Source organism: Mesocricetus auratus, unplaced genomic scaffold (genome assembly GCF_017639785.1).
Source record: "Mesocricetus auratus isolate SY011 unplaced genomic scaffold, BCM_Maur_2.0 Super-Scaffold_4256, whole genome shotgun sequence".
Lineage (NCBI taxonomy): Eukaryota > Metazoa > Chordata > Mammalia > Rodentia > Cricetidae > Mesocricetus > Mesocricetus auratus.
In genome coordinates this window covers 34217827-34362005 of record NW_024429182.1, presented here as the reverse complement: position 1 = coordinate 34362005, position 144179 = coordinate 34217827, and the positions used below count along the sequence as shown (strand labels likewise).

The 144179-nt window shown below is 39.9% G+C and overlaps 1 long non-coding RNA gene across 1 annotated transcript; it reads left to right on the top strand.

The window, feature by feature from the left end:
* Positions 1–37863: 37863 nt before the first annotated feature.
* On the top strand, positions 37864–99257 carry LOC121134301. The gene is made up of 3 exons (XR_005871372.1): positions 37864–37936; positions 45301–45364; positions 99047–99257. It is a non-coding gene; the product is annotated as an uncharacterized LOC121134301 (long non-coding RNA).
* The last annotated feature ends 44922 nt before the right edge of the window (positions 99258–144179 follow it).

Genomic DNA, 144179 nt, shown 5'->3' with positions numbered 1-144179 from the left:
TGGAGAGGAAAGTGAGGAACAGGTCCCAAATCAGACCCCATGTGGATAGAGGTTTGCATGCATGCGGTCATGTATCTTGTTCTCGTTTCCTCGTGGCATTTGCAGACTGATGTAATACTTTGCTGGAGAGGGGGGAGTCCTTGATGTGATGACCTTACATTGGGGAGAACTTCTCCAGTCCTCTGGACAGTCATCCCACAGGAGGGGGCAACAGAAACAACACTGGTCTCATAAAAGTACCATGTTGGTGGTCTACACTCCCCAAGGATTATATATATATATATATATATATATATATTATCTTCTTTATATTTCCATGCAGTGGCATTGCATCTCTATGAATTTAACGTGTGCATAATCAACTCTGAGTGTGATGTCCTAAATTTAAAAGAGAGAGAGAGAGAGAGAGAGAGAGAGAGAGAGAGAGAGATAGAGAGAAGAACCAAAGCAACATTGCAGGAGATTCCACCTGCCCCTCTCTTGAATAACTTGGGGTGGGTCCGAGCTCTCTGGCATCTGACAATCTCACTCCCATGGAGCTTATCAGGACATCTCACTGAATTGAAAGTCACTGTTGGGATTAAATACAAAGATCTATGAATTTATTGAAAAAAGGCCCCTTTTGTGAACTACCTACTACAATTAGCTCAACTATAAAAACAGTAATTTGTCTTGCAAAGATGACTGTTATGGGTTCACTGGGAAATTGTGCAGAAGCCTTTTCTTTCTTTTGCCCCAATTTTTGAACTTAGTGCTTGCCAAAGATCATGCTATTAATTTACTTCATATGGTGTGCCTTACTTTCCATAGCTAAGCCTGATGCAATAGTTCTTTCTTTTTTTAATTTGGAAGGATTTTTGTTTATTTCCCACCCACAAAAACCTTATGGACGGTGCCAATAAGTCTTAACAGAGTGTATTCCTGCAGTCCTTTCTGCTGCTCCCCAACTACTAGTTGAGCTCCCTGGAAACCCCAGGCTACTTGTGGACTTCTTGATTGCACCCTAAGACGCAGGATATGTAACTAGTAAATTTATCCCATTCATGTGTTTGGGTTTCACCTTTCTTGCATGTCCCTCCTTACCCACATGCAGGGAAACGGATTTTCCTCCAGCTCCAGGCTGTTGGAGGGGGCTGTCATAACCCCTGTTAAAACAAGCTTTACCATGATTGTCACATACAGAAAGATAGGACCTGGGTTAGGTCAATGGACATTCAGAGGGGGATCTATAACTGTGGTACAGGACTATCAACTCCTGTCAACGTTCAATGAAAAACACAAGGAGCTGATTACAAGTTCTATGTTGACAAGTTATGGGCTTCGTAGGCCCTAGGCTTTCTCTACCCAGAAGCAACAGCAGAACACAGGATTCGGGATAGGCATTTATGGGTAAAATTTTTAAAAAGATTTTTCTGTCTATGCTCATAAAAGATATTCTTCTGTGAATCTCTTATGGTTTTCTTCCCATTGATTGGGGTCAAGGCAATGACGGTCTCATTGGAGATTTGAGCAGGGTTCTTCGCCATATTTTCTGTGACAGTTTGTATGGAATCTGCATAATTTCATATTCAAATGGCTTGCAGACTTTTCTAGTGAAGCTGCCCATTTATATAATCCCCTTCTGTGCATGTAGAAGGTATGAATTCATCTTCTGTAATAGAGGTAAGGCTGTTCAGGACACCTGTAATTTCTCCAATGGTTTGGTATTGGCTATTTTTTATGAAAATTGTCAAATTTATCCAGTTATTACTTACTTTTTAATTGTTTATAATTCCCCCTTATTAAAAAATTAACATTTGTGGGTTATGTTGATATGTCTCCATTCTAATTCTTTTAAAAATTATTGTATTATTATTATTATTATTATTATTATTTATTTGTGTGTGGGGGGAGGACTATATGCCACAGTGCTCATATGGAGGTCAGAGGACAATATTTTGCCATCCATTCTCTCCTTTTAACTTTTCATGGGGTACAGGGGTTGAGCTCACACCTCAGCCTTTAACCACTGAGGCATCTTGCCTGTCTTTCATTATCATACTTGATCCTATAATTTTTATGTTTTTCCCTTGGGGAGATATGTTTATTTAGGTTATTTTTATCAAAAATAATATGGAAACATTAGAATTGACTTTTTAAATTTAATACTGTCTTACAAAATTGTTATTTGTGAACTCCTAAAATAACTGTCTTTGGAATGAAATCAATTGGAACTTGTGTGTGTGTGCGCGTGTGTGTGCGTGTGTGTGTGTGTGTGTGTGTGTGTGTGTGTGTGATATCAATCCTGAGTGCTGACTTGATGAGATATCAAATCTCCAGAAGACACAACTCTGATTATCTGCAGAAGCTTTTATTGATAAGTTTATATAGGATGGGAAGACCCATTTTATGGATTGGGTTCTGGGCTGAGTAAATGGGAGAAAGCAAGCAGCAGGAGAACATTGATTTATGCCTCTGTTCCTGCTGCAGATCCAACATGGCCAACTGCTGTTGGTCCCTGCAACCACAGCCTCTGTAACCCCTTGCATCATGTCCTCCTCCCCATGATGGATGCTGTACTCTCAAACTGTGGACTGAAACAAACCCCTCCCTGCCTAAGTTGATATTTGTCAGATACATTGTCACATCAGTAAGACTAAGATATAAGTTTTTAAAAGACATGCATTCAGCAATTTCTCCCAAAATTGGTGTTTGTCTTCACATTTAACAAATGAATTGGTAGAATTTGACCTTTAGCTGTGCTGTGTAGCACTCACTATTTCTATAAGAAAGGGGCACTGCCCATTTTAACCAGCTTTCTGGTTTTGAGACTTTGGGGGACTCAAGTTAACTTTGCTTATATACCCCATTTTTGAGCTCATAATCATTAAGAAATGTCTTCTAGGCCATGGAAAAACCTGATGACAGCTTTTTGATGGTTGTTCTAGTGGCTGTAGCATTCACAGTATTCCTGGGTATTTAAATTACATCATCTTCTCACACAGTGTGAGGCCATTGCCAAGCACAGTTCTTAGATCATGTGCTATTTTTTCAATAATTACAATTGTACTCATATTATGACCTAAATAATATATTAATAGTATTGCTGTTTTAAATAATAGTCATCTTTTTCAGGAGACTAAAACACAAGGAAAATGTACTTCATAGTTATTGAAAAATTTTACTATATCCTATGTATTTTTACCTTTATAAAGAACCAGATATTCATCTGGTATCGCCTATTAATGCCTGAAAGATTTAGCCTTTGGGTGAGTCAGTTCAACTCACTTGTGTCAGAAAATGTCTTTGACCTTGAAAAGTTTTCTTTTGAGTATAGAATGTCAGGCTCACAGTTGATTTTAAAGAGCTCACTTTATTCTTGTAACATGCATTGTGTTTAATGACTTGTCTTCCTATCTTTGGTTGAATTAAAGATTTTGATTTTAAAATTTTGATTATGAAACACCTTGCTAAGGGTTTTGCTTTCTTAGTATTTGTTGACTGTTTTGGATCTATTTGTTTGTGATTTTCTTCAAGATAGGTGAATTTTCTCTCATTACTTTCTCAAAGACCCATTGCTTGTCCACTTTTAGCTCCTTCAAAGGCTCTAAATGCACATGTATTATTCAGTCTGTGATGATGCTCCCACAGAGCCTTGATGTTGTGCTCATCAGTTCAGCCCATTTCAATTGTATTCCTGTGAATATATTACTATCTTATCTAATTCACCAATATCTTCTTTTGTGATGTCGAATCTGGGGTCACAATTTCGTCTACAAAAATAGGGCCTGTTCTGCCTTTCATTTCTGTTTTACTACTCAGCCCAATCCCACATTTATATCATTCTTTATTTGTTTTCTTTTCTTTTCTTTTCTTGGTTTTGGTCCTATTTTCCAGTCTCTTTGCATGATTGGTAATTTCTACTTACATAAAAACATTCTGAGTTTCACATTTTCAGTTGCTGTTTTCCTCTTTCTTGTGTATTATTTGCTTGGAGCTCAATCATCTAGAATCTGTGTGAAGCTTGCTTTTGAATCAAGACAGGAAGGCCTTCAGCCTGCTGTAAACATGCTGCTTGCAGCATTCATCTGATAAGTCCTGCTACTTAGGACTCACCGGCCCAGGATCTCCTTCTTGTTCCCCGTGTTAAGATGTATTTCTTGTGGGGTGGTATGACTCAAGGGAGCTGATGAGCCTTTTTATCAAAATCAAGAAGCACTTATTTGTTTTGGCTTTTTTTAAGCACCACCTAATCACAAACATATAACAGATAATCTCAAATTGAGGAACATCAATCTACAAAGTATTTAGCCTGTACTCTTTGGGATGTTAGGTTTGTGAACTAGGTGTGGTGGTGCACACTTGTAACCTCTTACAAGACTGAGTTAGGAATGCATATTTGAGGCTAGGCTGGGCTACATTAATGAGTCAAAGGTTAGCATGGGCTACATGGTAAGATCCTGTCTTAAGAGACCATAAAAGAGGACATGAAATTCTAAGAGAAATTTAGAGAAGAAACCAAGATGCAGAATGACTAAATAGAAGCTGTAACCGATCTGGGATTGGGTTTGGGGCAGAGAGTTGATGAGGATATGATGACAGTACTGCAGTAGTATTAGGTTTCCATATTTTGATGATTATATTGTGGTATTCCTAACTTTTAGGAAATCCAGGCTGAGCTATTTAGGATTAAATTAGCTTCATGTGTGCAACTTTAATAAGTTTCAAGATTCACACACACACACACACACACACACACACACACAGAGAGAGAGAGAGAGAGAGACAGAGAGAGAGACAGAGAGAGAATGTTAATGGCAACTGACCAAAATGTGAATAATGTTTGGCCTCAGAGGAAGAATATGCAGTCATCTTATCCATGTCATCATACTTGAGACTTAGCAAGCAGTGACCCAGATCCAACTCACAGGCTTGGGTATCATTCTTCTAGGTGAGCACACCTGCTTAGCCTCTTGGGAGAGTTATTGGGTTTTGTCTAAGCAGAGAGATTGCAGAATGATCTCATTTTCTTCACTTTCTGCTGGAAACTTCCCCTTTCTCAGTCAGTTCAGACTCAATTTCAGCAGCTCTCTGGTGCCAGGACAATGTTGGAGTAGCTTATCTTTGTCATTCAACAAGGAAGTTTGCTACATGCCTACATGCTTGCATGCCACTCTCCATTACATATGCCTGAAACTGACACCAAATGAGAAAAAGCCTTGGAGATAGCCCCCGTTTCTTTCTTGAGTCATTCATCATGACTTTTAGCAGTAGAATGTTCCCAAGCTCTTGGTGCCGCCTCATGAAACCAGAGCTGACTTCTTGCTAAATTCCAGTATTAGTCATGGTTCTTTGTCACAGTGCTTTTTTTGTTTTTTGTTTGTTTAATAATTTTTTTCTCATGACTGTAACAATTTGTTTGGGGTGGAGGTGGTAGAATTTAGGACAGAGAGAGGAGAGAATTTCCCTACGCCTTTATAGATGGTCACTGGCAGCATTAGTGCAAGAGGAAATCTCTTATGATGGCAGTGACCAAGTCAGTCAAGCAGAAACAATATGGGTAGTGTTACAAGAGAAAGAAAACATTTTGATGGGGGCATTTGTCCTGCAAGTTTTGTTCACCTAGCAGAGTTTACTTGTTATGGGAGAATGCAACTGATCCCAGTGTCTGGCAGGGTGATTAATGGGGATGTTGCTGTGATATAGAGAGAAACACTGCTTTCGTCCACACCCCGTTGATATTCACCAGCACCTGCCTAGTTACAGGTAATGCTATCTTATAATCAGTAGATGAAGCTGGCATACCTCAGTGAGTGTCTGAGCTAAAGGTAATATTTAACAGGGCAGGAATCTGAGGCTGTAAGAACAATGCTGGAGCTCATGATTTGGATTCTTGAATCAATTTAAATATGGCTTAGGTCACAATCACTGACCATTAACCTGTGGTGATTGTTCCATGAAAATTGTCATCTTAAGTGAATCAGTGTTAGTTGTAAGAATACAGGAAATAGTTCCAGGTGAGGAGAAGAGTAATGATTCATAGAGCTGGCCCTATGCTGCATCTCCCCTTCTGCATCATCTCTTCCTGTATTCCTGTACTGTTAGTCTCATTCTCAGTCTTACCTTAGCTTTAGGGTTGAGTTCTGGAAGGAGGAGAGTTTAAAGAGAAGTGACAAAATATGACCAAGATGATTTAAGTAGTCTTATGTCAACAGACAAACACTCTATAAGCATTACTCGGATTTATTATATCTGATGTAGATACTTCTACAGTACCTACAGTTACTGGAAAGATAATGTTCCCCAAGGGCAAACAAATGATAGATAAACAGAGGAAGTAAGAGTCAAATTATTTTTCATGACTTCAGTGCTACCTCTATTCTACACACAAAATGCTGCATCCAAATTTTACCTTTCCTTCATTCAAATATCCATCTCAACTACTCTACATACCAGGCACTGGGTTAAGTGGACTATTATGATCCCTATTAAAAAACTTACCAGGTAATATGGACATCGACATAAGGGGTTAAACAGTATTACAGAGTTCGAAAAGTTTGAGGAAGGAAAACATGTGTGAAGATGTGATACAAAACCCATGTGCACAAAGCTGGTTATTCTTTATGATTTGCTAGGGATGAATTCTGGGAGCAGGAGGCATTGAGCCTGTAGATTAAGAGGGGTGACATTTGAAGGTCTACATATCCCCCACCCCTGAAAAAATGATCCTCAATGCAACTATTATTGAGAATGAGATGCTGTTAACAGAGTAGACCCAAGATCAAGTTGAGGAAGGCTTGAGAAGAGTGGGACAAACAAGTCTGGAAGGAATTGCATTGTGAGCTATAGCAAGAACATACATGCAAGGGGCTTATGGAGTTCTGGCATTGACTCTTCTGGCAATGCTGGAGGCAGAAGCCAGCAGTCATGCCACTGTCTTGTAAGCCCTAGTGGCTTCCAAGGCTCAGTTTGTTGTTGCTTTTGTATCCTTGGTATAATCTTGAGTTAGTTTTGGCATTCAACTATAGATCCTATTGCAGATTTCTCAGATAAACTGTGACTGGCTTATAGAAAGATTCCAGACCACCCACTTATAGCAACATCTCATGCCAATTACATCTGCATCCCATTTTCTAGGAGTTCTTCATATGGTTTCAGGCTCACTGGCCCTGTCACAGGGTCACCTGGATGAGGAAGATGCAGATGACAGTGTTTCATCATCTGCTTTGTAATTTAACAAACTTAATTGATTGGTCATTTGTATGTTTCCCATTGACCAAGCAGCTTTAGCTTCCATACAGCCATATCTTTTTATCAAAGATGTTTGTTCTTGTTAGCGTGCCATTTTACATATATAACTTGTTTGACATCCTTCAGAATCAAATGTATTATCACCATTGTTTTGAAGATTCACTTGCTCTGAGGTTTTTTATTTTCAAGTAATTCAGTTTTTATATGTAATTGTATCTGTTCCTTTATATTTAACTACTGATTAATTAGTAATTAAATTTAATTAATATATTTAATATACTAATTACTTTATACTTAATTACTATATTTAAGGTGGCACGAGTAACATCATCTGTAAGTATATGAGCATATAGTTGCTATTAACCAGTAATTCCCATTGTCATCACCAGTAGATGGTTTGTCTGTTACAAGGTAAAATTTCAAAAATCCCAAATACATTGGTATTGTATATCAGTTATTGGAGTGCTTGTCTAGTATGTGTAAGGCTCTTGATTCAATTCTCTGAACCTCACAAAAACCACACAATGTGTTTAATACCTAAAGTCCTAGAATGTGAGAGATGGAGTTAGGAGGATCAGAAGCTCAGTTAGAAGTTCCTCTGCTTATGGTACATGGTATTCTGTCTAAAATAAGAGAGGAAGGCAGAGAGGATTGTCATAGAATTGCTCAGTGAGTAGAGGTGCTGGCTGTCAAGCCTGATTAACTGCAATTAATCATCAGGACCAAAATAGTAGAAGAAAACCAACTCCTACAAGTTACACACACACACACACACACACACCACATAAATGTTATAAAAAAGCAAAACCTAAATCCATTGAATGCTTGATAGAAAGATAGAATGCCCTGCCATTAATTCAATATTGTGATATATGGTGTTAAATGAGTCATTACGATTTCCCAGGTCCTTAATGAATTCCATATAATAATAATACAACACCTAGTGGATTGCACATGCTACATTATAAAAGCTGTGGCAAACTTACACAGGCTTTATGCTGGATGCTCTCCATCCATTACCTCAGTCTCAAGGTTGGTCTTTAAATCAATATCATAAGGAGGCTCTAGATGCTACTTTTATTTTACAAGTCAGGAAACAGATTCAGGATCAAAGTGATTTGTAAAAATCTGTGCAAACTAGTAGAGGTTAGAATAGGTACAAACTGATTCTGGTGGGCCCCAAGGCCTGTGCTCTCTTCAAGTGTCCTGTGGATAATTCTCAACTCTGGAGGGATGGGTAAAGGTGATCTTGATAGTGACGCCTCTCACATTTTCTTTCTGATATAGGCAATGTTCAAGACATTTGTGGGGGAGTTTTCTTGTTTGTTTTATGATGATCTCTCCTAGGGTAAGGCCAAAATTTATGAGGGTTTTGGGACAATTCTCTGAAAATAAGTTCTAGAATTTTCTATCAAGGAAAGATATCTTCACTTATAAGGACTTCTGAATCTGCTAAGATCGTCAGGAAAGCTAGGCACATCACAGGAAAGGGGCTGAGTGGAAAGCCCTGAGATCTAGGATACAGGAGGACCTGAAGAGAGGGTTGGGTTGGAAGAAGGGAAGGCAAATGGCTCACAGTAAAATGTAACAATTTTCAAATCCAAAGGCATAACTCAATATTAGGGCATGATTCTATTTAACTAGTAGAGATTTAACATCATGCCTGTACAATGTAATCCTGGGGTGCAAACATGTCTCAAGTTACATACCTTTCAGAAATGGTCCTCGAAGCCTCCCAGACCAGTCACCATGGGAGGCATCTCATAAACAGAATACTGCCAAGTGGGGAAACAGTTGGTCAGAATCATAGTTGTGGGTCTGTTTCCCCAGGCCAGATAATTGTTATTGGGCAGAGAAGGGGCACTTGATTGTGTCATAACATATGGTAGTGTCCAGTAACACATAATCTCAGATGAGGAGCCACTGAGAAGTGAATAATGGAGAGATAAAAAAAATCATAAAAACTGAATGCTGCTCAGCAGAAGCACCTGCATGCCGGGCTTGAATCCTGAACCGTTTCCCTATCCAAATCTTTTATTTGTTTTTTGTCCTCCAGTAGCCAACAGTCATTCCAAACTCTCCTCCTCCATTAATTCTTGAAGGCCTTCTGTTTCGGGTGCTGTCCTGAGTGTTACCACACTCCATATTACTCCACAGTTTTAAAAAAGCTCATATACTTCTCCCTGCAGCCTATCTCCACTATTCCCATATTACATACAGAGAAACTGAAGCTCTGAGAAACCAAATGATTTGCCCAAAAGCCGCATACTTAAGAATGTCATTGGCAAGAAAAAATTGAGATCTTTTAACACTAGTATTTGGCAACTGCCCCTTTCCTGGCTGGATTTCATCATCTGCTCTCCCCCTTCTCCAGCCCTGCACCCAGTCTCCTCTCTACCTCACTGGCAACTTTTGGAGTCATTTCCTAAGCAAAGAGTTTCCTATTCCCTTGCAGAGTTGACAAGCTCTGGCTTCTATCGGGGATGAGAAGTTACATCTGAAAGTCACAAAGCAACAGTAATAAAACCTGTCTACTTACAAACCAAACATGTAAAAATAATGTATAAAAATTGCTTGCAAAATAATTGTTACTAGTTTTATTCTGAGACTTTGATCAGTTCTTTTCAGCTGGTTGTGTTTTTCTAATACCACACCACTGATATATTCCATGAAGAATACTTTATTTAGTGTGGCCATATAGCTTTTAAAAGTTGCTTAAAGTCTTCAAAGTAGAGTTTACAGTTGTTTACTTTGGAATTTTTGATACGTTCGTTGTCTATTGTAGAAACCATAATATTTTAATAGATTTTTCCTTTGTGGAAGCTCAGAGCAAATAAAATGGTTCCTGTTATATTATTTCTTATACAACACATAAATATTTCATTCCAAATATGTCCATAGCTACTGTCCTATTACTTCAGTTTAGTATACCTTGCTTTAATATATTTTATTAAAATAGAATCAAATACATTGTATTTAGCTGTTCTCTTATTTTCCAATATTGCACATTGTAAAATATATGCTCTCCCTATTTCATTCAATTCTGTCTCAGAATATAATTTATAAAAGTACAGTACTGGATCACTTAAATATTTCCTACAAGTCCAGACTCTCTGGGCCATTTTTCTAGAACTGAAGATTAATTGAGGGTATCATGCCAGTTAGAACAATGCTCTGTCACTGACACAGCCCAAGAAATACTCTGGAATAAAGTTACCAAACTTCAAAATTAAATCTCAGTGCTACTCATGGTTTAATCTGCTCAGCTCCTCTTAATTACACAGGGGCATAAATTTCATTACACTCTAGTTTTTAGACTTTGCTTAAAATGAAGTTAATAAAGGCAAAAACAAAGGCTTCTTTTAAGATCTACTGACTATTTTCACTAGAGCTTTCATAAAAAATTTTGGAGAAGATGCAGACAAATTGCATATAAAATTTAATAATTGTGTATACTTAGGTTGATTGACATAGTTGCTGAATATTTATGTAATCCTCTTGTTCTTAAATGGGACAGAAGTATAGTGAGGGAGTTAGTATGGGTTGACACATGAAAGACAGTACTTCCACTCTATCACATTTAAGTTTAATTCATCATTAGTTATACTAAACAAAATTCTTCAGTCATTCTGTACACAAAATATTTTTAAATTTTGATATTGGAACTTCTGCTTTTAAAATTTACGTTTAAATAATTATAGACTCATAGAAAGTTATGAAAACAGTACAATGTTTTATGCACCTTTCTCCCCCGTTCCTTTAATGGAAATGTCATATACTGAATTAGTACAATATTGATACAAATTCATTGACAGAGACACATTATCATTACTAGGCATGGTGTGAGTGCTTTTTCGGGAGCTGTGAATACACAGCTGCTTCCTTCAGATGGGATACCAATAATAGATCGAACTCACAATTCTGCCCAGTCTAACATGGTTTATTCAGCTTACTTACAGGAATATGGGTAAGGGAATGTTTGAAGAACCATAGAATTGACCTGCTAAAGTCTCAGCCTAGCATGATCATGGCTTCCTTGAGTCTCAGCCTAGCTTGCTCACTGCTTGAATCTCAGTCTAGCATGATCACAGCTTATAGTCTCAGTCCAGCATCTTCACAGCTTCCTTGTAATCCATCTTCATACCACATCGGAGAGGACCCAATCAGATTTAAAAACCCTAAATATAAGCCCTTATTACTCTTCTGTCGTTGTGATAAAATACCATGATCAAAACAAGTTGCAGGTGAAAAAGTTTATTTTGTCTTGTCATTCCAGAGGAGTAAGAGTCTGTGACATGGGGAGGCATGACACCAAGCAGAAGGAGCAGGAGACTGGTCACATCTCAACCACAAACAAGGAGAGAGAAAACTAAAAGAAGAGATGAGGTTGTAAACTATTAAAACCCTCCCGCAGTGACATGATCCCTTCAGCAGGGTTATATCTTATAAAGTTCCATAACCTACTCAAACAGTGTCACCACCCAGGGACCAAGTGTTCAAATACAGGAGCATGTGGGGACCTTCCTCATTCAAAATGTCACAAATTTCTTAAATCATAGAACTTATAAAACAGGGATAAATCTTCAAGACATTGGTATTGACAATGGGTTCTTCACACTTTAAAAATATTTAAGGTTAAGATTAATAATAGATTCTTGAATTTGAATATTAAGTATAATCCATAAAAGAAAATCTAGATACATAGGACTTCATTAAAATTAAGAAATCCTATTTATTAAAAGACAGTACCAAAAAATTAAATGAACTGGCCTTTAAACAACTATGTAAAAACCTAAGTATGCACAATTATTAAGTTTATGCAATTTGTCTTCATTTCCCCGCAAATCCTTCCTTCCTTAGTTATATGCTCTTCAACTTGAACCAAGTATGCAATAGAAGAGAAATCTAGATTACATAAGACCCTGACTCACAAATTTAGAACAAAACAAAATTGTGAGATAATTACAAAATGAAAAAATTATAATTTATATATTATTGTAAGAAGCTAACACATAGGAAACTTAAATAAATCTTGTAACTTAATAACAAAAGACAGGCCAATAAAAATATATCAAGTACTTGAATAGATGTTTTGCCAAAGGATGTATACAAATTTCCAACAAACCAATGGATAGATGCCAGCATCATGAGTCAAATCAAAAGCACAAAGAGATATAATATAACTCTGTGTTCTCATGTCTAGAATAAAAATGAAAAATAGGGTAGGTGAGGACATGAATTTTTAACCCTGGCATATTGCTGGTACTAATATAAAATCATTAAATTTCCGAGGAGTTCTTTGAAGCTTAACCGTGGGAGTATCCTGCAACCACCAATTCCATCCCAGGTTATGTGCTTTTCAACTTGAACCAAGTATACAATCAATAACTTTTCATAAATTTGTATATGCCAAGACTATTTCAATTAGCCAAAATAAGTAACTTTATCCAATGTCCAAGAACTAAAGGATGAGGTTCACAGGATAGCCTATCAGCATTCTGCGGCTCATCATAGTCTGTTTGGATTCTTCTGCCCATATGTGTGTTGTAGTGGGGAAGTCGGGTTCATTCGTGTTTATCTAAGCTTCTTGGTGAAGATAGCTCCCAAGCTTCTCTTTGAGTTATCTTTTCCATGTCATGAAGCCATCCTCATTTTGACACAGTTTGCATTTGCTGTCTTTAAGGAGTCAGTCCTCTGAGGGGCCTCTCATTCATCACCACCTTGTGACTTTTGGCGAATTTAACAGCAAACATGTAGGTCCAAAGAAAATATGAGAGCAATGGAGTATAGTGGGTCTTGTGCTGTTGGCACTCTATTGTCATTAAAGTAAATTCTCACGCCTACATTTTTAGCTATGTGAAAGCAAAGGCTATGCTTCTCTTCCTAGTTCACAGTATCTCAGCACCTTGCACAAGGTCTGGGGTGAATATATTTCCAGTGTATTGTTGTTCAATCATTAGATAACTTTCCCACAATTGCTTTCCATGGAGTCTTCTTTCTTGGTGAATATATGTGGAGATGTAGGTTTGTTGTATTTGTGTTGTTATGTATGTTATGCATGAGATTATGGGATGGAGCAGGGCTTTGGTGACTATGAAAAGCTTGCCTGTGGGACTGCATGGAATAGAAATAGTGGCACCTTTTACATTCTGGGCCTTGTCTCATATTACGTAATCAAAAACTTTATGGGATTTAGGTATTAGCATTTTAAAGAAAAGTCTCTGGAAATTTTATACATGATAAAATGTGATATGGTATATGTATAACTTTTGTATGATATATTACTTATGAAGAATAAGCCTTACCTTACTGATGTAGGGAAAAATGAAGAAAGCAAACAGTTTTTAAAAAATGAGCAGTTGGCAGAATGTATATAAACAAAGGGTAAATGGAACAAGTCAAAAGCATCTCAGAAGTCTAGTGTCACTTAATTGGCAACAGTGGATCATGCTTGTCTAAGGGACTGGCAGTGGTGGATGTTTTGAGAGAAATATAACATGGGGACATCAGGATATCTTATGTACTCACCCATAGGAAATATTCACAGTCCTAGAAATGATCAATAAAATAAGGAAGCTGGAACTGAAGTGAGGACTCAGAGGTTGCAAAGGACACACGTTTGGCTCCCAGTACCCATCTTGGGCATTTCCAACTGCAATGGATTCAGTGCCTCTGAGCTCTGTGGACAATATCACATGCACAAGTCCTCACACCTATCCACATAATAAAAACTAGAAATGCGTGTCTTTTTTTAAAAAGACAAGGAAATTTGTAAGTTCTTACAGATGCTATATTTGTACCTTTGAGGAGGTAAAGAGATGGCAAAGAAGAGACACAGTAGCAGAAATCTGTGCATTTGGAGAGATGTAATACAGTGAATGAGAATACAAACAAACCAAAGCCTTGTACATGAGTACCATGTACATAAGTGAAAGCTGCTTCCAAAATGTCAAGGGGGGAACTGGAAGAGATGTAGAAAATGAGGAAAATGTATTGGCTACTACTTAGAGTACCCCTTTCCTTAGTGTGTCCCCTTAAGGAAACAACAGTCCAGTCAGAGTGGCAAATTGTTGGAATGTTCCCAGCAGCTTTTACACGTGCTTCTGTAAATGTGCACACATTAAACACTGCTCAGTGTATGTCAGGGACACGAGTTCCAATGGAACTGAAAGAGGCCCTCCCCAAATGCCCATATACTCTTGAACTATGTGTTCCCTGCCACTGATACCACAGGCTGTCAAGAAGTGTAATGCAACCCACAGCTAGTCAGCTCTGGGTATCCAGTCAGTGGGTTTGCACGTCCCATAACCCAAGTGTCTTGACAGCAGCTACCCTGTCGCCCTTCTCCATAATTCTTATCAGTGTAGGAAAGTTTTGTTTGTATTTGGAGCTAAGACTTCAGTAAGTTAAATACAAGAAATCAGCATACAATGTATGTGTGTTTCCATAGAACCATTATGTCAAGCAGGCATTAGTTAAGTGGCTGTTCCACCTAACATGTAAGAGTGGTACTGTGTCTTGTGTTTACTCATTGGATGAATACAGAGTCAGGGCAGAGGTTCATGGCTTAAAACCCATCAAGAGCATTTAAGGTAGCCTCTCCACTATTGCTTAGATTGTTAGTTGGGTCATCCTTGTAGATCTTTGGACATTTCCCTAGTGCCAGATCTCTTTTTAAACCTATAATGGTATCTCTTATCTTGCTCTCCTCTATTCTTCCCCCAGATCAACCTTCCTGCTCCCTCATGTCCTCCTTTCCCCTCTTCTCCCCTTCCCCTATAATGAGATTGACGACTACCTTATATGCCATCCTAGAGCCTTCATCCAGTAGATGATGGAAGCAGAAGCAGACACCCACAGCTAAACACTAAACTGAACTCCTGGAATCCAGAGAGGGAGGAGTAATTAGCAAAGGGGTGAAGACCAGGCTGGTGAAATCCACAGAAACATCTGACCTGAACAAGGGGGAGCACATGGACTCTAGACTGATAGCTAGGAAACCAGCTTAGGACTGATCCAGACTCCCTGAACATGAGTGTCAGTGAGAAGGCCTCAGCAATCTATGGGGCTAGTGATCAGTATTTATCACTAGCATGCGAATGGATTTTGGGAGCCCATTCCACATGGAGAGATACTTTCTCAACCTAGACACATGGGGGAGGACCTAGGTCCTGCGCCAAAGGCTATGACAGACTTTGAAGATGCGCCATGGAAGGCCTCATCCTCCCTGGAGAGCAGAAAGGGGATGGGATAGGGAGTTAGTAGGGGGGAGGGAAGGAGGGGAGAGAGAGAGAACTGGGATTGACATGTAAAACAATCTTGTTTCTAATTTAAATTTAAAAAATAGAGAAAAAAAGACCACCAAGAACAGCTTTCTCTATGGGTGTCCATGTTCTGGACATACTTTTGTGATTCTCCCATTTGGGTGGGCATGATGATGTCAATCTCAAATCAGATTCTTTCTTAGTATATGGGTAAGGCAAGTTATTGATTCAGAAATATTGTGAGCTTTTCTTCCATCTGTAATTCTGGCCTCTACAGTGATCCCATTAATTTCCATGTCCACTTGAATTCCATCAACTAATTATTTTGGATTGGGTGATCCACAAATTTTTTAATCGTGGTGGCAAAGTAAGGTGGGATTTTGCTAATGCTGGCTCGTGCTGGAGGTTGTGAATACTGTGAATGGGCAGTAGACAGACTGAACTTCTGCAGAAGTCATGGGGAATCATAAGAGCATCCCCTATCTATACTGAGGAAAGAAGAAAACTGAAGCCTTGCTACATCTCCAAAGGTGGAAGAATGCTAAAGTCCACTGTCCTAGGCTAATAGAGTTATGCCAGATTTAACCAAATATCAGTGTAATGAGTATATGTGGGCACTAGTAGGTGAGAGTGTTACATGGTCAAGGTATCTCTAAAGCAAGCCACATGGATGTTTTAGACAATAATTTTGAATTAATTATTTCCATAAAAAACAAAACACAACACTGTATAGAGTATCACAATGGAAAGAGACCCAAATTACTTGGTTCTTACCTCTCTTTACCTATAAAATTGGTTCCATAATGTGGTGTCTACAACCATGACTTTGGAAAATTCACATGTGATCTGGATAAAGTGGGTGGCACATTGTGGGACTTGGATACATTTTAAGTATTGTCATCACTAGCATTATGGCCATGGTCATTGTGATGATTAATCTTCATTGTCAGTTTTACTGGACTTAGAGTCATCTATGAGACACAACACTGGGTTTCACTGTGTAGATATTTTCAGAGAAGTTTAGCTGAGAATTGAAGATATATCCTTAATATGGGCAGCATTATCCAAAGGGTGAAGGTCATGGTCTGAATAAAGGAGGAAAAATCAGGAAGGCACCTTAGCCTTCATCTTTCTGTGTCTCCCAATTGAGGATGGGATGCACTCAGTTACCTCATGTTCCTGCCACTGCAGTCAGAGGTGGTCTCAGTACCATGCCTTCTGCTCCACTGACGGGCTGTACCCTGGGCTCCAACTTGAGAAAGTAAAATTTTATTTGGGAGGAGATAGCCTGAATTGAGAATGCTGCTGAAAGAGGTCTCTGTTCAAAGAATAATTGTATTTTCCCAGGTTTGGCCACAAAGGTGTCCAGCTACCACTATAACTGCTGTAGAAGAGACCTAGACTGCATCTTACACCGACAGCAGTATTTAACATTATTTGCCTGGTATACTTTTTGAATGTCTACAAAATGTATGCATTAACAGGTCAATGGAGGCTTATATCAAGGCTCTAGAAAGCTTCTAAAGCGAGGCAATATATAGAGTGACTGTATTCCCTGCAAGGAGACTTTGAAAGACAAGTCCATACACCTAAAATAAAACTTAAACTCTAATAGACACAAGGATGTTGGCGATGTCACACGTGTCATCACAGCACATTTGGTTCTCTTAAGATTTAATTTTATTTTTATTCACAATTATGTGTATATCTGTGTGAGTATTTGTTATGTGTGTGTGTGGGTGCCTTATGGAGCCCAGAAGATGGTGTTGGATTCCCTAGGGCTTGAGTTACTGGTGGTTGTGAGCTACTTGTTGTGAATTCTGGGTAACTGCTCTCTGATCCTCTGGAAAAGCAGCAAAACTCTTAACCACTGAGCCATCTCTCTAGCTCCTTATAGCACATTTGTAAGGTATGGTAGCGGCTCTGTATATTTCAGGTAGTAGAGTGGGAAGGGAAGGACTTCCCAAGCCTGGGAAGTGAAATCCCTAATGGCCTTACTTTGGTCTAGTCTTTCCTTGCTGTCTTTACATTGCTCCATTTGTTTACTCTGTACTACTGTGTACTGAAAATATATAACTTCAGGACTGGAGAGATGACTCAGAGGTTAAGAGCACTGACTGCTCTTCCAGAGGTCCTGAGTTCAAATGCCAGCAATCACATGGTGGCTCATAGCCACCTTTAATGAAATCTGGAGCCCTCTTCTGACCTGCAGGGACACATGTAGGCAGATCACTATGTATCTTTTTTAAAGTAGGTAACTTCATACAATGTATTTTGATTATATTCACCTCCAATTCCTTCCAGACCAAACCTCCTTTCTCTACATTTTGTATATTCTCTCTATCTTTTTAACCAATACAATACAATTTCTGTTGCTCATATATTCTTAGGTATGTGGTGTCTGTTGCAGTATGATCAGTCTATGAGGGGCACACTCCTAAGGAATATTGTCTCTCCCCCCTAGCAAATATTCATTGCTGATTTCACCTCAGCTAAGTGTAGGACTGGAATTTTCTTTTCTTTTCTTTTCTTTTCTTTTATAGTGACTTGAATCTTAGAACTCTCAGAAGAAGCTTTTGATGTTGGGCTTTGTCACAATACTAAATCTAAGAAAATAGAGGAGGATGAAACACATTTTCATTATGGGATGTTTATGAGGTTTTAGAACCAGGGTGGAATTTAAAACTGGTATGCTTGGGTACCAAGTCAACAAGGGATGGACTTGTGATGATCAATCTTCATTGGTAACTTAGGTGGATTTAGACTCACTGAGAAGACACACCTTGAATGTGTATTCAAGGGAATTTCTAGAAGTTTGAATGAGGAGGAAAGACTCACTCTGATTGTTGGCAACACCTACTATGGGCCTAGGTCTGGACTGAATGAAAGAGTAAAGGAGATAGTGAGCTGAACCCCTTGTGTCCATGTTTCCTGATGGCGCATGCTGCATGACCAGCTGCATGGCAGTCCTGCTGCTGTAACTATGTCCACTCTCAGCATCATGCATTCCCTGCTATGATGGACTGTACTCAAAATAAAATGTGAGCTTCAATCAACCTGCTGTTCCTTAAATAGCTTTTCTCAGTGGTCTTATCATGGCAATAATAAAGGTAACTAATACAATCATCAGTCCCATAATTTTCAAATCAATAAATCAAGTGGGATGATTAGGTAAGAGACACTTTGTGGGGCAGGCAATGCCTTAATGTACATTGTAAGATGAAGAAGGACTATGATCACTGTATCATACTGTCTTCCATGGACACTGCTACCTTAAGTGGACCTACTTGTCTTTTAATGTTTTCCTGCTATGGTTGTTTTTGTTATTATAGCTCATGTAAAATACAGATGATCTTGCTTGACTAGTAACAGTTTATCAGAGAAGGGATTACTGTATTACACAAAAGCAACAAAGCAGCAAGGACACAGATCATAGATGCCAAAGTACTCAGAATTACAAACAGTGTAGAACTAGCATGTAGAATAGAAAAATCTACCCCAAATCACTGATCTTGGGGAATGTAATGCTGCACATGCTAGTCACTGGAAACAACCACTGTCATTTTAGTTCTCTGTCACTCCAAACACTTGGTAGGGTGACATTTTTCTACTTTCTTAAATTTGAGCATGGTTATAGACTTACTTTGACCAACAGGATTGGGGTGAAGTGATGTATGGCATCCCTGGGTAGAAATGTTTAATTGCCTGGTTGAGACACTGAAGTACCTTCTGTGGCAGTGATTATGGAAAATGAATTGAGTAGAATCTTTGTCAGCCTGTGTCCTGGAACAAGGAATGTTTAAAACAGAGTCCAAACCAATCTGTTTTCAAGAGGCATATGATATTGGCAAGAAATAAGCTCCCACTGTTTGAAAACATTGAAGTATGGCAGAGGTTAGGCAGGTCCCCATGTGCTGGTTACCAATGCAGCCACAACTTCTTAGGCTGAGCCTTTTTTCCACTTGCCTGAGTCAGGGAAGACAGCACACTCATACACCATAAGTTATATTAAATAGGTTTATTACTTGCAGATGAGCAAAAGGGGACAACGAGTGTCCAAAACTCATGATAGCCAGTCTCCAAGAGTAGAAATCAGGTTAGACTACTTTCACCATGACACCATAGCATAGACTCAAACACTGTTACTGAGTTTTGTGTGCAACAATCTAAAATTCACTATGTTTGACCCCTCAGGCAACCCCCTTTCAAGCAGAACATCCCCTACTGTTAACTCACTGCCCCCACCCCACTTTCTCAGAGGTTAAATAGATCTAGTGCTGGATCCTGAAACTTGACTGTGTTCTAGTTCTGATTTCTCTCCTTATGCCTTCCTACCTGTGTGATCCAAGGTACATGGTCTCCCTACTCATCTACCTCTACCTCTCAGTGAGATTGAAGGATAGTATTGTATACACATCACATATGCACATGTAAATATACACACACACAGGGTGAGAGAGAGAGAGAGAGAACAGAGAAGTGCAGCCTTTTTTCTTCCTAATGCCCATATAGAAACATGCCAACGAATTCTATTAGATTTATATCAATTTATGTAAAAAGGAAAGTTGATTCTTGATACCTGGTATGTAATAAGTATTTACAACATTAGTTTTTATTATAATCATTGTTTTTTTTCAAAATATTCATTGATCTTCTGAATTCAAGGCATTGGTAGAAAAAGCGAAGACCACAGAGTCTGCGATTTACAGTTACTTGCTGGATGACAACCATGGGAACATTACTCCCAACAGTGAGTTCAGTTTCCTATTTCCTAAGATGTTCACACTATCAGTGACTGGAGAGCAGAAGACATCCCCCGACTGCTTCTTTCCCTCTCTTGTTTGACATATATATTTTTAGACAATGGTTGTCACTAGGAAGGGAACCTTCTTCTGCTTAGAATGTATTTGATGAGGATCAGAGATCTGTGCTATGCTCCTGCGGGCAAGCTAGATATGGGGGAGGAGTTGATCATTAACTAAGGCAAATATTTTCTGAACTTTTTCATTTTGTGCCCAAATGTTTATAACTATATCACTGCTCAGTTGTCTTGTTTGTAAAATACAGTAATGTACCACAAGGAGATGCTGACCTTTCCTATATACAGCTAATAGCATACTTAGGTAACATACTGCTTCATAAATCCCTTAAGATGTAAATGTCTGTTGTGAGCAACAGAGAAAAGATGATTGGGAAGAAGAATGTGACCTTGCAGGAAGGATGGAAGAACTCTACTCAGAAATCCCATGAGCCTCAGCGTTTGCCAGAGTATGATATGTATACAAATCATTATTTCCACTAGGCTCTGGGAAAAAAGAAGCAGAGTCTTAATTATGAGACATTCCTCAAAGCACAGAGCACTTAAGCAATTGTGGTGCTTGTTTATTGATATAATAATGCTAATTACATAGAAAGGCAAGAACCATTATAGCATAATTTCATCCAATTCCAATTGTGTTGTTAATAAAAATGATGAATAGCCACCAGCATAAATCACTGACTAATTTATAGGGTCTTTGTTGAGAGAGTGACAAATAGGAAACTAGTTCTTGGTAGCAAATGTTACAACAGAGCAAAATAAACTTCAGGGATGCTGAAAAAGAAAGGGTCTCCAGGTAGAAATGAAGACTGAAGATGCCCCTTCTTCATTAAGTTAGGGCTCACTCTGAAAGTCTCTGGGAAGAAAGTACACTAGAGGTAGTCTATGAAAAAATAACATCAATTTTAGGAGGATAGGGAGATACTAATTTTGCCCATAACAACATAAGACCTCCTGGGGTAAAAGTTTATTTGGTTTGAATTTACTAAGTGGTATATGAAAAGTAAAGAAACAAATCCTTCCTTCATTATATTGTCAGATTATAAAAAGCCTAGAATAGCCAAGTGGTGGTTGGTGGCACACATCTTTACTCCCAGCGCTGGGGAGGCAGAGGCAGAGGAATCTCTGTGAGTTTTAGGCTAGCCTGGTCTACAGAGTGAGTTCCAGGACAGCCAGAGCTGTTACACAGAGAAACCCTGTCTTTAAAAAAAAGCTACAACCAGACAAACATAGGCAATAGATAATCCCACTTTACCAACAGCCAAAAGAGAAAAAGGGTGGAAATCCACACACAATTCCACCACCATCAACTATTCCAACTAGCCCATAAAAAGGCACAGGCTAACAGAATGGATTCGAAGACAGAATCCATCCTTCTGCTGCATACAAGAAACAAGAAACACACCTCAGCTTCAAAAACAGATGTTACCTCAGAGTTAATGGTTGGGAAAAGATTTTCCAAACAAATGGATCCAAAAACCAAGCAGGGGTAGCAATCCTAGTATCTAACAAACTACACTTTAAACTTAAATCAGTCAAAAGAGATGGAGAAGGTCATTTCATATTCATCACAGAAGAAATCCACCAAGATGAAGTCTCGATTCTTAACATCTATGCCCCAAACACAAAGGCATCCACAGTCATAAAAGAGATATTACTAAAACTCAAACCACACATAAAACCTCACACACTTAGAGTGGGAGACTTCAACACTCTACTCTCACCACTGGATAGGACTACCAGACAGAAACTTAACAAAGAAACAAAGGAACTAATAGAAGTTATGACACAATTTGGTTTGACTGACATGTATAGAACATTCCATCCAAACACAAAAGAATATACCTTCTTCTCAGCGCAACATAGAACCTTCAAAATTGCCCACATACTTGGCAACATATCAAACCTCAATGGGTACAAAAAATGGAATAACTCCATGTATCTTATCAGACTACCAGGCTTTAAAGCTAGAATTCAACAACAAAACGAATTGTAGAAACCCTACAAAATCATGGAAATTGAATAATGCACAATTCCACCACTCCTGGGTCACAGAAGAAATAAAAAAAGAAATTAAAGACTTCCTAGATTTCAATGAGAATGAAGACACAACATACCCAAATTCATGGGACACTTTGAAAGCAGTGCTAAGAGGAAAGTTCATAACACTAAGTGCCCACATGAATAAACTGGAAAATAGTCACACTAGAGAATTAACAGCACAACTGAAATCTCTAGAACAAAGAAGCAAACTTACCCAGGAGGAGTAGATGCCAGGAAATAATCAAATTGAGGGCTGAAATCAATAAAGTAGAAACTAGGAAAACAATACAAAGAATCTATGCAACAAAGAGTTGATTCTTTGAGAACATCAACAAGATAGACAAACCTTTGTCCAAACTTACCAAATGGCAGAGTGTGAACATGCAAATTAACAAAATCAGAAATGAAAAGGGAGACATAACAACGGACTCTGAGGAAATTCAGAGAATCATCAGGTCATACTTTGAAAACCTGTACTCCACAACATTCGAAAATTTAAAGGAAATGGACAACTTTCCGGATAGATATCACCTGCCAAAGTTAAATCAAGAACAGATAAGCAATTTAAATGACCTATAACCCCTATCGAAATAGAAACAGCCATCAAAAGTCTCCAAACTAAAAAAAGCCCAGGGCTAGATGGCCTCAGTGCAGAATTCTACCAGAAATTCCAAAGTCAGCTTATACCAATTCTCCTCAAAGTATTCCATGCAATAGAAGCAGAAGGGTCTGTGCCAAACTCTTTTTATGAGGCTTCAACAACCTTGATACCCAAGCCACATAAAGACACAACTAATAAAGAGAACTTCAGACCAATATCCCTCATGAACATTGATGCAAAAATACTCAAAAAATACTGGTGAATCAGATCCAAGAACACATCAGAAAACTCATCCACCATGATCAAGCAGATTTCATCCCAGGGATGCAGCGATGGTTTAACATACAGAAATCCATCAATGAGAAACAAAAATCACATGATTATCTCACTAGATGCTGAAAAAGCCTTTGACAAAATCCAACACTCCTTCATGATAAAGGTCTTGGAGAAATCAGGGATAACAGGAACATACCTAAACATAATAAAAGCTATATACAGAAAACCAACAGCCGGTCCCTCCGGCAGCATCAGGTAAACAGGCCGGCTTCCCGGCCTGTGTTCCAGAGCCTGCAGATCGCCTGGGAACTGCACAGAGCTCCCAATCCTGGCGGGAGCCAAGCACCCCAGACTCCAGGTCTTCTCTCCAACCAATGAGTCCAGGAAACCAGAGGAGGCAGGGAGACCAGGGGAGTAGCTGTTCCTGATCAGGTACAACAGGACCCAGCATAGGGTCCAGGGGACCAGGTAGGAGGCTAAGCGCCCCAGATTCCTGTTCTTCTTCTCCACCCACGGACCACCATTTGGACAAGGTATAGAAGAACCAACAGATTATTGGACTTGCTAGCACCCACCAAAAGGGAACTCTGGTCCCCAGACCAGTAAGGGGCTCTTTCTGCACCCACTAGAAGAAGAGATGGGAAAGAGACAATACAAAAACACAGTCAGCAACAGAAAAACAAATATGACACCGCCAGATTCTAGAGACTCCACACCAGCAAGACCCCAACATTCCAATGGGAAGGAAGCAGAAGAGAATGACCTTAAAAGCACTTTCATGAAAATGATAGAGGCCCTAAAAGAGGATATTGGAAAATCCCTCAAAGAAATGGAAGAAAAAACAAACCAAAAAATGCAAGAAATGGAAGAAAAAACAAACCAAAAAATGCAAGAATTGGAAGAAAAAACAAACCAAAAAAGGCACGAAATGGAAGAAGAAATGAAGCAAAAAATGCAAGAAATGGAAGAAAAACAAAGCAAAAAATGCAAGAATTAGAAGAAGAAACATACCAAAAAAGGCAGGAAATGGAAGAAGAAACAAAGCAAAAAATGCAAGAAATGGTAGAAAAAACAAAGCAAAAAATGAAAAAAATGGAAGAAGAAACAAACCAAAAAAGGCAGGAAATGGAAGAAGAAACAAAGCACAAAATCCAAGAAATGGAACATAAAGCAAACCAAAAAATGCAAGAAATGGAAGAAAGAACAAACCAAAAAGTTCATAAAAGGCAACAAACAGACTAACAGATAAACAGAAAATTGCAAGAAGCAATGCAAACGCTGCAAGGGTTGAAAACTGAAATAGAGACATTAAAAAACACAATCTGAAGAAAGGCAGAAAATAGAAAAGCTGGACAAACAGTCAGGCACTACCAATACAAGCATTACCAACAGAATAGAAGAGATGGAAGAGAGAATCTCAAGTGTTGAAGATACACTAGGAGAAATGGATTTATCAACCAAAGAAAACCTTAAATCCAACAAATCCTTAACACAAAACATCCAGGAATTATGGGACACCATGAAAAGACCAAACCTAAGAATAATAGGTATAGAAGAAGGAGAAGAAATCCACCTCAAAGGGGCAGAAGGCATATTCAACAAAATCATAGAAGAAAACTTTCCCAACCTTAAGAAAGACATGCCAATGAAGGTACAAGAAGCCTACAGAACACCAAATAGAGTGGACCACAAAAAAATCCCTCGCCACATAATAATCAAGACCCCAAACATACAGAATAAAAAAAGAATATTAAGAGCAGCTAAGGAAAAAGGTCAAGTAACATATAAAGGCAGACCTATCAGAATTACACCTGATTTCTCCATGGAAACTCTGAAAGCCAGAAGGTCCTGGATAGATATTCTACCTACACTAAGAGACCATGGGTGCCAGCCTAGACTACTATACCCGGCAAAGCTCTCAATCACTATAGACAGAGAAAACAAGATATTCCATGACAAAACTAGATTCAAGCAATATGTGTCCACTAACCCAGCCCTACAGAAAATTTTGGAAGGAAAACTCCAACCCAAGGAAGCTAACTACAACCAGAAAAACATAAACATTAGAGAATCCCTCTCTACCAACAGCCAAAAGAACAAAGGGGTGAAATTCCACCCATAATTCCACCAACAACAACCATCGCAAATCGAAGAAGGATGAGCAATCAATGGTCATTAATATCCCTCAATATTAACAGCCTTAACTCACCCATAAAAAGACACAGACTAGCAGAATGGATTCGAAGACAGAACCCTTCCTTCTGCTGCATACAAGAAACACACCTCACCCTCAAAGACAGACATTACCTGAGAGTTAAAGGTTGGGAAAATTTTTTCAATCAAATGGACCCAAGAAACAAGCAGGGGTAGCAATCCTAATATCTAACAAACTAGACTTTAAAATAAAATCAATCAAAAGAGATAAAGGAGGTCATTACATACTCATCACAGGTGAAACCCACCAAGATGAAGTGTCTATCCTGAACATCTATGCCCCCAATACAAAGGCATCCACATTCGTTAAAGAAACATTATTAGAACTTAAATCTCATCTAAAGCCCCACACAGTTATAGTGGGAGATTTCAACACACCACTCTCACCACTAGACAAGAATACCAGACAGAAACTCAACAAAGAAGCAAAGGGTCTAATAGAAGTAATGACCCAACTGGGATTAACAGATATCTATAGAGCATTTCATCCACATAAAAAAGAATATACCTTCTTCTCACCACCACATGGAACCTTCTCAAAAATCGACCACATACTTGGCAACATATCAAACCTCAGCAGCTACAAAAAAATTGGAATAACTCCATGCATCTTATCAGACCACCATGCCTTAAAATTAGAATTCAACAACAACACAAACTGCAGAAAACCTACAAACTCATGGAAATTGAATAATGCTCAACTGCACCATCCCTGGGTCAAAGAGGAAATAAAAAAGAAATTAAAGACTTCCTCGAATTCAATGAGAATGAAGACACAACATACCCAAACCTATGGGACACTTTGAAAGCAGTGCTACGGGGAAGTTCATAGCACTAAGTGCTCACATGAAGAAACAGGAAAACAGTTATACCAGAGAATTAACATCACAGCTAAAAGCTCTAGAACACAAAGAAGCACACTCCCCAGGAGGAGTAGACGCCAGGAAATAATCAAATTGAGGGCTGAAATCAACAAAGTAGAAACCAGGAAAACAATACAAAGAATCAATGCAACGAAGAGTTGGTTCTTTGAGAAAATCAACAAGATAGACAAACCTTTGTCCAAACTTACCAAACAGCAGAGAGTGAACATGCAAATTAACAAAATCAGAAATGAAAAGGGGGACATAACAACAGACTCTGAGGAAATCCAGAGAATCATTAGGTCATACTTTGAAAACCTGTACTCCACAAAATTTGAAAATTTAAAGGAAATGGATGACTTCCTGGACAGCTACCATTTGCCAAAACTAAATCAAGAACAGATAAGCAATTTAAATAGACCTATAACCCCTATGGAAATAGAAGCTGTCATCAAAAGTCTCCCAACCAAAAAAAGTACAGGTCCAGATGGCCTCAGTGCAGAATTCTACCACCAATTCAAAGAACAGCTTATACCAATTCTTTTCAAAGTGTTACACACAATAGAAGCAGAAGGGTCTTTGCCAAACTCTTTCTATGAGGCTTCAATAACCTTGATCCCCAAGCCACACAAAGATACAACCAAGAAAGAGAACTTCAGACCAATATCCCTCATGAACATTGATGCAAAAATACTCAATAAAATACTGGCAAATCGGATCCAAGAACACATCACAACAATCATTCACCAAGATCAAGTAGGTTTCATCCCAGGGATGCAGGGATGGTTCAACATACGAAAATCCATCAACGTAATCCACCATATAAACAAGCTGAAAAACAAAAATCACATGATCATCTCACTAGATGCTGAAAAAGCCTTTGACAAAATCCAACACCCCTTCATGATAAAGGTCTTGGAGAGATCTGGGATAACAGGGACATACTTAAACATAATAAAAGCCATATACAGTAAACCAACAGCCAACATCAAACTAAATGGACAGAAACTCAACGCAATTCCTCTAAAATCAGGAACAAAACAAGGCTGTCCACTCTCTTCATACCTTTTCAACATGGTACTTGAAGTTCTAGCTATTGCCATACGACAACAAAGGGGGATCAAGGGGATACAAATTGGGAAGGAAGAGGTCAAACTTTCACTGTTTGCAGACGATATGATAGTTTACATCAATGACCCAAAGAACTCTACCAGGGAACTCCTACAGCTGATTAACACCTTCAGCAAAGTGGCAGGCTACAAGATCAACTCAAGAAAGTCAGTAGCCCTATTATATACAGATGATAAAAGAGCTGAAAGAGAAATCAGAGAAACATCACCCTTTACAATTGCCACAAACAACATAAAATACCTTGGGGTAACGCTAACCAAACAAGTGAAAGACCTGTATCGTAAGAACTTTGAATCTCTAAAGAAAGAAATTAAAGAAGCCCTCAGAAAATGGAAAGATCTCCCATGCTCTTGGATAGGTAGGATCAATGTAGTAAAAATGGCAATCCTACCAAAAGCAATCTACAGATTCAATGCTATCCCCATTAAAATCCCAGCACAATTCTTCACAGACCTTGAAAGAACAATAATCAATTTTGTATGGAAAAACAAATGACCCAGGATAGCCAAAACAACCCTGTTCAACAAGGCAACGTCCGGAGGCATCACCATCCCTGACCTCAAGCTCTATTATAGAGCTATAGTCCTGAAAACAGCTTGGTATTGGCACAAAAATAGACAGGTAGACCAATGGAATCAAATTGAAAATCCGGGTATTAACCCACACATGTACGAACATCTGATCTTTGACAAAGAAGCTAAAAATATACAATGGAATAAAGAAAGCATCTTCAACAAATGGTGCTGGCATAATTGGAGACTGGCATGTAGAAGAATGTGGATCGATCCATGTTTATCGCCATGCACAAAACTTAAGTCCAAATGGATCAAAGACCTCAACATAAATCCAGCCACACTGAACCTCATAGAAGAGAAAGTGGGTGGTACCCTTGAACGAATTGGTACAGGAGACAGCTTCCTGAACATAACACCAGTAGCACAGACAGTGAGATTAACAATTAATAAATGGGACCTACTGAAACTGAGAAGCTTCTGTAAGGCAAAGGACACAGTCAGCAAGACAAAAAGGCAGCCCACAGAATGGGAAAAAATATTCACTAATCCCACATCTGACAGAGGGTTGATCTCCAAAATTTACAAAGAACTCAAGAAGCAAGTCTCCAAAACAGCAAAGGACCCAATTAAAAAGTGGGCTGCAGAACTAAATAGAGAGTTTTCAATAGAGGAGTCTAAAATGGCTGAGAGGCACTTGAGAAACTGCTCAACATCCTTAGCCATCCGGGAAATGCAAATCAAAACAACTCTGAGATACCATCTCACTCCTGTCAGAATGGCTAAAATCAACAACACCAATGACAATTTATGCTGGAGAGGATGTGGTGAAAGGTGGACACTCCTCCATTGCTGGTGGGAGTGCCAACTGGTTCAGCCACTTTGGAAAGCAGTATGGAGATTCCTCAGAAAAATGGGAATAAACCTACCACAAGACCCAGCAACTCCACTCTTAGGCATATACCCAAAAGATGCCCATTCATACAACAAAGATGTCCGTTCCACTATGTTCATAACAGCTTTATTTGTAATAGCCAGAACTTGGAAGCAACCTAGATGTCCCTCACCCGAAGAGTGGATAGAGAAAATGTGGTACATTTACACAATGGAGTACTATTCAGCAGAAAAAAATAATGGAATCATGAGATTCGCAGGCAAATGGATGACACTAGAAGAAACCATCCTGAGTGAGGTAATCCAGTCACAAAAAGAGAAACATGGCATGTACTCTCTCATATATGGATTTTAGACATAGATCTGGGGAGTGCCAGCCTACAATCCTATGGCCAGACAGTCTGGGAAACAGAAACTACATTTAGTGGCTGGTTAAGTACTGAGCTGAACTCAAGAAAGCCAGTATCAGAGAGGGAGGACTGATGATCAAAGGGATTAAGACTGGGCTGGTTTAACCCCCAGAAACAGCTGACCAGACAAAGGTTAACTCTTGAATCCCAGGCATCAGCCTGGGAATCCAGCATGGGACTGATCAAGACCCCCTGAATCTGGGTGTCAGTGAGGAGGCCTAGGTAATCTATTGAGCCTTGGGCAGCAGATCAGTACCCATCCCAAGTATACACATGGACTTTGGACTCCCATAGAACAATGTGAGGTGCACTCTCACCCTGAACTCTTGGGGAAGGGTCTAGGCCCTGCCCTATATGAAATGACAGACTATGGACACCCCCATGGAGGGCCTCACCCTCCCTGGGGGAACGAGGGGATAACGGGGGGGGGATGGGGTGAGGGCACGGGAGGAGGGGAGGGAAAGGGAGAGGGACCTGGAACTGACTTGTGAAGCAACCTTGTTTCTTATCTAAATTTTTAAAAAAAGAATAAAAAAGAATAAAAAAAAAAGAAAACCAACAGCCAACATCAAACTAAATGGAGAGAAACTCAGAGCAATTCCTCTAAAATCAGGAACAGGACAAGGCTGTCCACTCTCTCCATACCTCTTCAATATTGTACTTTAAGTTCTAGCCAGAGCAATAAGACAACAAAAGGAGATCAAGGGAATACAACTGGAAAGGAAGAGGTCAAACTTTCACTATTTGCAGATGATATGATAGTTTACATAAGTGACCCTAAAAACTCTACTAGGTGACTCCTACAGCTGAAAAATACCATCAGCAAAGTGGCAGGATACAAGATTAACTCAAGAAAATCAGTAGCCCTACTATATACAGACAGTAAAAGGGCTGAGTAAGACATCAGGGAAACATCACCCTTTATAATTGCCACAAACAATATAAAATATCTTGGAGGTAATGCTAACAAAACAAGTGAAAGACCTGTATTGCAAGAACTTTGAGTCTTTAAAGAAAGAAATTAAAGAAGACACGAGAAAATGGAGAGATCTCCTATGCTTTTGGATAGGTAGGATCAACACAGTAAAAATGGCAATCTTGCCAAAAGCAATCTACAGATTCAATGCTATCCCCATTGAAATCCCAACACAATTCTTCACAGACCTTGAAAGAACAATTCTCAACTGTATATGGAAAAACAATGACCCAGGATAGCCAAAATCACCCTGTCCAACAAGGCAATATCTGGCGGCATCACCATCCCTGACTTCAAGCGATATTATAAATCTATAGTCCTGAAAACAGCTTGGTATTAGCACAAAAATAGATAGGTAGACCAATGGAATTGAATACAAACCCTGATATTAACCCACACGCATATGAACACTTGGTTTTTGACATAGAAGCTAAAATTATACAATGTAAAAAAGTAAGCATCTTCAACAAATGGTGCAAGCGTAACTGGATGCTGGCATGTAGAAGACTGCAGATAGACCCATGTCTATCACCATGCACAAAACATAAGTCCAAATGGATCAAAGACCTCAACATAAATCCAGTCACATCGAACTTGTTAGAAGAGAAAGTGGGAGGTACCCTTGAACAAACTGGTACAGGAGACCGCTTCCTGAGCATAACACCAGTAGCATAGACAGTGAGATCGACAATTAATAAATGGGACCTGCTGAAGCTGAGAAGCTTCTGCAAGGCAAAGGACACAGTCAACAAGACAAAAAGGTAGCCCACAGAATGGGAAAAGATATTCACTAATCCCCCATCTGACAGAGGGCTGATCTTCAAAAATCTACAAAACTCAAGAAGCAAGTCTCCAAAGCACCAAAGGATCCAATTAAAAAGTAGGCTACAGAACTAAATAGAGAATTCTCAATAGAGGAGACTACAATGGCCAAGAAACATTTAAGAAAGTGCTCAACATCCCTAGCAATCAGGGAAATGAAACAACTCTGAGATACCATCTTACTCCTGTTTAGAATGGCTAAAATAAAAAACACCAGTGACAGTTTATGATGGAGAGGATGTGGAGAAAGGGGAACATTCCTCCACTGCTGGTGGGAGTGCCAATTCGTGCAGCCACTATGGAAATCAGTATGGAGATTCCTCAGGAAAATGGGAATCAGTCTACCACAAGACCCAGCAATTCCACTCTTAGGCATATACCCAAAAGATGCACATTCATACAACAAGGACATCTATTCCACTATGTTTATAGCAGCATTATTTGTAATAGCCAGAACCTGGAAGCAACCTTGATGCCCAACTGAAGAGTGGTTAGAGAAAATGTGGTACATTTACACAATGGAGTACTATTCAGCAGAAAAACAATGGAATCTTGAAATTTGTAGGCAAATGGATGGCACTAGAAGAAACAATCCTGCGTGAAGTAACCCAGCCACAAAAAGAGAAACATGGCTTGTATTCTGTCATATATGGATTTTAGACATGAATCAGGGGAATGCCAGTCTACAATCCCACTGCCAGAGAGGCAGGGAAACAGGAAGGACCCTTAGAGAGACATACATGGTACCCCAGAGAAGGTGGACTGAAGCAAGATCTCTTGAGAAGATTGGGAGCACAGGGCAGGGGAGGGGAAATGGAGCCAGGAAAAAAAGAGTGAGAGAAGAGGAAGGAAGAAGAGGACATGGGGAAGCATGAAGGTTGAGTTGGGGAAGAATAGAGGAGAGCCATAATAGAGGAGATAACATAATAGAGGGAGAATTCTAGGTTTGAGGGGAGATCTGGCACTAGTGAGATCTCCAGAGATCTACAAGGATGACACCAACTGGCAAACTAAGCAGTAGTGGAGAGACTACATTAAATGCCCCTCCCTAATAATGATTTTGACGACTGTCTTACCATCTTAGAACCTCCATCTAGTTGCAGAAGGAAGCAGAGGCAGACATCCACAGTAAAACACTGAACTGAACTCCTGGAACCCAGTGACAGAAAGGGAGGAGTGATGAGTAAAGGGGTCAAGACAGGGATGATGAAACCCAGAGAAACATCTGACCTGAACAAGGGGGAGATCTTGGACCCCAAACTGATGGCTGAGAGGCCAGCATGAGACTGATCCAGACCCCCTGAATGTGGGTGTCAATAAGGAGACTCAGGCAACCTATGGGGCCTTGGGTAGTAGATCAGTGTTTATCTCTGGCACACAAATGGACTTTGGGAACCCATCCCAGAATGAGGGATGCTTTCTCTATCTGAACCCTTTGTGGAGGGCCTGGGCCCTCCTAGAAACGAAATAACAGACTCTAGAGATCACCCATGGAGTGCCTTACCCTCCCTAGGGAATGGAGTGGGGATTGGGTGGGGGGCTGGGGGAACTGGGGGGAAAGTGGGTGTGGAGGGGAAGGAGCAGGAGCTGGGGTTAACATGGGAAGCAAGCTTGTTCCTAATTTAAATATATAACATGGGAAGCAAGCTTGTTCCTAATTTAAATATATAACATGGGAAGCAAGCTTGTTCCTAATTTAAATATATAATAAAAAGTGTAATAATAAATAAATAAGTTAATAAATAAAAGTCACCAATGTGAAAACAAAAACAAACAAACAAACAAACAAAGCCTAGAATGATATAGCACCCTCCTTGGAACACCATTTTATAAATGTTTATTGGAAAATCAAAAGGATTGGATTATATATAAAGCATTCTACTTACCTTGTAAGAAATTTTTCTGTTCTGTTTAACAGCTTTTAGCTCAAAGTGTAACTTCACTTTTCAGGTACAATGCAGACTCTAGAAACTGGCGATCCAAAGAACTAGGTTTAAAAGAGACTAAGGTAATATCTGGCAATGGCAGCTATCTGGCTTTGAGAAAGTGGCAGCCCTGATTGGATTCTGGAAAGCTGATTGGCTCCAGGGCTCCTGTTTAGGTTTTGTATCTGTCTCTGAACCACCTGAATCCTGTGGCCATGTCTACACATGTACTTAGCTGCATGGAGTCTTGCAGGAAGCTTGCCAGCTTTGGACCCTGTAGCCAAAAGAGCACTGTGCCACTCCAATGTCCCAAATGTCCCAGGATCATTAGCTATCCTCTTTCAGGTTCTGAAATGCAGTTGTAGGGACTTCACCAGGGCTTCCACAGAGAAGAACACACTCATCAAGGGAAGATTGTAAGAGGAGCTCAGTTGAACATGGTAAAAACTGTAGACATGGAAAACACATCCATCCTTGCCAAAATATTTCTTATGGTTCTCCTTTGAACAATCACTTTGCTTTTCTCTCACTCCAAGTCCTAAACATCTCCTGATTTTTTCTCTTCATGATATATTTGTTTTACTTTCCCGTCTTCTGTCATGAAATGGAAGTAGGTATGTTAAAACCTATACTTGTGCCTATATCCACGGAAGTGAATGTTGTAACTGAAATGCAAAGCTAATAAAATATGGGGAAGGTACTTAAAATATATATTATGTGTTTGGACAAGTACAGTTTTGGACACAAATAAACTGGAAGACACAGTTCTTCCTATAAAAACAATGGACTCCCAGCTGCAAATACAGTTTGAGTCAGGGCTTTAGTTTGGGTACTCAATTGTCACAAGTAGATTGTTGTGTAATGTCCTTTGCTGAACCAAGGAGCCACTCTTGGCAAATACCCAGTGACATAAAAATAATTGTTTTGCAAAGTAGTTGCATTCCTGTAAAATTCAGTATACATTAAAACTGAGAAAAATTACATGATGCTCATATCTAAATGGAGTTATGGTTGAGGCTTGTTTAATTATTAACATACTTTATCTGCATGATTACTGAAAAGTAGGGGGTTTAAAAATGTTAATTGAAAAGGATTATTTCATACCATTTATAAGAATTGTTATCTTTGACCACAGACACTAATATGATCAGTACCATTGTATACTATATAGCACCATGGCTATAATAATCCCAAATCTCCAAATTTCCAAAGCATCCTGGAATATAGATGCATTCATCCAAGCATACAGAGCAGAATTGCTATGAAGGGATTACACATGTTAAGAGGTTTGTTCTGAAGGAAAATTGGGAGGTAGAAATGGAAGGCTGGGAGGGCTGTCTGATTTCACTGTTTCTCCAGGTGGGGAGAGGCAGGGACTAAGGGAGGTAGGGAGGAGGTGAGCAAAGGAGTGAAGGGATGATCAAGAGGAGAGGAGGGGAAAGAGGTGAGGGAGCAAGGGAAGGGAGGTGTATTTTAGATTGTCAGAATCTGAGTCCCTCTTTTCCAAGTCCGAGTTTTTCCTGCCAAGCTGAGTCATTGACTGAACACACACAATAGGGACCATTGCCTATCCTAAATCCAGTAGTAGATTTCCCTGTAGAGATCCTAGCCATAGGAAATCTGAAAAGGGAGTTTCATGGCTACAAACAATGCTTTTTGTCTCAGTTTATGTAAGAATATGCCTTGGCTCAAACTTATCTAAAATTTTTTCTCAAGCATTACTTCTAAATATTTAAAGTAGGTAATTTTGATTTGTTCTACCATCAACTTTAAGTGTAAAGACTTGATATTCAGCATTCATGGGTTTATTGTGTACAGTTTCAATAACTTTTGAGTCATCCTAGAGGTCCTTGGTGTGCAATCATTTAAAACTGGACCCAGCTCTTCTTTTGGCCTTCCAGACCAGTGTTTCTCAACCTCCCTAATATTATGACCCCTTAGTACTATCCCAGACATGTGGTGACCCCAGCCATAGAACTTTTTGTTGCTACTTCATAACTGTAATTTTACTACTGTTATGGACAATAATGTAAATATTTTTGAAGATAGAGGTTTGCCAAAGAGGTCATGATTGACAGATTGAGAACTTCTTTTCCATAGCTTTGAGGCACACTTACACAATGAAGGACATGTTGTGCTATACCCCAGTCTAACTTACAGCTCATCTTCTGTCCCTTTCTTTGTTGAGTGTAGTACTTGTAACATAAAACTTCCTTCTGTGTAAAATATGTTGCTGGTACTGGTAATGGAAGTAATTGTTCTTATCTAGAAATGGAATGAAAAACCACACACACACACACACAGAGAGAGAGAGAGAGAGAGAGAGAGAGAGAGAGAGAGAGAGAGAGAGAGAGAGAGAGAGTCAGAGAGAGAGAGAGGAGAGGGAGAGGAGAGGGAGAGAGCTCTATATTATAAATAATGTAGGAAAATCATTTTATGTCTTCCAGTATTGCTTAAATTGATTGATTATATTTTAATAATAGGAATTGTGGGATTCATGTGCTTGGGAATTAAAAAAAAACTCCTTAGTACATATTTTTCAGAATATCATGAGTTCTGTGATGTCCAGACTATATTTTAGATCTCCCAAGAGGAGGACAATCTCACTACTTTATAGTTCCTAGCATGGATTCTTCCTAAGTATATATTGTTGGTTCAGTGGGTAGGACCCACATGGAAGGAGAGAACTGACTCCCTCAAGTTGTCATCTTCCACTGCATGCCATAACACACACATACACACACACACACACACACACAAATAATAATTTAAAAATACTTTAAAAATTTTAAGGAACGATGTGATCCATGCAATTGGTGATAAATAAATTATTAAACTGCTAAGTGAACCTCAGAAGCTAAGTTGGATGTTTGTTTCTGTTCCTAGTTCAACCTAAGCGCTGATATGAAGTGTTTCATCTCACCAGCAATAAATATATATCAGTGCCACACACATAACCATATATATGTGAGCCACAGTGAAGCAGCTGAGGCAGCTCTAGGAGGGAAAGACCATTTTAAGTCGCATTGTTTTAAGGGAAAAGCCGTTTTCTGAACTCTAGTTAATTATCGAAGGCATCATTTAGGATGTGACTTGGAGAAATGTTACCTTTAAATGGAGTTCATAGTTTTATTTGAAGAGAATTAGAGTGTTTGAAAATGCAGGTTGATAACCTGGAAACTTGATACCAGTCATTGGTGATCACTGTATAGTCTCCTGGGTGTTCAACAAGAAGAACCAGACAAGAAATAAGAGAAAAGAACTTGGATGCAAAAGTAGTCCAGTGGGGCCTCCTCAGCCCTCAAGCAATAATCTTGGCCATAGAGGGAAGGATTGGAAACACACAATCACTTGCCTGTAGCACAGTGCAGGTGGCATTTTACCAGTGTGCTGAGAACACATACTTCCTATAGGGGGCTGGTGATCCCTTAGCTCTAGCCCCACTCAGGTACTGCTCCAGACCTAGTGCTGTAGTCGACTGGGAATAATCCAAACATAGTTCATCCATTTGATGGAGCAACTTCAATGAAGATAATTTCTGTCTGGGTGTAGTATTTGTTATACCAATTAGAGAAGAAGCAGAAAAAATTATCCCCACCCACCATGATGATTCAATGAATCAGTCCTGAAATGATGAGGTTTTCTGCAGACTATAAGTTGGTACTAGAAAGAGATGTTCAAGCAATTTTTACAATTCTCATAGTACTTAATAATCTGCCCAGAATACTATGTAATTAAGAGTATGATTATAATTAAAACAATAAGAGAAACAATTGGCAGAAGCCTTTGGACATCACCACAGTAAAACTGCCAAGCACTTTAGATTCCTAATCGCCTTTCTCCTAGGTCCCTTTACACACAATTGTTGGATATGAATCTTCAGTCTTCTGATCACATAATAAGGACAGGATTTTAAAAATGAAAGGAGGAATGTCAATTAGTCTCTTTAATTTATAAACCACGTAATCAGATTAACTGAAGAAGACAAACATGTTATTGTTGAAAAACAACTGTTCAAAACAAACTTAAATGTTCCTAATTCTCCAACTTTCTGTGCTGTTTCATTGTATTACACCCTTATTACGGCTACAGCATTATTCTTTCCCATTGTTAAAGAGGTGGGTAATAATGAGATTCCCATGTGGTTCTGTGTTTTTTCCCATATGTTTTTTTTCATTGCAAATTGTGGTAAAAATCATTTTTTAGTTTGTGGTGAACATATAGCAAAGTACTGTGTCTTTGTAATAGACTTTGGAGTTCAATGAATTCTGCTCAATGGTGTGTGCTTTGGTGTCCAAAGATGACAGCAACCACAATGTGGGGCAGTGTGTCTTTCCAAGTAGCTCTGAACAGAGACACTGACTTACAAGCCACAGAAATCCCAGTCCTGGCTCTTTCTTTTTTGTGCTTTGTTAGTTACTGTCTTTCATATGGGAAGCATAGCAAAGAGCGCAAAGAGCATGTTCTGTTTATCCTCAGTTCCCTGCCTCACACAGCAGAGTGCCTGGCACAGTAAAGATGTCACTGAACTCAATTGAATTGGAAAATGCCAGCAGAATCATTGCCCTTTTGTAATCACTGTCTTTGGGAAATGTCAGGTTTCAGGTGCCTTTGGGAGGTTTAACCTAGATGGTGGTACTTCTGAAACCCACTCTTATCTTTGGGGATTTCAAACAGAGAGTGATGGCGCATGTAAGAACAGCCTCATTCTGCCTGGATTTGGTAGATACTTTGGGAAGTGGTTTCTGGAAGGACAAGTGTGGTGATTGATTTCCATTGTCAACTGCCAGGGTTTAGAATCATTGTGCTTTATGAGGCATTTCTAGAAGGTGGGCAGTACCATCACAGGGGCTGGGATTCTAAACGGAATCAAATGGCAAAATTGCTTGAGGACAGCTTATAACATGACCAACTGCTTCATGCTCTCACTGCCATAATGGGCAGTACTCTTAAATGGTGAGATGAAGTAAACCTTGTCTTCCTTAAGTTGTTTTAGGGAGGTATTTTATCATGGCAAAACAGCCAGTCACAGCAACATAAACAGTAACTTCATTCTGATACTAGAGGCATCTGTATCTCATGTCTGATGCTGTAGATTTTATGACATAGTTTTGATTGACTTGGCCATCTTGAGTCTCTCTTAAGAAAGAGAATAGTACATGTGTTACACAGGAATGTTAGTATTCACATGGATAGACATGAGGATTAGTATTTACCCATGTGACTCTGAAGAGCAGAGATGTTGCAAATTTTGATGTTGCAAATGACAAAAGTCAAAACTAGGCTGCTTAGACTGGAGAGAAATTTATGGACTCAAACATCTTTTAAGTTTAGGGGTGGTCCAGAAGTTCAAACCATATAGTCATGTTGAATTTGAGTCTTCTGGTCTGCTTCCTCTATGTGGTGCCTTGAGTTGGCTTTCTTTGTGGAATAAAAATGACCTCTGCAACACCAAGCTCCCCATCTTAGCATTCCCTGAGCCAATAGAGAGTGAAGCCTCTTCCCTCTCAGAGTCTGATTGTCTTCTTCTTTGAATTTTGTACACTCTAACTGGAATACTTTATCTTCTAGAAACCTTTGCTATGCCCAAATGTGGTGTTATGGCCTGGATTGTGTCCTCTCTCAGATTCTCATGTTGAAGTCCTAGATTTCCATGCATTTGTATTTAGAAATGGACTATTAAGGAGGTGATTCAATTAAAATGAGGTCATATGGGTGGACCCTAATTTAGTGTGACCCGTGTCATTATAAGAAGTAGAATTTTGGAAAAACACAGAAAGGGTTTATGAAGACACAGGAGAAGACAGCCAAGAAGACAGGCCTTGGGAGAAACTAAACTGCCAACACTTTTATTATGTATTTCTAGTCTTCAGAATTGTGAGAAGAAAACAAGTTTGTGTAATTTAAATCACACTGTGGTATTTTCTTATGGCAGTTATAACAGCATTAATAAAGAGAGCAAATATATGACTTTGTATGTGTGAGGAAGTCAAAGAAACACTCTGGAAATGGTAATAGGGCCATTATGTTTAAAATTTATGGTTAAGAATGAAGAAAGACGAATCCCCACAGGAGAGTCTGGTTTCTGTTTCTTGATAGAAGGACAATGAGTAGCCAAATCCATATGGCTAATGATCACTCCTATGGCACAGCATCATGAGAATGCTAAGTCATGCAGTACACATAGTGCAAGGCCCACACTGCCATAGATATATACACCCTGTGTCACCCTTCCTTCTAGTTAGGATCTATTCTCTCTTTCTCTATACAATATATAATTAGTTTCATAAAAGATCAGAGAATTTTGGCCATGATTCTACTCAATTTGGGCCAGGATTCCCCCATTTCTATAACTTAGCCTTCCAGAGAAGGCAATATTTCATTCTTGCTTCCCTGACAATACTCAGTTTGAGTAAATACTGTACTCTTAAGTGCTATGTGGCATTCTTCTACCACCCTCTTACAAGGGTCCTAACTGTTAAAGGGGGTTGACCACTGTTTGGATAATGTGTCACAGCTTACAAAGATCTTCAAGATAATTTATCTTTAATTATTTTATTTTATTGCTTATTTTCTCAGACAGGGCCTTGGTATGAAATCAAGGCTTAATTTAAACTCACAAATATTCCATAGCCTCCAAACTTCTGGGATTATAGGCATACATCCACATGTCATCAATTTTAATTTTTCATATATGTGGTGATCAAGTACATGGGGATCTGGATTCCTAAAATTGTGGGCTTATATGTAAACTACCTCTGTCTGCAGTTCCTTTATCTATAAAGTGAGGATGGAATCATTCCAATCCTACAGATAGATTACTAGGCCAAAGCACAACAGCTAATGAATATAAAGTATGTGGCAAAATTATTAGTCAGTAGTGGTAATGGTAGTGGTGTATGCTTTTAATACAAGCACTAGTGAGTCTGAGGCAAGTGAATCTCTGAGTTCAAGGCCATTTTGGTCTACATTGAGAGTGCAAGACCAACGAGGGCTACAAATGTAGTGAGACCCTATCTCAAGAAATTTTTAGCTCACATAAGCAGGGATATCATATCACCTGACATCACTGCTTCTGAGCTGCTATAGACTTTGTTCTCTGGAAGCAGACAGTAAGAAGTGGTCTTAGAATATGTTTGCTAGGGAGTAATCCTTGATATGTGGGGAGAAAGCAGAAGGATACAGAAAGAACACTGGAGGCAGTCCTGAGGAAGCTTTTAGCCTACCCAGTGTTGAGCTATGGAGTGAATGTTGCCCCAATAGAGTATTTCATGTTGAAGTAGTATGTACCTGCCTTTCTGCTATTCCTGAAATCAGTCATCACATGTTGGTGTACCAGAAGTGTATGACCTCAGATATACCTTGCTGAAGCCTGTCATGAAACAGCTGAGAGCTGTAGGCTTTCTGCTAATGGTTCCATTTAGTAAGTCAATACATCCTTAAAGTGCTGGGCCATGTAACACCGCCCACCATTGTGCTATACAGATTCATTCCTTATCTAGTCAAAGAGCAATTTAACAAGGCTTAATGAATGGAAATTAGAAAACTATCACCTTGAATTGAAATTCAAAAAGAGTGTTATGAATTGATCTATGCTGCTACAGTTGGTTCAGAGAGAGTCACATGTTTGCTTATCTCCTTTACCTTTCAGGCCATGTGGCTCTAATCCTCAATCATGCTACTTTTTAAGTGTGTGGTGGTATATAAGAATGCTAAAGAGTCCCACAATCACAGGTCTTCTTCTACACTTCTTTGTTGTGAATTGAGTCTTGACTCTGTGAGATACTAGGCCAATGGATGAATCACTCCTCAGTGAAATGTTAGAGGTGTCCTATGGACCTGAAAAGCAAACTCATACATGGGGTAAGTGTCTGTTTCAGTGAGGAAAGGACCATTGATCTTTCTTGAAGGGTCTAATGCTTGCAACTTTCCACCAAGTAGCTAGTATGGATCATTGAAAAATGACTTAGTATTAGGGTCCCAATGATGACTTCTGTCTGAAAGCTTGGAGCTTTTACTGCAGGAACAGTTAATAAGATTTGACTTACAGGTTGTATGTTCATTAATGTCTTCCATCTTTGCCATTGTATCCTGTTAGTTCATGTCCCCTTGCTACATCACTGTAGTGACCAATGATATAGATTTGCTACATAATTTAGTGTGATGGATATTAACAAACACACAAAATAAAACCCACCATGCTTACGGTCATCCCTGTATGCCCATACATATGATTGCATCCCATCTTCCTTGTACTAATTTTCTAGTACTTTCCATTCTGTATCCCTGCACAGCTTTATAACCTATTTAATGCTATATATGAGTTCATCTATGTTTTAAACTTAGGTCTCTTCTCTTTCCAAAAGGAAGAGTGAATGGCCAGGTGCACTGCCTGAGGCCCTTCCCATTGGAAAGGATTTCTCCCACTATTGCCACTTAAGGCAATCTCTTGTTACAATATTCACACACCAAACACACACACACACACACACACACACACACACACACACACACACACATTCATCTGTCTTCCAAATTCAGTGTTTTCCCTTTTCCTTTAGCTGAGCGTAAGGGATCCCTAACACAGCCATAAATGTTAATTGGGAAAAGCATGTTTGTGTATGATAGGTACATTGGCTTCTAAGCCATTTCCATGTTTGGCTTCATTCTAAATATGTTGCCTCTATCTTATTATCCCTAGTTGTTGAAAATGTCTGACTTTATGAATCTGTATATTTGTTAGAAGGCAACACATCATGGGCAGCTCTGTTCCTTCTATGCTCTGGTAGCATGGCAGAGCAGTGATTTTGGATGTCATTTGTTCCTTTGCTGCTGATGACACAGCCTCATTCCAAAACTTCAACTCACTATGCTGTGATCACTATGGACTGTTTGCAAACTCCATGTGACTCTTTTCTTACATATGATGCCACAAGTACTGACATCTTCACCAATTTCCTGCTTCATATATAAAGATTATCTTTTCCCAGTAAGGCCCTGGCCTTGGTTTACCTACTTGCCATGGTTGTACATTTGGTCATGTTAAGTTTAACTTTGTCTGATTGGATTCTATCATTGATTTTCCCAAGTATTACTCTGTAGCCAAAATGGTCTCTTGATACTTTAAAAATCTATACTCACTCTTAGATATTTGCTATCTTTCTACAACACTCCAATAGTGCTTTAAAAGGTTATGTTTTCTATTAGCCTCATACTTTTTCTTTCCTCTATCTCAAATGTCTTCAATGTCACATGTACTAATGTCTCCTTTGGACTGGTTCTCCATCCCAAGTCACCTTTCATGAAAGTTTTAACAGTTATGACAGCCTGTGTGTACCAGGAGCTGTCTATCCTTCCATTACCATTTAGGAATGGATCCTAAGTTTCTAGATGTGAGGTTAACGGGCTCTTTCAAAGGCCCATCTTGTCTTTGTTTTCTCAGATCACTTCTAGTAGTAACAACTCTCACAAGTTGAGTTCTTCAGGGATTTGGATATAGGCTACTATCATAATTCAGTACCGAAGGCATGAAGTGTGTGAACTAGAACACAGGCCTTTGCTCACAAGTATCTGACTTTAAAGCTAAATGGCTGCCTCTTTAGACCCCTGTCATTTATAGGTATCTGGTATAGCCTGCAAAGGGATGTATCCTCAAACAAGTTGGCTCTTTTAGCTAAGGCAACTAAAGATACTAATAGCTGGAGGCTGTTAGCTCACTGCAGCTAAACAGTAAATCTTTCCTTGAAGGAGGGTTTGATTGGCATGTCTCCATGACTACCATACATGTTGCTGTTAATCAGTTATCACTGTTTGTTATGCTCACTTCCACAAGGGTCCAGAGCTATCATTAAAGCATTATTATGGCGATTGTCTTTTGATGAGTCGAATTTTCGTTACTATTTTCCTTTTATGACCAATTCTGTGAAAAATTTTGGAAAGGGGTTGCATGAGTCAAATGGGCTTCAAGCACACTACATCCCTTCTAGAACTTCATGGAGCAGGACTGTAGTTCGTTCACAGGTTGAAAAGTCCAGTTTGAAAGGAACGGCTTTAATGCCACCCCCAGAACTTTCTTCATTATGAGAATTACCCTCACTTCACTGCAGTCAAGATTTAAAATAAGATGTGAAGACAGACCCTGTGGGAACACATTTAGGGCAGTTTTGGGCCAGAGCATTCCAATCAAGTGTCCTCTTTGTTAAACTGTACATAAGTTTCTGCACAAATGCATTGTGGTAGCTTGAATGAGAATGGCCCCCATAGGATCATATGTTCGAATACTTGGTCCCTGTCAGTGAAACTGCTTGGGGAGGATTAGTGGGTATGGCCTTGCTAGAGGAGGTGTGTCACTGGAGGGTAGGCTTTGAAATTTCAAAACACTTGGCCTTTCCCAGTATATTGTCTCTCCTTCCTGTTCATGAATCTGGATGTGAGCTCTCAGCTGTTTTTGCCACCATGCCTTTGCCTCACAATCATGGACTATAGCCCTCCAAAACTACAAATCCTATGAAATGCATTCTTTTGTAAGTTACCTTGGTCATAGTGTTTTGTTATAGTAACATAAAAGTAAACAATATATGTGTGGATAAAGAAAATGTGGAACAATAGAACATTATTTAGTTCTGAAAAGAAGACTGCTATCTCACAATTTACAATAATAGATGAGCCTGGAGGATCTATCAGGAGAAGTTAACAGGCATAGAATGACAGCACAGTATGATTTTGCTTGTCTGAGAAACCTGAAATAGTCAAATAGAGAATAGAAGAATGATTACCAAAGACTATGAGGAGGGAGAAATGGAGGATTGCTCATCAGGTTTAAAGTTTCAGTTCCACAAAATAAATTAGTTCTGGAGATCTGATATGCAGCACAGTGCCAAGAAGCTGCAATACTGTATCATGCACTCAAATTTGGGTCAGATGGGAGATTTCCACTTAAACAGTATTAACACACACACACACACACACACACACATACACACACACACACATAAAGAAATATAAGGGACCTCTTGGAAATAAGGGTACACTTACTACCTTGATATCAAGGTTTTGCAAGTGTATGCACATGTCCAACCTCAGCATATGGTATCTATTAAATATTTGCAATTTACTATTTGTCAGTTGCATCTCAACAAGACTGAAAAGAAAATCAACCCTCTATTTATTGTTGAAAACCAGCTTTATCCACGAAGCTTAACTTAGAACCAATGGAAAAAGTTGTAAGAGGAAATGGTTCTCTTATGAGGAAGTGGTACTCCTGGAAGAGATGAAGGGCTTATGTAGACAATTCCCAAACACAGGAATAGGGCAGGAAGACAGAAGCAATCAGAGCCGACAGCATAAACATCCTGCTTTCACTAAGTGGCTATGAAGGCTTGGCACTATTCTGTACACACCAGACAGAGCTGCCCCATGAAAGGCAGATGGCATGAGGACTCTGTGATCAGCAGTAGGACAGATGGGCAGACCTCCAAACCAAATGGATTTGTTGGCCTTTGGCGATTCCAGCTGTTGTTGCTTCTGGTATGCTCATGTAAACAGACTTCACATGGGTTTAGAGGAACATTTGTGTTGGTGAGGACCTTTCATGGAGCATGTGCTTAGAATGGTTAATATATTACATCACCTTACGAAAGCATGAGAGCACCTGTTTGCTCAGGATTTACTTATTAACCAACTGAAATCATGTGTAGAGAAATAATTCACCCATGAGAAACAACTTAAAAGTGTCATGTTTTCCTAATGGTGGTCACATTTATATACAAAGAGCTTAGAGTTCAGAATATTAGAATTTGTAAACACCTAACAATAGCAGACAAGAATGCTCATATGTAGTATGTCCGTAAAGAATAACTAATGGTCAGAAGGAATGAGAGAAAAAGTGAGTGGCAGTCCCAAATGGAATTAAAAATTGTGCCTTTTTCCTTCCTCCTGAAGTATGTCCCCCACTCAGGATCTTGCATTATCTTCTGAACAGAATGAGAGTTGGTATTTTGTGAACACATGCAAGTGGAAAAACTAAGTTGACCCTGTTCCTCTAATCTCTGTAGTTATGTTTTCAAAAAACTGCCTCCTTTAGACAAGGTATGTTTATGTCATCACTCTCAATGGTTGATCAATAGTGTATCTTGTAAGGTTGCCTGCATCTCTCTGGTCATAATGCAATTTCTATTGGAGCTGTACTATTCAGCCCCATTGTGTCTTTCTAGAACATGTAAGTGGTGTTGGAATATAGTCCAAAACCTTGTATACCACCACCTAGCTTAGTGTATGAATAACTTTCCTGTGACCCCTCCTCTATCTGTGTATGCTTGTAGACATCCAGTAGAAGAATGTATGATGTCCAGGGATGGTGGTGCTGAGTAGAAAGCCAGAAAGACTGTAAGTATGCTAGATGCATTTTATTAAGCTTCTAAAGTATTGGAGTGTATTTATTATAGCAACCAGCATGGCTTATGCTAACTAATATCAGAAGTCAGAACCACAATTGTGTGGCCATAAAAAATTTTTGTTTGTTTTTTTTTTTGTTTTGTTTTTTTTTTACGAGACAGGGTTTCTCTGTATTGTTTCGGAGGCTATCGGTCCAGCCTGGCCTCAAACGCACAAAGATCCGCCTGCCTCTGCCTCCCGAGTGCTGGGTTTGAAGGCGTGCGCCACCACCGCCCGGCTCATAAAATTTTTTTTAAAAAATCACAACTTAGAGTGGGAGGTGAGGACAAAAGTGAAATCACAAGAGAACAGAAGTCTTTCTCTTCTGCCTTCTACATAGAAAGAGGATCAGAAATAATGGCTCTGATGACTAGGTCATCCAACATGAATTCACATTAAGTGTTCTGAACTGCTGGTGAGGACCCTGCAACTAACTGAGAGGGGGCACTGGTTTTCAGTGTCACACTAGTTAATGGCGGCACTGGGACTTGAGCCCAAGTCACCAGTTTGCACCGCCAGTATTTGTTTTTATCTATTTAGTTATTCCTGGGATTTAAACTATGACAGGAAATAAATATCATGGGAGTAAGGGTCAGGGCTGACACACTGGCACCTTATCTTAGTACAGAATAGCAGAGAGGTCTACACATGAATTTAGCCTTTCTGTGTCTCCATTTTCTTACTCAGAGCATTTAGAATGTGGCTCTAGAATGGTTTAGTAAAATATATTCCACATGCCTTCAGGACATCAGTGACACTCAGGAAGGAAGTAGAAGGAAGAGGCTAACCGTGGTGGCCTCTGATACACATTACCCTTTCTAACCAAAGTATCTTCACTCACCTGTATGAACTAGACTTGAATTAAGGTAAGTGTGTATGCACACACACACACACACACACGCACGCACACGCACGGGCACGGGCACAGGCACACGTATATGTTGTGATAATTTGTTTATGATCTAACAGAGCTTGCCTGGAGATAAGAGTGCAAAGCTAGCCACAGCCATAGAGGCCAGACAGTGGTGATACGCACCTTTGATCCCAGTACTCAGGAGACAGAAGCAGATGGAACTCTGTGAGTTCAAGGTCACCCTGGGCTACATGAGAGTGAATCCCTTGAAAAGTGAAACAGAGTTCACACCTTTAATCCCAGCACTAGGGAAGTGGAGACAGGAGTGATATGGCTGGGTGGAGAGAGGACTATAAGGCAGGAGGGGACAAGAATGCATTGCAGTCTCAGTGACTCTGAGCAGTGGTGCAGTCAGGAGCAGTCTGAGGTTCAGTGGATGCCCCTACTGTCTGAACATTGAGAGAAGTGAGAACTCTCTGGTGGCTGGCTTTACTTCTTTCATCTTCAGCTTGAATCTCAATATCTGTCTCTGAGTTTTTATTATCCGTGCTACATGTATATATAACTTTTCCCTACATTTATCTGCTAATGCAATTTCGACCATTGAACTTGGACTCCAGCTCTGCCTGTAGGACTCAATGACAACACAGAGATGTTGCTGTAGGAACTGTTTGGCTTTGCTCTTTGATTATTAGTTTTGTCCCTCACATTCTTAGGTCTAACCCCACCTCGCTTGATGGACATCTGCTGGAGCTGTGTGCTCTTTGGAAATGTCATTCCCCATAATGCCCTACAAAGAGAAAATTCTATTATGCAAAAATCCCTCCACTCTGAATGACATCACCACTTCACTTCACCTTTTCAGGCCTCTTCTATTTCCCTGCCAGCCTTTTGCAAATATAATTCAAAATGAATATTGCCATTTTCATCAAGAGTGGAATTTGAGGCTTTTCTTGAAATCACCACAGCATATTCCCCAGGCCAAGGGTGAAGAACGACAAAGTAAGGCCTGAACATGCTGGAATGTGAAATCCTCTGATGACTGGGGAGCCTTCAGAAGCTCACATTTCCTAGTTGCCTAAACGATTAAAGCTTCTAACTACTATTGCCTTCTGTTATGTTTCCTCCCATCAGACTGAACTCACCTTGCCAGATTCAGAATTGCCAAAACCTAAATATTAGCTTCCATGTGGATTGCTTTCTGTGGACAAACTACACCAAAGCCCAGGGTTGCCAGGCCCTGGTATCTCAACATTCAGGGTTCTATTGTGAAGAGTCATGGCCATGTGTAATATCAAGAAATAAAGCAATAAAAAGAGAATGAAAAGAATAGGAAGTAGGGAGCTGAAGGGGTGGCTTAGTGGTAAGTGTGTTTGTTATTCTTAGAAAGGACATGAGCTTAGCTCCCAAATTTTATGTTGAGTGGCTTACCACTACCTGTAACTCCATCTCCAGGGAATCTCATATCCTCTTCTGGCCTCTGTAGATATTTGTCCTCATGTGCACATGCAGTCACATAGACATACACATACAAAAAGTCTTTCAAAAAAAAGAGTAAGGAGCAGGATAAGACATACAGTGTGAAGGCCACCTCGGGTTGACCCTGAGCCTTCCTTCTGAGGGTGTTGAGAGCCTCGGCTAAGGTTCATGAGGAAGAGAGTGTCTTTCTATAAGGAGGGGAGGGTCCCTTTAAAAGCACTTTGGGAGAACATTGTAAAAACACGAGGAAACCTCAATGACAGCTGTCTGAAGCCTGATTGGTGAGAGTGCCAGTGGCTTTTGACCACGATTCTTCCTTGAATTATTAAATCATTAATAACTACAGAACTTTCAAATATGTCAAAACTTTCCAAGGCAAAGTTTTGCTGACTTGTGTAGCAATACTTCTGAAAGCAATTTGGTGGTGGTGTTCTCACTTCATGTGCCCTTTTTGAAAACACCAACTGAGTCTACTTAGTATGGCTAGCATGTGCATAATTATAGGTCATTCACCGGAGCATGGGTAACTTCTCAGGGGCCGCATCCCTTAGGAAAGCGACTCTCCTAACTCCTCACCCTCAGAAGCTATTAATTGTCAATAACTCCTCAACAAGGGGTGGGATTTCATGAGTCCCCATACATCCTGGGATTCTGTCTGGCTTGATCTTTTTCAAGTGTTGTGCATTTAGTCAAAGCTGCTGTGAGATCATGTGGGCAATGGGCCTGTCATCTTTCACTGAAGACAGCCTCTGTTTCTGGCTCCTATAGTGTTTCCATCCTCTTTTCTGTGATGATCCCTGAGCTGTGGGAGGGGGAGATCTGATGAAGATAATTTTATTTAGAGCTTCATATTCTCTGCACATTGACAAGTTCTAGACCTCTGTATGAATCACTGTATGCTGTGAAAAGGAGCATCTCTGATGAAGGTTGAAGATGTACCCATCTATTAATTTAAATATAAAAACTTGGTGGTCAGCTATTACTATATCTATTAGCAGAGTAATAGAATTATGCTCTCTCCCAGAGCCTATGACCTAACTGCTCATTGGAATTTGGCCTAGTTAACAGTACCAGCCATAAGTTGCCTTTTGTAGAAGGACTTTAAGTCCAATCGAAAGTTTTTGTTTACTCTCATGATATTTGTGCCACTGTTGTACCAGCGGACATATTTTATAATTTTTATGAAATAGTATGATTGTTTCCCACAATGAATGCACTTTTTAAAAGTCCCACAAACAAAATTTGAGACTTCATGATCATATATCCTAATCAATGCTTGATAGTTTTCATTTTTTAATGCTGTTCATCTGAATAGGCATGAAATATTATCTTACTGTATTTTTTATTTTCATTTTCCAAATGATAAATGAATTTAAACATCTTCTGAGATGTTTTTGGTGGCTACTTATCTACTTTCTCTGGAAAGATACCTTTTAAATCTTTTCCAAGTTTCTATCTGACTTGTCTTTTATTGCTGAATTATGAGAGTTCTTTAGATATTTGGAACTAGTCCCTTTGTCAGAGAAATGATTTGTAAAGATGTTCTACCACTCTGTATGGTTGTCTTTGCATTTCCTTAATGACTCCCTTTCATACACAAAAGTTTAAATTTTAATTAAATCAAATTTATTATTTCTATTTGTGTTGTTTTGGCATCACAACAAAGAAATTGTTGCCACATGCAAGGCTGTGAGGATTCATTCCTATGATTTTTTCAAATCAGGGTTAATATTAAGTTAGTTTATCCATTTGAATTAATTTTACATATTTTGTGAAGTAGACTTCCAGCTTCAGTTTCTTTTGTTGCCCAGTTGCCCTAGGGCTATTTATATTGAAGATATTAGTTTGCTTCACTAAATGCTTGTGGCATCTTTGTTGAAAAGCGATTTGCCAGAAGTACAGATCTATCTCTGTACTCTTAATTATAGTTGAGAGGTTCATACATTGTTTTTCAAAGTTGACTTTGAGCAGAACAAACTCTCACTCTGCACATAATGCAGATGATTCTGAACTCATCTGTTGGAAAGTTTATGGAATTTTTCCCGTAAAGATGAAAAATGCCCATGGAGAGCCAGTATAGACTTCAGAGTTAAAGTGTATGAAGACAGAATCTGACTTGCCACACATAAATTGTGGAATATTTATAGGTAAAAATGTGCTCCGTGTGTTTATGCTGTGGAACATGACTTTAACTGTGTAAATGTGTGCTACATTTGTTGATGCTGCATCTGTTTAATTATGGGAAGATGTGTTGCTGTTTCACCTTGCCTGACTAAGGCGCCTGATTGCTCTAATAAAAAGCTGAATGGCCAAAAGCTAAGCAGGAGAGTCCTAGACAGGGTTGGCAGGCAGAGAGACTAACAGGCAAAATCTAGGCTCAAAAACAAACAAGAAGGAGAAGAGAACTAGGGAGACAGAGAAGGAGATGCCTGGTGCCAGCCAGCAAGCCAGCTGGCTGCTCCCCGGAAAGACACAGAAGAAGCAGGAGGAAGTTGGACTTATAGAAAGAAGAGGTAAAAAGTCCCAAGGCAAAATGTAGATGAAGATAAACAGGTTAAATTACAAGAGGTAGCAAGAAACAAGCCTAGGCGTTCATAACTAATAGGAAGTCTTAATGTCGTGATTTGGGTGCTGGCTGGTGGCCCAAAAGAAGAAGCCTGGAACACAGATACTATGCTTTCAAACAGTATTCCAACACATGCCATCCATCAGGGTTCATAACCCATTCTGAGAGACTAATTTTAGGTTCACCAACCTTGTCAGTTTCAGTGTCCCTTCCCTTTTCATCTTATTGCTTCCAACTTTCTTTTCACTGGGAGAGATGTATTTAAAATCAAACAGTGTTTCTCTTTATCTTTAAGAAGATCTAATCTAGATGTAAGTCAACAAATTTCAGAAGGATTTCAGAAGAATTGTTGCAGAAGAGAAGAACCTTGCAATGTAGCTATGCATTGCAGGCTTCTAAAACTACAGCCACAGAAGTTGGGAAAACCATCTAAATGTGGTTAGCAAACTCCTTAGATCCTTTCAGTGTAGGGTGTATGCCTGACTAAGTTTGTGATTGAAGATGCCACTGGAGAACATGAGCTAAATTTGACTCAAGTATGCATTGCTTTTGTTATGTTACATACTAGATTTTTTTTAAATGATGGCAAGAGAGTCTGCTTCCTGGATTTGCCATGCAAACCCCATTTTATAAAAATGTAGTCTTTGGCACAGCATCAAAGCACCTGCATTCCCTTTCTATAAAGTTGCTTCTTGGGAGTTCCCACTTAGCAGCTCAAAATGGACAAGGTGTGAAACCGTATTACATTGATCTGCATGACAACCTCAATCCACTCAATTACTAATGGGAGCATTTGTGTTTTACCTTAACAGGATAGATTGGGCAGGGATGGAGAAAAGTATCTCCATCTTACATCCAGCTCCTAATCTATGTCTTTCAAATCATTGTGATTTACAGGCAGGGAAGGACAGGAAGAAAAAGATGCCAAGTAGCTGGAAATGAACTGTTGAGGTGACTTTAGCACTATTGATCAAAATTTGTTCAAGAGAACTAATTCTCCTCTGTCATTACTGTGACCATTAATTTGCTAATTGCATAAATATAATTGAAAAAAACAGGTAGGTGTGGCTGACCTTTGGAACATATATTTTTCATCATTACAAGATGGTTATATATTAGAAGCTAAGCCACAAGTTTTGTGTGTAAGCATAGCTGGCTACTTGTGGTGTGTGACTGCCCAATGTATAAGAGCTCACCCCTGGGTTTTATTCTTGTAATCTGAGTGTTTATTAGTTATAAAATGAAACTGTAGATAGGCTAAATTTTAAGTTATTAAGCTAAATTACATATTTGTGTAAAGAACAGTTGAATCTCACGGTTCAGGCATTTGGTAACAAGGTCTGACTTGAGGTATGTTGTGTGTAAGTTGGAGAGGGCACCTCAGTCTATTTAGGCATGGGTTGGAGGCAGCCTCTCCCTAGATTTGAGTTGCTTTGCCTGTATTGATACCGAATCCCAGTCCATGTAAAAGGCAGGGTTTTGTTTCAGCCTATCAGCCACTGGTAAAGTAAGCACCCGGGTAAAGTTAGACTGTCTCAGATACCAGCTGTGTGATTTCAGGCCGGTCATTTGATCTCCTCAAGCGTCTGTTTCCACAGCTGTAAAGCATGGCTAATAATTCATTCTCACACTGATGTGAGGATTAAATGAGCCAGCCCCTATAAAGCACTGTATAAATGTATTTCTATTATTATCTGAGGTGTTTAAAACATCAGAGGTGAAGTGTAAAATCCTGCAATCCACTCATTAGCTCTGTCACTGAAGAGAAGGGATTACATCTGGCAGGCACTAAGCTTTGAGTTTGAGCTGAGTTCACTCCTCCCATTCTGGTATTAACGAGGAGCTTTCTCCCATTGTTGGGAGTCACTGGAGCTCAAGCTAATTACTTGTGTTGACAAGTAATTAAAGAAAGTCATAAAAACCTGGCTCTGACAGCTAGGTACCCAGTGGCAGCTCAGGGCCAACCAGGTCATGTGTCTCTACCTTATACATACAGAAGTTGAAGCAAGGTAGAGGCCCGGGCACTACTGACTACTTGTAAAGGTGTAAAACCTTGAGTACTGGGAACTTACTCAGTGGTAGGTGCTTGTTTGCCATGCATAGGGTCCTGGATTCATAATCCAGAACTGAAAAGCAAAAGTAATAAGATTAAAACATTAGTTTATTTCATTCACTGATCATGGGTGTGTCTGTCTGTCTCTGTGTCTCTGTGTCTGTGTGTGTGTACGTGCGCCTCCCATTCAGAGGCAGAAGTACACCAGAGCCCTCCTCTATGGACCACTGCTTTATCTTTTGAGATGGTTTCTTACTGAAACTGAAGTCTGTCATTTGACTGCGCTGGGCTTACAGAAATGGCAGCTTAGGCCTAGCTTTCCTGTGGAGACTGGAGATTTGAGCACACTTTCAAAGCAAGTGTCTTTCACCAATGAGCCCCCATCCTGCCCCACTACCACAGTGAGTTTGTCATTCATTTTTTTCAGAGGCATAGGTTTTATCACAATTACGTATTCACTCTGAACACACAACTTGTAATGGTTGGTCAATATTTACTTAATCTACTATTTTCATATCCTTTATAATCTGTCTACTACATAGTAACTATTAATTTGGAAAATCTATGTGTTTGTATTTTTATATCACACAAAGAGTTCTTTTAAGTTAAAAAATTAGCAATACAAAATGATAAACTGGGGGAAATAAACCCATATTTATAGAACAAACATGGAAGATCGTTTAAGACAAACTATGTAGCTGTGTTTGGTGGTGCATGTACCTGGGAAGCTAAAGCTTGAGGATCAAAAGTCAAGACAAGCCTGAGTAACAAAGACCCTATCTAAAGAAAAAGAAACTGAATAAATACGTATACACAACACATTCATGCATGTATATGCATGCTATATTTGCATACTTTCACATATATACATACATGTGCAGGAATATAATAGTCTGCTAATAAACATTTCAATGATTGCCTCTAGTAAGCCAAAGCAAAAACTGACCGTTAATATTTGGCAATTTCCATGGTGTAAAAGCTCCCACCGTGGCTGCTTACAGGTCACCCTGGTAATGTCACTTATTGTAGAGCTGGGGAAAAATTGCACAACCAATCCATTCCAATCATGGTGGAATGATGCTAGGGCCCTGTTGGATAGATCACACATTCTGGGTAAATGCAGATGCTCCTGGACATCTAGAAGTGACATGTAGTGAGAGTTTAACCACTTTTTTATTTTAATTCTTGGCTTCTCCTCCCAGAGGAATTGCAGAGCACTCTGGGTGCAGCCTGGAAGAAATATGTTTGGCTGGCCCTACGGAAAGCCGCCTTTCCATTGTGAGTCTTTGTTAATCCTCTTCTGCAGGGAGCCTTGCAAACCACCTCATGTAGATCAGTCACAGAAAGGATTGACATTATTATAGCACTACAGAATTTGTAGGGTACTCAGCAGTAGCTCCTGAGACAGTGGCTGCTGCTAAGGATAGCGTGGAGCAGGGATAGCAAATACGATATTAGGTCTCTCTGCACATATGTGTCCATGTGTATGCACATGCATGACCACACACATACACATCCTTTCACCTTGATTTCATGCTGTCTGAATTTATTCTCCTCCTACAGGTCACAGGTACAGCCTGAAGGAAAGGCTTCCCATGTGTGCTGAGTTCAGCTTGCCATGAGGCCTTCTTTCTCCTTCCACAGACTCTTGGCTGCTTAAACTTCCTCACTTCATATTATCTTTCCTTCTCTTCATGATCCCTTTGTTCCTATTAATATTTTCCATGTAAGTATCTCACCCTGCTTGAGAATAGGGGCCTGTAAAATGTGAGCATACAAATAAAAGAAAATTCACAGATCTTTTTGATTGCTTTACAATCTGGCACAAGACATCCTGCCATTGGACAGCCCTATTTTCTGGGTTCCCTGAAGTTTATCTCTACTTCTGATGGCTACTTAGCTTATCCCCTATCTGTAATGGACTCAAAACCAACTTGCCTGCTTTAGTTACAGATGGTCATCAATTTTATTAAGTTCCCTGTCCACATTGGTCCTGCCCCTAAACATGTCATCTGAAAGACTTCAGAAAAGAGCGTGATTACTTCACAGTAATGTATATGCTTTCTTCTGCTAGTGAGATTTTCCCCAAAGGCTTTGTAGAACTCAACAGTTATTAGAGAGCACCCTGGGATTAATGGGTCTGATGTCCAAGATTAATGGTTTCTAGTCATGAAACTATAGGCAAGTTGCTTAACTTGACTAGCCATATATAGATTCCATCCTAGTCCCATTTACCCTGGTGCAAATTACCCTTAAATGCAGCTTCCACAATGACAAGTGTGTCATTTTTTTCACTATTACATCTCTACCAAGTGGGAAGTACTTGTTACAGAGGAAGGTCAATATGCATTTGTAAACCAATCTCTGTCATGTCCCAAGTGCGGTGCTGTAGGGATTTGGTAAAAGGTATGAATGTAGCTGGTCTTTCTTTCTTTCTTTTTTTAAATTTTAACTCCACTAACTGAGGAGACAAGCAGTAATCCTGCCTGTGGGAACTGGGAGTGGTTTGCAGATCTGTCATCTTAAGTGAGGCCTAAGTGGTGTGAGCATGGCAAATCCAGCAGAAAGGGAAACAGCATGGCTACGGAACTCATGCATTGGCTAATAGCCCAAGAAATAGTGAAATGCTAGAATGAAGAGGGGCCTGAAAATGACCAAAGTCATAATGTGACTCTAGAATAATTACTTAGTTCCAAGTTTTGTGCCTTGTAACAATGGCCACTTGTTACCTAATGTCTTCTGTGTACAGAACACATATAAAGTGTCTTTACTCCCTAAATCCTTATAAGAAAGCCATGTTTGGTTCTATTGGCTACCTTAACTAAGGAAACTGCGATTTACAGGGATATATAATGGCCTTAGTCTCACAGATGGCTATGTAACTTACTACGGATAACAGTGTGGTACAGAACATCTTCATCACATCTGTCATTCATAAGGAGAATGTTTACCCCAGATGGGTCAGCAGTAGGTGACAGGAGCCTCTGTCACCCTAAATTGCTGACTGGCTCCATGGAGGATGAAGGCTGCTTTAGGAAGGTTGTGTGATAGTTGCTCTTGTTTTACTGCATTCAAAATATGTGACAGAAACAGCTCGAGGGGGGAATGTCAGGACTGATTTTTTTTGGCTCCTGGTTTCTGAGAGTCTCACAGTGGGGAAGGTCTGATTGATAGCTCTGCTGGTGGCCGTGGGAGTATATAGGGAACAGTGAAGACTGAAGACTGACAACAGTGTGGCAGACAGGGGGGCAGAGAGCATGATGGGAAACCAGTTGGTGTGGCCCTCAAAGGTCCATCCCTCAGGGATGGGATGTTAGATAAAAGCTTGCCTAAGGTGCACAGGCCTTGATTTCCTGCTTCAACAACACAAAAACCAAACAAACAAAACTCAAAGCGTTTGCTCCTACTGCCCTACTTCTACCCATGAGGCCCCACCCTCTAAAAGTTCCACAGCTTCACAAAACAGTGTCACCATCTGGGGAACAAGCACATAGAATGTATGTGGGGTGGGGACACATTTTCTACTCAAATCCTAACAGATGGCTATGACCACAAGAACAGATGAGAAAGAATTAAGTTTTGCTGCAGAAGACTTGCAGATTCGTTGTTGCTGTTGTTACTGTAATATAACCCAGCCTTTTTTTTTTTTGAGTGACTATGCCCAGGCTTTTGTTCCCATTAGTTGAATTCCTAAGCTAACTCCTCATTTAAACCTCATTTTACTCAGCTTATTGACATTCGCACATCCCCCAAGGCCTTGCCTTTTTATATGTTTTGTTTTGTAAAAGGCTTAGGTATTTTATTCCTTTCTTATTACCTATGCTAGCCATCCCCTCCATGCCTTAGTGCAGACTCTGAATGGCTGTGTACAATGGCCAGTCAGGTGTGTGTCTGGATGTGTTGACACACGTTTCAGTGCTATGATAGGGCCATATGCAGAGTCTCCTTGAATGTTGCACTGTGGAGTCATTCTGAGGAATGCAAGATGTTCTTGGTAAGTCTTTCTAGTGAAGTGGAGTCACTAATTCTCAACCAAACTTGGCCATTAGCCCTTCACTCCAGTACTTGTTCAATGCTGATGTTCAATTCTGGCTCTCCATGGTATGTATGTATGTATGTATGTATGTATGTATATATGTATATATATTCTCAGCTGGATTCACTGATAAGTACCATAGATAGAAACAGAACAGGCTCATCAACTTCCAAGACCCACTTCAATATATCCCTTGGACCTTTTAAGGGTTCTTTCTCCTCCCATACTGTCAAAAGTGACAGCAATAAAGCTAAAATTGATGTTTAAGACTGACATCCTAGACAGAAAAACAAAAGAAAAAGTTTGTGTCAGTTAGAGTAAATTTTTGCTTCAGTTACATGTGATTTGGTAGAATCCTGAGACGTTCTGCCCAATTTCCACCTCTGGTGCACATGCCTTTGCGAACCATGCTTGAACAGAGAGGGATATCCCTCCCAAAATTTTGCCCCATTCTATAGCAGGACAGATTTGTGTGTGTGTGTGTGTGTGTGTGTGTGTGTGTGTGTGTGTGTGTGTGAGTGCGTGCATGCGTGTGGTTGTGTGTAGTGTATGTAGTACATGCTTATGTGTATGCACATGTGTATATGTGCATGGGGAGGCCAGAGGTTGACACCCAGTGTATTCCTCTATCACTCTTCCCTGACTCTTCGAAACAGGACCTCTCTCTGAGCCCAGGGCTCACTGACAACCAGACTGGTTGACCAGTAAACTCTAGGGATCTGCCAGTCTTGTTTCTCTAGGTTCCCAGCACCAGTGTCACAGACATGTCCTACAATGCTGGATTTTTCCATGGATGCTTTGGGGCAGGTGCTTTGCTAAGGGAGCCATACCCTCACTCTGCAAATGAACTTTATAAGTACTGTGGTTCCCATTTAGTTGACTTTGAGTTACTCAAGAGTGAGTCTCCCCACCCCAGGAAGGCTGGTGTTATTAGGGAAGTCCTTAAAAGGAAGAAGCAAGAGCAATAGCTATTTTCCTGCTTACTTCAAAGAAAAGACCATGTGGTCAACTATTCTCAAAGGGAACATACAGTGAAGGCTTGATAGCCAAGAATAAAATGGACTTCAGTCCTATGACTACAAGAAGCTGTATTCTTCTATAAACAGACTCTGCAGAGGGGACTCCTGGCTCTAGGTGAGGCTACCCAGAGCCCACCCATTTGCTGCAGTTTGGCATGCTGTGGGGCTGAGAACTCAGGCCACACCCAAAACTTTTACCCTTAGAAATGAAAGCAAACAATGCATTGTTGTAAGTCACACAAAGTATGGTGATTTGGTATGCAACAGTAGAAGAAAATTCATAGAATAGTCAGTGTCAAATGAGAGGCATGTGATAACTTGTTAGACTATCCCATAAACAGAAAAGAAAACAGGGTTTAGTAAACAAAACAACAGTAGAAAGGAAGTCTGTATAGTGTTAAAAAGGCAAAGATATCTTAGTGAGTTGCCAGAAAAGCAAGCCTCAAAATGGTCTTCCTCCACTATCCCTTTTGTACGTTAATGTTTCTATTTAAAAGTTGTAACAATAATAGGCTTATGGATGCACGTGTAGCAAACCGAGCATTTTAGAGAGGGAGAGTATCATTTGATCACCTTGACATGTGCACATGGCAGGAAGTCATCACAGTGGAGATTGTGAACACATGTGCCACATTCCAAAATCGGGTTTGAATACCTTGCGGTACCCATATGACCTTACTCCTTCACTGGGGAATGGCATGTGAAACTGGAAACACGGATTAAGAATGCTAATGTTTTTGTCCAACTCTTTCTTATTTTCCCTACACAGTACACAAATTAAAACCAATCTTCTTTACAGGTTGGTGACTCCAATATAAAACAATATGGGAGGGCATGGAAAAAGCACATACCTGCCTCTATCTTCAAACAAATGGTTATTATTGCAACCATTTGGATATCTAGATATTTGTGAATATGAGCTTCTGTATCTAGGTACACATTTACCAATTATATTCAAAATCATTATGAAAATAACTCAGAATGCATTAATAGGGGAAATATAATGTTCTTTTTATGTGTGTCCAAGGCTAGCCATTGATTCCTCCCAACTTCATACCTACAACATTATTTATATATTCATTATTTATATTTTCATATATTTATATGTTTAGTAGCATTTCTTCTATTTCTCCTTCAAGTTATTTTCTATGTATTCCTTACAAAAAATGAACTTAGTACTGGAGGTCAACAATGGCTTCTTTCTTTTCTTCTTTCCTTCCCTCTTTCTTTTTCCTTCCTTCCTTCCTTCCTTCCTCTCTTCCTTCTTTCCTTCCTCCCTCCCTCCCTTCCTCCTTCTTTCTTCCTTCTTTTCTTTTCTTGGCTCTATAAAGTCTTTGTACATCTTTTTATTTCAGGAATACTAACTGTACCTAAATTTAGTTTTAGGGGAGTGGGAGGGTCGGAGAGGAGGCAATTAATGGGCGTTGTCATCTTTGATATTTGAGTTCCTGGATATCAAAGGTTCAGAAAGAAAACAGAAGAAATTAAAGTTGATTTTGGTGATCCTTATTTCACAAATATGAAAACTGAGGTCTTTAGCATTTCCTGCACAGAATTTAATTTTTCATTCTTGTCTTAGTTAGGATTTATTGCTGTGAAGAGACACCAAGACCACAGCAACTCTTTTAAAGAAAAACATTTACAGTTCAGAGGTTTAGTCCATTATCATCACAGCAGGAAGCAATGCAGTGTGCAGGCAGACATGGTGCTGGAGAAGGAGCTGAGAGTTTTATATCTAGCTCTAACCCTAACCCTAACCCTGAACCTAGATCTGCAGGCAGCAGCAGGTGAAGTGAATTTAGCTTCTGAGACCTCAAAGGCCATGCCCTAGTGATACACTTCCTCCAACAAGGCCATACCTACTCCAGCAAAGCCACACATCCCAATAGTACCACTCCCTATGGATCAAGTATTCAAATACAGGAGTCTCTGGGGGTCATTTATATTCAAACCACCACAACTCTTGTCCTTTGGTAGACAGGTGTGAACTTATACAACCATGTACCAGATAAGCCTTCATAGGTCTGCTTATCGAAATAAACACTCACCTTTGATAAAATGATACTTTCAGGACTGCTACTGATGGCTCATGCTTTGCAGAGACTCTGAATGTTCCAAAGCACTTCATGCCCATGTTCTGATGCTTAATATCTGGTGAAGCAGACAGGGCAAGTGTTTCTTCTTTCTAAAGATAGAGAGAAGCCAAGGTCACAGAAATGAGCTGAATTGTCAAGAGATGGCAACTGTGATACTGAGTGTGTGTGCAAACATTCATATGTGTGTCTCTTGTGTGCACATATGTGTGCATGTATGCATGCATACATGTGGAGGCAGGATGTCATCTAGGGCTGTCTTCTTCAATCCATATCTATTTTTTGAGTCAGAATCTTTCAGTGAACTTGAGCTCAGTGACTTGTCCAGAGTCTCTGGCTAGCAAATCCCAGAGATCCTCCTTTCCCCTCTTGAACTGTGGTTGCAAGCATGCATTACTGAGCCTGGCCTTTTGATGTGGATTCTGAGGATCCAGTTTAAGGTCACTATGCTTGTACAATCAGTATTTTATGGACAGAACCATTTTCACAGCACTGTTTTTATCTTTTATCTGAATTCTAGGAATATAAATTCCAAGAGGCTGGCTAAGATTAAATTACAGAAATTTCAGACTTATCACTCAGTACTATTTATGTTGATCTTTTCTTTCTTTCTTTCTGTCTTTCTTTCTGTCTTTCTTTCTTTCTTTCTTTCTTTCTTTCTTTCTTTCTTTTTGTTTGAGACAAGGTTTCTTTGTGGCTTTGGTAGCTGTCCAGGAAATAGCTGTTGTAGAAAAGGCTAGTCTCGAACTCACAGAGATCCACCTGCCTCTGCTTCCTGAGTGCTGAGATTAAAGGCGAGCACCACCACTGTCCGGTGATTTTCTTTTTCTTACATTTAGTTTAAATTTTTTAGCTTTTGATAATTTCATACCCAAGTACTGTATTTGTATTATTTCTACCCTCTTTCTTCCCCTCCAACACTGCTTGTGTCTGCTCAAATTCATGACATATATGTGTGTGTTTTATAAACACATATGTATGTATATGTATATTCAATTTACTGAAACCATTTATTATTGCTTATATGTTTATGTGTTTAAATCTGGCTGCTTGGATTGGACAAAGCTATTAGAAGGGTTGTCCCCAGAGAAAACAGAGTCTGCCTCTTTTAGTAGCAATGAATTCTGCGCAGCTCTTTATCTAAGGTAGGACTCTATGAGATTTCCTCCACCCATGTTGGTATGCCAATGTGGTATGGTGTTGTTATTATGCTGGTTTGTTCAGGCAACTATTCCAGTGAGATTTCATGGGTGCGACTTCCCTGTTGTATTTAGAAAACATTATCTCACAGCAGGTACCTCTCTAGTTCCCATGGCTTTCATGAGTCCATTGTTCCTGGAAATCATGAAAGTTGCAGGTAAATGGATAGAACTAAGAAATATTATATTGAGTGCAATAACCCAGACCCAGACAGACAAACACCTGTCTCCTCTGTGGTTCCTAGCTCCAGACCTTCAGATGTAAGGAAATAACATGAAATAGCAGGAAGATAAAAAAGGACCATGATAGTGAGACTCTACAAAATAGGATAGTAGGACTCAGATTCTATGAAGGGGGAAATGGACAAAACAGGGGCCTTTACTTGGAGAGAGACGAAGATTAGACGAAAAGGGAGGGAGGGGGAAGAGGGATAAATAACACTTTAAGTATGTTTGTAAAAGTTATAGGGAAACATTACTTATGTTTACCTAAAAATACTTGTTACACACACACACAGACACACTCACACACACACACGATTATTTTTTGTTGTTGTCTTACTTTTTTATTATTAAATTTTTTTTATTTTTAAGTTTAAATTTAGATTAGAATCATGGTTGGTTCACAAGTCAGTTCCAGGTTCCTCTCCCTTTCCCTCCCCTCCTCCCGTGCTCTCCCCCCAACTCCCCCATTATCCCCTCATTTCCCCAGGGAGGGTGAGGCCCTCCATGGGGGTGTCCATAGACTGTCATTTCATCCAGGGCAGGGCCTAGATCCTCCCCTCAAGAGTTCAGGGTGAGAGTTCATCTCACATTGTTGGATGGGAGTCCAAAGTCCATGTGTATACTCGGGATGAATATTGATCTACTGCCCAAGGGTCAATAGATTACCTAGGCCTCCTCACTGTCACACACATTCAGGGGGTCTTGATCAGTCCCATGCTGGATTCCCAGGCTGATGCCTGGGATTCAAGAGTTAATCTTTGTCAGGTCAGCTGTTTCTGTGGGTTAAACCAGCCCACTCTTAACTCCTTTGGTCATCAGTCCTCCCTCTCTGTTACTGGCTTTCTTGAGTTCAGCTCAGTACTTAACCCAGGGAGTCTGCCTCTTCTTCCATCAGCCACTGAATGAAGTTTCTGTTTCCCAGACTCTCTGGCCATGGGATTGTAGGCTGGCACTCCCCAGATCTATGTCTAAAATCCATATATGAGAGAGTACATGCCAAGTTTCTTTTTTTGTGACTGGGTTACCTCACTCAGGATGGTTTCTTCTAGTGTCATCCATTTGCCTGCAAATCTCAGGATTCCGTTGTTTTTTTCTACTGAATAGTACTCCATTGTGTAAATGTACCACATTTTCTCTATCCACTCTTCGGTTGAGGGGCATCTAGGTTGCTTCCAAGTTCTGGCTATTACAAATAATGCTGCTCTGAACATAATGAAACAGACATCCTTGTATGAATGGGCAACTTTTGGATATATTCCTAAGAGTGGAGTTGCTGGGTCTTGTGGTAGGTTTATTCTCATTTTTCTGAGGAATCTCCATACTGATTTCCAAAGTGGCTGAACCAGTTGGCACTCCCACCAACAATGGAGGAGTGTTCCCCTTTCACCACATCCTCTCCAGCATACATTGTTGTTGGTGTTTTTGATTTTAGCCATTCTGACAGGAGTGAGATGGTATCTCAGAGTTGTTTTGATTTGCATTTCCCGGATGGCTAAGGATGTTGAGCACTTTCTCAAGTGCCTCTCAGCCATTTTAGACTCCTCTATTAAAAATTCTCTATTTAGTTCTGCAGCCCACTTTTTAATTGGATCCTTTGGTATTTTGGAGACTTGCTTCTTGAGTTCTTTGTAAATTTTGGAGATCAACCCTCTGTCAGATGTGGGATTAGTGAATTTTTTCCCATTTGTGGGCTGCCTTTTTGTCTTGCTGACTGTGTCCTTTGCCTTACAGAAGCTTCTCAGTTTCAGGAGGTCCCATTTATTAATTGTTTATCTCACTGTCTGTGCTACTGGTGTTATGTTCAGTTGTCTTACTTTTTAAATTTACATTAGAAGCAAGCTTGCCCCACATGTCAATCCCAGCTCCCTCACACTCCCCTCCTCCCCTGCTCCCTTCAACCCTCCCCCAGGCTCCCATCCATTACCTATTCCACTCTCCAGGAAGGGTGAGGCCCTTCATGGGGGATCTCCAAAATATGTCATATCATCCAGGGCAGGGGCTAGGCCCTACCCCATGTGTCCAGGCTGAGACATCATCCCTTCACATGGAATGGGTTCCCAAAGTCCATCTGGATGCCAGGGATAAATGCTGATCTATTGCCTGAGGCCCCAAAGAATGCTGAGGCCTCCTCACTGACACCTGCGTTCAGGGGGGTCTGAGTCAGCCCCATGCTAACCTCTCAGCTATCAGTCTGGGATCCATGAGCTCCCCCTTGTTCAGTTTAACTCTTTCTGTGGTATTACACAATGGAGTAATACTTAATGATGAAAAAGAATGATGTCTTAAAATTTGCAGGCAAATGGGTAGAACTAGAAAAAAAATATCCTGAGTAAGGTAACACAAAGAATAAAAATTTCAAGAAAATTAACCTAGACCTGCTGAGTACTTACTCCATTTTCAGATACTGAGAGCTAGTCCTCAAAGAGAAGCTTAAGGTCAGTTCCAGTTTGATTCCTCCGAATCCTGTGTCTGAAGTGCATGGTGTCTTTAGCAATAAGATCTTACCTTCAAGTTCTGGGAGACAACTATGAGCAATGCCAGTCAACCATATTGTTTTGGAAATCTCTTGAACCCCCTGACCAACAGCTCAAAGGAACATTTCCATGCCTGGGACCAGGGATTTTGTTAGATAGTCTGTACCTTTTTTGGAAAACATTATCACCTCATATAATAATCCTGTGTGTGTGTGTGTAGAGAGAGAGAGAGAGAGAGAGAGAGAGAGAGAGAGAGAGAGAGAGAGAGAGAGAGAGAGAGAGAGAGAGAGAGAGCCAGAGAGTCTGGGAAACAGGGAGGACGCTAAGAGAGATAAGCATGGTATCCCAGAGAAGGGGAATAGGACAGAAACTTCTGAGGGGATTGTGAACACAGAGGGAGGGGAGAGGAAGATGGGAGAGAGAGGGGGTGAAGGGGGAAGAGGAGGACATGGGGGAGCAGGAAGTTTGAGTCGGGGGAAGAATAGAGGAAAGCAGGATGAGTGATAGCATAATAGAAGGAGTCATTATAGGTTTGAAGAGAGATCTTGCAACTGTGAGATGTCCAGAGAGCTATAAGGATGACACCAACTGGCAATCTAACCAATAGAGGAGAGGCTACCTTAAATGCCCTTCCCCAATAATATGATTGACAGCTTCCTTGTATGCCATCCTAGAGCCTTCATCCAGTGACTGATGGAAGCAGAGGCAGATACCACAGCTAAACACTGAACTGAACTCCTGGAAATCAGTTGCAGAGAGGAGTGATGATCAAAGGGGTTAAGACTTGAGTTGGGGGAGGGACAGATAGGGAGAGCAAGGAAAGAGAAATCTGGATAGAGGGATCCATTATAGGGCAAGGGAGAAATCTGGTGCTAGATTATCTCTTAGGAATCCACAAGGATGACCCCAGCCAAGATTCTAGCAATAGTGGAGAGGGTACCTGAACTGGCCTTCCCCTGTAATCAGATTGATGACCACCCTAATTGTCATCATAAAGCCTTCACTCAGTAGCTGATGGCAGCAGAAGCAGAGACTACAGTTAAGCACTGGAGTCCAGTTGAAAAGAAGTTGGAAGGATTACATGAGCAAAGGGGTCAAGATTATGGTGGGGAAATTCACAAAGATAACTAGCTAGCAGGAGCTCACTGACTCTGGACTGATATCTGAGGAACCTGCATATGACAAAACTAGATGGATGACAGTTCTGTGGCTTGGGCAGTCTGTGGGGCCACTAGCAGTGGGACCATGATTTCTCCCTGGTACATGAACTGACATCTTGGAGCCCATCCCATATGGAGTGATACCTTCCTCAACCTCAATACAGAGGGGAATGGCTTGGTCCTGCCTCAACTTGATATGCCAGACTTTGTGGACTCCCCATGGGAGGCCTTACCCTTACTGGGGAGTAGATAGGGCATTGGGTGGGAGTAAGGTAGGGAAGAGCAGGGGGGACTATAGTTGGTGTGTAAAATTAAAAAATACTTTTAAATAAATAAAAAAATATTCTTTGAAAGTTTCATACAATTTGTTTTGATCATAGTCATCCCCTCAACCATCTCCTTCTAGATTATCTCCCATCTCCATACTTGCCCATCTTAATGTTTTCTGTCTTTTCTGCCCCTGTCTCTCTCTTTGGGTCTCTGTTTGACTCTGTCTCTCTATCTCTATCTCTCTCTGTCTCTGTCTCTCTGTCTGTGTGTGTGTGTGTGTGTGTGTGTGTGTGTGTGCATGTGTGTATTGTTCTGCCTTACACTCTCCATGCCAAAGGAACCAAGTCTGGCTGACTACTCCTGGAATGTGGTAGATATACCAGGTGCCACTCCATTGAAGAAAACTGCATCTCTGTTTCCCAGAAACACTCAAATGCCAATTGCTCCTCAGCTAGGAGTAGCTGTGTACCTACTTCCCCTCCTCCATTCTGAGACTTTTGTCTTGCTTGAGCTTCTGTAGATATTTCTTAATTAGCCACATCAAATAGTAAGAATCAAGATATATACCTTTTGTCTTCTGCTACATTCTGATTGACAGAGTTCCTGGTATGCCATTTTCCCGTCTGACAAATCAAATCATCAAGTTACCTAAAAATAAGCTCCACTGAAATATTCAAGAAGACAGTCTTGAAATAGTTAAAGAACAAAATTAAATAAATACTTTGTTTTTTAGTTCCCTCCATGTTGCAAGATCCAAAGCCTTGCAGCTACACAAGTTCCTGCAGGCAGAACAAAGAATAGAAAATGTCTCCCCATCTGTGTCTATTATGACAAATACTGTTTAATCTTCCACCTTAAATTCCTATTGCCAGATTTTGCAAGATAAAATCGTAAGTAAAAAATAATGACAACGTGAAAATAGAAGGTAAGGTGCTCTTAGAGTCCTCATTGTCTATAGAATAATTCCTAGCAAATCACTTCTCTGGGCTCCACCTGTCAGCTCTTGACTGCTGGAGAAAGATAGAGAATGGCCCTGTAATTCCTGTGTGAATAGGAAAAACCAGTCCCCAGATCCACAGCCCAGGCTGACATAAATGAAACTGTTAAAAGACATTCCCCCACTAAACAAAAGGCAATCAAGAACATTTTGTTTTCTTGGTCACACAGTGCCAAGAGTAGAAGAGTAAAATTTTTTTAGGTCAGGAAAAAAGAAACTTAACACACTGAAATGGTGGTGGTGGTGGTGGTTTGAGGGGGGGCGCTGAGTGTGGCTTAACCTTGCTGATGTCTCAGACTGTAATGGGCATCTATCAATGGGTAGGATGTCGCAGCAGGCAAAGAAAGAAGGTAGATGAGAAGGAACTAGTTACTACTGGATGTTCGAGGAAGGCAAATGCCTGTCTCACCTCTTACTTTATTATTATTATTTTTTACCTTAATTGGGGTAACTTGTGACTTTGGTTCATTAACTTATAAATGCAATTCCTCCCTACAACTTCTTTCTTCCAGTTTTACTCCCTTCTTCCAACCTATGTTTTCACACTTCATTTTCCCATGTCTAAACTTTATTAATTATCTCACATTGGTGGTCCTATATAGCAATTACCTGCAGAAAGCTGGTACTGATAAGAAGCCCCTCCTCCTGCTTTCTGGCCCATGTTTATGCTAAGTGGTGACCAAATAGGGTTAGCCTGGATCCTTACAGCCAGCACATTCCTGAGGTTCACTGTTCCCATGCTTTCCTTCCTTCTCTAGGGAAACTACTTTCTCAAACTTTCCAATTACTCTGCCTCTAGTCTTTTCATTACATTCTTTATATATCTACCAGACACACTCCTATACAAATTATTCTCCTGCTGAAAGCTTGTCAGCATCTCTATATTGTACATATCAGAGAATCCAAACTTCTCAGTCTGACTTTCAAGGATGTTGAAGGAGGTGATCCACCATGTGCCTGGAAGATGCATGTGCAGGCTCACTAAGGGTGCTATTACTCTTTGAATCAGAAACGTCCCTCATAGGCTCGTGTATTTGAATAGTTGGTGATACTGTTTGAGGAGGTTATAGAACTTTTAGAACATGAAGTCTTGCTAGATGAAGTATATCACTGGGGACATACTTGGGGAATTTATAGCTTCCTGGCACTTCACAGCTTGTCTCTCTCAGCTTGTAGTGTATGGATGAGGGTATCCCTCAGCTTCCTGTCCCTGTTGCTATCCTTTCCTTGTAATTAAAGACATCTAGCTCCATAGGACTATAAACCCTAATAAATTCTTCTAAGGTTGATTTTGCTCATGATAGTTTATCAGAGTAACAGAATATTAGGTAACACAGATGCTATCTGCAAAGCCTGTGTTGCCATGCCCTGAGTAATTTCTGCAGCTGAGCCTTTATCCTGGGTTCCTCAGTGACACTACAACTCTGAATATGCAGTGGTCATTAGTGTCCATGGCTCTGATCCTTTGGAACAAGAGGACTTTAAGACAACAGGGCCAACAGATCTATGCTATCTATTTTTACATGCCCTGAGTACTGATCTGTTTTGCCCAAATCCATCAAGTATTGTCTTCTTTTAGTGACTAGAATTACAGTAAACAGATGACTGGCTGGAATAGTATTATTTTCTGACCAAGTACTTCCATAGTTTATCACCCAGCACTCTTTACAACACTGGATGTGCATTTGTTTAAAGAAATAAACTGGTATTGATCCTGAGCACCAACCATATCAGCTGGTATTTTTTCACTAGAAACCGTGTCTGCATTTCTCAAACCTCACTTTTCATATATAACTCTTTATCAAGGGTTGGAAATGAAGCAAAAACAATTATAGCCCCATTAACTCTCATTCACTAAGAAGTCTTAAGCAAAAGTTTAGTCATGAAAGTTTATCCCTAAATTGTTATCACAGCACAGTAGGGGCTATAATTAATTCTTTCTAAATGTAAGTTCTGGAAAGCTTAGGAGACCAGAGTCTGCCTTTCTATTGTAGTTCATAGCTTCTCACAGGTGTAGGAGTCATCTACCTAGCTCATTTGAAAGTGTGTACTGTCTTATGTTTGAATCCCTTCCAATAAAACAAAGTGGTCACTTATCTAATTGGTTAATTATACTGCATTTGTTTAGTGTACATTCTCAGTATCACTGTGTATAAATAATGAACTAGAAGAAGGGTGATGGATAGCTCTTTTACACAGGTGTACCTGCTTGGAGGGAAATCCCACCTCTGGAAAGAAGACCCCAATGGTCTGTAGCAATATATCCCATCTTTATTTCCTAGGTTCACACTCAAGTTAAAAGTAAATCATTTTCCAAAGTGAATACAATTTTTATAAGGATTGTGACCTTTATTTTTAGTCTTCATATGTGTTAGAGTTCTATTCATCCCTAAATCTTTGGCTCAAATGTTCTCATTGATTGGTACTTAAAGAAAATAATTACCTCCTCCTTGTTGTGGTCTGAAAGAAAATGGCCTCCAAAGGGAGTGGCACTATTAGGAGATATGGCCTTGTTGGAGAAAATATGTCACTGTGGGGGTGAGCTTTGAGGTCTCCTATGCTCAAGCTACACTAAGAGTGATTCAGTTACTTCCTGTTGCCTGCAAACCAATATACAGAGCTCTCAGACCCTTCTCCAGAACTATATTTGCCAAATTCTTCCATGTTCCATGCCATGAAACCCCTGAAAGTGTAAGTCAGCATCAATTAAATTTGTTTTTTATAAGAGTTGCCATGGTCATGGTGTCTTTTCACAACAATAGAAATCCTAACTAAGACACTCCTCTTGTTCATTATCTTTATTGAATGTATGCATAGAAACTCACTTTCACCTTTAACTGTGAGCACCTTCTGAGTGCTGGCATGTAGATATAACTCCATAAATCTTTAAAAATTTAAATGAATGAACCAAAACTCTACTCATCTAAACTTAAAGAAAGCTGAAGACATCATGAAAGCAGAAATTAAATAATAATAAAATATTGTGTCATGTTCTCAACAGTAGAAAAAATGAAAAAGACCCGCGATACCTGGTGTTGATCCAAAAGTTTGAACTATGAAAACATTGTTGGTGAATACATAAAAATGTTACAACAAACTGTGAAACAGTCTGGCTGTTTCCTTCAGCAGTAAAAACATGTGTGCCCCCCCCATATGTGATTCAGGAATCTAATCCTAGGCTCTTATTTCTCTTCGGTAATTATCTTTTTTTTTCTTTTTCTTTTTTTAAAATTTATTTATATTTTATTTTTATTATTTATTTTTAAATTTAAATTAGAAACAAGGTTGCTTCACAAGTCAGTTCCAGGTCCCTCTACGTTTCCCTTCCCTCCTCCCGTGCCCTCCCCCCACCCCCTTAGTATCCCTTCATTTCCCCAGGGAGGGTGAGGCCCTCCATGGGGGTGTCCATAGTCTGTCATTTCATCCAGGGCAGGGCCTAGACCCTCCCCCAAGAGTTCAGGGTGTGAGTGCATCTCACATTGTTGGATGGGAGTCCAAATTCCATTTGTATACCTGAGATAAATGCTGATAATTATCTATGTCCACTCAAAGACACAATAGTATGAGTGTATATAGCTTTAACTTGACAGAAATTACTTGTCAATGGGTGCATAAATATGCAAAATGTGTTTAGAGTATATCTAAACAATGGATTTTTCCGTATTTAAAAGAAAAGAACTACAGATATAAGTTCTCTACAGAGGAAAAGAAGGCAGCCTACCCACCCAAAATGAAAAGCTTGTAAAAATTACTTTTTTTAAAAAGTCTAGAAAAATGGAAATTCATCTCTGCTGATGAAAACAAATCAATGTCTCCTGGGTAAGAGTAGAAGCGATAAAGTGAAAAAGGGCCCAAGGGAGCATTTTCTATGGAAATGTTTGCTATCTTTACTGTGGTGATGGTTTCATTGGGGTCTGTGTAGGGAAAACTCTCCCAAGTGCATATTTTAAATATCTATAGCATATTATATAACACTATACCTTAATAAATTGTACCACAAAGACACAATAAAACAATTTAGTGGTTTAAAATAAACATCACTACACCTCCTAGGACCTATGCAAGAAAAATGGAGCTATCTGGCAAAATACAATGAAAATGTCACCATTGGCAACTGCCTACTGATTCTTGCAACAGTATTTGCCCACACAGCACCAACCGAGCATAAGTAGGCAAGGGGATGCCTATTCCCCTCAAATGGCAGTTGTAAGTCTTGGGATGTAACTACAAATCATCAAGTATGTTATTAACATAGGAAACACTGAGATCTTTAGCAGACTTTAATCCTGCTCAATGTAGACATTGGATTTAAATAAAACTCACCAGAGAAAGCTGTATCATCAGGACTTTACTAAAAGCAAAACATGAGTTTGATGAACTATGTGATGCTAAGGGTGGCTCTAGGATGGAATTCTGTGCTACAGGAGCACCTGGCCTCCTGGAGTTATATGACATAAATGCTACCTAGAGAGACAAGGGTTATTAGTCATGCACAAGAACCAAGGAAAAGTCCCAAAGATAATGGAGAATGTCTCTGACTTTTTGTGTGGACTGTAACAATTCTTAGAGTTTAGATTGGTCGCTTGTACCTGAGATGGAATGCATATTGTTTAATTTTAATGCTTTCAGTAAACATAAAAATGGCAGTTAATGTATATGCATAGATACTCAGTTCCGAAGCTATCTCCAGTATGGAGTTCATACTCTGTACAAACAAACAAACAAACAAACAAGAAACCCAAACAATTCTATTAAAGGACTTTTAAACAGAAAAAAAGGAAAATTTTAGGTATGAATGGTAGGCTCTTGAATACTATTAAACCTTGTTTGGGCCAGTTTTGTCAAATTAATTGACTTTAGTAACTTTAGTACTATGGTGAGTGGGAGGGAGGGAAAGGAGGGAGGGAGGAAGGAAGGGGGGAGAGAGGCACCAATACTGGGAGACCTATCTTTTCTTGATTTTGTCCTATGGAGCTAGGGATCAAACCCAAGACATTATACACTTTGGGTAAGAGTCATAGTGGAGAACTACTTCCCTAGCTCTGGCATTGAAATGGTAACAGATGAAACTGAGAATGTCAGTACTTAGACTGCTTTTAGAGGCCTTTAATTGGGGTTTGGGGACAATCACCAGCTTTGTTTATCTGTGATTTCTTCCTTTCCTTAAATTTTGTCCTAAATTTGATATTGCATAGTCTTGTGATGACATGAGAGACCCAAGTGTTAAGCAGAAAGAGAGCCGATCTGCCTGACGCACCCCCCTTGCTACTCTTGTGTAGAATCCTGGTTAGTCTCCTCCTGCACCTGGAGCTCTAGCAGTCAGTCATCAGTACATCTCAGCAAGGAAAGAACTCTAAAAGCCCATCTGCCCAACTGTGCCACCCAAGTTGTTTTTAGTGCCATAGGAAGCGAAGTTTTGACATTTTTTCCTTTTATCAGCCATAAAACAGCACAATTTCATTCAATCTTTGGAAAGTGAGAAAGCAAAAGGCAGGAGAGACAATGGAACTCTTTTCATACATGAGGAGAATTCTTTGTGACTTCCAGGGATTTGTTCTAACATAAAACTGAACAAGGGGAATGAGAAGATGAGGGAGGGACATTTGGAACAAAGTGGAGGTCATAAATTTCACTAAATGCTGTGTCTTCACACCCATAGCCGGTCTGGAGTGACAGAAGAATTCCATCTAATGTATAAAGCTAAATACAGATTGAACGTTATTGACCCCAGATTGCAACATTTTACATGCCAAACTGATGGATCAGAAGTCTTATATGTTGGAACATTTTCAACACTGGGGTCACAGATGCTCTGCAAGTTCAGTTTATGAAAAAAGAAGGTTTCAAAACTTAGAATTCTTTGAAATCTGTCCTATTTGTGCTCCAAACTCTTTAAATGAATTATACTCAAGCTATACTCATATCAGAGGGAGACAAGATCTGCACTCTTAGGAAGGGTGTAACTCTATAAGATGCCTGCTTTTTCCTAGGATTTTTCTTACATCAACACTTTTCACTTTCTGTCTGCATCCTTGTAGTTTTTTTTTAATTTTGGGTAGCTAGGAGCTGAGCTCTGAACTTGAGCTACTGGGTTCAAGTCAGAGGCTTACCTTTTATCTTATTGGTGAACTTGAGCAAAGAACTAAGTTCCTCTTTAGTTTCCTCACTGGTAACATGGAGAACAGGGATAGCCCCAGGTGTTGAGGGTGCCAGAGTGCCTGGTGTTTGCAAATACTAAATAAATGAATAAATAGTTTGTTTCACTCTTATTCCAGAGAGCCCCCCACTCTCTCTCTGTCTCCTGTCTCCCTCTCTCTCTGTCTCTCTGTATCTCTCTCTCCCTCTTTCCAAACTCCTTTCTTTTCTCTCTCTGTTCTTGTCCTTCCTTCCAGTTATACACAAAAACCCTGAGAATGGTCAGAACCCACAGCTCCATTAAACACAAAGACTCAGAAAAGATGGGGCTGGAGAGATAGCTCAGAGGTTAAGAGCACTGACTGCTTTTCCAGAGGTCCTGAGTTCAGTTCCCAGCACCTACATGGTGGTTCTCAACTGTCTGTAATGAGATCTGGTACCCTCTCCTGGAGTGTAGGTATATATGCAGGCACAATAAATAATTTTTAAAAGTTACTAATTTTCTTGGGTGTGGTTACTTCAAGGTTCATTTGACCAAGCAATCTGAGTAGACCTGACATTTCCTGACCATTGCTTCTCTGTATTTGCTATGCCCCCCCAAGAGGGGGTGGATAAAAGGGGGAGCAAAGGGGGCAGGGTCAGGGGGCAAGTTCATATTTTAAGGCATCAATAAATAAGAACATTCAGAATGATTAATTAGAAAATGGTAGCTTGGGAATCTTATTTTAAAGGTTGGAGGCAAAGTCTTGTGATTACAAACAAGTAAAATGTAGTGAGCAAACATAAACATAAGGGGGCTTAGTAGGGGAAAAGAAAATCGACTAAGTCAAGAAGAGTTCTTGTTTTTAAGGAAAGTACATTTCTCCATTTGTAAGTGTCTATTCCAGTGATTCTCAACTGGTGGGCCCCGACCTCTCAGGGGTCATTTACCAGATATTTATGATTTGTAACAGTAGGAAAATTACAGTTATGAAGTAGCAGTAGAAGAGGGGAGGTACTAACTGTTGAGAGGGCCATTTCTGTGCTCAGGGACATAGATAAAAGGTGGAAAAAGAATGCCAGGAGACTGATGACATTTCTTTCCTTGGCTTTCTCGTTTTCTATGAAGTGAAAAGCCTCTACTATATGTTCCCACTGCACAACCTGAGATGTCCCATCATGCTTTCCTGCCATGTTGGATTGGTAGCCTCTGAAACCAGGAGTGGAAATAAATCTTTTGTTCTTTAAGTTGCTTATGTCATATAGTTTAGGTTATAGAGACACAAAATAACTAATACAAGCCTGGTCATGACCACACCCCCTTTCTATTGTGTTTTCTAGCTTTTTTATTGACTTGCAAACATTCCTTATTCTGATTGAAATTTTTAGTAATTAAGATAAAGCCAAGCTGGAGTGTAATGAAATGGTCCTTATTCCAATATGATTGGTGTTCTCATAAGTAGACAACCATGGGAAGATGGGAGACACACAGTGGCAGTTGACACATTAAGTCAGATTTAGGCACAAATCATAGACAAAGAATGCCAAAAACTGCAGGGAGCATGGGAGCATGGGAGACAGGGAGAGGGAACCAGGAAAAAGAGAGGGGGGGAGGAGGGGAGAAGATACAGGAGAGCAGTAAGGTTGAGTCGGGGGAAGAATGGAGGAGACCAGGATGAGAGATGCCAAATAGGTCTGAGGAGAGAGATGACACTAGGGAATTTCCAGAGATCTACAATGATGACACCAACTGGTAAACTAAGCAATAGTGGAGAGACTACCTTAATTGCCCCTCCCTGATAATGAGATTGATGACTACCTTATATGCCATCCTAGAACCTTCATCCAGTGACTGATGGAAGCAGAGACAGATACCCACAACTAAACACTTAACTGAACTCCTGGAACCCAGTGACAGAGAGGGAGGAGTAATGAGCCAAGGGATCAAGACGGTGCTGGTGAAACCCACAGAGACAAAGGAACTGACAAGGGGGTCATCTTGGACCCCAAACTGATGGCTGAAAATCCAGCATGGGACTGATTCAGACACCCTGAATGTAGTGTCAGTGAGGAGGCCTTGGCAATCTCTGGAGCCTTGGGTAGTAGAGCACTGTTTACCATGGTGTACAAATGAACTTTGGGAGCCCATTTCATATGGAGGGATGCTCTCTCAGCCTGGACACATGGGGGAGGGCCTAAGCCCTGCTCCAGATGGAGTGACAGACCCTGGAGATCCCCTATGGAGGGCCTTACCCTGCCTGGGGAATGGTGTGGGGATTGGGTGGAGGGCTGGAGGGCCTGATAGAGGGGCAAGGGAGTAGGGGTGGGAGAGGGAGCTGGGATTGACATGTGAAGCAAGCATGTTTCTAATTTAAATTTAAATATATTTAAAAAAGAATGATGGAACTGAGTGAGGTAACCCAATCACAGAAACACAAGCAGGGTATATACTCACTCATATATGGATATTAGACATAGAGCAAAGGACTACCAGCCTACAATCCACACCACCAGTGAAACTAGAAAACACAGAGGACTGCATAAGAAATCATGGTCACCCGAAGAAGGGGGGGGACAAGAACCCCTGAGAAAACTGGGAGCATGGGAGGAGAGAAGAAAGAACAAGGAAGGGGAGAGGGGGAAAAGGTGAGTGGGGAGGGGAACAGGAGATAACAGGAGGACTGAGAAAGGGAAGGAATAGAGGAGGGTAAGAAAGGAGATGCCTTAAAAGAGGGAGCCAGAGGTCTGGCACAGGGGAAAAGTTAGGGAATCTACAGGGATAACCCCAACTAAGAATCTAGGCAGTGGTGGAGAGGTTGTCTTTGATGCCCTTCCCTGTAATGAGATTGATGACTACCTTGGTTGCCATTCTTAGAGCCCTCATTCAGTAGCTGATCAAAGCAGAAACAGGCACCCACGGCCATTCTCCTGAATTCCAGTTGCAGAGAGGGAGGAGAGATGAGCAAAGGAGCCAAGATGTTGCTGGAGAAATCCACAGAAACAGTTGACTCCACCTAGTGAGAGCATGGAGACCCTAGTTATAAAGCTGGGGAACCAGCATTGGACCTCTGATTGTGTGTGCCAGCTAAGAGGCCAGAGAAGTCTATGGGACCTCTAACAGTAGAGCCAGTGTTTATCCCTAGAGCACAAATGGACTTTGGGAGTCCATTCCCCATGGAGGGATAATATTGCTGCCCAGATACAAGAAAGAGGGCCTAGGCCCTTCCCCAAATGATGTGATGAATTTTGATCATCCCCTGTGAAAGGCCTTACTATCCTCGGGGAGTGGGTGGGGCACGGTGGGGGGATCGATGGGGAGCATGGGAAGACAAGAGGGCAAGGGAATGGGGGATTGATATGTTAATAAGAGTGCTTCTAAAATTTTTTTTCAATAAAAAAATTATGATGAACATTTTTTCAACATACCCACTGGGCATTTGTGTGTCTTCCTTTAAGAAATATCTATCTAGATCCCTGTTATTTTTTAATCATATTGGTTTTTTTCTAATTTTCTTGAGTGCCTGATGTATTTTGGATATTAACCTCTTATTATCTAAATTATTTGCAAATATATCTCTCATTCCTTTGACTGTTCCATTATTTGTTTATTATTTCCTTTTCTGTACACTTTTTAACTTGATACAAGATCATTTGCATGTTATGTTTTATCTTTTCTAATTCTTGGGCTTATAAGCTAAAGCATAGGGAGTAATTCATGGACCAATGCAGGAAGGTGCCTGTTTTCTTCTAGTAGTTTTATCATTCCATGTTTATGCTGAAAGTATTTCATCGGTTGGAGTTAAGCTTTGTTTGAGGTATGAGATGAGAATCCAGTTTCTTCTTCTGTATGTGTATGTTCAGTTTTCTCTTCACCATTTACTTTCACATCTTCTATTTAATATTAAAAATATTAAACAAATTATTTTATCTGACCAATAAACTTTGGTATATATTTATGAAGTACTATGTTAGGTTCATTACAAGTATAAATTACATGATTTTCAAATAAGAGTAGATATATTTATCTCCTCAAACATTTATTATTGATTTTGCTTAAAAACATTATAGATATTTTATTTTAGTTCTTTTGAAATAAATGATGCTTCATCACTATGTAAAGTCACACTACTGTGTAGTAGGACATGAGAAATTACTTCTAATTATAACTTGAATCTGTTTATTGTAAAGAGAAGACTTTTTCCTTGTCTGCTGCTTGGTCCCTCCCCCCCCCCCCCGCCCCAGCCAGTCGCCTGGGCTCTGCCGCGTTGTAGTTCCCAAATAACACACAAGACGCTGTATTAATTATGAAGCTGTTGGCCTTGCTTGCTTCTTACTGGATAGCTCTGACTTAAGTATTTATCCCATAATTGTTAATCTAAATATTTCTCTTACCAGGCAAGTTTCCAGGCTTCTTATCCCTATGGTGGTTACATCTTGACTCCCTGTGTTTCTCCTACCCAGAGTCCTCCTGGACTTCTAGTCCCACCTATCTTGCTTCCCTATTAGCCAACAGTGATTTATTGACATATACACAGGACTTCCCCCATCAGTTTACCCATCTTTCCTTTTCCATATCTCCCATCTTTTCTTCCAAAGCACTAGTCTCAACTATGAGTTCAACTTCTTTTATAATTCCCCATATGAATGAAACCATGTATCATTTATTTCTCTTTCATAGGACTTAACTCATTTCACATCATGTCAACACTATTTATTAAACAGAATGATTTTCCATGGATCAATTGATCTTGCTAACTTTAGTCAAGTTCAGTAGACCATAAATATGTAGGCTAACTTTGTCCTTCTGTTTTGTCTATTAGTATATTTGTCTATTAGTCTTTTATTTAGTTCCAATACTATGCTTTTCCAGTCACCAAAATTTATAGAATACTTTGAAGTCATGAAAAATTATTTCAGCTACAGATTTATTTCTTTTCAAGGAATTCTTTTCTTTTTCTTTTTTTCTTTCTTTCTTTCTTTTTTTTTTTTTGGTTTTTACGAGACAGAGTTTCTCTGTATTGTTTTGGAGGCTATCAGTCCAGCCTGGCCTTGAACTCACAGAGATCTGCCTGCCTCTGTCTCCCAAGTTGTATGGAATTGTTTTCTTAATTAGTTTCCTAATAGTTTGTTACTGGTAAAGTTTGTGTTGTTTTCTTCGGAGGCTTCACTGAATGTTTACTCCATATTCTAACAAGTATTCTGTTGTGGTATCTGTAAATTTCTAGATATACGATGGTGAAATGTATAGAAATACTCTACCCTTTAAGTCCCCTTTCTCTTATTTTATGCTATTGAGCCCATGATATGTATAATATGTAGTTTGCATATAATTTTTAGATCATTGTGTTTAATAGTAATTGTTCATTTGTTTTAATTTCCTTTCATATGAATTCAATGTGGTTTTTGCATCACCATAGCAATATTAGTGTGTTCTTAGTTTGCTTTTCTAGTATTAGAGTGTCTACTACCTATCAGTTAGTTTTGTACTTCAAAGAGTTTTTATGTTATTAGTGTAATTCCATTTTTCAATTTGGAAAAGTTCTTTTGTATACAGGTTTGTATGTATGTTTTATATTTTTCTTTAAACATGCATCCCTCTTTCTCATAGCCTTAAGGATTTTTTGCTGAGAAATCTGCAACTAGTTTTATGGAAGTTCCCATGTATATGATGAGTCTCTTTCTCTGACTTCAAAATTGTCTTTGAGAATTTGATTATGGTGTAACTCAGTGAAGTTACCTTACGATTCATCTTTGGGATGGTTAGGGCTTCTGGACACTGAATGCTCATCTCCTTTTCTAGATTTCAGGACATTAGCATTCCTTTAAGCGTTCTTCCATTTCTCTTTTTCAGGGATATGAAATTGCATGTACTATTTTGCTTGATGATATTTTACAAGATCCATGACTTTTCACACACTTTTATTATTTGCCCTTTTCCATAATTTATAAAAGTAAGGCTACTTTATCTAACTAAACTTACAATTAGAAATGTCACACAGCTAGTTTAAGGGAGGAAATACAAATGGTTTTCAAATGGTCTGCCTTCAAACTCATTGGTTCTTTTGCTTTTGACTGAGTGGGCTCATGAGACACAGTAAGATATTACAGTTTTCAGTCTTTATGTTCCAACTCCAGGGTGTAGTTTTCTTTCTTGTCTTCTGTCTGTTTAAGGAGCTTTCTATTTTGTTTCTGTGGTATTTTCCTGGTTCTGTTCTGTTTGTTTTCTCTTGTAGCTAGTTGGTTTTTTAGAGTTGATGTCTTAGAAACCCTTCATGGGCAGTTCATACATTTTATTTCTTCAGAGTTGGTTCTGTATGTGATGCTCTTGTCTTTCAGTGATGTCATGGTTCCCTCATTATTTGTGGCCCTTTGTCCTTGTATTGATTTATACACATTCCATGAAGTGGGTGCTGTGCTTCTTTTGCTTTTTCAATACCAGCTTCAACAATGGATGTCATTCTTTCTGCTCATCCATTTGTGATGGTGTCTACAGGGCAGGTTTTAGACAAAGCCTAAGTGAGTAGGCTTGGTGTTTATGACAGCAGGTAGATACACAGGAGCTAACATAATACATGAGTCCCCACAGGAAAGCGTAGCATAGTATTCCATATGGGGAAATTTGGAGTAGGCTCAGATTCTGAGTCCTAAAGACTGCAGACCCTGGGCTATTGAAGTTGCTTGCCAGTTCTGTTTGTTTAGGTGTTCATACAGCCTAGATTTGTAAGAAGTCTCTCTAGTCTCCATTAGCAGGAGCTAACCTGGAGCTGATATGGTAGGCTGATTCTGTAGAGCATCTGGATACTCCTGCAGATTTGGTGTGTGAGGTCATAGGAATGACCTTTATCCAGAGTTGGGGTTGATTAGAATTCTGGTTCTGAGATCGACTGGTGTGAGTCTGATTCCTGGGTTAACAGAGGCAGGCACAGTTTCACATGCAAAGGGAGATTTAAGTGGAAATGGTGGGAAGGAGTCCAAATCTAGATGATTGACCTGTAAATCTGGTTCCTAGCCATGTAGTATGGAAGTCTTGGTCCCTGGATCAACCTTGTTTGTACCTGTGAGCTCCATCACTGAAGCTTAGTTCATGGAGTCAGTCTCTGTGCTGGGGTTCACTGGGACAGACTGGGCACTGGGTCCTACTTTACTCTCCTGCATGGGAGTTTGAAAGAGCCTGACAGGTGATTAAAAAACTGTCCTTCCAATTCTCATCCATTTCATTTGCTTATTTCTGTTCTCTGTCCAGATGTTGTGTTTACCTCAGGAGGAGATTTTTCTGTATGAATGGATAGTTGTTCACATGGACATTTCTGTGAGTATAAGTGTGGTCATACTGATGTCACTCTGCTAAATATAAATTGTGTAAATTATTTGAAATAATGAATTTAAATAACATTAAAATGTCTTTGAAGGAACAATAGTAATAAAGGAGCTAAAAGAGAAAATACTGGAATACTGAGACTGAGCCATGATCCAACACCCCATAGGAAGCAACAGAAAATCTGGCTTATCTATGTAGATTGTGACTCATTATGAGAAGAGGGGCAAGTCTTCAAGACTATAAAATTATCTGAAGACATCAAACCTGGTCACTGATTCTGATCAAGTGTATCATATTTTGTTTTAGACATAAAATAGGATTTACTAAAACCTCTCAGGACCTATGTTTGCCACAGGATATCTCCCCCCAATTCTTTCCCACATGAAGTGTCCCACACTATTTCAAATCCTCACATGTGAAGAATTGTCTGCCCCCTCTCCCTTCCTACTCCCCAAATGCAAAGGGTAAGGAAAGGCTGAAGACAGAGAGAGCTCTTTTGTGATCCAGCTTCAGGAAAAGATGTACTGTACGCACCAGAGGATTTCAACAAGTTCTCTCTGCATGTTTTCACTTTTTATTGTTTGAGGGTTCACAATGTATTTAGAGCCCATTTCCCCTCCCCCTACTCCTGCCAGACCTCTCCCCTTCTACCCACTCAATTTCATGTTCTTTATCTCTTGATGGATAGGAAGGACAATGGAGAAAGGGACTTGTAAAGGATTTATAGGGGCCAGGATTAGGGGAGCGTGTGAGAATGCTGTCTCTAAGCCAGCTTGAGGTAAGAAACATGTGGAACACTTCAGTGAGACATTAACTAATGCTTTTGCACAGGTGCAACCGAATGGAGCTAACACCTCACATCAGGTCCTCGTGTTGTTCAGCATGTCTAGGGATGAATAAATAGAGGTGGTGCAGACAGGGAGGCCAGGCAGGGGAGGGAATCTGTTTCTGCATTCCTTGTTCACTAGGCTTAGACATGCACTTGGACTCCACTCCCAGAATCTGCATGCCCATTTCTGCCCAAACTGTGAACCATGGCTCCCCCAGTGAGGAACCGAAGCCTATGCCACTTGTCTTAGTTCTGTTTGGGTTGCCAGATACCATGCAGTTCTTTAACACAGCAAGAACTGAGTCTAGTTCTAAACATGGGGGCTCAGAGGAGTTTCTAAGATTATTTCTCTTGAACCACACCTAACATAAGATAATACAGTTAGATGGACAAGAAAAAAAAAGCTTTATGATTTTCCTCTGTACCTGGGGCTTTCATATCCATTATTGCTGCAATTCTCAAAGCCACCTTATGAAGTTAGGCTTATTTTTTTTCTGGCTTTCTAGGCAATAAAGCTGCTTTGTGAAGAAGCTAAGAGGATTCCAGCTTAAAGTTTTAGTGAAGTATTTCCAGAACAAAATTGAAAATCAATTTTTCTGGGTCAAATTTTAGACCTTTGTCTCTCTCAGGTTTTTACAACACATTACATGCACATTTTATAACATTGTTAGGTTATAAATCAAGCCAATTAGGTACAATTAACATTTTGTTGGAAGGAGGTAGAAAAATAAGTAGAATGTAAAATTGTCACTGTGTACGTTGAGCTTTGCCCAAAGAAATTTTTAGTAGTTATGGACAGTGAGTGGCAACATGGGCACATTCGTCTTATTCAGGGGTGCAAATTTAAAATAAGCTCAGAACTTATTGTGTGAGTTTCTGCAATATTCCACCTACGTCATCATCCAAGTATAGGTACAAATCACTGGAACTTTCAACCATGGCCGTAAAATAACCCTTGTTACCTGTCCTGCTTATCTGAACAATACTAAAATATCCCCCAAAAGGAGTCAGGAATTTAAACTAAATTTATAAGATAAAAGGGACTTATTCTTTTTAGTGCTTCTCTGAAACTTGGGAGAAGTGGAGTCCATTATGCCTCTGCTGCTGTTATTGTTATTAATAATGGGTCCCATAGGAAACAGAAATAAACAAAGGGATGTGGAATAGCTACTGGGGTGCTGCCCATTCACAAGCCAGGTAAAACATTGATTTCTGAAGATTTTGCAAGGTCAAGTCATCATGTATTTTCAGGAAAGGTGTATGAAGGTCAAAATGATAAAGAGTAGCACAGATTTTCAAAGGTGATTCTAAGATTCCACCCATCCCATCTCAGATCAATTTCTCTGCTTACTTTTAATACAAAGCATGTGGCTGAGCATTGGCATAGCACAATCCCAGGAAAATTGAGTTGTTGGGCTACCATATTTTGTAACTAGTAATTTCATTCACTCTCAAATCACATCCAAATTGCACATCATTATGTGTGTGACACTGTTTTGTCCTATGCTCTCCTCTTCTTTATTTAGCTGGAAAATATCATCAGATGGATCCCTCTTTTTGTGTGGGACACCACAGCATACATCAGGAGATAGTTAAGGTACATAATGCAGGGCCTAAGGAAGAGCATCTGCTAGACAAAGGAGATTGGAAAAGGACTAACAAATTCTAAAAGAAATGCCTCATGGGTCAATCAATTCAAATACAGTGTATCCACTTAATGATACAGCCTTTTAAATTGAATTTTCATTCTGGAATAACTTTAGAATTACTAAGAATTTGCAAATAGTAGAATGTTCCCATATCTACTTGTCTAACATCTTCAAATATTAACTCCATAGTTAATATTAGTCAAGACCAAGACATTAAATAAATTCAATACTTTACCTGTGTTTTTACAGGTTTTTGTTCTGTTGAGAACCCAATCTCACACCCTGTATTACATTTAGGATGTGCTTAGTTTTGATATTGCCCCAAGCTATGATTACCTATTTTGTTTTTTTTCTTTCTGATTGTGTGTATGTGTATGAGAATATGGAAATATGACTGTAGATGCCTACAGAAGCCAGAGACATTGGCTGTCCCCTGGACCTGGAGTTACAAACAGTGGTGAGGCACCAAGTGTGGGTCCTGGGAACTGGACGTGAAGTCTCTGCAAGATGCATAAGCACCCTTAACTACTAAGCCATCTCTCTAACCTCAATTTTTATGATTACTTTGCCAAATTTAGCTGTTACAGAAGGCAAAAAGAAGATCACAATGAGCCCTGCCTTCCGAGGTATCGTAGATACCTTGGTCAAAATGCAGCTCATGAACAATTTTATCAGTCAGCTGGGAGGGTACTGCCCTTGAACCTGTCCGAGAAAATATCACGAACCGTTCATTCATGGAGAAACACTGCAGACCTTCCCAGAATCATTGAGACCAATACTGAAAGAAAGGGGTTCTGAAAGTATGTCTGAGAAGTGATCTGGTCCATTCGAATCACAGTAGATTAAAATCGAGACCTTAAGCAATGTAAATGATTTACCCATAATTCTTCCATGAGCTGGCAACCTGTTTAGAATCTATGTTTAATTCCTTCCCCATCTGGGGAAAAGCATACAGAATATTCCACAAGTTGGATACACCTTTTAAGTGCTTTCAAAGGAACAGGAATGGGAGAAGTGTTCCAGAGAGTGAGTGTGAGAGCAATTGAGGTGCCCTTTCTCTCAGTTCCCAATCTAGTCCTATTTTCATCAAACATCCTCTGCATTGTGAGAGACCTTTGAACCTTTGCTACCTCTCCGTGTGTGGCCTTTGGAAAGTCTCATCCTCCTTGGTGGGTAATTGCCTGCTCTCACCTGCCTACCACAGCAGTTCAAAGAAGAGCTGAGGCCTCTCAAGTCTCTGGAATTCCTCCACAAGGACAAGGATTCTGTGCCTCACTTTGTGGGCAGGTGGAGCCCTCGGTTCCTCTTTCTTATTTTCTGTCTTCTCCAGTTAGCTTTACCTGTGTTCAGTTATAGTTTCTCTTTCTCTACACCACTGAGAAAGCTAAAGTTCAGCCTGGGACTTTGGAAGGAATGCCTGTGGAAATCACAAAGTGATTCTTTTTAATCCAGTATGATTAATTTTTTCCATGAGAATTTGCAGACTGTTAGGCTTATTTTTATAGCAGTTACTGAAAAAGGATATCTGTCAGGCATACCATATATTTATTGTAGATGCCATTGTTAATGAGCTGAAGTCAACATATTGGTTTTCAGTTTTCAAGTGGTAGGTATCAAGTGAATAACCAGAAACAAAACTTGTCAGTTGTGTCTGGGAATCCATTGTTCAGGGCACACTGAAGAAAACTAAGTGCTTGGCTTTCAAAGAGATGAGGACTCGGGTTTTGTTTTTTAAGCCCATCCTTTAGCCTCACCCCATAGGAGAGTGAAATAAGACTTTATTTTGCAAAGCATGCATAGCTCTTAGCTTGATGTCCAGCTGGAGGTGGAAATCGGTATAATCCAATTTTTTGGGGGGGTGGACAATTCAGTTTTGTCTAGAGACATGTGGAAAGAGTGTTTACTTTGGAATCAGACATAATGGGATTTAAATACAGGTTTTCGAGTTTATTTTCTGCACACCCTTAGTTGAGTTACTCATTCCTTAGGAGATTTTGTTTCTCTCCTACAGACCTCCTCAGGACCAAGTTAAAATTGCCAATGAACATAACTGATGTTTCTAAGTTGTGCTAGTATGTTTCCATGCTCCATAAACCTGAGAACATTTAGGATTATATCTCCTAAGTAATCCAGTGGACAAAATCCCTGTATTGTGATTTTAATTTTAGACATGATGCAGGACTTTTTGGGATCTAGTTAATTCTTCTCTATATAGCATGTCTATCAACCCAGGTTATAAACTTCTGTAATCCTAAGCCATAATGCACAGTTCTAGTGTTTTGTTTTCCCCCAGAGCATTCATCAGAGTGCTTCTACATGGTGAGGCTTTATTGAATTAAACAAATAAACTGAATTGAATTGGGTTGAACAGTTTTATCATCATTATCAGGAACTTTTGGTGAAGAAATATTCTATGGAAAGCAGGGAAATAGCCTATGGTAGGTAGAATAATGATCCATAAATACATGGAATGTAATACTTGGTGTCTCTGAGTATAGTTAAGTCATTTTAGATTGTTTGGATGACCCCATTGAACGACATGAATCACCAGAGACTTTCTAACTTTCAGAACTATAAGATAATAAATATGTGTTTTTCTGGCCTCAAAATGTGTTTTCTTTTGCTATGGCACCAATAGAAAAATATATACTATCCCCATGCAACCCCCCCGTGTGTGTGTGTGTGTGTGTGTGTGTGTGTGTGTGTGTGTGTGTGTGTGTGTGTTCTTGTAGAGGACAGAGATCAACATTTAATGTCAAATTTTCATGAGCTGTCTACCTTGTCTTTTGAGATAGGGTCTCTGTGACCATCAGTTAGGTTCAGCTGGCTATTTCCCAGACCTCAAGGATCCTCCTATCTCTATCTTCCCCATGTTACAGACACATCACTACTCCTGGATCTTTAAAATATAGATTCTAGGGATCAAACGTAGTGCAAAGCAAGGGCTTTACTAGATAAACTGTCTCTCCAGATTCCCTCCTTTGCTAAGTTCTGAAATTTAAAGACAAGATATACAGGAAGGCATATGGTACTAGGAAAACACATGTATAAGTTTTATTTAAATTTTAAAATTCAACAAGGAGATTAAATATCCTTAAATGAAAAAAGAATGAATTCTGAGACATACCATTGACAGAACCAAAGAAGAAGCCTGTACTGTTCAGAGACCTGAAGTTCCACATAGTATGGCCAGTTGTCAAGAGCCTTTTACAGAATGTTTTGAATACCTTGATGTCATCACCTAATATCTCTGTGAATTTTGAAAACCCAAAGGCTACTCTGAGTCCCAGGTTCCTCAACTGTCAAGTGGTCAAATGAAAATTGCTTTGTGTTGTGGTCTCAATGTAACCCACCTGGCTAAATCAAAAACACCAATGACAATTTATGCTGGAGATGATGTTGTGAAAGGGGAACACTCCTCCATTGCTGGTGGGAGTGCCAACTGGTTCAGCCACTTTGGAAATCAGTATGGAGATTCCTCAGAAAAATGGGAATAAACCTACCACAAGACCCAGCAACTGCACTCTTAGGCATATATCCAAAAGATGCCCATTCATACAACAAAGAAGTCTGTTCCACTATGTTCATAGCAGCTTTATTTGTAATAGCCAGAACTTGGAAGCAACCCAGATGTCCCTCACCCGAAGAGTGGATAGAGAAAAATCTGGTACATCTACAGAATGGAGTACTATTCAGCAGAAAAAAATAATGGAATCATGAGATTCGCAGGCAAATGGATGACACTAGAAGAAACCACCCTGAGTGAGGTAACCCAGTCACAAAAAGAGAAACATGGCAAGTACTCTCTCATATATGGATTTTAGACATAGATCTGGGGAGTGCCAGCCTACAATCCTATGGCCAGAGAGCCTGGGAAACAGAAACTTCATTTAGTGGCTGATCGAAGAAGAGGCAGACTCCCTTGGTTAAGTACTGAGCTGAACTCAAGAAAGCCAGTAACAGAGAGGGAGGACTGATGATCAAAGGGATTGAGACTGGGCAGGTTTAACCCCCAGAAACAGCTGACCAGACAAAGGTTAACTCTTGAATCCCAGGCATCAGCCTGGGAATTCAGCATGGGACTGATCAAGACCCCCTGAATCAGGGTGTCAGTGAGGAGGCCTAGGGAATCTATTGAGCCTTGGGCAGCAGATCAGTACCCATCCCAAATATACACATGGACTTTGGACTCCCATAGAACAATGTGAGGTGCACTCTCACCCTGAACTCTTGGGGAAGGGTCTAGGCCCTGCCCTATATGAAATGTCAGACTATGGACACCCCCATGGAGGGCCTCACCCTCCCTGGGGGAATGAGGGGATAACGGGGGGGGGGTTGGGGGGAGGGCACGGGAGGAGGGGAGGGAATGGGAGAGGGACCTGGAACTGACTTGTGAAGCAACCTTGTTTCTTATCTAAATTTAAACTGGAAAATAAAATATAAAAATAAAAAAAGGAAAAAAAAGATACAAACATTCAATTTATTTCAAGGGCATGTCGATCATACCATAATCCTCACAGTCTCACAGTGTATGGCCATTTTAATGAAAGTCATATGCTCATATTGAACATGCCTACCATCCAGAGATTGACTAGAGAGTGACATTGACTAATGTCAGAAAGACGGGAAGGAAAACTCTTGGCTATTGAGAGAACTGAGTTTTATCCCTGCAATGTACTAGAAATAATGCCCCTCAACTGAAGAGTGGATAGAGAAAATGTGGTACATTTACACAATGGAGTACTATTCAGCAGAAAAAACCAATGGAATCATGAAGTTTACAGGCAAATGGATGGCACTAGAAGAAACCATTCTGAGTGAGGTAACCCAGTCACAAAAAGAGAAACATGGCATGTACTCTCTCATATATGGATTTTAGACATAGATCTGGGGAGTGCCTGCCTACAAACCCATGGCCAGAGAGTCTAGGAAACAGAACCTTCATTCAGTGGCTGATGGAAGCAGAGGCAGACTCCCACAGCTAAACACTGAGTTGAACTCAAGGAATCCAGTGACAGAGAGGGAGGACTGATGAGCAAAGGGGTTTAACCCCCCAGAAACAGCTGACCTGACAAGGGTTAGATCTTGAATCCCAGACTGATGGCTGGGAATCCAGCATTGGACTGATCAAGACACCCTCAACGTGGGTGTCATTGAGGATGCCTAGGTAATCTATTGGGCCTTGGGTAGTAGATCAGTATTTATCCTGGGTATACAAATGGACTTTGGGTACCCATCCAACAATGAGAGATGCACTCTCACCCTGGACTCTCGGGGGAGGGTCTAGGCCCTGCCCTAGATGAAATGCAGACTATGGACACCCCCATGGAGGGCCTCACCCTCCCTAGAGAAATGAGGGGATATTCGAGGGGTTGGTGGGAGGGTGTGGGAGGAGGGGGAGGGAAAGGGAGAGGGACCTGGAATTGACATGTGAAACAACCTTGTTTCTAATTTAAATTTAAATTTAAAAATAAAAAAATTTACAATAAAAAAATCCCAAAAGTTGTTGGAGGTACAACTTGATAAAAGAAATGACAATTAACTCAGTAATCAAGTGAGTGGAATGGTTCCTATGACAGGAATGATGTAAGCCTCCTCACCCAACATACAAAGTTCTCACTCTGAAGTCTAGTGTGCAAGTCAGACCATAGGGGTCAGACAATGGGAAGAGTAGAGGGGGTAAAGAGGAAGGGAGTGGGTCATGGGGGAACAGGAAGTTGAGGGGGTGGGGGTAAAATAGGGGGAAGAGGGAATCATAGGATCGAAGACAGATCAGGCACCAGAGTGACCTCGAGTGATCTAAAGGTATAACATCAATTGGCAAGCTAAGCAATAGTGGAAGGACCACCTCGAATGCCCATTCCTGATAATGAACTTGATGTCTATAACTATCCGGGAGCCTTCATCCTGGGACTGATGGAAGCAGAGGCAAACACACAACTAAGCACTGAACTGAACCCAAGGAACCCAGTGACAGAGAGAGAGGAGTGATGAGCAAATTGGCAAGGAATGGGCTGGCAAAACCAGCAGAGACGGCTGATCTGAACAGGGGAGTGCTCTTGGACCCCAGACCGACAGTGGGGAGGCCAGAATGGGACTGATCTGGTCCCCCCAAATGTGAGTGTCAGTGAGAAGGCCTGGGCAACCTATGGGGCTCTGAGCTGTGGATCAGTGTCTATCCCTGGTATACAATCTGTCTTCATGTGCCTATGGCACAAAGAGAGATGCTCTCTCAGCCTGGACTCTTAGGGGAGTGCCTTGACCCTACCAAGAGTGAAATGATAGACTCTAGACATCCCCTATGTGGAGGGATTTGGCAATAGGGTGGGAGGGAGGGTGGAAGGGGAGTGCGGGAGGAGGGGAGGGAGAGGGAACTGGGATTGACATGCGAAACAAGCTATTTAAAATTAAAATAAAAAATGATTAAAAAAAAAAAAAAAAAAAAAAAAAAGAGAGAACCAGTCACACAGAGGAAGGGAGCAGACTGATAGTTTGGTGGGAACTGGCTGTTTGTTGGGAGCCAGTTATTACAAAACAGTTGTGAGCTGGTATTACCACAAGTTTGTTATAGACAACTGAAAAAGTCACAAGTGTTGTTTTTATTACTTTAACTATTTTTTAAATTTGTAACTATTTAACAGTATTCATATATATGTATGTGTGTGCATACATGTGTGTGTGCCTGCGTGTGAGTGTGTGTGTGTGTGTGTGTGTGTGTGTGTGTAATGTAGCTATATGCATGTGTGTACTTCTGTGTACAAGTGAACTGGACTGTGTGGAGGCCCGAGGTTAGCATATGTAGACTAGAGAATGGCTTCTTCAATCACTTCTCTCATTGCTATTACTATTATTTGATGAAGATGGTGATAATGATGATGATGATGATGATGATGATGGTGATGTTTTGAGGCAGTCTCTTGCTGAACCTGGCCTGGCCATTTCAGCTAGACTGGCCGGCCAACAAGCTCCTGGTATTCACTTATCTCCTCCACTCCCCAGTGCATGTGCCACTGTGCCTTGCTTTTATGTGAATGCTAGGAATTCAAACTCAAATGCTCATGATGCTTGCATAGTAAGCTGTCTACCCACCTCAATCCCAGTACTTTTAAGATAATATTTTCATTGTGCATATTTGTTGTACATGGTGCTGTTTAACACAAGAACATTTTTATACAAATATATATTGTACTTGAGCTTATTCCTGTATAAGCCCTACAGTCTCCTCTCTCACTCCTCGCTTCCTTGTTCCCATAGTCAGTTTTACTTCCAGTTCTGTGCTATGTAAACACACATGGTTTTATGTATTTATATGAAATCTATGACCCACAAATGACAGAAAGAATGTGATGGCTACATTTCTGAGACTGACAGAATTTAATATGATTGTCTGCAGTTATGTCGATATTTCCTAAAACCCACACAACTCTATTTTTCTCTATATCCATATGTCTATATCTATATCTATCTGTCTCTATATTTATATCTGTATCTATATCTATATATCATTTTCTTCATCCCTTCATCCATTGCTGTATGATGGGCACTGATGTTGGTTCCATAACTTCGCTATTATGAGTAGTTCTATAATGAACATTAGTGTGCACATGCCTTTTTGCTATATGCTAACTGGAGACCTTTAGATAACTAGCCACTCAGGAGTGATATATCTAGGCTACATGGTAATTGTGTCTTTAGTTTTTTTTAGAAAAATCACCATACTTGCTGCCATAGTAGCTGGACTGGTTTATATAACAGTGCATAACAGCTTCTTTTGTCCACATCCAGAATAGCCTTTCTTATTTTTGTTGTTGTTGTGTCTTTCTAAAAAGTTTATTCTTTGAAACTAGTATAATTAGATCATATTCTTTCCCCTACTGTAACGCCTCCCAGATCCTCCTCCAGCTTGCTACCTATCCAACTTCATGTTCTTTCCTTTCTTAAAAATCAAAAGCAATCAAAATTAGTAAGTGGATGAATGAATGAATGATAAAACAAATACATAAATAAACATAAATAACCATGGAGTCCAATTCATGTTTGTATGGGGTCCATTTTGGAGTGTGGTTGATATAAGTCAGCGTCACTTCATTACGGAAAACTAATTTTCCCTTTAGCCATGGCTGTCAGTTATAGACAGCTTCTTGGTTAGGGGTGGGATACTGTAACCACTCCTCCCTCGTTCTGGGAACATGCACAGCTTGACATGTGTAGGTCTTGGTTGTGCTGCCTGTTTCCGTGTTTCCACATGAGCATTCGTCTGTTTGTGTATGGAAAACCCTGTTTGCTCAGAGTTATTCATCTCCTCTGGCTCTTCCAATCTTTCTGCCTCCTATTCTGCATAGGTTCCTGAGCCTTTTGGGGAACGATTTGATAAAGACATCCCATTTAGCGGTGAGTGCCCCCAAAGTCTCTCACTTCCTCACATTGTCCAGTTGCAGGTCTCTGTGTTAATTGCTATCTACTGCAAGGAGAAGCTTCTCTAATGTGGGTTGAATGAGACAATGATCCATGCCACAGCAGCATATTATTAGGACTAATTTTATTGCTGTGTTTTTTGGCAGAATAATAGTTTTAGTTTTCCTCTAGTCCCATGATCTATCTAGTATGTGTTCCATCTCATGGAACTGGTCTTCAATCCAACCAATGGTTACTCCCATGACATTTATGGTACAATTGCACCATTAGGTGTGAAGAGCAACCCATAGCCTTGGAAATAGCTGATGATGTTGGGGAAAGTCTAGGGGACCCTTTTGGCCAATGACTCAAGATATAATCCATTCCTGGCTCTGGAGGTTTTACTTGGTGTCTAATTGGGGCATTGCCTCCCCTATTATTTGGTGACACCATCTAGATTCCTTTCATATATGTATATATTTTGGAATGCTTCTACAGTAATGGGTTTTCATATAGCTTTTCAAATGGGCTCTAGTGTTAGTAGTCCCTTCCTATATTCCCTTATTTATCTTTTTCTCCTACCCCTCCCTTTTTAATCCTCATATTGCATTTTCTACTTTATCTCTCAATAATACTATATTTTATTTCCCCTCCATTGGAAAAATCAATAAATTTTTTCATAAAGAAAACGAAAAATAGAACAAAAAATGAAAATTGCAGGTAAATTAATGGAGCTAGAAAAAAATCATCTTGTATAAGGTAACCCAGACTCCAAAATACATATAGGTCTTCTTTCTTATATATAGATGCAGAGTAGTTTGATCATATTTATCCACCACTACCATCCTCTAGCAGCCCCTGATTTTCCATATCCCAACTCCCTCCAACTTCAAGTCCTTCTGAGTGTAACTAATCTTGACAATATGGTGTGTTGGGACACCCACTGGAGCATGGGCAATCTACCAGAAACTACATCCTCAAAGGAGAGTGACTCTCCTTCCTCAAAATCCATCAACTTCCAATAACTCCTCTACTACAGGTGAGTTTCAGGGGTCACTGTCCCTACTCATGCTGGAATTTTTACCGACTTAATGTTATGCTGTGCTTGCACAGGTGTTCCCAACTGCTGTGAGCTGATTTGTGCAACAGTCACATCATGTCCAGAAGTCAACAACTCACAGTTTGTCTCCCCATCCCCTGGCTTTACATTCTTTCCATGCATCATTCAGAATGCTCTCTGAGTCACTGTCACAATTCTTAAAAGGAAAAGAAAAGAGTTTGTTCCATAACTCAGCACCCCAAGCACTGTAGTGCATGAAAAATTTATGGACACAGCTTTGATTGTTCAAAGCATTAGCCAGAGCATTTTTATATGTGCAGCCACACTGTGGCAAGCCCTGCTGGGATTCATGATCTACCTGCATGCTCAGAAAAGAAGGCAATGGCTAGGTTGGGAAGCCAGTGGCCTCTTCAGTACAGTCTTTGGAACTGGGCTTAAAAACACAGATTCTCTGAGATTTGATAGTTATAATTTTAGATCAAGAAGTCACAGTTCCTTTCCTGCCATTCTTTTTGTGGAGTCATTAGCATGTAGGGAAGTAATGCACAGACAGAAATGTCAAAAGAGGGAGAGGAAGTTGATCTATTATTGAAATTTTAGCAGTTGTAAGATGGAACATGTTAGGGTCTAAGTCAAACCAAGAATGTGAAAAAAGGTATCATATTTTGCCCAATTTCATAGAAAACCACAAAACAATTAAAAACTACATAGTTAAGAATTAGTACCAAGTTACATGATTATACTTTATATCCACATTAGTTGACCAAAAGCACAGTATTATTTTATATACAGTGCCTGAAACGAAAGTCCACCCATCAAAATACAAATTTATAACAAGTCAATCTTTTTTTGCATATTCTAAGGTTCCCCATGATACAGGAACTCAGTAGATATAGACTATTTCATGCACCTTAAATGCAAGATTATAACAAAAATATTACTGAGGTAAAAATGGGTGATCACTTAGTAACAACCAAAGCAACGGCAGTAATAAACCTAAAAGGGTGGGAAGCACCTACATGGCTAAGACAAAGACTTTCTGAGAAGGATTGCAATAGTACAGAGTAATCCCAATTGCTGACTAATGGAATGGCATGAAATTATAAAGCTTTTGCACACCATTGGAGGGGGAAGAGACAGCCTACAGAACTGAAGAAAGCCTGCCAAACATATGTCTGACAGGGGATTCTTATCTATAATCTATAATGAAATAAAAATAATCAAATACTCTAAAATGAATGCATCAAATTAGTAAATGGTCTAATAAATTAGATAAACAGCTCTCCAAGGAAGAAAGACAAATGACCATTAAATATATAAAAAGGTATTCAACATCCTTAGGCACTGGGGGAGTGAAATTAAATATGTGTGATTCTTAGCCCTGTCATCCAGATGGACTTTGGGAGCCCGTTCCACTTGGAGGGAAGCTGTCTCTGCCTGGACACATGGGGGAAGGCCTAGGCCTTGCCCCAGATTATATGACAGACTTACGAGAACCCCCATAAAGGGCCTGACCCTCCTTGGAGTGTGGAGTGGGGATTGGAGGAGGGGCTGGGGGAGGGTTGAAGGGAGGCGAGAGAGGAGTGGAGGGAGAGGGAGCTGGTATTGACATGTGAAACAAACTTGTTCCTAATTTAAATATTAAATAATAAAAAAGAAAAAATGTGTGATTCTGTTTTACCAAAGCTGGAAAGGCAATCAGCAAGAAAGCAAATGTGTCAGTGAGGAGGCCTAGGTAATCTATTGAGCCTTGGGCAGCAGATCAGTACCCATCCCAAGTATACACATGGACTTTGGACTCCCATAGAACAATGTGAGGTGCACTCTCACCCTGAACTCTTGGGGAAGGGTCTAGGCCCTGCCCTATATGAAATGACAGACTATGGACACCCCCATGGAGGGCCTCACCCTCCCTGGGGGAACGAGGGGATAACGGGGGGGGGATGGGGGGAGGGCACGGGAGGAGGGGAGGGAAAGGGAGAGGGACCTGGAACTGACTTGTGAAGCAACCTTGTTTCTTATCTAAATTAAAAAAAAAAAAGAAAGCAAATGACAAATATCACAGGGAGGATGTAGGGAAACAAGACCCCTTATTTACCTTACATTTTGCAGAACCTATGACAAGGCAAAATTCCTTCATACATGCTAGAATTAATGCACTGACTATACTCAAATCATCATTATTTAAAATACAATAGCATGAGGTGAGAAGAACAATACACTATTGAATAAGATGAAGAATAGTGCAACTACTTTGGAAAAGTTTGGTAGTACCCTTTTTATTTAGTAGAGAATTACCATATGAGCCAGTATTCTGCTCCTAAGTATTTGTGAAATAATAACAAATGCATATTTAACACAAATAAAGACACTGATTGAGAAGGATTATATTCTATATTGTGATGTTCAATAAGTATAACCAGCATAAGTATTTGTGAATTTATGAAAGAGTAAGTCAAATGTGGTTATATCTATCAGTCTTTTATTTTAAAAAAAAACATGTAAAGTGTTGAACCAATTGCAGCATGGCCAAGCCTTGAATGTTTTATATTTAGTGAAAGAAATCAATTCCAACAAACCACTTTTATATAAAATGTCCATAATAGTAAAACACAAAAAGTAAATTAGTGGTTACCCATGACTGGGACTGGGGAGGAATCTCACTGCGTGTGGTTCTGGAGTTTCTTTTTAGGGTAATTAAGATGTTCCAAACATTTGTAGTAGCTATGTGTGCTCAAACTTGTTGAGTTATACATATTAAGTAGATGAACTTTATTTCCTGTTAGTTATAGCCCAATAAAGGCATTAAAATGTATAACATATAATAAATTGCATCTGATTTCTCCAAGGGACTTTTTCTCCTTCAGTTTACAGTGAAGAAATGTGGTTGTAATCTTGTCCAAATTTTGGATATTTCCTCAGTTATATTTTTGTGAGGTTTGTGGAGGGACCCTGCTGAGAATTTTTTTATTATTTTTAAATTTAAATATAAATTAGAACAGTGTTGCTTCGCATGTCAATCCCAGGTCCCTCTCCCTTTCCCTCCCCTCTTCCCAATGCCCTCCCCTCAACCCCCCAGTACCCCGTCATTTCCCAGGGAGGGTGAGGCCCTCCATGGGGGTGTCCATAGTCTGTCGTTTAACCAGGGCAAGGCCTAGACCCTCCCCCAAGAGTTCAGGGTGAGAGTGCATCTCTCATTGTGGGATGGGCACCCAAACAAAGTCCATGTGTATGTGAGGGATAAATACTGATCTACTACCCAAGGTCCAATAGATTGCCTAGGGCTCCTCACTGACGCCCACATTCGGGGGTTTGATCAGTCCCATGCTGGATTCCCAGCCATCAGTCTGGGATTCAAGAGGTAACCATTGTCAGGTCAGCTGTTTTTGGGTGTTAAACCAGCCCAGTCTTAACCCCTTTGCTCATCAGTCCTCCCTCTCTGTCACTGAGATTCCTTGAGTTCAGCTCAGTGTTTAGCTGTAGGAGTCAAAATTTTAACACTGAGAAAAGAACTGTTTAAATTCTAACATGAGTCCTGCCTACCCCTGTTTTGGTTTTTCTGCCTTTGAATAGTAGAGGTTTAAGTCAATCCAGCATGACTCTCTTACTTGCTTTCTTCTAGCTTTGAGATTATAATTACACCATTTATTGCCCCCTCCTCCCTCCTAACCCTCCCATGTTCTCCTCATGGCTTTCTTTCAAATGCATGGTCCCCTTTCCATGTAAATTATTGTTACATACATATGTGTATATGAATTTTTGAAAATAAATCTTTCCAAACTGATCATTCTGTATAATCCTACATGTATGTGTATGTTCAGAGCTGACTGATATTGGATAACAAATTGCTGTGCTCTTCTCTGGGGAAGACTATTCCTCCCACTTTCAGTATTTCTTAGTTGACTGTACTTTGTGTAGTGTTGAGATCTTTTAGGCTTCCCCCCAACCATGTTACCATGTTTCTTGTCATCCTTGCTCAGCTCCTATTTAGACAGTCATGTTGGTGAGACTTTATGAGTGAAACTTGTAACTTGTGATATTCTCAGGAGACACAATCTTACAGCAAACTTCTTGGTGCTCTAACGCCTACAATCATTCTACCCCGCTTGCCTAGTGTTTCCAGAGTCTTGGGTGTGGGAATTGCTTTATAGATGTATACACTGGGGTTCAGCTCTGCAACTCTGCATTTTATTCAAACTGGTTATGATTTTCTATAATAGTCCCCATCTGTTTCAAAGAGATGTCTTCTTGATATGGAGTGAGGACTACACTTATTTGTGGGCATAAGGGCAAATACTTATAATGCAGCTGGGATTGTGCTGTTTTATTCCAGTGGCAGCTTTAAGTTCTCTTCTAAGAGCTATGACTTTACTAACCTTGGTAGTTGGTGAAGCTTCCATTACCAGGTATGATTGTCTTAAGTCAAATTGGACAGATGTTGGTTACTGTGGAAGTATGCATTCCAGTACTGTACCCTTTGGGTTATCGTGCCATGCTACTGATTGTTGTGGTTCTTGCAGTCTACATATGAGGACCTTATGAATGCTGGTTGTCACTCTATTTTCTATGTCACCTACATTCTGCTGCTTGCCTGCCTGCATTTGAGTCCTGGTGTCATGGATAAAAAAAGGTAATATGTTTATGGAGATTTTCTTTCCCCTCCTTCGGTTTTATGGATCAAGCTCAGGGCCTTGGAAGGCATAAGTAGTAGTCTTATGATTCCATAATGAGGGACATTTAAAGAGATGCTGTTGAAGACAAGCAGCCTTGTATGTTGAGATGTAATCCTCTGCCAGGGGAATTACATCTCAGTTGTTGATGTTGAGTTGTTGTTTTTGTTCTTATTGTATCATCACACTGGATGGTAATATTTCAATGTATAAATTTGGAGGTAATCATTCATGTATTGTATCACCTCTTCTATTAGGGTCTTCTCTGTCCCCTAGGTACTCTGTGTATTTATTAATTAAACTTGTGATCCAGGGAAGTTATTCTGTACAATTCTCAGTTTCCTCTCTGTAAAATGAGAGGAGAATAACAATGAGGTATATTATTTTCATTGAGTTGTTATGATATTAAATGGGTTAAATAATGGAAGTATCTAAATCAGGTAGAAAATGGCAATGTGTTCCTTGGTTCTTTTTTTTTTTTTTGTCCAAGCTACAGCAACCAAGGTATACACCTTAAATCTTGACTGACCTTTAAACTAGAAGGATGCTTCTAGGTCATTTTCAACTCATCCATTTCACAGAGGAGTTCACAGAGTCTTAGGGAGAAGGAACACAGCCAGGATCCATAGCTAACTGATGATGTGGCCAGTGCCCTGACATCCAAAATTGCTCTGCTTTTCCTCACCTTGCCTGGCATGCTTACAAAGTCACACGTTCATTTGTCTTCACTTGGGCAAAATCTCTGCTTTAACCTGTTGCTGTGATGAAGTGAAAGCGTGAAAAGTTAGTTTTCTCTGAGCCAAGATGGATGGCAATCAATTGTCTGAGGCGGTTTCTACCAGAACCATGCTGCTGGAAACCAAGAAACTCCTCCCTACAGCCAACCACCCCAGAAGGCTTCTCCTCCCTGCTCCCATAAATCGTTGCAGTGAGTATACCAGACTGAACCAATGAGTGGTTTTGTGTGTCTCAGGCAGTCATTCAACTGAGTTATTACCCAGTGAACGTGAATATATGCATTTCACACTCATGTTCTGTGACCCTTGGAATCTGTCCAAACTCATCAGAGTCTGTGACCAAGACAGAGTTCACAACCCAGAGATAAGAGTCTGGAGAGATTTGGGGGAAGCTGATCCCTCTTACATTTTAACTTACTATGGGTTTTAAATCAGGGGGGTCCTTCCTTTTGTTATTTAGCATTGAACAGGTGCTTCTAACACATTTAAGAGGAAGAGCTACATAGAGTGCATCGAAGGAACCCCGATGTTCCAGTGAAGCCCTAGCTCTTTTACCTGACACACCGCATGGCCTCAGAGCCTGACCTCACTTTTCTCAAATTACTAGCGAAGTAGAGAGCTTCTTTTAAGATCATGTCCAATGGCGACACGCATGCATCCAAATTTACCCCTTTGTATCCTTTAGCATCTCTGCCCAACTTTTGTGTCACCTATATCTCATCAACCTCCTAAGATTTACACTCTTTCCGTCTCTACCTATGTAATGCCTGAGGAGCTGAGAGAAAAAACACAACCTTGGTATCTGTTCTTTGAATTGGAGATTTAGTGGCACAGGAAAAAGTAGCAGATGGAGATTTAAATCTTAACCCTCCAGCAGTATTCATTGTGGCTGTTGGCTTTATTATTTACAAACGTGTAGTACCCTGAGCACAGTTGACACATTTGATAAATGTCAATATGTACCAAGTCTACGTAATGCACCTAGCACAGTGTGTACCACCCCCACCCCATTTCTTTGCTCCTGCTGTGGATCCCTGGGGAGCACAGGTGAATGGGTTCAGCTGCCTTTGCTCTTGAAATAAGCCTGAGATTCAAGTACTTTCTCCTGAGCTCTCAGGTGGCTCACTCATCCAAAGGATCTACCTTCTTTGCTTGGAGAGAACCAACCCAAAACCTGACGCCAGACTGATTCCCTGAAAAATGTTGATTTTGCTAAACAAGAAGGTCATGCCTACATTATTGACTGACTCCTTCAAGCTGGACTCTTAAATTGACAAGCAGCAGGGACAATGCTTTGGGCAAGGAATACCAGCATAATCAGTTGTGGAGCCTCCAAGCCTGTTTAGAGACTTTTCCTTTCTGAAAGGTGAGAATGGGGCAAACTTAGCAATTCACAGATGTGTCTGTAAGAATTTTGTACTGTCATGGTAACCCAGCATTCAGTAAGAAACAGGCCAATTTCATGATGCACCTGTTATGTGGACTCCTCCTCAATATTTGCTTGGGATTCTGCTCTCATGTAGCAGCCTACATATTTTATTTTATTTTGGTTTTGTCTTTTGTTTGTTTTGTTATTCTGAACAATCACAGTTGTTCTGCCTATCCTCTGCTCATGGAATCTACTCCCATGGTGATGTGAGAAGACTAACTCTCTATGTTTCCTGGAGACTTTCTCAGTCACAGGCTCACAAGTTCTAAAATATCTCAGATGCCCCTAGCATTAAAGAACTCAATCTTATCCCCACAGTCTTCGCATCCCAAGAACTGAGATGGATAGGGCAGACCCTGTATCCTCAGATTTGTCCAAATCCTTCCCTAGTGCCTACTAATCCATTCTACAAATGTTTCTTGTAGATGGTAAATTCAAGGGTCTGTTAACACGGACAGAGTTTGGCATCTGGGAGTTGTATCTGATCCTGACAGTGTCTCTCCTTGGCTTGTAGATGTGGCTATTTCACCAAAAAGTTATTTTATCCTTAGTTGTTATGAACTTTCCAGGCAATTTCCCAAGGAAATACTTAGTTGCGAAGGATATTATAAAATAGATTGCAACTTGCTCTCTCAGAGGCAGCTGGGAAATGTGTGTTTCTTGCCAAAATGTTTTCTGGGACAAATGTTTAAACCAAAACTAGAAATGGGTGTAAAAATCACTATTTTTTCTCCTCCCATTCCGCCCCCCTCATTCATATAGATTTCTGGGGAGGTAGACGATTCTATAACATGTTAATGCATTTGTCTATCTCTTTCATCCTATATGAATGTACATTGCATAGATTGGAATTCCATCGGATGTTAATGCATTCCCATATTTTTAGTTATGGCCTGGAATATTTTGTGGTTCTCCAAATTCCTTTAAATGTTCTGGGGTTTTGTTCATATCAAATCCTATGTAAAAGGAAACATTCATATGCTCATATTTCACTTACTTGCCATTAACAGAACCTTTGGAAGCCCAGTGTTCCAACTGTGATGGAAGGACCAGCAGTTTCTTTCCATGAAAAAGTGCACAGCAGATGAAAAGCCAGCATAAAAGTCTTCTTCAGCTGCCCTGGCTCTGCTAACCATCCAAGCCTACCTCACTCGGTTCCAAACACTGTGGCTTGGCAACACCGCACAATATCAAGCCAGATTTGGTCAGTAAATACCAAACCTTAAGGTAATCATTCTGTTGTTAAATGTAAGTACACATCAATGTCATACTTATTAGAATCTGAAGAAATATCCCCAAGGATATCAGTATGGTGTGACCAATTTATTTACATAAAAGGTGTGAAGTCAGTGCACTTAGCTGTGACTTCAAGTCCCAGAGCAAGTGGGTGGGACACTTGGAACCCTGTAATACAGAGGCAGGTTGTGCTGTGTGAGTTGTCTCACTAGGAAAGGAGAGAAAGCACACTATTTATTCAAGTCTCATGACCGAGGACCATTATTCAAGTGTAGGAGGCTCATTTAACCTCTGGCCGGCCCTGTGTTTGTGCAACTAGTTTCTTAAGCAGAAAGCTGTAAGCCCCACAATGACATGGTCTGTAACATTCAGAACACCTGCTGCCATGCCATCCAGGGCTTTGAGAACTGTACAAACTAGAAAAAGGAGCAACTGTGAGGTGTGAAGTCAGATCAAAGTTTCAACGATGTGGGAAGGTTTCCTTTCTCCAGTTAATTCTAATTGTATGATCAGTAAAAATATTGTAGGGATAAAAATCATCTTTAAGTTCAGGTAAAATAGAAAGCATCTTCCTTTGTGGTTATTCTCACTCTTCTCTTGTTTTACTGTCTCGCTCCCGCCCAAGTCCATTAACAGTCAACACTATGATCTTCATGGATTAGAAATGTGATCATCTATTTTTTCTATGGCTCCTCGTTCTCATCTCAGTACCCAACATCTACCTTCATACGCAGCCTGTACCTTGAGGCTTCGGCCTTTCTTGGCTTCCCAGTGTTTTCCAGAATCTGATCTAATTTCAACTTTCATGAATTAGAGTAGAGGATCCAAGAGGTGGCCAGTCTGTGTCTTATAGGTAAGCAATGGTCTTATTTCCTGGTCATCTTTCAACTCCAGCTTGTCATTTCCAATCTTTTTATTTAATTGTAAAAAGTTTTTCTAGAACTTAATGGAATTGCATGAGTACTGTTTGTTTGTAAGCATATAATTTTTCCCTGACTCTAAAGGTAACGGATATTTAGTTTCAACTTCCTGTATCTAGCTGTGCAATCTAGAACTCCCTCCCACACTTGGATAAGCCAGCTTTTAGCACCTCCACCTTCATTATTGCCACGGCTTCCCCCTCCAACCCTGATATTAGCTGAAACTCACAGGGTATATTCAGCTCTGTTGAGTTCTGAAACAGGATCTTTAGAGAAATAATGATCTTATTTTCGCTGTATCTATTAAGCCAGGCGAAACTAATAATTCTACAATGTTCAAATTCTCTCTTAATTTAAAAATTAATATGCTAAAATTTTACACAGTTGCCTCTAGGCATGAGTGTATGAATTTAGCACAGTACATAGTAAATATAGTATAATGTATATAAAAGTATACTACATTTACTGTAGTATAGTGTATACTATACTATTTACCCTTATCCCAGTATAGTAAATTATTTATCATCAGTTTTTGATTTCTGAATTTAAGAATGTCTCCAACTGCTGGCCTAGTAGCTAAACGAGTGCTACCAAACCCAAACAAACAACAAGAGGAATGCTATTTTGCTTTAGATATGTGTGATTCCTTTTACTGTAGGCATGCCCATCTCTGATAAAGGTTGAAGATTTCAACTGCGATAGATGAGAATGTCCATTATTAATGAGTGGTAAAGGTCATGCAGACTGTTAGAGGTACCCTTCAAGGGCTTTGATCTTCCTGAAAATCCCACAGCCTGTGCATGGAGAGATCCTTTCCCACTCACCCTGCAAGTGAAAAAGTCTTTTTCTTTTGATAAATAAAATGATGATGCCTAAAATGAGAGAGTTAAAATATTTATATGAAACTTTATAGTGCTTTTACTTTGAAGAATTTACACCGTCTTGTGAGAAGCATTTGAACTGGGACATCTCCTGAGAGGATCCAAAAGCTTATGCAGCCCAAAGTCTGCTGTAATGAACGTTGCCTCTAGCTTGCTCATCTTCCTGGTACCCTTGTAAAGCAGTGGACTCTGCTGTCCTGTTTCTCCAGTATCTGATCATTGGGTGGTTCCTGGGGCTTAAGGTGAGGATGAATCTAGAACATGTTGTGAAAGATGCTGGAGGCTCAATATAAGTTTCACCCCACAAAGGATGAAGGGGTAGGAACTGAAGGAAGTCAGAAGTAGACCCAAGGAACTTGGGGAGTGTACAGAGGGTGAGAATGGATTAGAAAATGCATTAGAATTCCAGATTGGGTCAAAGGCTAACTGCTGATTTTACTGGCAATGCCACGACTCACATCTGAAACAATTCGTAGTGTCTAATTCAAGGAAGGAGTAAATGCAGGTTTTAGATAGCAATAGTAATATTTGGTAATACAGTACAGAAAACATTTTATATTCTACAAATTAATACCAATTTCTATACTTGCCAGTAAAACCATAGGGGTGTTCTGTGATTGTCCTTGGAAATTTAGGAAAGTGGATGCTTACTTGGAAATAAATTGAAGCAACAAGTAAGAGACATCCCTCATCCACCTTAGAGTGGCATCCATTCCATCATCTGATGCCCTGCTCCCCTCCCTAACCAGTCTGTCCTGAGCAACAGAGCCACCTAGTGGCCATGCAGGAAATGCTGCATCCCAGAGTTTCAGCTGTGTTTTTAAGTGGGTATTCAGAATCTCCCCCTAAGACTTCCTGAAACAGACTCTGATCCCCATTCCCAGGGCTGAGCCAGCAGGTCTAAGGTGAGGCCTGGTAGTTTTCATTTCTAACAGTTCCCAGGGAAAGAAGTACTGGTGTGCTGTCCTCCTGGGCATCACACATTGTGGGCCCCCCACATTATAATGTTCTTTTATGTAAAGTTGGTCACAGGCTGTACTCCATAACCTAGCAATTCTACTGAGCACAGACCAGTCAATTTCACACTGTGGGTCAAATATATATATATAATCTTTTTATATACCCGTGTTTTTGTACCATACATTGTTTAACTTTTACTCAAGACATACAGCAAAAATTCTTTACTTTTTTTCTATCCTATATTTCTTTTTCTCTATCTTCATTATAATTGATATCCAAACAGGAAAGAGAAGATGACATGTTCTTATAAGCATGAGTAGTTAGCACATCTGATTAAGTAAATAACAGCACAAGATTTGAAATTGGCTAATTACCATGATACCCTGAATCTTCAGAAAGAGTCCAATTATTTATATTGTCACTAAAGTTCCCACTTGATGCCAGATCTTCCTTTAATTAAAATTGTTTTTATAGAAATATGCAGAATAGAATTTTTGGTGTTATTAACTGTATTTCATTGAAGGCATAGAAGAAATACGTGATCCCTTAAGAAGACTGGGGGATCCCATCAGCATAGCTTTTAATCTTATTTCTATGTGAGCTCTGACTTTGAAAGAAAACTCAGCTTAGACACAGACACTTGAAACTTACCCATTTATAAAGCTGAAGAAGAATCATCAGATGAGGAGGTAGCATTTCAGTTGTGTACACCTGAGAACCTACAACTGAGAGTTCTTTAATAAACACGCAAGCAGAAGAGAGGTGGATCCATGACACTCACAATTTTTGATCACAGGCCAGTGGAAGATGTGGGCTACACCATAAGCATCAGTGGCCACAGTGGCATCTTAAAAGGCGTATTCAGAAAAACCAAACAAACAGCTGTTCCTCCCGGGTGGCTTCACCTTTTCATAAAAACAAAACCCCCAGAAGCTTTGGGAGACATTGATGTATGAGCTGGTCCTTCAGAGCCAGAGTGCAATCCATCAGCTCCCTCCCGGTGATTATGGCTCTGAGACTCTGAAGTGGAAAGCTGGGGTGTCCCTTCAGTGAGATGAAAGCCGTGTGGAGGGTGCCCTCAGCCACCTTTGCCACTGTCTCTGTAGTCAGAGTGATTTTATAGACCAAGTGAGAAAATACTTAGGACTAATTGCTAAACAAAGACTTTCTTTGAAGTTAGTCAGAGGACTGGATTCAAAACCATCATATGTGTTGTTAACACAGAGGATGCTTTTCTTCTTTCAGAAGGATCCAGACATCTGACACAGCAGAGCCATGTATATGGAACAATTATGTTGTAGGATTCTTGTCACCAGTCATTTCTTAGCTCTCTGGAGGACATCTCTGAAGTCATTTGGTGAACTGATGTGCTGTTGTGGAATATTATTTTAACTAGGCAAAGATGTGTTACATTTGCTAATGTTTGAGGATATTACTATAACTGTGTAAAGGTGTGTTACCTTTGTTTATGCTGAATTTGTTCGACAATGTAAGGATGTGTGTTTAATAATGTAAAGATGTGTTGCATCTATCGCATGTTGCTTACCTAAGGCACCTGGTTGGCCTAATAAAAGACTGACTGGCCAATAACTAGGCAGGGAAGGGATATGCAGGGCTGCCAGGCAGGGAGAATAAATTGGAGAAGGTGGAACAGAAGCAGGAAGGAGAGGAATGAGAGGAAGAAGAGAGGAGAGAGTGAGTGAGACACCTGGGGCCAGAAGCTAGGCAGCCGTCAATCAGTCTGACATAGAGAAAGCAAGAAAGTAGGAAAAGGTAGTTAAAGACAAACAGGTTAATTTAAGCTAAAAGAGTTAGCCAGAAACTTGCCTAAGCTAGGCTGAGTGTTCAAAACTAAATGGAAGTGTGTGTGTTATGATTTGGGAGCTGGTTGTTGGCACAAAAAGAAAAAGTCTGGTAAAAGGTGTTTCTGGGTCTTAATATGATTTGTGGCTTCTTTCACGAGGGAAGATGGGATCTTGGATTTGTTCTGGCTTCATCCCTCTTCTGCAGCTTCTACAGCTCAAGACAAGGTAAGGAATGAGCTTCTGGAGAACAGATATTTACCATTCTAAAGGTGTTGATTCCTTATCTTCAGTAGTACAACTCCTTGTAGTACCTTGATACAGCCCATGTATCTACCCGACGGCTCATGAGACCCAGAGCTCCAACAATGTTCTTTGCCTCTGGGTCTAAAACTCACTGAAGACATGATCCCGCGACTGTCTAAGCCTCTTGTCTTGGACAGCCCCAGTAGACTTGATCTTAGATTCCTACAAGGTTCCTGAAGTATGGCTTTCTAGGGTGAGCACTGTGCTGAGCAGAATAGATGCCAATCACGTGCTCAGAGGAATCCAGATGTAAGTGATCTAGCATTATGCTTGGTGCACCAGAACACTGTACTCATCAGTTACTAAGACTCTTTGACCATGCCAGGGGAAGCCTGGGTATCTGTTAGACTTGTTGCTGATTTATATTAGATTTTTAATAGTGCCAAGCTGTATTCCTCTTTGAATCAACCGATAATAAGCAGGTGGTCCAAAAATCTAGTACAAACTTAAGGACCTTAGTGGTATGACAAAGTTTCCACTTAGGCTCAAGAGATTTTCCAATAGAGAGTCATCTTTGCCTTCAAGGCAGGAAGTCTACCAACCATCCCTTGGTGTTTTGGGTCACTGATACCCGAGTTCCAGGCAGCCCTGACAGCTTCACACTGATGAGGAGCCAGTGGACTCAGGTCTGAGGTGTAGAATAACCACATACCTCTCTGTCAGCAAACAGCACACCTGTATCTATCATGGCAGGAAGATTATAAGCATATCCAAACAAACAAAAAAACAGCTGCTGCATTCATGATTCCATTGCCCAAGAACAACAATAATTCTATCATATTTGGTATATTTTCCAGTTCATGTCCCCGAAGTTTGAAAATAACTCTTTACCTTGCTTATGTTTCTATTTTATATCCCCGAGAGGGAAAATATCTATCAAATTTAGTGCATGCATTTAACTTTGTGGCACTTTAAGATTTAACCATATTATCTGTAATGAAAACATAGTGACCTTTAAAATCATATAAAAGGTGGGGTGGGGAAGGAAAGCTCTCTACCAGAGACATGAATGTGAAACAGTGCCAAAGATTTCAGGCTGGTATAGCAGGGAGGCAGTCAAATAGATCAGAACGAGTGTAACAGACCCCATCTATCTCGGCTCAGATTAACCTCTTTACCGTGTCTGCAGAGGTCCCAATCCTGGGCTACAGAAATAAAAATGTGTAATAGAGCAGAACCTCAAGGGAGAAATTATAAAAAGGACTGGATTGCATAAAGGAAAGTGAGCCTGGTGACCACGGCTGCACAGCCAGGTGCCTGGGGGATGGAGCTGACAGGGGAGATAGAGCAAAGAGGCAAACGTTTTTGTTCCACGCCAATCCAAAGGGCAGATTTGTTTCGCTTGTACGTACTAAGTCCCGATCCCAGTGACAATTTGCGTTAGTTGGGAACAGCTGCTTATATGTCAGGTAACAAAAGCCTTGGCTGACCTCAGAGTGAACAACTGTGGACTTCACAGCGGTGTTAATTGCATTTCATGCTCTTGGAAAGCTTTGAGAAAGCTGTGTGAAAATTATCGTGCTGAATGAGGTTTTGCTTTCCTGAAAGTACTTTCCAAACCTTTGGAGGGGAAGTGGAGGGTGGGACAATGGTCATCAGGCATGGGTCAAATGTGTCTATCTGGATAAAGGTCTGTGGGTACGTTTTGGAATGAGAGACATCTATGAAGCTGTAAGTTGGGAGGATAATGCTTCAGGTTGCTTGGTCTTGGAAACTGGCCAGGGATCTGACTGTGGGTGAAGGAGCATGGTAGCCTAATATTTCTCTTGCTTAAAATATATAGGAGTCACCTAAGATATTGTCAAAATGCAGATGCTGGTTCTGCTCAATGCATGTATGCTGTGTGTGTGTGTGTGTGTGTGTGTGTGTGTGTGTGTGTGTGTGTGTGACTGATGAACACTGGAGTACAGTTTCAGTACTGGATGAGAAGTCCCAGGGATATTAAAGGTCGTGGTCTTTACAGCTGAACCCATTAAATGCTCTAAGAAGTGAGTTATCCCAGGTGACACCCAGTTGCTGATGAATCCACCTGCAGTTATGTAAACATAAGAACACTCATTTTCTGATGGGTCCTCAAAACTGACTAGGGTTTCATTGACTAATGTGCTGGACTGTGAGTCACTGAGTAATGTTCTGGACTGTGGGCACTGAGATTATTTGCATTATCATGGCAGATAATTTTATATATCTGTGGGTATAGAAGTGATAAGGCTTTGGCTATGCACTAACATTTATGACCCTTCTTTGATGATAATATTCAGTATGTCTCAGAGACAGGAAGACATGGATATCAAATATTCACACACTTTCCCATTCAAACCTCATCATCATATAAATATTTATTGAGAAGGAAATTGCCATTGGCACCAGAGTGACAATGGGAATCTTTTATAATAGCATGAGGGTTAGCATGGAATATTTTGACTTTGCACACCTCCTCAGTTCCTCAATGACAAGATTGGAACCTTTACATGAATTATTAAAAGCCAACATATGAAGGTGACACATGATGTTAACATTTAATCACAACATCCATATGAATTGTTGTTCTGAAAGATATAGACCATGAGGGTCGCTGCCACAATGAACTTTTGTGGCATTTTTTCTCTTGAAAATTACTTTGTATTCAAGATGCCCCAAAGGAAGTGAGAGTGTTGATCACCATAGGGCAGTTAGAACTAGGCACACCTACTTGAGAGGTTTTATTGACATGTTAATAGTTGGACTTGTGGAATGGAGAGAACACCTCGTGGGATCTTGGAGGTCCTCTATGGTTAGCTAGTGGCAAGCTCAATTCTCTGATCTTCAGACAGGCTTTATTTGTACAAGCAAGATATCACTACAACCCACAGTGATTTGGGTCCTTCCATATCAATCACTGATTCAGAAAATGTTTTATGGGTTTGACCACAGGCATTATAATTGTATAGAGGCATTTTTCGCAACTGAGCTTCCTTCCTCTCAAATGACTCTAACTATGCAAAACTGACAAAATGCAAGCAAGCAAACAATAAAACACAGCCAGTGTACTAGGAGATCTCAGAATTCACACACACCTCCAAAATTCTATGCATAGCATGAGTACAGCAGGATATTAACAATACCCATCTTATTTCTGTTCACTGTGTATTTGTGGAGTCTTTACTGATCCCCTCACCCCACCCCCATTGCTTGTCGGTGTCATTTATTATGAGTTCCATATGATAAGGCTTTGGTTTGGAGAGATTTGTCTCTCAGTAAAGAAAGAAATGTGATAATTTTATAATATTGATGTTTTAATAAGGGAATTAGAAAGAATGACAACTACTTTCTATAAGCACTCTTATTTTATGTCTTCTTTAATTGGTTGCATTCTCATATTTTTGTATGTTTTTCTGTGATTTTACTTTTATGTGATGGTATTCTTGTAGGGGTTAATCCAACTTTCATAATGGTAGTCAGGATAAAAATATTCAGATAGTCAATATATTAGAGATTGAGTTCACATTTAGAAAATAGGTCATTATAAGTGTTTACCAAAGTCAAAGACAAAACAGTAATTGGTTGCTATATTCTCAAAGAGAAATTTAGCATGGCTTTGGGTAGCTTGTCCTCCCCATCCAGCCCCCTTGTCAATCACTCAGTCTAAAGACACTTGTTATTAGAACATTATTATTGTTTTGAAAACATATTCATATGTTAAAGACTATTTGTCTTTTAATTTTGTTTGTCTCCAGCATATATTGGTTGGTTTTATTGTACACACTTAAGCCTTTCTATTATAATTTCTACTTTCCATTGTTTTTCCTAGCCACGAAACAGGCAGCAGGAGAAGCTTACATAGTTTGGGCAGTTATTTCTGTGTGGCACTATGCAGGCATCAGCTTCCCAAGTTCACTGTGCCTTGTAAAAATTGAATGGAATATGTGGGAAGAGTGAAGTGCAGTACAGTCACTAGTCTTTGGTGGCTTCACCGAGTTAATGGTGGGAGGATATGACATCAAACGAGAACCACCAAGTGAAGAGGGTGTGACAAGGGCATAGATACTAGGGGTGCTCTGTTAGTGTTGTGTGGCATTAGTACAAATCTGATGAGGTAAGGCACTTGCTATGATGATATTTAAATAATCAGGATATTCCTTTCTTGTTTTCCTGCCTGTTTCCAGAATTTTGTTACCATGGAGTATTGCCTATTTAATGACTCACAGGAGACTAGGTGACTGGTGGCTGGCACTGTGAGATTATGAAGATGTGACTGTGAACTTTGCCCCTGCCCTTTGCAAGGTGTTCAATGTTACATGTAGTACATTATCTACCTGACACTCAGACTCTTTTTTTATTTTTTTATTTATTTTTAAGTTTAAATTTGGATTAGAAACAAGGTTGCTTCACAAGTCAGTTCCAGGTCCCTCTCCATTTCCCTCCCCTCCTCCCGTGCTCTCCCCCCAACCCCCCCAATATCCCCTCATTTCCCCAGGGAGGGTGAGACCCTCCATGGGGGTGTCCACAGTCTGTCATTTCATTCAGGGCAGGTCCCAGATCCTCCCCCAAGAGTTCAGGGTGAGAGTGCATCTCACATTGTTGGATGGGAGTCCACAGTCCATGTGTATACTCAGGATGAATATTGATCTACTGCCCAAGGCTCAATAGATAACCTAGGCGCCCTCACTGACACCCCCAGTCAGGGGGTCTTGATCAGTCCTATGCTGGATTCCCAGGCATCAGCCTGGGATTCAAGAGTTAACCCTTGTCAGGTCAGCTGTTTCTATGGGTTAAACCAGCCCAGTCTTAATCCCTTTGGATTCTTATTCTGTAAGATTGAAATAACTGAACTGTCCTCTAAATAAAACAAAAGCAGCCTTAGCCCTATATCTATGTATGAGAAATATTAACAACTGGATATATTACTAGAGAATTTTAGACTGGTCCCCTGAGAAATCCACAAGCTTATCAAATCAGCTCTTTCTAAATGCAAAACCTTTCTAAGTAAGGCTACATGAGTTAGAAGATGGTAGTTGGAATTGAAAAGGAAGAATACCAATAACCAGGCTTCTTGCAGATGTATTACCCAAGATATTGTCAAATAGATATCTGGGTCTATTTTCCTGTTTCTTCTTGCCTTCTGATGACCTTCTGCAGTGGATACACACTGACCATCCCTTTGATGGTCTTTCTCTTTGCTTTACTCTTGGGCTGTACATCGTACTGCCCTGATTTTCACTTCTGGGTATAGACCCTCCTGGATCAGCACTTACCACGCTCTCCTCTGAAACTCCGTGTTTGGAGACAGTCTCATCTGCCATGTCTCTTGAAAGGTACATTGTGAACTGGCTTTCTCTATTCTGCCTTGACACTCTTGTCTCTTCTCTTGTTCTTAGTAGCCACCAATATTATCTCTCAGTTTCATGTCACTAGCCAAGGTCTTGATCCTGAGTCATCTTTAACCTGTGATCCGGTAGAAACTTTAGCTTCATTGTGAAGTAGGCTTGCTGCACACTGGTATCGATTCCTGGGAACAATTCTCAACACCTTGCCTGCTGTACCTTGGGCTGTGCCAGTGTCTGTCACTTGCACCAATCTGGAAAGAAAGAGTGCTTGGCTAAACACATTACATGAGGCAGGTTTATTACCCACAATAGGTGACAAGGGACAGCAAATGTGCAGGGTTCATAGCTAGGTGCTGTAAGTACAGTCTTGTAGTGGCATCTTGTTCTGCCAGTGGACTTGGGGTGGTGGACACACCCAAGGGTGTGGCTTCGGTGTGTGCAGACATGACTCCTTATAAGGAAGAGGAGGGGCTGGCTCACACTCTCTTGGGTTGTGGTTGGAGCATCCTGAAGGGCAGAGGCTACATCTCCAGGAACAGGAAGACTGGGATGGCTATTTACCATCATTGTGTGAGTGCTCTCCCCAAAATACCAGCTAATTCTTTATCTGGGTATTTGTGGACTTCCTTAATCCTGTCTTCATAGTCTTATGTGCAAGTGGCTTGCCTGCTATACAGTCAAAGGACCCTGGAAAGCATGATCCACACTGCACACTGTAGGTCGTCCTGAACCAGAAAAGGCCAGGATGGAGCCAATGATGCTGTGGCCCCTACCTTCTTAGTAATGTTACATTCTCAGCACTCTCTATGGTTATTCTGAGAACTGTGAGAATGACGGGACCTGGGGATGTATTTGTCACAGTGCACACTGAATGAGTATCTGGCCTCCCAATAAATCTCATACTACATTCTTTAGCTCACAGAATGACACCATGTTCCATGAGGAAACAATAGTCAGAAGTCCTGAGTGCTATCTCTTTGACTCCTCAGTTCCCCATGATGACACAGAACCAAGTCTACTGAATTCTCTTATTGCTACCCAACACCTTTTTGTCTTTTCTATTTATACCTCAATTAAACTCACACTCTATTTTACTTCCCCTAATATGTTTTATTCTAGGAGAATTGTTTTCAATTTTGGTATTTCTTGGTCTTTTTTTGTTTCTTATGCTACTTTCCCTGTCTTTGAAATCCTACACTGTTTTATCATAACCTTTAGGGTAAATTACTAAATCCTAAGTGCAGGGAATAATGCCTTTGCCTTTGGATACCCAAACACCACTTCTCTCTTTGCTTTACTTTCCCACATTTTCTGTTCTCATGAGTCCAAGCTATGCAAAAAGGTATGTCCTTGTCTGAAGACAACACAGTTTCCCTCGCTGCCTTACCCTTAAACACGTTATTCTATTTAGCTGGAACATTCTGCATTCTCTATACTAAAAGATTAATTCCATTTTATTCTTGTTTGCATTCTTTTTTAAATTGGTATGTGTTCATTGTACGTTGTGTCAAGTTTCCTGTAAGAAAATTTCCCAAGTATATCACGTTTTGTGATCTTCCTTCCACACCCTCCCCTTATCTGCCCTCTTTCCTTTCCTCTCTCACCTTTCCCCTCCCTTGTACTCCTCCCTTATAATCCCTTCTGCTTGCTTATACACACACACACACACACACACACAGAGAGAGAGAGAGAGAGAGAGAGAGAGAGAGAGAGAGAGAGGTATTACAGGAAAGAAAAGTAACCTTTAGTGTATAAATTTCCTTGCCTTTCAGAATTGATTTGTTGTTATAGCAAACCCAGGGTACACTAGATAGTACCACCTCTTCCTAATCTGGTGATTCTTTCTCATCCAGAGTATGAGCTTGTTAAGGAAAACTTTCCTTATTTTCTCTGTAGCTTTCATGCCAACACACCGTTAACATATACAAGAACTCAAGAAATACTAGCTAGAGTGGATTACATCTCGTTCACTCTACCTGCAGACATGGATTCCATTCTGATTCCATCTTTTATGGGGAGTCAGAAATGGAAATGATTCTGCCAAAGGTCATTCAGTCCATTGACATTAAATGTCCTCCCATTCCTTTCTCAGGGGTTGGGTACTATCAAAGATAAACCTGGGAATAGCTAAATCTCTTTTCTCTCACCTTTATCTTCCATAGTCCCCTGGCATTATGTGCCTTCTTTGTGTGGAACTCATCAAGACATTTTGGCTAAAAGAATGATTTAAAGAAGCATAGCGTTGGCAGAATTAAGTAGCCAACATGAGCCATTGTGGCATGCAAGGACAAGTAACAGGAAATGAGTGCAAGTAGGCTTCTAGAGTCTACTAGATAGCTATAGCTAAGGTCACTGCCTCCAACAGAAGCCATAATCAGGTAAGGTCAGCACCAGGCATAACTACAGCACCCAGAAAGGCTATATGTACTAGTTACTGCTCTCTCCTGTTCCTAGTAGGATCATCTCCATCAGCTGGCAAAGTCCAGTTGATGCTAAAGTTAACAGAGCCTAGATAATGAAATCTCTATATATGAGTCTCTCAGGGAAAGAAGTAAGGTACCCCTGAAGGAAGGGGAGCTGTAAAAGCACCCTTGTGCCTTCGAATCATCATCTGATAGAGAGTAGGTAGAGCCTCTCCTACTGGGAAGGTGTGTAGTGAAATGTAGGAAGTAAGGGAAAGATATGGTCCAGCTAATCCCTTCCCCTCTAACTCATCCTTCAAGCCTGATGCATCCTATATCCAGGAAACTTCCCTGACCAACACTGAGCCCCAGAGGTGGAGTGACTATTCTCTGTGTTCATTTAGCTTCCACTGTCTACCTCTTTTATAACACTTAGAAAACTTTCATTTGCCTCTAATTCCCTTGAGGACATGGAACATATCTTAAATATAAGGCACCTCAGGTTGTCACCTTCTCCTCATCTATAGGTTCTCAAACTAAAGTAAGGCCTGTTGTGCATGACACTGAACATACATGTGGCATGGACTAAACTGGAAAAAATAATGATTCATAGTCAGAGTTTTATCTGTTGCATGATCAATGAGAACCCATTTGTGGTCCACTGAGGTAAAAGGGAGATTATCCAATCATGGACTGTATTCTATTGTTCAGGTATTTCAACTAGAACATTAAAGAACAGAAATATGGGGCACCCATGGCCCTGCCTGTCATGGCTCTGGCCCATGGTTAGCTACAGTCCGTCACCCTGATACAGTGAGGGATGCTGTAGCTGAAGGGAGAACACACACCCTTGCTTAGTTCTGCTGTTTAGTGTCTAAGAACAGGGTGGCACAGGGCAAAATCCTTGAGCCTTTGGGCCAGATTTATGAAGGCTAAATCAGAGTTCCACTTTTGATCTTGGAATACTTTTCTAACCTCAGTTCTATTGTCCAGACCACTATACCTGAGATTGTTGAGGATTCAAATGAACAACTCTTATAAAGTACAGGGGACTTGCTATGAATTTGTTCCATTTGTCTTAATGTTAGGTTACCACATACACAGCCTTGAGGCAAAAGGCACCATTCCATCCTCTGCATACTCTGAGGGAACTAAATGTATATGTGGATATATGATATCAAAGAGAAAGAATAAAATATTTAACAGGTGATTAATTTGAACAAATATCAGAATCATGTGAACTATAGCCATATCAGACATAAATCTCCCTTATATTGATGTATAAGTGCAAATGGCATCTTTTGATCTGGAGTCCTAGCCAGTCAAAGCAACAGCTATGCCCTCACCAAACACTGCTATGATGTTTACTTCTTACAGCATTGCAGCACCCTTCTCCAGGCTGCCTTACCTTCTATTATAACTCACCACACCATGGGAACAGGAGAAGGCTGGCCTTTGAAGTCAAATGAGGAATATGAAACAATGTGGCCTTCCAGTCTCTGCTGTCAGTTCTTGCTGTGTCAGAGCTCAGTCCCATAGCAGACAATGCCATCTTGTGGCTCTTTGAAAATCATGCGTTGGAAAATTCAAGACATTCATTGTATACATTTCGTCATTGGCATTCCTTCCTTTTGTATCTTTACACTTCAGTCACTACCCCTAAGATGTCAGCTAATGAAAACAGGAGCCAAGTTAAACACCAGGCAGCCAGGCATTCCTGGATGGGAAAATCCCCTGTGCGGCTTTAAAGGACTCTCAAGAAGCTTCCTGCTTTAGACAGTGAGATAGAGGCACCTTGTTTCCTTGGTGCAGTCTACTCAGTTTGTCTGTAGTGCTATAACTGCAACAGCTATTCCCACAGCATCTCACCCTGCATGTCAGCACTTTAGTCCTGTGATTAAATCCCTTATCCACATTTGTCCAGAAATGTCTCCTCTGGGTTAAAATCTGAATGCAAAGGTGTCTACAGCTGCTGATTCGGGGACTGCTTGTTGGAGATTGTGTGTGTGTGTGTGTGTGTGTGTGTGTGTGTGTGAGAGAGAGAGAGAGAGAGAGAGAGAGAGAGAGAGAGAGAGAAAGAGAGAGACAGACAGACAGACAAACAGAGAGAGAGAGAGAGAGAGAGAGAGAGAGAGAGAGAGAGAGAGAGAGAGAGAGAGAGAGAGACTTTGACTTGTTACTTCTGGCGCCTCAGGGAAATCAAAGGCAACATTCATGTCTGATGCAGGAGAGGAAGCCACAGTGCCATGGTGCCATGGAGGGAAGTAAGGACCTGCTCCCTGGAAGCATTTCCCAAGCAGTTTTCATAAGTGACCAGAAACAGCTCCTAAAAACAAAACCCTGGAAATGCCACAGTGCTCTGGAAATGTCTAACGGCTATATGGTTAACATTTCTTTTGTTTCTGATAATTGAATTTTTTCTTTAAATTAGAAACAAGCTTCTTTTATATGTCAATCCCAGTTCCCTCTTCTTTCCCTCCTCCCCTGCTTCCCATCATCCCCCTATCCCATCCTCTTTCTGCTCCCCAGGGAGGATGAGGCCTTCCATGGGGGGATCTTCAAAGTCTGTCACATCATTTAGAGCAGGGCCTAGACCCTCCCCCGTGTCTAGGCTGAGAGAGTATCCCTTTATGTGGAGTGGGCTCCCAAGTCCATTCGTATACTAGGGATAAATACTGATCCACTACTAGAGGCTGCATAGATTAACCAGACCTCCAAAGTGACATTCACATTCAGGGAGTCTGGACAGTTCTGTGCTGGTTCCCAGCTATCAGTCTGGGGTCCATGAGCGCCCCCTTGTTCAGATCAGCTGTTTCTATGGGTTTTTCCAGCCTGGTCTTGACCCCTTTGCTCATCACTCCTCCCTCTCTGCATATGGATTCCAGGAGTTCAGTTCAGTGTTTAGCTGTGGGTGTCGTCTTCTGCTTCCATCAGCTACTGAAAGGCTCTAGGATGGCATATAAGGTAGTCATTCCATCCTGGCAGTTCAGCCCATCCAGAGACTGCCAGTGTCCTAGCACAGCCTCCATCCATGGGAGATAAGCGGGGAACTGTTTCCAGCCCACCTTCTTCTGCCCTGCTCATCCAGGGTGTGCCAACATCCTGGTACTAGGCCCACCTCCACCCACCAGAAGAGGAGAGCCATCAGAGTTCTGGACCTGCTTGCACCCACCAGAAGAGAACCTTGAACCTGTACCCACCAGGAGAGGAAGAGACTCCACCTACCCACTGGAAGAAGGGATGGGAAGAAGACAATATAAAAACATGTTCAACAACAGAAAAATCAATATGACACCACCAGAGTCTAGGAACTCTACACCATCACGACTAGAAAATCCCAATGCAGATGTAACAGAAGAGAATGACTTTAAAAAACTTCATGAAAATGATAGAGACCCTCAAAGAGGATATGAGAAAATCCCTTAAAGAAATTGAAGAAAAAACAAACCAAAAAACATAAGAAATAAACAAAATTCTTAAAGAAAGTCAAGAATAAAACAATCAAACAGATGAAGGAAACAATTCAAACAGTTCAAGACCTGAAAACTGAAATAGAGACAATAAAGAAAACACAAAGTGAGGGAATCCTGGAAATAGAAAATCTGGGTAAACAATCAGGAACTACAGATGCAAGCAAAATGAACAGAATACAAGAGATGGAAGAGAGAATCTCAGGTGTTGAAGATACACTAGGAGAAATAAATTTATCGACCAAAGAAAATCTTAAGTCCAACAAATCCCTAACACAAAATATCCTGACAATTGAATTTTTAAAAAGATTCAGTAAAAGCAAACATTGTAAATATCAATATTTAAGTTTTAATTTGTCATATGACTCTAAAACACATCGGTAACATGTAGAAATAAACTGTTTTGGGAAGAAATTGCTCTTTAAGACTTCAAATGATTCTCACGAAATTTTTTATCTTGACAATGGGTGTTTCATGAGGACCTCCTAGATCTCAGACTGTCTAGAAAGTGAACAAAGTACAACACAGTTCCTGTTCTCAATAACATTATAGTGGCCAGAAGGGGCAATTACTTGGAGTTAGTTCTGTGAGGAATTGTGATTAGGCAGGCAAAAAAGAGAAAACTGGACATGCAGTCTTAGAATTCTTGAATGTTCTAGATGAAAGTGATTCAATAAAAGAACATTAAAAACTCAAGAAGATGAAAAGGATGAGAACGAAACACCCAGGGAAATAGAGGACCTTGGGTGTAGGAATGAGAGGTATCCAAGTAAAGCCACTACAAAGGAGCAGAGATGGGCTTTTAACTGAGGGAGAAGCAGTAACCAGACCTTCAAATCGCCACAAGTGAATAAACCCATCTCCCGAGGACAGGGACCTAGAAAGATCAATAAGGCAATAGTAGCCAGCTGACCTAGTACTCTTGAAACTGCTACTTCTACCTTTACAAGTCTTGTGTTTCAGGAAAGTCATAATCCCAAGGCACAAATCTGGGGAGTTGGTCGCCTGAAATATGCCATGATAAAGGTTGAGTTTTAGCAGTATTGTCATAGCTGTAAGGAGAAGACTTGAGTAGAGGCAGTATGACAGAAGAGCGATGAATTAGCAAGTTGAACCAATGTCTGAAGAGATAAAGGCAGTCTGAGTTAAGATAGTAGGAGGAGAGAACAGAGAGAAGTGAACAGATTCAGCATAAGTGAATGCTTATGATGGTGACTAGAAAGAGGTCAGAGTGGGCTGTATGATGTGGGAAAGAGGTATGGTGAGTAAGACTAGAACATTTATGCTAATTCTCAGGCATTTGACTTAGGAAGCAGGAATCATCTCAAATTTGTAACAATCTTAATAATCTTATTGATCCCCTTTCGTATAATATTTATGCCTTCAAAACTATTTTAGATACCTGCAACTCTTTAGAGATGTAAACTGTAAGATAGTTACCAATAAAACTACATCAGGAGGTATACTCCAAAATAATAATAAAAATAAGAATTCTGAGAATTATTCAATAGTCCCTACAAAGACAAGAAAAGAGAAAGGCAGGTACATGAAACAAATTAAAAAATAGCTAACAAAGTGATACAGCTAAGCTCTAACATGAGTTATTACACTAAATGTAAGTGTTCTAAATATGTCATTTAATAGGCAGAGGTGACAAAGTACGTAAATTCTTCTTATATTTTATACCAAATGCAGGATGCATTAAAATGCTAAATTTTAACCTTATTAAAATTAAACATGTTTGTTATATACATGGTTCTGTTAGACAAAAAGATAGGCCACAAACTATATTACAAATCACTCATCTATCAGGTAATCTATATCCAAAATATATAAAGAACTTTAAAACTTCAACAGTTGTCAATAACAATCCAGTCCAAAAATGGGCAAATATAGGAACAGATACTAATTGAGCAGGATATACAAATGGTTGTTAAACAGAGAAGGACTTATTTGATGGCATTAGATATTTGGAAAACATAAAATAAGGCTCCAGTGAGATATCATCCTGAGGTACCAGCATAAATAGACGTTAAAGTAGTGACAACATGCAGTTTGAGAAGGAATTAGAAGAAATCAGATCACATATACATTGCTGATAGGAAGACGGAGTGTGTAGACTCCTTGCAAAACACCTTTGAGGTTTCTTATAAAACTAACATGTAATTACTCTATATTGACAAATATATTTGAGTATTCATGCCAGAGAAATGCAAACATATGTCCATAAAGGGAAAATCTTCATAAATACTCAGTTTTATATTTTTATCTAAAAATGCAAGCTACCTCAGATGTCCTTCAGTGATGGACAATCATTCTACAAATTATGACTCAGCCATATTATAGTACATTACTCATCAATAGAAAGGAATATACATGTAACAAATATATATGTGTGTGTGTGTGTGTGTGTGTGTGTGTGTGGGTGTGTGGGTGGGTGTGTGTGTGTGTATGTATTGACTAAAGTGGTTGAATCCTGAGAGCATTACATGCTGAGTGAAACAAGTCAATGTCCTAAGATTATATACTCTCATTTTACTTACAGAACATTCTTCATTGTTTTTTAAAAAATGAAATAAACAGCTTAGTGTATATAAGGGAAAGAGATCAGGAAGGATCAAGAGAAGGTAGGCCATAGTCACTAAATGGAATTTATCAGGAAATGTTGTGGTAAGGGTGGTTCCTTCTCCTTGCCTATGTTTAGAGGACATTTGGGAAAGTCACAATTTGAGATAAAATAGTTGCAAACTACATATTTGATAAAGGATAGCTCTTGGAAGTTTTCAAAGAACTCTTAAAACTCAAAAATAAGAACGTGTACAACTAAATTAACATGAGACTAAAACCTAAGTGGACACACCAAAGATGACATACAGATGGCACATAAGCATATGAAAAGATGCTCAACATCAAGCCATTAGGGAATTGCAAATTAGGGCAACAATGAGCTATCACTAGACAGGATTGTTATAATGGCCAAAAACCAAAACAATGACACTATGACAGCTAGCAAGCATCTGCCGAGGGGTTGGGGTTACAAAATGCTAGCTCTGGGAGCCAGCATGAACCAGTGTGAAGTGGTTTCTTTTTTACTTTTAATGACAAAAATAGAATATTCTAAACACAGAAACCAGCAACTGTGGTCAAAAATATTTATCGAAAGGAGCTGAAGACATGCCCCACAAAAAAGTTCACTTAGATGTTTATAACAGCTTTATTCACTTTACTTGTATCTGCCCCAATACAAAAGTATGCCCTCCTCAGGCAGTGCATTGGTACCTAAATTATAGTAAATCCAAAATTTGGAATATTATTCAACAATAAATGAGTTGTAAAGTCGTAAAAATGCTATACAGTAAGAAGCTGGTATGAAAATGTTATATTGTATAGTTCAACTTTGTGACATCATAGAAAACACAAAACTGTGGGGACCATATATGTTGGTGTTTTCTAGGAAAACGGTAAGTTGGACAAGATGACTTTTAGAGCAGTGAAACCATTTATAAGGTTGAGTATATATATATTGGTTTCTCTGTGGCTTTGGAGGCTGTCCTGGAACTAGCTATTGTAGACCAGGCTGGTCTTGAACTCACAGAGATCTACCTGCCTCTGCCTCCCGAGTGCTGGGATTAAAGGTGTGAGCCACCAATGCCTGGCGAGTACATATATCTTAAAAATTCATAAAATATACACTATCGAGAATGAATGCTACCCAGACAAGACATGCACAATGACAATACCAGCTGACATACCAAAATGAATAAGGAAGTCTCACGAGGCCCCACTTGGAGAGTAAGAGTTATAGATAATCATTAATCATGGGGGCTAAGAGAAGAATTGTTTTACTCCGGTGACAAGTCCCTGATAGGGCTGACTCACAAGTGGTTGATGCATCTACAAATGAACAACTGTGTGGTGTGTGTGTGTACATAATTAAAGACAAGGTCATGAATTTAAAAAAGTGGTAGGATCACGGAAGGAGTTGGAGGGGGAGAAGGAGGAGCAGAAATGAAGTAGATATATGAAAGTCTCAAAACCAAAAACAAATTAAAATGAGTGCATGTTAATGAAGACTCTGGAGTATAGATGAAGAAGATATAAAGTAAGCTGTTAGTTGCAGAAATGTACCCCTTTGGTGGTCCATGATGACAGCTGGTTGATGGGGGATGTCCTTCTGTATATATGTTCTTTATTGATTGATGAATAAAACATTGATTGGCCAATAACCAGGCAGGAAGCATAGGAAAGGCTACCAGACCAGGAGAAGGCTGAGGAGAGGAAGGCAGAGGGGAGGCTGAAGAGAGGTGCCATGTTGCTGAAGGAGTAACATGCCAGTTTACAGGTAAGCTACAGCCTTGTGGCAATATGTAGTTTTAATACAAAGGGGGTAATAATTAAAAGAAAGCTAGCCAGTAATAAGGCAGCCATCGGCCAAACAATTTTACACTTAATACAAGTCTTTGTGTGATTATTTGGGGCAAAGTTACTGTAGGACCAGGTGGGACAAGTAACTCCAGCAGCAGTGGGTAGGTTGGTTTTGCCTGAAAGTAATAGACAGGCACATAAGGAAACTTGGTTTTCTTTACATTTTTTCTCTTGTGACCCAAAAGCTGCCTTTAAAAACCACATAGAATGATACAAACATATGGATACAAGTAGAAATGGGTGAATCTATTTACAATCAGTGGGTTGTGCCAATGTCAATATCCTGGCAGTGGTTTGTTACAGAGGTTTTGTAAGAAGGCAATGAGGTTTTTGTTTTATTTCTTATAATTGCCTAGGAATCTACAGTCACCTCAACATAAGACAGTTTAAGGGAAAATGTATGCTGCATCAAAGTATCCATTTCATTGAAAAATGTTTGACTTTCTGTGGTGATATATTGTTTATGATTTATTAAAGCTACTGGAGATCAAAATAGCAAAGCAGACATATTAGCTAGCCATAGAAGGCAGAAAAAACACACCTTTAATCTCAGGACTCAGGAAAAAAAGGCAGATGGATCTCTCTGAATTCAAGGCCACCCAGGCCTACAAAAGATTGAATCAGTCTAAAAGAGAAACAGAGCTCATACCTTTAACCCTATCATGAGTGGTATAAAAGAACCCCAATATTAGTCTCTGGGTCTTTTATTCTTCATGCTACAACTTTCTGTCTCCCCTGAAAGTTAAATGGGTACATTTTCTGTGTCAGAAATGGTCTTGCATCATATGTCATCCATCTCCCCTTACCCCGCTGATCCACAGATCCTTTTTTCTGTTACTTGGCCATGCCAGTCTGCTTCCCTTTCTAAGACTGGTCACTTGTTCCTTGTACCAGGACTCTTCTCCAAGTCCTTGAAACAGGTGTTTCTGTCTCATCCACAGGTTCACATGTCATTTTTTCAGAGTGTGCATTTCTGACCAGTCACCATCAAGTGACCTCCCTGATTTTCTGCAAGATTACCTTTATTACATGACTTATTCTGGGTATGATGACAAACCCTGTCTACATTTTCACTCTCTTTCTCTCTTCTGTATAATGCATGCTCTACACACTCAGTGGTGTTTTTCCACTGTGCTATTTCACAGTTAGGTATGTGAATCCTGGTAGGTGTTCACTAAATATCTGCTAAATGAACATTTCAAAGTTTATTAAACCAGGAAGATTATAGAATCGTAGGATGTGGCATGGGACTCTGACAATAAAGCTGTTTAAACTGCACTTTCAGAAGGAAAAAAGAAAAGGACACACTGCTTTATGGAAACCAAAACCAATTTCTGAGTTTTTTTACAACACATGCACAGGAGAGTTCAAAATGGGTAAGTTGCAACTTACCCATTCCCTGTGCTCCATGCCTGAGAGTGAGGTGTGTTCTTCAAGCAGATGAACTTGTGTATCCTATGATGAAGATCCAAGATCAGAATCTATACAAAGTGTGTGCTTTGGGTGGGGAGCCACTATTTGCCTGTTGTTAGTGTGATAGTCTGGAATCTGCAGAAGAGAAAATGCCCAACTCTTTGTATGAAACTTGTTTCCTCCTTATATCCACACTGGGAGATTCCACCATGAAAGATGTCTCCCAAGAAGACTCGAGAGAGGGAGGCAGACAGGCCTTTGTCATCTTTACCCACACCCCATGTTTTCTTTGTTTGCCGATGCAAGGCCTCTGGCTACACAGAAATGGTTTCTGCATTTCTGGGTGTATCAGTCAGTTCCAGCTACTGTAGTAAGACTGATATGGTGGCTTAAGCAGTAGAAATGGCTGGAGACTGGCTAGTCCAGGCACAAGAAGCCAGCTGACTTGGAAAAGATGTTTTCTGATTTATTATGCTGTTGGAGGTGTGTGGCAGAGAGAAGAAACAAGCTCATTACTATCGTATCCCAAGGACTCTACTCTCAAGACCTAACTGCTTTCTCAAAGCCTGGACTCTGATGCCACTGCACTGGACATGAGGATTTTTCCAGTAGGAACACATGCAGACCATAACCCCTGCTAACCCAATCTCTCTGCTTCTCCCTCCCTCCTCAGCCACACTTACCAAAGTATAAAGCTTAATCCTCTCTCTCTGCTGGACTCTGGACATGTGATAAATGCTCAGAGTGGATTGCCACTTAGTGGTATCCAGGACTTTCAGAGTGACGCAGCTGTGAACTAAAGTTTAGAGAGGAGCCTCAACTGTCTGTGTGGGTTGAACAATTAACCTCCACGTTTGCAGTTGACTTCCAAAAAAAAAACTAAGATTTGGGGAGGGTTTTCGGGCAACAGTAGAATTCCAACATCCCCAATACTCCTTCCTAAATCATCAGTTTGAAGACATTGGTTTTATAGACCTACAATTAGAAATAACTAGTAAGGATATTTTCTATTTGTTTGAAAAGTACTCCAGCACACCCATGCTTACCCTTCTGGACTAAGGGCCATGGAGTTGGTTTCCATTACTAGAGACCCATCACTGTCCGAACTTCTGAGAATCAGTGTGCTCCAGGACTTCATTATAGGCTTGCTTACCCCACTCCTTGCATTTAAGTGCTCTGCCCAGTTTCTCGAATATAGAAGGTCTCTAACTTCCGATAACCCACAACCACATGCTACAGGTGCTGCATCACCTCTGAACCACAAAGTCCTTTCTTGAGCAACACATGGACCTTTCCCATTGACCTGAGCCTCACGTGTCTAAACCTTGACTCTAAATTCAAAATCATTCCCTTGCTCCAAGTCTTTGAGTGACGTCTCTTCACACCCAGTGTCCAAGATTTAAGTCTTCATCTTAAGTGAGTGGTAGGTCACTCAGTGTGATCCTCACCCCACATTATGGATCACGCCGAGTCCTTCTGCTGCTGTCCTCCCATAGCCGCTGGCTCCAGTCAACAGCCAACAGCCTCTGTGTACACGTACTTCTCCCCAAGGTTCTTGGCCCTGCTTTTCTCCTGCTGGAGCTTATATCTATCACCAAAGTGCCATCCTCATTCCTCAGTATGGAACTCTCTTTGTTCAATCAGCTGTACCACAGAAATGCCATTCCAGAAATCTATTAAAATAGCAAACCCCATCACCATCTTTTCTTGCTTCTCCTGTTACTGTATTCCCTCAACATGACCATGTAGTATAATATCCTACACTTGGTTTATTGCTTATTCATCCTTCTGGGACAGAGAAGTTCTCCCATTTATTCTTGTATTTCTAGCCCACATAAACCACATTTAGTAGTAAGTAGTTAATACATTTTTTAAACTCATTTCAAAAAAGGAAAGTAAGACTCAAAAGAACCAGGTTGTAGAAAACCAAATCAATTGGTTAAGATACTTATAGAATTTAGGGTAGTGCCCCCCCCTTCAAGCCTGGTTATTTGAAAGGACTAATATATCTGGAGGCAAGAGGAACAAAAACTGTTTTCTTAATTCTCCACTGGGAGAAAAAAAAAGAGTAGCTGAGAGAACATTCCAGTAAAATAAAGCAATTTGGAATCTGGATCTATGAGGCAAAGCAGTGGTTTCCACTGGTAAGAGAATGCACCTGGACCGGGAGATGTGGGGGTCTGAGAGAGGCTCTCTATGACAAACAATAGATAGAAGCTAGCCCATTGTTCTCTGTGAGAAAAAAATCATGTTGCTGTTCAAACCAGCAAATCCAGCTCCGGGTTGATGCAAATAAATGGTTGGATGCTAAGAACAAAGAAGAAGTGTCTTTGATACACAGCCTATGCTGTTTGTAACATCGTATCAATGGTTTATTTAGTTCATTTAATTGTGTGAGGAAGTGATTTATGGAAAAATAAAAGTACAGGAAAATTATTTTATTAATAGTGTGTCTGTCATGATTTCTGGATAATTAAAAATATCCAGTTCATGAATATTAGTAGTGATCCCCATCCATGAGTTAACCATTCTCTCCTAAATCAGGGAGTCTGTCAGTTCAGGTTCATAAATTGACTTGATCTTTAACATTGTCCTCCCAGCCAGGCTTTTGCTATTCACCTCTTCCCACCACACATATCCCTATTATTTGCAAGGAGGTACTAGGTAAAGGTCCCTTACTCTTGCTCTCATCCCAACCTAAGGGAAATCAGTTTCTAAACATGCATTATGGGAGTCCAAACAAGCCAATCTGAAACCTGCAGTTGATGCCTAAATTAACATCTTGAGGAGTTTCTATGAGAGAAACAACTTTATCCCAGCAGCTTGGTGCTAGCAAAGCCCCTGGGCTCCTAGAAAAGGTATGGTCAGAAACATAGGATACCATTGCAATGAGAAGGCTGGCCCTTAAAACTGGATTTACCGTCTTCTTTTGCAATACGGACAGCAGTACAAAAGAAAAAATGAACAAGGGTCATCAGACTCTTCCCTGTCGTTGGTTTCACATTGTATTATTTCTTTCTGAACTCAATTCAGTTGCCATGTCCTGTGGGCAGGCTTTTCCCATTACTGCAAACACTCTTGGAACATAGCCTGTTCACTTGACCACAGGCACTAATGTGACACCATGCTACATTATACAGGTGTACAATACTCAGTTGCCCAGTGACAAAGAGATTTATTACCTCATTTGCCCCTTGAATATGGTCATAAAAAAGTGTTAATTTTTAAGTGTATACAGTGTACTGTTCCTTAGGTCTTCAGATAAGGTATGGTTCTAAGTCATGTCTATGTATTAAGATCTTCCAGAAAACTTTTAGAAAATGTCAGTGCCTGGGTGATGTCTCTAGGGATCTGAGTTTAATTAGATAATAATGTATCTGTAACGTGAGGTTTTCTCCAGCCCAGATAGGTCCCGCTGCCCTTCTCTTCCCCAAAGAAACATACAGACACTATATTAATTACATAGCTCTTGGCCATTAGCTATGGCTTCTTATTGACTATCTCTGACTTAATTATTAACCCATAACTGCTAATCTAAGTATTTCCACGTGGTCTTGGCTTACCAGACCCGCAAGTCCTTTGCCTGCTACATGATGACAGCCAGCTCAGCGTCTCCTCAGAGAAGAACAGAGAAGAGAGGAGAGAGATTTCCTGCTTATCCCTGCTTATATACTGATTCTGCCCTACTATGTCACTTCCTGCCTGGATTACATGGTGACTTTTCTTTACTACATTTCCCAGAATCATTTTGACTCCTAGTCCCACCCATCTTGCTTCCCTATTGGCCAAGAGTGCTTTGTTCATCAACCAATAAGACAAACATATACACAAAACATTCCCCATCACGTATATCAAGGAGAGGGATTATTTTTACACTCCCAGGCACTTCCTGTTTATGACAAAGGTTGAAGACACTTGCTTAGGGCCCACTAACTATGTGATTCTGACCAAGTTTGTTCATATTTTTAAAACAGAAATAATAATATTTCCTTGGATTGTTATTTCCAAAATAGCCATACCTTCCCAATTTACAAACCATATCACGTTTTAAACTCTACAACTTAACTCTACTGAAAACTTTGATTTCACTCACATAAAATAGAGATTTAAAAACTAATAGATAGGGCATGTATGATGAGGAAATGAATGCCTGGTGTCTTATGCCTGGCATGAGTGAGCTAAGCATATTAATATAGGACATGACTCAGGCTAGACTCTTTCCCATTGCTTGTCCATCTTCTAGGATATGACAACACGGTATCTGCTCTATAAATCTGGCCCTTTTTATTTATTAAACAAATCTTTTCTAAGGAGACCAATATATCTAAGATCTGCTTGAATGCTGTCTCCTTTTGAATGATGATGGATTAAAGGGGACATGATGTGCACACTCCTGTAACAATGGCTGTAGTAGACACAGAGATAAACAATAGCTAAGATTCTGGCTCTGGAAAGAAAACATTCAAGCATTTGGTAACGCAGGACCTCATGTGTGTTCAGACACATCTGTAGAAACATATTCCTTGAAGAGTGGTCCTCAGACAAGTGTTCTCAGGATCCCCAGGGAGCTCCATGGAAAAGCATAATCTAAGGCTACCGCAGACTTCCTGAAACAGAATGTGACTTTTACCATGATGCCCAGGTGACTGGTGTGCACAGGAAATGTTTCCAAGCTGATGAATGGTGTCTGACAACCACAGGCACCAGGCAGCTAGACTGCAGAAGCCTACCTGGCTCTTCCTCGCCACCACTACCCACTTCTCTTCTGTCCATACTCAACCTTGTGTCCAAAATCTCTTCATGATCACATTGTGACATTCCTGGGCCCAGCTCTGAGTTGGAGGTGACTTTAACCTCATGCTGTGCATCGGGCTCATTCACTGAGAAAACAGAGATGGTTTGTCGTGGTCACATGTTGTGCCTTAAACTCCATGATTATTGTCCATTCTATCATTTCTAACTCTGTTCCTAGCTTCTGGTCTCTAGAATAATCGGTGCTCTCCATTGTGAGAAATAGTTTCCTCTCAGACTTTTCTCTTCTGCCTAGTCCAGAAAAATAACCTGGCCCAAGAGATGTGGGAGTGGACTGACAGCTGAGAATGAGAGTCAAGGTAGTGTGACAGAGGCAGTGCGCCCTTAGAGCTGCTTTCACTGTGAAGAGCCTCCCTGTCTTCAGTCTGGTTCCTCAGTGATCCAGCACTGTGTGGATCAACATTTCTCAGAGGAGGAGGCAGTCATAAACATAGTAGAGCAGTGGTTCTCAATCTTCCTAATGCTATAACCCTTTAACACAGCTCCTCATGTTGTGGTGCCCCCCAACCACAAAATTATTTTCATTGCTACTTAATAACTGTAACGTTGTTACTGTTATGAATTATGATGCAAATATTTGTTGTAGGGGAGGTGCAGCACTGACCATGCCTGTTTGCACATAGTTACAGGTACATGGGAGAAGCCAGGGATAAAAGGGGAGGAAGATAGGGGAGCTCTCTCTCTTGGATTCAGGTGGAGGTTCCAAGACCATAGCACTGAGCTCAGTTCTTGGCTTCTCATGTTAGTGACCACTCTCTCCAATAAAGTATCTTTGACCCCCCCTTCTCTGTATCATCAGCATGGCTCGTTTACCATCTACAATCTGTGTTTTCCAATGGTCTTAGGCGGCCCCTGTGGAAAGGTCGTTTGACGCCCCCCAAAGGAGTCACAAGGCACAGCTTGAGAGATGCTGCATCAGAGTGTACTTACTTTGGTAGTGAAACAGTGAAGAAACTGTCAACCTTCATGCTTCACTTTATTCACTGCCATTTTGAAATGGTCATGCAGGTTCTGGCCCTCCTCCCTCTATGTGTTTTTAATCTTCACTGAATTGGTTAACTGAAAGGCACCCTGTGCTGTGCAAACCTCAGTTGCTTTGTCAGTGAAACTCAGGGACAGTTGCATGAAGCTTGGACATCGGCCTGTCACTCAACAGTAGGGCTGAGGAGAACCCATCGGGTTGGGCTCCAGTTTGCTTTGCTGCAGACATGCTAGTTTGGGTTTTCAGCATACATTGTTTGGCATCTTCTTTTATATATGTTTTATCCCTGTCATTTCATAAGCAAAACTGACTTTACTGATAATTAGATTTTCCCCACAATGGCAACTTCACCACTTATTTCAATTTTACTACAAGATGCCTGTGGAGTCTGGAGCTGGTGTCAGCTCCCTCCGCCCACACACCTTCAATACTCTCAGAAAAAAAGTGTTAGTCTCTCTAACATGTGCACAGGTGATATGTCATTCTCTCAGTTTTCCGTTTGGACGCACACATTGTGCTATTTACGCATGTAGGCAAGCTTAATAAGTGTTCGGTATTTATTTTAGAGCCTACTATATTAATTTGGAAAGGTTGGAAGAGTACGAAGTATGTTTTAGCTGGTTTATTCTGTTAATGCATAATTTTACATTGAATTTAAATATAGTTGTTGATATTTGGATTTTAAGTAATGTTTGTTGTGAGAATGAAGGCTAGGAATGTAACTCTTATGGAGAGTGGGTCCGTAGCATGAAGAAAGCTAAGTTCAGTCCCAGCACTGAGGTAAAAAACAAAACAAAACCTACAAAGAATAAAGCTGATGAGAGCATATATTAGTCTATGAGAAGAAGACTGGCAAACGGAGGAAGAGGTGGTCTGTGGCTGCTCACATGTATCAGTTCAGCTAATGTCAGGTTTGGTTTGATCTATTCTGTTTGATGAATTAACTGCTCCCCCCTGGACCATGCTGTCCACCACCATCACCATTTGCACAACATCTTCAGCTAACTCCTAATGTACTTTTAAACTACCCATTGTAATCTTTCAGTAAGACATAAAAACAAGTTAGTGAGTTTTAATGCAATGTTTCAATGTTTCAAAGAACAGATCAGAAAGTGTCATAGGTGGAACAGATAAGTTTTACTTTGTACGTTTTTTATAGTGATTGTGTGCGTGTATGCATGCACACGTGTGTGTGTGTGTGTGTGTATGGTAATGGAGATTGTTAATGCTTGTTGTGAGTTGTAATAAAATCCACATTGGACTTAATATGAAGTCTTTTCTGAGATGATTCTACAATCTAGAGATAAAGAAATACCCATTCGTCAGAATACAGAGTCTTTAGGGTACCGTTAAGCTAATGCCAACTCCAGGACCAAGGGCTACATCTAGATCCCCCAGCTAATAGCTCTGTGAGTGATCTAATTATCCAAGTGTGCAGTTTGAAAGTGAGGAGTAAAGACCTAGCCTCCCTGGGACCATGTTAGAAATACAGCTACCCTTTTAATTCTGCCTCTAGGGAAGAGTCTGGCATTCTGTGCATTAGGAGGGATCTTGGGGACTCTTGTGTGCTGATAGCAACAGTGTCTGGCTTGTCCTTACACACAAATCACATTTGAGTCTGGACTTTGCTTCTGCTTGTTAATGTAGGATCTTAGCCATCTATGATTCCCATATTTATGACTCCATCTTCTTCAGCTCCTCAAGGTGCTTATTTCACAGGATTACTTACTCAGTTACCACACAACATCACTGTTTCTCTCTGCCCCTCTCCTGATTCCACTGGGGTGTGCCGAGTACTGTGTCTGCCAACACACTGTTACTTATCAAGAGGGGAGAAATATAGTATAGTCAGAAATACAGGGCTGTCAGAAACTGGGGCTTACTTTATACAAGGTTTTATACATTTATAGTATAGGATTTGTTTAGGAAATACTACTGCTTATTCAAATTATTGAATCATTTTTTTAATGTTATCCCAGGTGTCTGAAACTATTGTGGAAATTTAAGTTGATCTTCATGACTTTCCAAGTCTTAAACCATAGAGGTCATCCACATTGTTTTTTGTGTCAGGGTACCTTTGCTTTTCAGCAAGATCAGGTATATTCAGGGAGGTATGGCCATAGACCCCCTTGCTTTTCAAGGATGAATGATACTCTACTGTTTGCTCTCCATTCCCACTGCCAAGAATTCCAGTTTCTCCTACCACATCCTTGTCAAGGCTTCTCATCTTCTGACTGGGGACTTTAACTTTGGTAGTAGCCATCCTAGCAGACGCAAGACATCAGTCTCCTGATTGGTGATTTGCATTGCCCAATGATTGGTGGTGCATAATTATTTTGCACGTTAATCTTGAGAATCTGACCTGAGCTACAGTTTTGCTGTCTATAATTTCAGTTAGCTGTGGGCAACTGCAGTATGGCAATAAACTTTGCTCTAAGAGTGCATATAGAAGAACACTGCAGGCCTCCATCTACAGACATGGAGAGACTGCTTTCTCTCCTTTGAAAAAATGTGTGCTCCCGACCCTCACCCTTTCTAACTGGGTGCTATATTCTACACACACAACCTCAGAGTATTCTGTCATTACCTTTCTATGAAATATATGATTTGAAAATCTTTTCTGTCATCCCATGGGTGGCCTTCAATTTTGTTGATAATGATGTACAAATTTTAAAACTTTGTGGAATCCAGTTTGTCCATATTTTATTTTCATGTGTGTCTCAAGTGTCATAGCTGAGAAACTGCTGGCAAATACTCGTTATTTTCTTCTTAGAGTACCATGCCTTTCAGTTTCTTGATGTGCATAGCATTAATTTTGTTTATAGTGTGAGCGAAGGGTCCTGCTTCATTCTTTGTCACAAGAATTTCCTGCTTACCTTGGAATATTCTTTGGGAAAAAATCCTTTTCCACTGGATGATCTTAGGACCCTTGTCAAAAATGATTTGAACATATGTATGAGGTTTTTGTTTTGCTTTTGTTTGGTTTGGTTTTGTAGGCCTCTATCCAATGCCATGCCTTCGTGTGTCTGCTTTCACTCCAATGCCACACCGTTTGGATTATAGTAGCTTTGTGATCAGTCTGAGATCAGGACATGTGAAAAATCTTACTTTTTTCTCTTCCATGATCCTTTGAATATTGAAGGTCCCTGGAGATTTTCTACAACATTTTTAGGATGCATTTTTTCTATTTATGTGAATAGAAATGGGGCTTTGATGAGTATTAGATTGAATCTGCAGGTTTTGGGGAATAGCATGGTAACTTAGAACAGTGTTTATTTTATGCGCATTGAGTGTCTTTTTCATTTATTTGTGTCTTCTATGATTTGATTCAGTCATGTTTTATAGTTTTATTGAACAAATTGTCTTCAGGCTTTGTCTCATTAGCTAACATTAGTCCTAAACGTTTTGTTATATTTGGTGCTGTTTTAAGTGGAATCATTTTCTTGATTTTTCCTTTTCCATTGTTCATTGTTCATACACAGAAATGCAACTGGATTTTGTGCACTGAGTTTGTATCCTACAAATTTTCTAAATTTATTTGTTTTAACTATGTGTGTGTGTTGTGTTGTGTTTGTGTGTTGTATGTGTGTGTGTTTTGAGGAATATATATATTGTCAAGCTCCCTTCAAATACTTCAAATAAATGTTTTTATTTTTCCTTTCCAATCTGGAGAGCTTTTGCTTCTTTTCATTGCCCAAATGATTGGGTCTATATAGAAGTGGAAAAAGCAAAAACAACAAACAAAAAAACCAAAACAATGTCCTGATCTTGTTTCTAATATTAAAGGAAATTTAAATTTTTCACCTCAAGGATGATGTTCTCTGTGGGACTTTCTGATATAACATTTCTTATATTTAATTCATCTTATATTTCTCATATAACATTTCTTATATCTAATACATGTCTTGAATTTCTTTCCTTTTTGAATACTCTTATCGTAGTAGAGCTTAGACCTCTGTCACATGCTTTTTCTGCATTAAGATGTTAGTGGGTAGTTCTGTGAATGATTATGTGTTACAGTTCTTATTCTCATAGGATAGAGTTGAGATGGTAAAGAGAGATATTCTACTTGGGCATTGTATTAGTTTCCTTGTCGGTTGCTATGGTGGAATATCCTGACAAAAGTAATTTTGAGAAAGAGGTTTTACTTTGGTTTACATTTTAAGAGTACAGTCTACCTTGATGGTGAGTTCATGGCAACAGAGATGAGGGAATAAGTCATAATATATTTGCAGCCAAGAACTAGATGAATTCTTGTGCAAAACTAGTTCATTTTTAGTTCAATCCAGTACTGAAGCCCAAAGAATAGGGCTCTCCACTTTTAGGGTGATGTTTCCAACTTTAATTAACATAGCCAAGAGAGCCAGGCGGTGGTGACGCACACCTTTAATCCCAGCACTCGGGAGGCAGAGGCAGGCGGATCTCTGTGAGTTCGAGGCTGGGCTGGACCGACAGCCTCCAAAACAACACAGAGAAACCTTGTCTCATAAAAACCAAAAAAAAAAAAAAACATAGCCAAGAGAAAGGGAAACATATGAGTTAGCACCGGAAAATGGTGGGGAGGGCAGAGGGAAACTGGAAGAGCAGGAATGAGGAAGTGAGGTTGAAACAAATATATTATATGCATCTATGAATATTAAATTGAATATTTTAAAAAGATAATTTCTCACAAGTATGGCCAGAGGTTAATCTAATCTAAATAATCCCTCACAGTCATGCCTAGAGACTTGTCTCCAAGGTGATAGATTCTGTCAAGTTGGTAATCAGTATTAACTGTCACAGGCATACTATGGAGTCTTTTAACTTGAGTTGATAGTATACTAAGGTGTACTGCATTAATATGATTGGTCTTTTCCTTTTCTTACATGGCCTTTGTTTGACTTTGGGATGAGTGTGTTGTGACACTGGCCTCAGGGCATGAATTTGGAAATGTTTTTCAGCTATTTGGGAAAATTTTTAATAGGATTAGTAACTATTCCTTAAATGCTTGGTAAGATTCACCAGTCAAGCCATCATCCTGGAATCTTATCTATTGAAAGGTTTTTAATTAACCATCCAATCTCCAGATTAGCTTTATGTATGCTCAAATGTGCTGTCTCTTCCTGACACAGTCTGGGTGGAATGCATTCATAGGAGATTAACCATTTCATTTAGGTAAACCAGTCAGTATATTGGCATATAGTTTAGAGTATCCTCCTAATATCCTTGTCACAGTGAAACTCCCAACAATATCTGCCCCATTTTGCTCCTTTTAAAAAAACATGAGTCATCTGTCTTTTATTCCTAGTCGATCTAACTATGCCTTGTCAATATTCTTCCACATTTAGGAGAACAAAGGCTTTAAAAATTACAGTGTTTTTCTTCTATACTCTGTCTTCATTCTTTCCTCATGGAATTTGAATTCTGATCTTATTTTTCTCATTTGTTTGGGTATAAAGTTGGTTGTTGATTTAAAATCTTTCTTCTTTTTCAATGCTAGGGCTTGTTGCTACAAATTTCCCTCTGGGCATTATTTCTGTTGAATTTTGCAAGCATAGGTATACGTTCTTTTCTTTGGTTTCATATTTTCTACTTCCTCATTGTGGTTACATATTGTTTTATCTGGCCAATGTTTGCTTGTACCTGTTTCCTTATTAATGCTTTTTTTATTTATGGACCTTTGGGTATTCATACCTCTACTTTGGGATCTCTCTTTTCTTTCTCTGGATTTCATCCTTTCCGGGTTCTTTAGTGATTTGCAGAACAAATGCTACTGTGATTGTTGTTTCATTTAATTCCTTAAAGGTGATGTTGCTAGATACAGAGTGCACATTTCAGGATCTGTCGATATGATTACTATGGTCTTTACTTAACAGTTTCCCAAGGGTCCACATTCTAATCCTTGGTCATGGCGAGTGTGCTACCTCGCATAGTCAAAGAAGCCGAGAGGTATGAAGAAATGCAGAACTCATCATGGAGTATTTGCTTTTGCCCAGGATCCACAAGAGTGACTCCTGTAGAGTTAGACAGGAGCAGCAAGATTAGTGAGAAGGAATATGACAGTGGATGTCAGAGAGAGGCAGCAGGGATGAGGGTCATCTTGCAAAAACATGTTGTTTTCTGGGATCTTGAGAATGAAGCATTCCTGTGGACACCCTGATATTAGCACTGTGAGAGCCACTTAAAATTTACGGCCTTGAGAGCTTTAAGAAAATAAAAGTTTGGGTTTTGTGGTGCTGTATTATAACACCAAAGGAAACAAATATAATCTGCCATCAAATTGTACTTTTCTTGTGGCTTGTTTTGTCTGACTTTTCATAAAGCAAAATAAGTCACAGCGAAAGTACTATTTGAAAGCAGATTGTATTTGTTTCCAATTGGAATTTTAAGTCTGACTTTTCATAGCATTCTCAAATTTTCCTTAGTGTCATGACCTATCTTGGTGTCTAAAGATATATTTTTTATATCTTTTAGGCTTCAGATTTGTTGGTCTTCCTATTTCATTATTGGTGAAAATTCTCACCTATTCCCTCATCTAGTATTTCTCCCCAGTCTCTCCGTTATCTCTCCCTGGAAACCCAGTTTATCTGAAGGACTTTTAAACACCTTCCTCCATTTTGTTTAATCCCTAATCCATATTTTACCTATGTTTCTTTGTGCTTTGTCCTCTGTAATTTATCATCAGGTCTCGTTTCATATTTCCTCTTCAGTTATGTATAATCATTGTTTTGCTCTTTGACATCTCAATGGAAATCACTGCATCTCACAGTTCTCTAAGTTCTACCTGGTTACTTTTCAAATGTACCTGGACCTTTTTGATAGTTTAATTCTCATCATACACTCAACAGGATCTTTTATTTCTTTAAGCATAAAATATTAAACCTGGCACTTTCTATTCAGTATTTCCTTTATCTGATAGTTGTTGCTTTTGCATAAATTGTGATGTGCCATGTTTTTTTTCTCTCTTGACTTTTATTATGATGGTTTGTTTCCTCCTATGAGCAGTGTTTTTAGTTCTTGTAACTTTATCTGTGGCTTCATGGAAATGATTTAGGAATGTACATCAAGTGTTTCCTTGAGAAAAGGCTTGTGTTTACTTCTGTGATGAATTTTGAAGAGGGATCAGGAAAAAGTAGTTATTGTGGTTACAGAATTTGGTGGCATACTCTAATCTTAACTCTTCTCTCAAGGTCCAGTCAGAGACCTGTCATTGCTATTTCCTGTATATCAGATTTTTCTCAAGTTACTTACTGTAATTACTTTTTTTTAACTCTTTGCGAGCATGCTCCCAAATAAATACACAGAAACTTATTCTTACTATTAATGCCCAGCCTTAGTTTGGCTTGTTACTAGCCAGCTTTTCTAACTTAAATTATCCTGTTTCTCTTCCACATTTTGCCTTTGGACTTTCTATTTTTTCTTTATTCTAAATGTCTTTCTTTTCTTTCTCCTCTCTCTCTCTCTCTCTCTCTGTCTCTCTCTCTCCTCTCTGTCTCTGTCTCTGTCTCTGTCTCTCTCTCTCTCTCAATCTCTCTCTCTCTCTCTCTCTCAATCTCTCTCTCTCTCTCTCTCTCTCTCTCTCTCTCTCTCTCTCTCTCTCTCTGTCTCTCTCTCCTAGATTTCTCCTCCTATTTAGTCCCTCTGCATGGCAACCCTGTTTATCCTATCACCTGACTCACTATTGGTCATTCAGCTTTTTATCAGACCAATCAGGTGTTTTAGGCAGTCAAAGTAGCAAGGTTTCAAAGAGTTAAACAAATGCAACATAAAGAATGCAACACGTCTTTGCATTATTACACAAATATTCCATAATTGTTTATGGACAATTTAACACTTTAGACTACATTATATATGGGTAATAGGAGTAGTCTCTTAGGATTTACCAAACTCTTTAGACCCAAGGCTTTGTCTCTGTGATCAGCCTATTAGAAGCCAATACCCATTCCTCTAGGATGCAAAAAGGACTCTCATACTTGCTTAGTGCTTACTGATTTTCACTCTTTGTCATTTCTTGCCTCTCCAGATCCCTTTATTTTTCTAGGGAGTTTGTGTTCACATCTACAATTTATATAGTGTTTTAAGATATGTACTCTCTGACACTTCTGTATTCTTTATTCTTATAAATCTTATTTTAAGAATTACCTTAGTATATTGCACTAATTATCACTTAGTGCAAATTGCAAGTGACTAGTATCTTATAAATTCTGTGTGTCAGATACATCTGTATCTTGTCCCTCTCATGATGCTTCTGCAGTCTACTTGTCTAGTGCGGCTTCAGTCACTTCACGGATCACCTAAGGCAAGAGTCTGCTGTGTACACACGACTCTGGGCTGTACTGGTTTCTTCATTGCAGTTGGTGGATGCCATAATCCTTGTGTAGAGTTGTTCCCCACATGACTTCTCTAGAGTGAAGGGCTCTGAGAGAGTAGGAGAATGTCAGTAACTTGGAAGCTACAGTCTGTAACGCTTTAGAACTGGCATCTCAGGCCTTTTGCTACTTAGAAGAAAATGACAGTTATTACCCATAACTTGGGGAAGCACCTGCATAAGCTTGTGAATCCCAGCAGTCAAGCTCCCTGAGAACCTCCTTAAAGACTGTCAGTCTTGTTTCTACGCATCCTTCTTAATGGACATGAAGACATTAACACTATTAAGAAAATTAGGCATTTTAAAATGTCTTATTGAAGGAAATTGAACAATTTATCTGATAACCAAAGGAATGCTGTCTTTGATGATAGTTTGAGTGCAAGCCGACTCGACTCAAATGACAAATGACATGGCTTTCTTCCTTCTCTTTGCCTCAGGGCAGCTGCTGAGATTGATAGCTTGCCTACTTCCCTGGAGTTTTTCTTTTAATCTCTAATAAAATTGTCTTGAAGAAGCTGAAGAGATACATAAGAAGGTCTCTTGCAGAAGACCTAGGTTCAGTTCCCAGCACCCACATGGAAACTCACAACTGTCTATAACTCTAGTTCCAGGAGACTGGATTCTCTCCTCAGGCACTTCACATACAGATGCATATACATATGTACACACACACACACACACACACACACATTAATAAATCATTTTAAAATGTCATGGAGCTTCAGAGAAAAAATGATATTTGATAATAATATTTACTAATCAGATTTACCAAGTGCTTGGAGTGGGGATGGGTCTCACTATGTAGCCTTAACTGGACTGTGACTTGCTCTGTAGACCAGAAAGTCCTAGTCCTCTTGATTCTGCATCCCAAGTATTGGGATTAAGGCATGTGCCACCCTGCCTGGCAATAAAGTATTTCCTAGTGTTAGACTATGTTGATAAAAACATAAACTAGAAACCTCAAGCAATACTAAACAAGTGGGAATGTAAAATAGTATGCATTTTATAGTTTAATTTGACAATCTGTCTTAATACACTTAAAAATCTATATACCTATAAAATTTATATATTATATATATTAAAATTATTGTCCCACAATTTCACATGGAAGTGTTTATCCTAAGGACAAATTATAAAAGCATGAAAATATTATGCAAACTATATTCACTTTTATGATAAAACCATTCGAAATAGATGTCTAAAGAAAGTTATTGGTAAATAATTATCCCCACACATTCATAAAGGAAAACTATGCCCATAGTAAAAATAATAACACAACTATGCATATATTATCACTGAAAGATGTGCCCAAAATATTATTATGTATGCAAAGATAGTATACACTGCATGGTTCACTTTATCATGTATAATTTTCAAATAGATGTATATGTAGAAAAATAGTGGACTCTAAATCATATTGTTAATGAGGTCATCTTGGTAATGAAATCACAAATTATTTTTATTTCTATTTTATATGTATTATCTAACTTATACTAAGCACCTATTCCTATAAATTACAACTGTTTTGTAAATAAAAAACAAAAATAGTATAAGCCAAGCAACTTCCTGTAAGATGTAACTCAATGTTTAGTAGTTTCTTCCTGATGTTATTATTGTAAATTCAAAATATACATTTAACATTGTATTGAAGGTAAGGGTACAATATCAATGTTTAGTTTGCGTCTTGGCAGTGTTTCTTGTCTTGAAGAAAGGTATACTATTCAACCCATAGATAATTATAGAATTAATCTCATTATCAAATTAAAAACAAAAATGATCAAATTTGAGGCTAGAGAGATGGCTGGGCAGTCAAGAGCACTTGCTGCTCTTTCAGAGGACCTGGGTTTGATTCTCAGAACCCACATGGTAGCTGTTCACTATCTGTAACTCTATTTATAAGGGATCCAATGCCCTCTTCTGGGCTCTTGCACACGCATGGTACATATGAATTCATACAAGCACATACTTATACATATAAAATATATTTTAAAAGAACAATTTTCTTGTAAAGCAATGTGCAAGGACATATTTCCATTACTAGTTCATCTCCTCATCAAAATCCTTCTGTGAAATGGGCATTACAATCACGATCCATTTTACAAATGAGAAAGTTAAGACTCAAAAAGATTCACTGTCTATAAACTGGAGTCATGGAATCCAAGTCTTCTGCACTATTGACTGTAACTACTAGATATCCTTTAAGCACTTAAGACCAACACACCATGCTGAGGCTCTCTGCTAAGGGCAGGAGGTAGATGAATGGAGGAACTTATCTCTAATTTTGAGAAATGTGCATTGAGATCTCAAGATATGTATTCTAGTTAGATTCTATTGCTCTGATGAAACACCACAACCAAAAATAACTTGGGGAGGAAAGGGTTTATTATTGTAGTCCATCACTGAAGGAAGTCAGGACAAGAACTCAAACAGGGTAGCAACCTGAAGGCAGGAGCTGATGCAGAGGCCATGGAGTGGTGCTGTTTACTGACTTTTGCTCCTATGGCTTTCTCAGCCAGCTAGAACCCAGTACCACCAGCTAAGTGGTGGCACCGCCTCCAATGACTAGGCCCTCCCTCATCAACACTAATTAAGTGGTGGTACCGCCTCCAATGACTAGGCCCTCCCTCATCAACACTAATTAAGTGGTGGCACCGCCTCCAATGACTAGGCCCTCCCTCATCAACACTAATTAAGTGGTGGCACCGCCTCCAATGACTAGGCCCTCCCTCATCAACACTAATTAAGTGGTGGCACCGCCTCCAATGACTAGGCCCTCCCTCATCAACACTAACTAAGAAAATGCTTTACAGACTTGCTTGCAGCCACACTTTATGGACACGTTTTCTCAATCAAGGTTTGCTCCTCTCAGATGACGACAGTTTGTGTCAAGTTGACATAAATCCATCCAGCACATTATTCTTTAATCCTATTGGTCATTTTGCCTAAAGATGCCAGATGCAGACCATTCTCTAAAGTAGACACACTTGGGTACATGTACACCCCTCCCTGACAGATCTTGTGTATCTCATGAAAGGATCCCTATAGCAACATTCTCTGTCTTGCCACAGTTTCAAGTGGCTAGATTCTTCAAGTTCAAAGACTTTGCTTTGTTTTTAATACTATACAAAGTTAAAAATCTTCCTCTGCACTAATAATTGCAGTGGATGATCTATGATACCCAACAGTTTAGAGTTGAAGAGGAAAATACAAAATATCCCTCTTAGGAAAATGCATAATATGCCCTCACAGCACTTTTCTTGCCTGCAGTAGGGAGCCAGGAAATGGTGTCTGGGACCCTCTGCAGGGCAATCTTAGAAATTTGAATTAGAACCATTGAATTTAGTTATTGCTTTAATTTCAACTTGATTTCCACTTTTAATACCTCTGCACTTGTATAGTATAAGCATGAAGTTCTCTTCTAGATGTGTTGTGTAGCACTTTTTACCTACTTGTATTTTAAAGCATCTACCTCTGCTTTAAGAAATGGTAGTTCTATGTGCTGAAAATCCCGAGCAAAATTGAAAGCATGCATCCTATTTTAAATAATTTCAACTGAAATATGATTTTATTAACTATAGTTAAATTAATTTAGTCAGGTCACTTAGTGAGAATAGCATAAACATCTGTTCGAATCATAATTGTGTGGCTTTAAGAAGCCAGTCAGGTTCTGTCACACTATTTGCTACCAGGAAAACACGTAGAGTACTTTTTGCTCTAAGAATCGAGCAGGGTAAGTAACTGAATGATACCAGCTTGTATTAATTGGGAATCTGCTGTATAGTGTAGGATATTTTAGTGCTTTAGCTACACACTTCATTTTACCAATAATTATTAGTATTATCATTGTGTTAGTGGAGGGTTGTGTTTTGTTTTGTGTTTGTCCTGTATTACTGTAGCCAAATCCATGAGAGATACAAGAGAAAGGATTCCTTTTGCCTCATGGTTGCAGAATTGAGCCTATGGTCATTTGGGTCCAATGTTTCTGGTGAGTGTTTAAAAAGAAGGCCATGATAGGAAGGCAAGAGGGTGCAAGATTGCTCACCTCATCGTGGCAACAAGGAAGCTAGAAGAGAGAGCTGCCTGTTCAGACCAGCTTCTCCTTTTTGCCTCTCATACTCCATCTGAGACGTCATATGGTAAAGCCCATGTCTAGGGTAAGTGATGCTCACATTTCTCCATGCTATGACAGAATATCTAACAAAAACAACTTCATGGAGGAATTCCAGTTCATAGTTCAGGGATACAGTTCAGAATGGTAGAGAAGGCACAATGGCAGGAGGAGCTGACAGCTTTGGCTGAAAAATCTTGAAGTGACTTGTTATATCACATAGGCAGTCAGGGCTGGAAATGGGCAGCACTGTAGTCCAAGTGACTCACCCCCAGATTGGCCCATGTCCTCTTCTAATGCCCTATCTCCACATGGACAGTTTACATTCAAGCTATAACTGTGTCTACCTCCTCTTTGTTAATCATCTCTGGGAGATTCCTTATATTAGATGCTAATGTCCTAGGTTTTTCTCATTCCAGCCCATTAATAATAACCATCAAAGGCTCAAAGAAGATTGAATAACTCGCTCCAGTTTCTACAATCACACATAAAGTCCTTAATGTTGTAACTCCACAATGAGAACTTTAAAAATGTTAGCTTTTGTTACGGTTATTACTACTGTTGTTGATAAATACTATGTAGCAAATTATAATGTCTGTGTATGATGACACATCTAAAGTGTCCAGTGTTTTTAGTAAGATTATCCTTATCAAATAGGCATGATACCTCAATTTCTTATATCTTGCAATATATATGGTATGGTACTATTCTATACATGCTACTTTTCAGCACTATGAATGCTAGTCAGTAGGGGTGGAGCTTCTAGTTGGGTATCAGCTCAATTTCTTCATGCTAGATGACACAGTAAATGGTGTCTTTAGCAATGAGCCTTTATTGTTGGGCTGTGGAAGATGACAAATAGAATTGGCAATATCCTGTAATGAAGCTGTATCTGGGGCCCTTTGGTCAGAATCACAGGATGTAACCCATTCCTGGTACTAGAGTCTTGGAGAACTATGAGAAAGAGGAGGCAGAAAGATTGCAAAGGCCAGAGATGGTGGATGACTCCAAGGAAACAGTAGAGTGCCTTCTAGAAACAAAAGGTTGAATTTATTTATCAACTCATGAAACATAGAGACTGTGACAGCATGTACAAACCCTGTACAAATTCAACCTAGACAAAATTCCAGCCTGGAGAGGAAGAAGTGGGCACAAAACCCTACTTATACCCAAGAAGCAATTTGTAATTGGTACCTGACAGGAAAGGGAAAACCAGTTTTCTACTCTCCAGAGCAGGTCTCATGCTTAGGAGTAGTTGACTGACTTGAAACAGACTCCATGCTTGTGTGTACTTTTTTTGGGTTATAGTTTTGTCTTTTTGGTTTTGGTTTTGTTTTCTTGAGGTTTTTTGTTGTTTTTTTTTTGTTGTTTTCCTTTTGTGAGAGAACATGAGGTTTGGGTAAGTAGGAAAATAGGGAAGATCTGGAGAGACTTGAGGGAGAGAAAATATGATCAAAATATAGTATATGAAAATTTCTAAAACTTAAAATTGTGATAAATAAGTCATCTTACAGAGGCTGAAGAGATGGTTCAGTTAATAAAGTGTCTGCCCTGTAAACATGGGGCCTTCAGTTTGGATCCCCAGCACCCATGTAAAAGCTAGGCTGGAGAGCATGTATCTGAAAACCCTGGAGCTGGGGAGGGGCAAAGACAGACAGAGTACAAAGCTCATTAACCTGCTTGTTTAACTGAATTGACAAGTTCCAGACTCAGTGATAGACTCTGTCTCAAAAATAAGGAGGAGAGTGATCAAGGAAGACACATCATAAGGGTGACCTTTGGCCTCTACACACATGTATATGTATGCACAAGCAAAGTAAAGAACTATCATTCTACCACCTTCAGCTTGGTTTTGTTCATCTGTGGGAAGGAGTGCTTGATTGTCCGTGTATAGGTCAATTTATGCTAAAGCTTAACACAGCTTGTCACAGGTTATAATAGGAATGCTTCTATAAAACTGTGGACTCCCTCCTATAAGACAAAGTCCTTAATTCATTTTATTACTGTTGCTGCTTTGTCACGGGAACTAAAAAGGAGGACAATACAATGTTGACACATCCCGTACTTGTCGAAATGAACTATGAAATACAGAATTCTGGGAGCTTTCATTGCCATAGTGATGTCTAAGTTGTTTCCCAGACCTAACAGATTAGAGCAGAGGATGGACAGCCCTGGTTTATGGTAAAGTTTGGTGATAGATAGAGCAGGGTTTCTGCTTGGGGCATGCGGCTGGTGATGAACTTTGCTAAGGCAGCTAAGGAGGAAGGATGCTGTCTGCATAGGGATTGGAAACATTTATTTTTCCTTTCAAGAATGCTTATTGACCACTACCGTAGCCCAGACACCATGAAAGCTGGAAGAGTTAGGGTTAGTGTGGTGGGGTGAATACCTGGAGTGTATCCTTACTCTGGAATCTGTGACTGTCATCTGAATTTGTTGATATGATCCAATTTAGAGAGAGTGTCTTTGCATGTATAATTAAGCATCTTTAAGATGAGGTCATCTTGGATTATCCAAGTGGGCTGTAAATCTATGGACAAGGATCCTTATCAAGGACAGAAGAAAAGAGGCATCCAAAGAAGAAGAGGCCATGTGACCATGGTGCCAAAGGTGCTAGAATGAAATGGCCAAAAACTAAGAAATACCTGAAGCAACCAAAAACTAGAAGAGCATCGCCCCTGCTCTGTTTGGAGGTAGCAAGATTTCTGCTGAACATCTTGGTTTTGAAACCCCAACCCTCCCATAACTCATAAGAGAATAAACTTCTATTGTATTATGACTCCTACTTTGTTATTGTTGTCAGTAACAGCTTCAGGAAGTAATGCTGTAATATGGGCCTAGCGTCTGCTTGTGTGGGGCTCAGAGAAAGACAGAATGAAAAAGACTAGTAGCAGTGATGAGACAGAGTCCACAGCGCCCCTGTCTTTATGTCCTTGTTACTGTTTCAAGGCGAAGGAAGCCACACTTGTTCTCCTGATTGCCTGATCCTTCAATGTGTGGAGGCTGAAACTGTCTGGTTCTAGGCCTTGATTCTACTAATCATGATTGACAAGTCAGGGCAAGGCAAACCAGATACAAAACGCTGAAAATCTTTCTAGAGATATACAGGAGTACCCACCTCGATGGATCCTAGCACACAGGAAACCCTGTATCCCATTGAATCCACACATTGTCTGCCACACAGTGCTAATTAGGAGAGCTCTCAACATTCATAAGATGGAATCATTAGGCTATGTTAAGTTTCAGGGAATGATGAAACAACAAAAAAAGCCACCTGTATAAAGACAAATTCCATTACCTTCAATGGGTGTGCATATGTAAAGGTAAAATGGAGGCCTCTCCATGTTATTTTTACATTTCTTATCACTGTAATTTTTCTCTTTTCAAAGCGTTCTTCTTAAAGACGTATTTGAGCATTGACAAACTAGACAGGGAACATGGGAATATGAATACGTGTAAATACCAAGTCAGACATTTCTTAAGGATGTCACTTATTCTAAAGTGTGCAAGAATTACTTCAAAGCCATTAGTGTCTGGAATTCTCTAAAGGTAGAGACAGACACATTTTAAAAACACACTCTGCCTATCAGACTTTAATAGTGGTAAAGAAAGATCTTTTTTCAATAAGAAATAAAAATATTGCTTTTGACCTGATAGACCATAACAGCCTATAAGTTTTTCTGTCAGGATTGCAGGCTCTTCAGATGGAGATGTTCAACCACTGGGAGGGGATGACTGGGAATCTCAAAGAAAAAAAACTGTGTTGTGGACCAGAGAGCTTTAGGTGTCACAATGGGGAATAAGTAAGTTAAGTTTAAAACAGTGTTTTTTTGACTTCTTCATTATTTCTGATTTTGACTTTTTTGTTACAGTTATTTTGCAATCCTTAAAAAGAAACAGCAAAGATTACCCCTCCCCCCTTACTTCCATGTACTCATTGTGTTGGAACACATTCTAGAAGGAGCTGTGGGTGACTCCGAGTATTAACACAATATTAAATAAAGTGTCCAGGGCCAAGGCTTTGAACTGCACCATGAAAATCTGCCAGCCTTTAAGACTAAACTTTTCTCTACAAAAGAATGATTCAAAATAAGACAGTAGTGGGAACTCCCTATGGTTCCTTTTCAGCACTATTCTGTAACTTCCCTACTCAGAGAAGATTGATACTGGCTCTGAGCTGAGGACTTGCCTTGAGAAGGTGTAACAAGGACTGTTTGCATTCTGTAGTTACAAGCTGTGCTGGGCACATGCTCTATGAGACATCATGGACTGATGGCTGTTGCATCTCAGAGTAGAGCAGAAACTGGTTTGGAAGTTGTCTGATTCTAACTTGAGTTCTGGACACTCATCTGAACGTATGTGAGGGTCCACCCCCACCCCTCATTCTCCCTCTCAGTGTGGATGAATCATGGTCTTCAAAAGGCCTCCTTTGTATGTACTTTAACATTGGACATATAAGGAGAATTCTGTTTTGTACCAAGAATGAGGCAAGGAGAAAGGCAGAGGAGAAGAAAACAAATGACAAGTGAGAAGCAGGGAGACAGAAGAACACTGTACAGACACCATGGGCTTTGGCCTCTGTCCTGATGACATATCTGCTCATTCATTTGAACATGTACCAGCATTAGTATAAGTTCCTGCAAACAAAGGAGAGGGAGCCCAAGATGGTTTGGGGCATTTATTTTACATTTCTCATGCTTTGACTTGTAGAATAAGTAGAAAATAACACGCAGTCGGGTAGTTGGAGGTGACAGCTTTGTGATGTCTGCAGAG